Source organism: Rhinoderma darwinii, chromosome 3, assembly GCF_050947455.1.
Source record: "Rhinoderma darwinii isolate aRhiDar2 chromosome 3, aRhiDar2.hap1, whole genome shotgun sequence".
In the NCBI taxonomy this organism is placed as follows: Eukaryota; Metazoa; Chordata; class Amphibia; order Anura; family Rhinodermatidae; genus Rhinoderma; species Rhinoderma darwinii.
Genome location: NC_134689.1, coordinates 339,548,696 through 339,692,874, shown reverse-complemented (window position 1 = coordinate 339,692,874; position 144,179 = coordinate 339,548,696). Strand labels below are relative to the sequence as shown.

Below are 144,179 nucleotides of genomic sequence, written 5' to 3'. Positions count from 1 at the left end.
TAGATCGGACAAGTTCATTAAAGCATGCCAGTCAAGGGAGAAACTTTCCAGATTAAGATGTCAGATGCTGATGGAACATTTCCTCACATCTGCTAGCTGTCCCAAGGGAAACTTTTAAAAATACTTTAGCATTATATCATTAAGATTGATTTTCTCATGGGGCATGTCTGTGGCAGGAGCACTGCCAGTCTCTTGACATAGCTGGCATTATCAGCAAGAATGTTGCAAAAATAAAATTCGAGACATCCTGATGCAGTATCTTCTCACTGCTGGGACGTCACCTGTAGAAACTGGAGTCAAAGATAAGGAACGATATTCAAGTCTGTTATGGCCTCCATAATAATATTTCTGATGAGATTTATGCACACAACAAATAAAAATTAATACCTGACGAGGTGGACTTCAGAATTCCATGTCCCCAAATTTGTTTTAATAGTTATTATTATCATCAGCTATGCAGTACATTATACCTTGTGCCACCTTAGTTCTAGGTTGCTAAAAACTACAAGACTGACAGTATTATAACTGTAACAAAACTTTTCTCATCGCCTGTATGGGTAAATCTACGAAAAATATCTACATAAATAATAAGACACAGATACAGTGTTGTGAATACAGTGAGGGGTCGGCCACAGCATTATTACAAAATGAGCATATGGGGAACCTTGCCCGTATATAGTTCTTCCTGGGGTCACCAAGCATGTCGATGCCATCGCAGCTGCGGTGGACATGTCCTAGTTGTTCTGACTGGTGACCCTTACGAATCCCTCACGGTCTCGAAAGGGAAAAGTTCCTCCCATACGTCTGAGGAGCGCAGTGTAAACCTACACTGAGCTCCGACCCCGACCCAAAAGGAGGAACACGGCCCTGTTTACTGCGTCAAGAAGGCTAGAATGAAATATATCCAATCCAATCTCGTTCAAATTAGCAACATAAGGTTTCTACTGTCGCCTTTTAGTTGTCTATGGCGAATTGAAACCTTTAGATCTAACATGGCGTCATACACGCATATTTAGTGTCCGTCTGGCCCGTTCTATAGAGGCATGGTTACGAGCACCTTTCCTTACAACTCGGGGAACTATCTCGGTCCAAACTACAACGGCATCTCGGAAAAATTACGAAAAACTATCTATGTCCGAAAGAATGACAGAGATAAGCTCGGCTAAACTAACAGAACACAGGTCGTTACCACCTGCATGTACAAGTAGGACAGCCGGGGCATGGGTATCTTTGCTGACTATCTCAGGTAAAACTTGTAGCCATTTGAGGCTCCGAATACCCCTCCAAGAAAGATCCGCATTGGATAAACCAAGTTTCAGTCCCCCAGGATTATTAGAAGCCCTTCTGGCGGCCCAATATATGTACAAATTACCTATTGACCCAACTTTGGGCCGTCGCAAACTTGGACTACACAAGAAAAGAGAGAAGGAAATGAAAGGCATTAATTCAAGTGAAATGATTAACATGTCAACAAATCCGGGCGAATGTAATGCTTTCCATCTACCCAGATGCTTGACGCTCACCGTCCGACATACCAGATGCATTTGCGTCTGTAGCCACCCCATTGCGGAAGAAATGTGTCCCAAATTCCAACACCAGGGCACCCGCGTCAAGCAAACATTTCTTAAATAAGGATTCAAATTGGAATCAGTTAAAGGAGCCCCCGACGTGTGAACCAAGAAGATAGGGGCAGGAGGATGAGAAGACGCATATCTGAAACTAAAGATACTGGAGAGAACATGTCATCTATCTGTAATACCAATGGCCGTGGGCCGTCTGGTTTCCTCAACTCCTGACGGCCGCAGCCATGTATCAGTGAGTGCTGGTCCGCATATCCTCCTCAGGAGATGCCAGAGCTCACTTCCGGTTCACTCGGCTGAAGAACCAAATTAGCCCATGAGCAGCCGGACTATAAGAAGGGCCCTGCCCCTTCCTGCATTGCCTGAGTGTTGTCGTTACCTATGTTCGTCTTCCTAGTCCCAGTGATCCCGTTCCTTCTACCTGTATCTCGTGTTATCCTGGTCCAAGTGCCATATAGAGTTTGAGTCATGCTGTGCTGAGTACTGCGCCTGTCCTGTTAGGGTATGTTCACACGGCCAAATTTCAGACGTATACGAGGCGTATTTTGCCTCGTTTTACGTCTGAAAATAGGGCTACAATACGTCGGCAAACATCTGCCCATTCATTTGAATGGGTTTGCCGACGTACTGTGCAGACGACCTGCTATTTACGCGTCGTCGTTTGACAGCTGTCAAACGACGACGCGTAAAAATACAGCCTCGTCAAAAGAAGTGCAGGACACTTCTTTGGACGTTTTTGGAGCTGTTTTCTCATAGACTCCAATGAAAACAGCTCCAAAAACGGACGTAAAAAACGCAGCGAAAACGGCGTGAAAACGCCGCGAAAAATGCGAGTTGGTAAAAAAAACGTCTGAAAAGCAGGGTCTGTTTTCCCTTGAAAACAGCTCTGGATTTTCAGACGTTTTTGTTGACTACGTGTGAACATACCCTTAGACCACGCCTGGTGTCTGCTTGCTGCCAAAGTCCCATCCGAGCTTGTCTTGCTACGGTCTGAAGTTACCACAGGTACATCTATATGAACTGTAGACTTTGACCTGTGTCCTGTTGGCCAGCTGCCATGCCGTTAATGTGGTACGGCCCACTGAGTCCACGCACCCTACGTGACACTATCCTCAAAACCGTAAGCCAAGTTCCAAGGCCATAAACATCTGTTTTGAGCATTGAATTAGAAATTTTACAGAATCGGAAAGTATAACGACGTCATCTGAAAGCAAGCCTGACAATTTTACTTTTGAGGGAGAAACTAATTCGCCGACATACAGAAAAAGGCTAAAGAAAACGCGCATTTCAACAGTAATGTCCCATGTTCCGAAGAACAGATAAAAAATGCCGATATGAGATTACGGAGAAGAGGAAAGGAAATAGGACGTCTACGGTCTAATTTTACAGAGTACTTTTTCCAACCTCTCATGATTAACCCCTCCAGGACACATCCTGTTTTGGCCTTGTGGACGCAACAGATTTTTTCAAATCTGACATGTATCAGTTTATGTGGTAATAACTTGAGAATGCTTTTACCTATCCAAGTTATTCTGAGAACGTTTTCTTGTGACATATTGTACTTTATGTTAGTGGAAAAATTTGATTGATAAATTCAGTATTTATTTGTGAAAAACACCAAAATTTAGAGAAAATTTGCAAAAATTATCATTTTTCGAAATTTTAATATATCTGCTTGTTAAACAGATAGCAATACCCCACAAAATAGTTACTAGTTAACATTTCCCATATGTCTACTTTATGTTTGCATCATTTTTTTTGAACATCCTTTCATTTTTCCACGACATTACAAGGCTTAGAACTTTACCAGAAATTTCTCACATTTTCAAGAAAATTTCCAAAACCTATTGTTTTGTGGACCAGTTCAGTTCTGAAGTGGCTTTAAGGGCCTTATATATTAGAAACCCACATACATCGCCCCATTGTACAAACTGCACCCCTTAATGTTTTCAAAACAGCATTAGGAAAGTTGTTTTTTTAACCCTTTATGTGTTTCACAGGAATTACAGCAAAGTGGAGGTGAAATTTATAAAAATAAATATTTTTAGAAAATCCATTTTAATCAATTTTTTCTTGTAACACTGAAGGTTTTACCAGAGAAACGCAACTCAATATTTATTTCACAGATTCAGAAGTTTTTAGAAATATCCCACATGTGGCCCTAGTGTCCTAATGGACTGAAAGAAGCAAAGTAGCACCTAGAGAATTTTGAGCCCTCCTTTTTATCAGAATATATTTTAGGCACCATGTCTGGTTTGAAGAGGTCTTGTGGTGCCAAAAGAGTGGAAACACCCCCAAAAAGTCACCATTAGGCAAACTACACCCCTCAATGAATTTATCTAGGGGTATAGTGAGCATTTTTACTCCACAGGTTTTTTGCTGAGTGGAATCAGAAAGTGAAAATGAAGATCTACATTTTTTCCAATAAACTTAGAAATTATCAATTTTTACCGGGCATAAAAGAGAAAAAGCACCCCAAAATTTGTAAAGCAATTTCTCCTGATTACGGCAATACCCCATATGGGGCAAAAAAAAACCCGGCTTTTTGGACACATGGCAGGGCTCAGAAGGGAAGGAGCGTCATTTGGCTTTCGGAGCTCAAGTTTGCTGGAATGGTTTTCGGGTGCCATGTCGCATTTGCAAAGCCCCTGAGATACCAAAACAGTGGAAACGCACACAAAAGTGACCCAATTTGTGAAACTCCAGCCCTAAAATAATTTATCTAGGGGTATAGTGAGCATTTTGACCTCACAGTTTTTTTGCTCAATTTAGTGGAATTAGGCCATGAAAACTTCTATTGTTTTTTATTCTTTTTTTTTTATGGTGTTCACGATGTGCTATAAATGACATATTTAATTTATTCTGCGGGTCGATGCGATTAAGGCGATAGCATATGTATATAGTTTTTTATGTTTTACGGTGTTTGCACGATAAAATCACGTTTTTTAAAAAAAATATTTCGTTTATGTGTTGCCATATTCTAAGAGCCATAACTTTTTTATTTTTCCATCAAGAAAGCAGTTTTTATTAGTACCTTTTTTGTCATTATTTCTTAAAGTTTGGGGGGGCTGAAGTGACTACAAATAGCGATTCTGGTATTGTTTTTTTATAAAAAAAATTATAGCGTTCACTGTGCGGGATAAATAACCTTATATTTTTATAGTTTAGGCCGTTACAGACGCGGCGATACCAATTATGCATAGTTTATTTTGTTTATTTATTTTTTTAATAATAAAGGGCGATTTTTAATTTTATTACTTGGAACTTTTACTTTTTTATTTTTATTCAATTTTTTAGACTTTTTGTTTTTAGTCCCACTAGGGACTTGAAGATCCAACTGTTGGATAGTTGTTATAATACCCTGCAATACTTATGTATTGCAGGATATTATACCTGTCAGCTTGTCACTGACAGGCAGCGTATTAGGTCCTGCCTCTGGCAGGACTTAATCACCTTTCGTAGATGGCAGACCCTGAAGCCTTAGTTAGGCCTCTGGTTGCCATAGCCACTCGAAACAATTCCAAAAGAGTCAAGTTCTTATCAAAACCTCTATCAATCCACAGCTGCAGTCATCTTTCTGTGGACCAACGATTTAAAAAAATTGCCCAATAACCAATAGCACCCGCAGCATCTGTGAACAACTGAAGATCATAGTTATTAATCTCTGGTTCTGGGAAACAAGAAATGCCATCATAATAAAAAAAAACAACTAAACATTTTGAAATAATGGCAAGAGATGGAGCACCCCATCGGTAAACAGATGTCCACAAAATATTGGCTCACAAGCTGGCGACCTAACAAATGAAAACAGTCGGGATGCACTGGGGGAGAGCGGAAGGCAGATTCCACATCTGATATTGCCAACCAGGCCCAAGGGCCTGCGGCAACCACCAGCTTGATCGCCCTGTCAAAGGACATGTAAGAAACAACTACATCTGTCACAATCTGTGGGTATGTGGACCCACTAGGCCGCACCCCCGTACGGAGTAGCAGCTGGCCAAACAACAGTGTACCAAGTCTATACAATGTCCAAGCACAAGGGTACCTGCAATAGTCCAGAAAGTAGATACAGCTTAGGCACAGATGGTACTTTGACGACAGGTAATGCAAAACGTGGCAGGAGGTACCAGGCGTGGCAGATGACACCAAACATGGTGTAAGACAGCAGGCATAGCAGACGGCACAACATGACTCTAACACTAGAGAGGGCACAGGAACAAATACAGCACGGGACAGAGGTAGCAGGGCACAAGAACACTGGGAACAGGATACAACTAAGGAACAATATGCAAGACTAACATAGGAATACAAACCATGCTCAGGCAAGGATTGAAAGGGCAGGGCCCTTTTTATAGTCCAGGGTGATCTGGGGATAATGAGTAATTCTGTACATGTGCGCGTGCTGGCCCTTTAAGGCCGGAAATTAACTCGCGGGCACGCACCATAGTGTTCACTGAAGGGCAGGATAGCCGCATGTGCTGGCATCTACGGGGAGGAAGACGCCGGCAGGATGAGATGGGTCTAGGGCCGTCAGCAGGTACATCATCCTCTTGAGGAATCGTTAACTGACTCACGTGCAGGATAAGACAAATGGTGGATGAGGCGAAACTTTAGGAACAAAACCTAGAGGAGAAACCCTGAGATTAGGGAGGGGCGGTTCAATGAACGGCCCCACCATTCTACCCATCTCAACTTCCTTAACCCCTTAGGGACGCAGCCTAGTTTGGGCCTTAAGGCTCAGAGCCCATTTTTCAAATCTGACATATTTCAGTTTATGTGGTAATAACGTCGGAATGCTTATACCTATCCAAGCGACTCTGATACTGTTTTCTCGTGACACATTGGGATTTATGTTCGTGGTAACATTTGGATGATATATTCAGTGTTTATTGGTGAAAAATTGCAAAATTTAGAGAAAATTTATAAAAAATAGCAATTTTCAGAATTTAAATGCATCTGCTTGTAAAATAGATGGTTATACCACCCAAAATAGTTACTAGTTCACATTTCCCATATGTTTACTTTAGATTGGCATCGTTTTTTGAACAGTCTTTTATTTTTCTTGGACGTTACAAGGCTTAGAACATAAATAGCAATTTCTCATATTTTTAAGAAAATTTCAAAAGTTTTTTCTTTAAGGTACCTGTTCGGTTCCGAAGTGGCTTTAAGGGGCTTATGTATTAGAAAACCCCATAAAACACTGCATTTTGAAAACTAGACCCCTCAAAGTATTCAAAACAGCATTTAGAAAGTTTTTTAACCCTTTAGGCATTTCACAGGAATTAAAGCAAAGTAGAGGTGAAATTTGCAAATTTCATTTTTCTTGCTGAATTTCAATTGTATTAAATTTTTTTCTGCAACACAGAAGATTTTACCAGAGAAACACTACTAAATATGTATTGTCCAGATTCTGCAGTTTTTATAAATGTCCCACATGTGTCTTTACTGCACTCGTGGACTAAAACACAAGCCCCAGAAGCAAAGAAGCACCTAGTGCATTTTGAGGCCTCTTTTTTTTTTTTTATTAGAATATATTTTAGGCAGCATGCCAGGTTTGAAGAGGTGTTGAGGTACCAAAACAGTAGGAATCCCCCAAAAGTGACCCCATTTAGGAAATTTCAACCCTCAAGGAATTAATTTATGGTTGTTGTTACCATTTTGACCCCACAGTTTTTACACGGCACGTATTTGAATTGGGCTGTGAAATTAAAAAAATGATTTTTTTTTTCCAATAAGATGTCATTTTTCATCAACATTTCTTATTTTCACAGGGAACAAAATACCCCATCTTGTTGCCCAATTTTTCCTGAGTGCAGCAATACCCCATTTGTGGCGATAAACTGCCGTTTGGACCCATGGGAGGCCTCAGAAGGGAAGGAGCGCTGTGTGTTCTTTGGAGTCCAGATTTTGCTGGATTGGTTTTTGGGTGCCATGTCGCATTTGCAGAGCCCCAGAGGTATCAAAGCAATGGAAACCCACCAGAAGTGACCCCATTTTGGAAACTACACCCCTCAAAGAATTCATTTATGGGTGTTGTGACCATTTTGACCCCATAGTTTTTTCACAGAACTTATTTGAATTGGGCTGGGAATTAAAACAAAATAATTTTTTTCCAATACAATGTAGTTTTGGCAGAAAATTTCTTATTTTCACAAGAAATAAAATACCCCATTTTGTTGCCCAATTTGTCCTGCGTGCGGCAATACCCCATTTATGGTGATAAATTTCTGTTTGGGCCCATGGGAGGGCTCAGAAGGAAAGGACCACCATCTGGCCTGCTGGGGATTTTCTGGTGTGAAGTCATGTATGCAGAAGCCCCTGAGGGACCAGTACAGTTGAAACCCCCAAGAAGTGACCCTGTTTTAAAAACTACACCCTTAAGGCATTCATCTAGAGTTGTAGTGAGCATTTTGACCGGAGACATACACTCCATAAACTGTAATGTGGGTTCTCATGGGTATGGCAATACCATCAATGTGGCTGTTCTCAGCTGCCTGGGCACACAGCAAGGCTCAGAAGGGAAAGACGAGGGGGGATAAGCTGTGCGGAGTGCATCAGGGTAAGTCAAACTGGGGTAGATTAAAAATTAAGAGATGTATGATACATTTTAAAACACTCTTTCATACAAAGCACTGGTTTTTCAGGACATGTGTCGCATTGGTATATTGTGCCCTTCCTTATCCCCCTCTTTGAGCAGACTCTGCACCTCTTTTGATTCTTTCCCTTCTTTCCAGTTTGGGGAACTTCTCCTGGAAAGTGTTGCCCTGGTACGATGCGTGTGGCCTCCCTTCCAGAAGTACTGGGTGCCCCCCCTTCTTGGTCCCTAAAAATTAGTTTATTGATAACCACCTCTTGAAATTCCAGGAAAGTTCCCGTCTGGCCTGCACATCGATGTAGCACGTATGCATTGTACAATGCCATCGGTATGATGTGCACGGCCAGCTTCTTATACCACACCGCATGGCGCTGTAGGGCTTCAGGACTTGATCTGACAAGTCCACCCCTTCCATGTACCTATTGTAGTCCAGGATGCAGTCTGGTTTGGGGGTCTCTGTACTGGTACCTCTTACTGGTACATGGGTACTGGTGTGGCCATGTATTGTTGTCAATACAAGGACATCTCTCTTGTCCTTGTACTTGACACACAATATGTTGCTGGTAGAATGTGCCCATCTCTCACCCCTTCTTGTTTGCCCAAGCAGAGTCTTAGGGAGGCCTCTCAGATTTCTTCTAGCAGTTCCGCATGCCACCGTACTTCTGGAAGCGAGGCAGTTGTAGAGTGGGATGCTGATATAAAAATTATCCAAGTACAAGTGGTAACCCTGGTCCAGCAGTGGGTGCACCAAATCCCACACAATTTTTGCATTAACTCCCAGTTACATAGTTACATAGTTACATAGTTAGTACGGCTGAAAAAAGACACATGTCCATCATGTTCAACCAAGGGAAGGGAAAAGGGAAGGAAAAATTTCTACACATAGGAGCTGATATTTTTTTGTTCTAGGAAATTATCTAACCCTTTTTTAAAGCCATCTACTGTCCCTGCTGTGACCAGCTCCTGCGGTAGGCTATTCCATAGATTCACAGTTCTCACTGTAAAGAAGCCTTGTCGCCTCTGCAGCTTGAACCTTTTTTTCTCCAGACGGAGGGAGTGCCCCCTTGTTTTTTGAGGGGGTTTTACAAGGAACAGGATTTCACCATATTTTTTGTATGTGCCATTAATATATTTATATAAGTTAATCATGTCCCCCCTTAGTCGTCTTTTTTCAAGGCTAAATAGGTTTAATTCTTTCAATCTTTCCTCATAACTTAAATTCTCCATGCCCCTAATTAGCTTCGTTGCTCTTCTTTGTATTTTTTCCAACTCCAGGGCATCCTTTCTATGAACTGGAGCCCAGAACTGAACTGCATATTCTAGATGAGGCCTCACTAATGCTTTGTAAAGTGGTAATATTACATCCCTGTCCCGCGAGTCCATGCCTCTTTTAATACACGACAGTATCCTGCTGGCCTTTGAAGCAGCTGATTGACACTGCATGCTGTTATTGAGTTTATGATTTACAAGAACACCCAGATCCTTCTCAACAAGTGAATCCGCCAGTGTAGCTCCCCCTAGGACATATGATGCATGCAGGTTGTTGGTACCCAGATGCATAACTTTACATTTATCTACATTAAACTTCATCTGCCAAGTGGACGCCCAAACACTTAGTTTGTTTAAATCTGCTTGCAATTCGTGAACATCTTCCATAGTCTGAACTATATTACATAGCTTGGTGTCATCTGCAAAAATAGAAATAGTGCTATTAATCCCATCCTCTATATCATTAATAAATAAGTTGAATAATAGTGGTCCCAGCACTGAACCCTGGGGTACACCACTTATAACCGATGACCATTCAGAGAAGGAATCATTGACCACAACTCTCTGGATACGGTCCTTGAGCCAATTCTCAATCCAATTACAAACTATATTTTCTAAACCTATAGTCCTTAATTTACCCATTAGGCGTCTATGGGGGACAGTGTCAAATGCCTTTGCAAAGTCCAAAAACACTAAATCCACAGCGGCCCCTCTGTCTAGACTTCTGCTCACCTCTTCATAAAAACAGATTAGGTTAGTTTGACAACTTCTGTCCTTAGTAAAACCGTGCTGGCTGTCACTTATAATTCTATTTATTGTCACATAATCCTGTGACAATAAGGGGGGGAATTCTGGGGGCTGAATACTAGTGTCCTTTCCTTCATATATCCTAAATTTGTAGGTATACCCTGATGCACTCTCGCACAGCTTATACATCTTCACGCCATACCTTGCCCTCTTACCCGGCAGGTACTGGCGGAATTGAAGCCTCCCTTTAAAATGTACAAAGGACTCATCAATAGAAATACAATTCTCGGGGGTGTATGCTTGGGAAAACCGGGCACTGAAATGGTCTAATAGGGGTCTCCGTTTATACAAACGGTCAAAACTGGGGTCATCTCGGGGTGGGCACGGCTCATTATCAGTATAATGTAAGAAGCGAAGTATTGCCTAATTTATTTTTTTTTTTTCGTTTCCAGTTCAGTTCTGAAGTTGCTTTGAGGGGCCTATATATTAGAAACTCCTATGAAACACCCCATTTTAGAAACTAGACCCCTGAAAGTATTCCCAACAGGATTTAGAAAGTTTATGAACCCTTTAGGTGTTTCATGAGAATTTAGAGCAAAGTAGAGGTCAAATTTACAGATTACTTTTTTTTGTCAGAAAATCCTTTTTATACCCTATTTTTTTTTATAACACAAAAGGTTTTACCAGAGAAGCACCAGCCTCTGAAGCAAAGGAGCTCCTAGTGGATTTTGAGGCCTCCTTTTTATTAGGTACCATGTCCGGTTTGAAGAGGTCTTGTAGTGCCAAAACAGTGGAAACCCCCGAATAGTGACCCCATTTTGGAAACTAGACACCTTGAAGAATTCATTTCAGTTTTCATGGGGTGCATGCGGCTTTTTGATCTGTTTTTATTCTATTTTTAAGTGGCGTGGTGACTAAAAATCAGCAATTCTACTATTGTTTTTTTATTCTATTTTTTTACAGCGTTCACCGTGCGCTATAAATGACATACTCATTTTATTCTGCGGGGTGATACGATTATGGCGATGCCATATGTTTATAGTTTTTTTATGTCTTATGGCGTTTGCACAATAAAATACTTTTTGTAAAAAAACATTTACTTTTTGTGGTACCATATTCTAAGAGCCAGAACTTTTTTTATTTTTCCATCAAGAAAGCCGTGTGAGGACTTATTTTTTGCATAACGAACTGTAGTTTCAATCAGCACCATTTTTAGGTACATGCGACTTTTTGATCTCTTTTTATTCCATTTTTTGGGAGGTGAAGTGACCAAACAATTGTGATTCTGGTACGGTTTATTATAATTTTCTTTTACAGCGTTCACCGCGCAGGATAAATAATGAAATAATTTTGTAGTTCAGGCCGTTACGGACGCGGCGATATGAATTATCTATAGTTTATTTGTTTGTTTATATATTTTTATTAATAATAAACAACTGATAAGGGAAAAAGGGGGATTTTTACTTTTATTACTTTTAAAACTTTTATTTTCTTATTTTAAAAACATCTTTTTTTTACTTTATTACTTTGACCCACTAGGGGACTTGAGGGCAGGAGGCCCTGATCGCTATTCTAATACACTGCACTACCTGCGTAGTAAAGTGTGTTAGAGCTGTCAGCTACTCCCTGACAGCAAGCATAGTGGGTCCTGACTTTGTCAGGACCCACTAGGCTACCGTCGATGGCATAGCCGGGCGCCATTGTTAGGTGACCGGTTGCGATAGTCACCATCGCCGGCCGCTATTGAGTAGCAGGCCGGCGATGGTAGCTTAACCCCTAAAAAGCCGCGATCGCTATTCAACGCGGCTTTTAAGGGGTTAATCAGCGGGGACACAGCAATCGGTCCCCGCTATAGGAGCTGCGGCACCGCTGTACAAGACAGCAGCTGTCACAGCTCCTGTATGTGTCGGAAAGACAGGCAAAATGGCCGTTACTCCCGCGACGTACTATTCCGTCACTGAGCGCGAACGGGGCGGTCAGCATGACAGAATAGTACGTTGCTGAGTGTTAAGGGGTTAAACAACTTATCTGTAACCAACACAGATTGATCCTAAATTTTCAGAAAAAAGAACGGCAGATTGAGGCACATGTGGTATGTAAAAACCCAAGGAAAAACCTTTAACTAACATGTCTGCCTCCTGTTTCCTGGGGTACCTCTCTAGCCATGGGAGCATTCTTTCCACGTTCACCGGCGTTCTCGAGTTTACTTGAAGCCGCTAGTTTGTTTGGCAGCTTACGTCTTCTATAACATCGTAAGGCCGAGTGTGACCCTCGGTATACAGAACATTCGTTTTTAAACTTGCAAGAGGTGAAAAATTTACAGTGCCTCTCGTTAAACAGCCAACATGCCCCGGGACGTCTACTTGCCGACGCGGAGGCACTTGAAGAAAAAGGAGGTTGTTGCTTTTGGGATAACATTAATTGTATCCAAAGGTCGGTGGCCTTAGTAGCCCATCCGGCCTTATGTTTAATAGCTAGTCTACGTCTAAACTCCTCATCATATATCCACCAAGCCGAACCAACATGGAGTTTATGGGCAGAATATATTGTATCAATATATATAAATAATTCATGTGATATGTCATGCTTGTGCTGACATAAAATACTCGATATTACAGAAAAGATCTGTAGCCAGTTTTCAAATGTCTTTGCCAATTTTGGCTTTTTATCTTCACCTTTCTCAAAACGCGTCTCTTTGTCTACTGTCAATTGATTGACAGACACCAAAGACCATATATCCACATACTCCATTTTTATGAGCATATCTCGAATCTCAGATGTGATATGAGTTCCCAGCAGAGGTACCCCGCAAAAATAAGAATCCCGGAGGAATTTAAAACCGACTCAGGTTGCGGAATTGCCGCACATGGGGAAGGACATATTACAGGAGTATCTATTTTAGCTAACACAGCTTTTAAAACATCCAAAATTTCATTATTATTATTAACACCAGTTGAATGTCCCCAAGCCTGGGAACATGGCAACTCACCGGTTGGGATGACGAGAGGCTGAGAGACAGCGGTCAATAGGGAAGGCTGTGAAGGCGCTATTGGTACGCCAGCAGAGGGACCACCCAAGTATCCTTATCTGCACATCTGTTGGATCCAGATCTCCGCCTTCGTCTCCGACTGTCGTGGTGCCTCCTGCTATGGAGACTATAACCACTGCTCCCTGAGGATGAGGAGTGGCAAGAGACTGAACGCCCCCTGCGGGAGCTTCTGGATCACCTGCTTTCCCGTGAGCTATGAGATTCCCAGCGAGAATGTCGGCCTTCCATAGACTCAGAACACCGACCTATTTCAAGGCAACTAAAACTATCGTCCTACAGTGCATGTAATCCAGTCCATCGACTATGCATCTGAAAACTTGTGACAATATCATGATCCCTTGCAAAATGGCGCAAAGTGGATAAGCAAATCTCACCATGAACAGAAGGTTCACGCCGAGGAGTTCCAGGAATGTAATCCATTTTGAAAAACTCCTCAGTGCTATCATAATTTTCAAACAATTGTGATCTTGGAGGGGAAGGGGGGTTGAGATATGATGTCAGACACTACAGAAGTAGTAGCAAGCACTGTGCCTGTGTCTTTTACACTATTACCTCTCCAAAACCATCTTGCAAATCTACCTGGTGGCTTGGGAGGAGGCATAAGCACTGTGCTGGGTTGCCCAGACACAGCCTGTGGCTGAGCTGCAGCCACAGCGGACAAAGCTGCCATCAAGATAGGTAAGAGGGGGGCGGGCTAATCTCCACTGCACATGAGGTCTGCTCAAGCCTAGTGGGCGTGCGGCGGACACGTGGAGTGGTCGGCTTGTGTAGCAGCGACGACCGCGAGTGGGCAGGAATCTGCTCTTTCAATGCAGGGTGGTACAGCGCCTAGCCTAGCGCCGGGAGGGGAAAGACTCAGGCGGGCAGGGGTGCGACCACCCCGCACAGGGCGGGGGGCTGAAGGGCTTGTCCACTTACCTCCTTACCTCTGAGCTCCCTATGGAGCCAGACAATAACGGTGCAAGCCAAGCTGTACCATCCCTCTGAAGTTTATCCTTCAGCAGGGCTAAGAGAGCAGTGTCAGCCATAATATAGAAATAAAGCAAATAGGTCAGAACCTCTGCACTGTGCCATGGAGGTGTCCCAAGAGACAGAGCATCGCCCTCAGCAGGAATATATCATCTCACATGTGGACGCCCCCTACCAACTTGTGACCAATCAAAAGCCATCTCAGGAATGAAGGGAAAATGAGTTAACCCCTTTGCTACCACTTCCAGTTAACAGCTCCCTGGCTTATGCCGCCAGGGAGCCGAGCACTCTAAGAGCAAGTTCCCACGTACTGTATTTCCACAACAAATCTGGAGAAGGCCACAGGGAAATCCGCAGCGGCAAATCTGCAATAACATGTGCAGATTTTGGCATCTGAAGATCGGCTACAACAAAAAACACTAACATTCCAAATCTTCAGCCGTTCCCCTGGTAACACTAGCCTGGTCTCCCGGCGGTCTCTGTATCCTGCCTTCCAGGCTGTGATTGGCTATAGTGGTCACGTGTCTACACGACACGTCATCGCTGAAAGCCAAGATACAGAGACCGGTGGAGAACCAGGCTAAATTTACCAGGGATGCAGCAGAAAATTGGAAAAGTGAATATAGTGTTTTTATTATTTTTAGGCCAGGATCACACATGCAGTTTTTGGTGCAGTTTTTATGTCGTTTTTCCGAGCCAAAGGGAGAAGTGGATTCAAATGGAAGGAAGGGTTTAAAGAAAAGAGTAATATATCTCATTGGGACACTGCTCTGCTCCTGATATCACTGTTCATATATGGATAGTGATGTCAATGGCTTCCCCAGAGACAGAGTCCCGGAGCAGAGCCCTTACTAGTGCTCTGCCCGAGATTTCAGTTCTGCTCTGGACATCACTATCCAGGGGCTTCTCCTGAAGCGGAATCGCCAAGGAGAGCGTCGTCAATGCTCTGGCTGGGAATTCCACTAGAGCGAACCCCAAAGGCGCTACCTACAGGGAGGGGGGCTGTGTGGCACTACCAGGTAGGGGAGATGGCATGACCAGGGAGTGGGGCTGTGTGGCACTACCAGAGTGGAGGGCTGTGTGGCACTACCTGGAAGGGGGGCTGTGTGGCACTACCTGGGAGGAGGGGGCTGTTTGGCACTACCTGGGAGGATGGGGTTGTGTGGCATTATCCGGAAGGGGGGCTGTGTGCCACTACTCGGAAGGAGGGCTGTGTGGCACTAACCGGAAGGAGGGCTGTGTGGCACTACCTGGGAGGAGGGGGATGTGTGCCATTACTTGGGAGGAGGGCTGTGTGGCACTACCTGGGAGGTGGGCTGTGTGGCACTGCCTGGGAGGGGGGCTGTGTGGCACTAAAGTTATGGAGGTACAAACTGGGTGCCTAACTTCCATATGGGGGCATAAAAAGGGCCTAATGTCTATATGGGGGCACAAAGTGACATTTTCTGCCATTTTACTGCTGCCTTGAGCTCAAAAGACACAGTGACAGAAAAGTGACATCGGCTGCGATCACTGTGATTGGTCAGTCAGTAGTGACTGACCAATCACAGTATTGCAGCATGGTTACCGGGCTAAAAGAGCCGGGCAGCCATGCTAGGCAATTGGCTGTTGGCAACAGGAGGCCTAACAACGGCCTTCTGTCTGCCATGTACGGCGGCCTGTTAGGCCCCGCCAAGAGGCGGGGCTTAAAAGGCTTCTGGCCGCAGATGAAAGATGGCGGCGGACTCAGAAGCTGAGCTTGCGCCATAAGCTGACGGGTGTCAGCTGTATGTTACAGCTGACATCCTGCTGTAGCAGCAGGGAACGGAGCTAGCTCCGTTCCCTGCCATTAACCCCTTAGATGCTGTGATCAAAAGCGATCGCGGCATCTTAGTAGTTTCCAGGAGATCGGCATCACTGCAATGTGGTCGCACGGATGCCGATCGTTGCTATGGCAACCAGAGGCCAACAGTGGCCTCCTGGTCTGTCACGTACGGAAGCCTATAAGGCCACACCCAGAGGCGGAGCCTAATAGGCTTGCTGTCAGTGAATAGCTGACAGCTCTAATGCATTGCATGACGTGGGTAGTGCAATGTATTAGAATAAAGATGAGAGGTGCAGGGGTTAAAGCCCCCTAGTGGGACAAAAAAAGTTATAAACAAGTTCAGCAAAAGTGTAAAAATTAAAAACTGCCTTTTTTCCTATACTAAGTCTTTTATTATGGAGAAAAAAATTAAAACTTTTAAAAAGTACACATGTTTGGTATCACCGCGTCCGCAATAACCCAAGCTATAAAACTATAATGTTATTTGTCCCGCATAGTGAACAGTGTAAAAAAATAAAAATAAAAAACAATGACGCAATCACTAAAACGAGTCCTTACACAGCCTTGTCAACGCAAAAAGAAAAAAGTTATGGCTCTCAGAATACGGTGACACAAAAAAATTATTATTATTAAAAAAAAAAGGGATTTTTTTTTTTTGTGCAAACGCTGCAAAACGTAAAAGCACTGTACACATATGGTATCGCCGTAATTATATCGACCCGCAGAATAAAGTAAAATTTATTTTTTTACCCCAGGGTGAACACTGTAAAAAAAACAACAACAAAAACTTTGTCAGAATTACTGGTTTTTGGTCACCTTGCTTGCCAAAAAAATGTAATAAAAAGTGATCAAAAATTGCGTGTACCCCAAAATGGTACCAATGAAAACTACAGACTGTCCCGCAACAAATAAGATCTGGTGGAGAAAAAATAAAAAAGTTTCTGCAAATGAAACATGGCACCTGAAAAACAGTCAAGCAAAATTTGACATCCAAAGGCCAAATGGCGCTCCTTCCATTCTGAGCCCTGTCGTGGGTCCAAACAGCAGTTTATTACCACATATGGGGTATTGCCATACTCAGTAGAGTTTGCTTTACAAATGTTGGGGTCCTTTTTTTCCTTTATCTATTGTGAAAATGGAAAAATCTGAGATAAAACAATATTTTATTAGAAAAAGCGTAGATTTTCATTTTCACAGCCTAATTACACTAAATTCAGCAAAATACCTGTGGGGTCAAAAAGCTCAATATACCCCTTGATAAATTCCTTGAGGGGGTAGTTTGCCAAATGGTGTCTTTTTTGGGGTGTTTCCTTTGTTTTGGCCCCACAAGACCTCTTCAAACCCGACATGGTGCCTAAAATAAGTTTCTAATGAAAATAAGGTCCCAAAATCCACTAGGTGCTCCTTTGCTTCTGAGGCCTGTGTTTCAGTCCAGTAGCACACTAGGGTCACCCGTGGTATATTTCTAAAAACTGAAGAATCTGGGCAATAAATATTGATTTGCGTTTCTCTGGTAAAACCTTCTGTGTTCCAGAAAAAAATTGATTAAAACTGATTTTCTGCAAAAAAAAATTATTATTGTAAATTTCACCTTTAATTTGCTTTAATTCTTGTGAAACGCCTAAAGAGTTAAGAAACTTTCTAAATGCTGTTTTGAATACTTTGAGGGGTCTTGTTTTTGAAATGGGGTGATTTATAGTATATTAGGCCCTCAAAACCAGTTCAGAATGGAACCGGTCCCTAAAATAAGGCTTTTGACATTTTCTTGAAAATTTGAGAAATTGCTGCTAAAGTTCTACGCCTTGTAACGTCCTAGAAAATAAAAGGATGTTCAAAAAACAATGCAAACATAAAGTAGACCTATGGTAAATGTGAAATAGTAGCTATTTTGTGTGGTATTACTATCTGTCTTAGGGTATGTTCACACGCTGAGCCAAAAACGTCTGAAAATACGGAGCTGTTTTCAAGGGAAAACAGCACCTGATTTTCAGACGTTTTTTGAGCAACTCACGTTTTTCGCAGCGTTTTTCGCGGCCGTTTTTGGAGCTCTTTTCAATAGAGTCTATGAGAAAACGGCTCCAAAAACGTCCCAAGAAGTGTCCTGCACTTCTTTTGACGAGGCTGTAATTTTACGCGTCGTCTTTTAACAGCTGTCAAACGACGACGCGTAAATTACAGGTTATCGGCACAGTACGTCGGCAAACCCATTCAAATGAATGGACAGATGTTTGCCGACGTTTTGGAGCCATATTTTCAGGCGTAAATCGAGGCATAATACGCCTCGTTTACGCCTGAAAATAGGTCGTGTGAACCCAGCCTTACAAGCAGATACATTTAAATTTTAAAAAATGCTAATTTTTGCAAATTTTCTCTACATTTTGGTGTTTTTGATAAATAAACACTGAATGTGTCGGCCAAATTTTACCACTAACTTAAAGTCCAATGTGTCACGAGGACACAATCTCAGAATCGCTTGAAAAAAATAAATGCATTCCAAAGTTATTACCACTTCAATTGATACATGTCAGATTTGAAAAAAATGGTCTGGTCCTTAAGGCCAAAACAGGCTTAGTCACTAAGGGCTTAAACATATCTCCAAAATTTTTGTATTATCCCTTTGCAATTGTCTGGTAAACATAACAAAATCATTTCATTTTGTCATTGACCTTTGGGGGTCATCCAGACATGGTGGACAGTTTCCGCCACAAATTTGCAGCAAATCTGCAACGAATCTCCGGCAAACTTTACATTTGTTAGGGTGCGCTCAGAGGTGGCGGATTTATTGCAGATTTACCACAGGTTTCACCCTCTGGATTACAAAGGGGTAAAATCTGCTGCTTCTCCACAAGAAGGAGCATGTCCTGCTTTCAGTGAGGATTATTTCTGCTACATGTAGATAGAGTTTTGAAAACCTAATCCACTTGTATTGTACCGTAAATTGCTGCAGACCACAAATCTTCAGTAAATCCACCACGTCTGGACGCACCCTTATAAACAGGACAGTGACCCTAGATGGTCAGGGCCAGTAGTGTGCATAGAAGAGAAGATGCCCAATAGAAAAATCAAAATGGGTGCTTTTCGAGGGCAGAACAGCCTAATATTTATATCCCCTCTACTCCCTTTCCATGGCCCTTGGACCAATTTACCACTTCTTTTTCAAAGTTCCGCTGGAGAGACAAGTTCTGAACCGGTTGAGACCAATTTATTCCATGTTGGGCCAACTCTCTCCAAGGGCCGCAAAGTAACCACATGGTCTACCACTATGGTAAGTATCCCCTTGGTCAGGGTTATAAATCCTTGATCTGTCCCACATTGGTGGAGATTTATCAAAACTGTAGCAACCAATCAGGGTTTATTCTCTTTTTTGTTTTTTTGTTTTTTTTAAAATCTCCCCAATAACAAGAAACTAACATCATTCAAAGTAAGAAAATGACCCTAAATTACAGAAATACATAAATATATCTAATTTAAATGTAAAAACTATTTTTAGTCTATGGTAAATGACCACCATTTCACTGGTGGGTAATTGGAAATATGGGATAGTACATTTTAGCCACATCCTCTACCAATATTTTTTCCATATATGCCAGTTGTCTTAGATTGGTTATTATCAGCTAAAGCACTGTGTGCCAGTCAATTACAGAAGAATATATCCCTACAATTGTACATTATGCAAATCAGCAATTATGACTCTGGGATATACAGTATTAATAGACGTAGTCTAAACACATCTAGCATCGTGGAAAGATTTGATAGTATAATGAACCAAAAGAAAATGATTTCCTCTAAATAATAAATGTAGTGGCTGCATATTCTACAAAATGTGATATGTAACAACTGAACAAAGAAACAAGATATTTACAAATGCTTTTTGGTTTTATGTATTAACCCCATCAATATACTGTATGCAGAGGCGTAACTAGGAATGACTGGGCCCCATAGCAAACTCTTGACTGGGGGCCCCCCAGGTGCCACAAGCAGCCCCCCCCCTTATATATAGTGCCTCCTGTAGAATGTGCCATACAGCCCCCTGTAGACAGTGCTATACAGCGCCGCCTATAGACAGTGTCACACCCCACTTGTAGATAGCGCCCCCCCACCTCCCCCTTGTAGATAGTGTCATACAGCCCCCTGTAGATATCGCCATAAAGCCCCCCCTGTATATAGCGCTATACAGCTCCCACTGTATATAGTGCCACACAGTCCCCCTCCCTTACATAAAGTGCCACACAGCCCCCCCCTTAGCAGATAGAGCCGCACAGCTCCTTCCCCTTAGTAGATAGTGCCACACACAGCCCACTGTAGATAGAGCCACAGCCCTCCCCCTTGTAAATAGGGCCATACAGCCCCTGTTAAAGGGCTGGTATAATGGTGGGATTCACTTACTCGTGTCACCCACTATTACTACCTCCTTTATAATCAGGGTCACTAGGGTTATGCCTAGTTCCCCTACCTTTTCCTTATATTAACGTTAATCTACTTGCTTTTCTGCTACTCATGGGAATAAGACTCAGTAAATAAAATTGTATAGTGAATAAAAGGTAATATTTATTACTAACAATAATCACACTTACACATATAAAATACACCAAACACAGAACACAATAACCGATCACAGTATAGTATTAGTATACCCCAATACATATAATAAGTTAATATATACTGAGTATACTCACACTATACGTAATACAGTATAAACACGGTATCACAATCCTACGTTATACCACCACCCACTTACCTAAACATACATATACAATACAATACACGCTCACTATTTCTGTCCCACTCCCTCATAATATAACTTTCCCTATACACTAAGGGTTAATACCATATAAGGAGGAACAAGAGGAATGGGTTACTGTGTTTCTGGGGATGTGCAGGTCAAGGGTCACTGCAGGGTACACAGGGCAGCAAGGGTTAACAGAGAACATGGACTGCAAGGGTTAACAGGGACTGCAAGGTTTAACAGGGACTGCCGATGGGAAGGGTTGCTAGGGATGTATGATCGGAATGTGTAGGTAGGGGTGTAGGTAATGTGGGGGTTACAGGAAAGGGTTACTGGGGAGGTATAGGTGTTAGCTCGTTGTATAGGGGAGATACTTAGCGCTCGTTGTCCAGGGGATCGTTGGTGGAGTGGAGGACGTCGGTGGAACGGTAAACCAGGGAGAGAGAGGAGACCACGAGGGAAGGGAAGACCAGGAGAGAGGAGACCACGAAGGAAGAGGGGATGTCCATTGGTGGAGCCGGTAAGCAGGAAATAGAGAGCGAACATACCGGCGCAGCGCTATTTAAACCCCGCCGGCACGCTTGCTCCTGAGCCAGGCGCAGGCACGATAGTGCCACTCGCGCCTGGCTCACATGTGTCGTTACCGGCCGGCTCACGAGCGTGCGGGGAGGAGGCAAGCCCAATCAGTGGGGGATGTCCACAGGATGAATCCCCAATTACCTCTCCAGCCCCCCCCCCTCCGCCGAGCGTGGAGACAGGAGATCAAAGGTAATATCTCCCATCTCACTCCCTGATCATTAAGTCAGGACAGTGACTAATTGTCACTGTCCTGTTATGAGTATAGTCCCATGGTCAGGCCTGTGTCTCTACAGACTTGACCCATGGGACATTAAGACATACACACATTCTATATCCCCCCCCCTCCGTCTCCGTTAAAGGGGGGACACACTTCCATTTACAGCCCCCCTAGTAGATAATGCCACACAGCCCCTTGTATATAGTGACACGCAGCTCCCCCATGTGTATAGCGCCCCACAGCTCCCCCTTGTGTATAGTGCCACACAGCTCCCCCTTGTGTATAGTGCCATACAGCTCCCCCTTGTATATAGTGCCACACAGCTCCCCCTTGTGTATAGTGCCACACAGCCCCCCATATTGTATAGTGCCACAAGGCAATGGTGCATCTGATAAAGTTGTATCAGCCAGGGGGATGTCAATAAAACATGGAAAGTTGGGTTTAGAGGAGGACTATGTAACTCTTCAGGATAGCGGCACCGCCCTATGACCCTTTAATGAGTAATTAGCATATAGTGTATGCCGTTTTAAAGTGGATTTTAAACACTTTGCTGCATCTGAAAAAAACATACATTTGGAAATATTGTCAGGTCATGTACTACCGCATGGTGGCTGTTCAAGGGGTTAAAACTACCAGACAGGTTCCCTTGAAATATCCAATGAATTGAGAACAATTCCATCTGCCTGGCAATTTTGTTATTATAAATATATTCTATATAATTACATCTCCATATACGGCTCCAGAACCAAGTTCAGTACATATATACAGCACCAGAACCGAGCTCAGTACATAAATAAAGCACCAGAACCGAGCTCAGTACATATATACATTACCACAACTGAGCTCAGTGAATATATACAGTACCACAACCAAGCTTAGTACATAAATACAGCACTAGAAACAAAGCTCTGACATATATACAGCACCAGAACCAAGCTCAGTACATAAATAGAGCCAAAACAAAGCTCAGTACATATATACATCCCCAGGACCAAGCTCAGTACATATATACAGAGCCAGAACAAAGCTCTGTACATATATACAGCACCAGAACCAAGCTCATACATATATGCAGCACCAGAACAAAGCTCAGTGCTTAAATACAGCATCAGAACCAAGCTCAGTACATATATACAACACCAGAACAAATACAGCTCAATTTAGTGCAACCCCTGCCGTAAAGGTTTGTACGGTGTAAAACGACAACTCCCAGCATGGCCAGAACAATAGTAAAGATATGCTGGGAGATGCTGTTTCCCCAAAAAAAAATTATACCACCCATCATCTCTCTGCAGATCATACAGTGACTACAGTACTGATTAGAGGCAGAATAAACATTTACATTAAGTGACTCACCAGTGACATCTCAGATTCTAGTTCTTTCCTTCTCCCTCCGGTACAAACCTCTATGATGGATTTCTTCCTGCCACGACCCATTTCTGCAGTTTTCCGCTCAGATGTCTTCAGCTTCTCACTTTTAAAACATTTCTGCACCTGTAAACGAAGTTAAAATTCTCAACACCTCGAAATATAATAAAGTACCATACGCTGCACCTCTAGTTATAATAGCACCATAGACTGTGTCCCTGATTATAATAGTACTATACACTGTGTCCCACACACACACACACACACACACACACACACACCGTGCCCCCAGTACATACTGCCCCCATAGGCCCCTGTAGATAGTGACCCCCAAAGAGTGTCTGTAGATAGTGCCCTACATAAAAGCCCCTGTAGATAGGGCCCCACATACAGCCCTCTGTAGATAGTGCCCACATATGGACTCCAGAGCTGCAAGGCAATAGTGCTAACCACTGATCCACTGTGCTGCCCTACATATAGCTTACCCTATAGCTAGTGCTCCACATATAGCCCACCTCTGTAGATAGTACCTCACATATAGATTCCTCTGTATATAATGTCCCACATATAGCCCACCCCCGTAGACAGTGCCTTACATATAGCCCCCTGTAGCTAGTGCCCCACAGGTAACCCACCCCTGTATATAGTGTCCCACATATAGCCCACCTCTATAGATAGTGCCCTACAAATAGCTCCCTTATAGATAGTGCTCTACATAGTGCCCAGCCCTGTATATAGTGTCCCACATATAGCTCCCCCTGTATATAGTTCCCCACATCCCCACATATAGACCCCCCTGTAGATAGTGCTCCACATCCCCACATATAGACCCCCTCTAGATAGTGCCCCACATATAGACCCCCCTGTATATAGTGGCCCAAATATAGACCCCCTGTATATAGTGCCCCACATACCCACATATAGACCCCACCCTGTATATAGTGCCCTACATTCCAACATATAGACCCCCCTGTAGATAGTGCCCCACATCCCCACATATAGACCCCCCTGTATAAAGTGCCCCACATATAGACCCCCCTGTAGATAGTGCCCCACATCCCCACATATAGACCCCCCTGTAGATAGTGCCCCACATCCCCACATTTTGATCCCCCTGTATACAGTGGCCCACATCCCCACATATAGACCCCTCTGTAGATAATGCCACTCACAGTTTTATTAGAAAAAACAAAAACGTTACATACTCACATGATCCCGTTCAAAGGCGCTGATTGGCAGGGCAGAATGGCATGAGGAGGCCCATGTCACCCGGCCCATAAATGTTAGAGGCTTGGTGGCGCGGGTCCCGTAGTAGCGTCGCTAAAGCTGTATAACGGCTGCTAGCGGCACCACGGGACATATGGGGGGGCATGTCGGCTAGCGGCATGGGCTCCCTCAAGCTGCGTGCCCAGTAACAGTCGCTACGGCTGCTACCAAGGTTGTTACGCCACTGTCTGTATGCCTTGCTACTCATAAGTGCACTATAGAACCTACTTCTATCGAATTAAGATGAGCTTAAATGGTTTATCCAGGGACCAAAAATTACTTGGGATTTATATTTTTATGTGAAAAGAAGTCACTTACTAATGTACTTTCATTTTTAATTGTATACTGAATCGTGCAGTTCAAACGCGGTGAAGTGGTGGCAGAAATCCTGTAGTTTTCCTAATATTGATGACGAGCCGACATAGCCCCACGTTACTGAGGGCTTGCTTCCTGTGCTGATCGTGTTGGCATGTTATCAAGCGCATGACCGCAAGGGGCTGTCACATTCCCTATCGCTGGAGTACCCGAGCAGAGCATCAGCTGATTCTCTGCTCAGAGACTCCAGCAATAGGAAACTCCTGACGTCACTGTCCATATACGGACAGGGATGTCGGGACAGTGCTGGAGCCTCCGGACAGAGCATTAGCTGATGCTCTGCATGGGGACTCCAGCAATAGGGAACTCTTGGCGTCATTGACCATATATGGAAAGTGACGTCGAGAGCATTGCTGGAGTCCCCAGTCAGAACATCAGCTGATGCTCTGCTCGGGGACTCCAGCGATAGGGAATACTTGGCATCACTGTCCATGTATAGACAATGACCTCGGGAGCAGTGATGGAGCCTCCGGGCAGAGCATCAGCAGCTGCTCTGCTCAGGGACTCCAGCGATATGCAATGTGCTAGCTCCTTGCGGTCATGCGCTTGACACAGACGGCACAGGAAGCAAGCTCTCAGTCACGTGGAACTATGTCGGTGCGTCACAATTATTAGAAAAACTACAGGACTTTCGGTAACACTTCACTGTGTTTAAACTGCACGATTCAGTACAGAAATAAAAATGAAAGTACATTGGTAAGTGATTTCTTTTCACAAATAAATATATAAATTTCAAGCAATTTTTGGTCCCGGGATAATCCCTTTAAGGTGAAGGTGAACCTTTAGGGTATGTTCACACGGGTTGGATTTGCTGCGGAAAACTGCAGCAGATCCGACCCAGAATCCACAGGAATTCCGTTTGAAAGTCTGCACCAAATTGTGTTTGATTTGGTGCAGATTTTCATCCTGATTTCCCACTGCAAAAAAGAAGAGGATAGCAGAGGGGATTAAAAAAAGAAAACAAACTATACCCCCCCCCCCCACCCTGAAGCTATTGTAGCAAACACTCCCTGATCCCCTGTTTAACCAGCAACCTGGGATGACATCTCATCCCACGTGACGCTACAGCGGTCACGTGGAACAAAACGTCATCCCAGAAGGCCGGATTCAGAGCCGGCGTCAAGCGGCTCTGCTCCTGGACTCCGTCTCTCAGGAAGCCCCTGACATCACTGTCCATGTATGGACAGTGTTGTCAGGAGCAGAGCAGTGTCCCAGACAGAGTGCTAGTAGCGCTCTGCCTGGGACTTTGGCTCTGGGGTTGCCCCTGACATCACTAGCTGTATATGGACATTGATATCAGGGGCTTCCCCAGAGATGGAGTATCGGAACAGAGCCTTTACTAGCGCTCTGCCTGGGACTTCAGCTCTGCTCCGGACATCACTATCCATATATGGACAGTCATGTCAGGAGCAGAGCAGGAGTCCCAGGCAAAGTGCTAGTAGTGCTCTGCCCGGGACTATGACTCTGGGGTTGCCCTGACAATACAGACCATATATGGACAGTGACGTCAGTGGTTTCTCCTGAAGCGGAATCCCTAGACAGAGCATCGGCAATGCTCTGGCTGGGGATTCCACTCCTAGAGGGAACCCCAAAGGTGCTACCTACAGGGAAGAAGGCTGTGTGGTACTACCAAGGAGGGTAGCTGTGTGTTACTACCAGGGAGGGGGTCTGTGTGGCACTACCTGGGAGGGGGGCTGTGTGGCACTACCTGGGAAGAGGGGGCTGTTTGGCACTACCTGGGAGGAGGGGGCTGTGTGGCACTACCTGAGAGGTGGAGGCTGTGTGGCACTACCTCTGAGGTGGGGGCTGTGTGGCACTACCTGGGAGGGGGAACTGTGTGGCACTACCTGGGAGGGGGGCAGTGTGGCACTACCTGAGGGGCTGTATGGCACTACCTGGGAGGGGGCTGTGTGGCACTATCTACAGAGGGCACTACATTTATGCGGGTGCAAACTGGGGGCCTAACTTCTCTGTGGGGTCATAAGCATGGCCTAACGTCTATATAGAGGCACAAAGGGACGTTTTCTGCAATTTTACTGCCGCTGTGAGTTCCCCCGCAAAGGGGCGTACTAAGTCTGTGTCAGCCAAGGGCCCACATAAACCTGGCTGGATTATCGCAGACCAATTTGAGAAGTAGAGATATGTCGCTATGGGTGCACCAGGAGAAGGGATTATGGTCTTTCTTCTAAAGTTGAAACATATTTTGTTTTTTTTCTTCTAGTTGTGATATTTGCTGCAGAAATGCAGGTATTATACAGCAAAAAAAAAAACACATTTGTCATTTGTTGCAGATTTTCTCTCCCCCATTAAACACAATAAGGAAACTCTGCAACAAATGCACAACCATTACGCACCATAAATTGACATCCTCCGGATTAATTTTCCGCAGCGTGTGGATGAGATTTGTTAAATCTCATCCACTTAGTTGCTACTGTAATACGCTGCAGATTTTCCGACCGAACGGAAAATCTGCAGCAATTGCACTATGTGTGAACATAGCCTTATAAATTTTCTGCATATGGTGCTCAGATAGTGCCATACAGTGCCCAGAATAGAACTTCTGAATAGAACCAACGTACAAGGCAGACCGTCTAGTAACAAATGTATCGATACAATGGCTGGACCAGTAAGTAACTTCCCTGCTTCTAAGAGAATCGGGTCACTATGTGGTATTACTAGTGGATGGAAACAGTTCATATATGTTTGCATAAATAAGTAACATGGCTGTTCATGGTTATCTCTCAAGATTAGGAATAACATTTTAAATCAGACCTACAATAAGTCAGCATTGCTGGGTTATCAGTGCTTTAGGTTATAGGTCCATAGCTCTTATAACTGTGTCCGCATGATGACACTTCCTGTTCTGTGTACTTCAGGGAGACATTTTTCATATTTAACATTAACCTCCACCGTTCCAACATAACAATGCAAGCCACAGTGTCTCCATAATTGTGTCAGTCACAGTGACAAATTACGTTATAGTGTATCTAACAGTTCAGATAAAATTACAAGCAGGCATATCTTCAACTGTAAACCTGCCACATACATGAGACGTTTTTACCCTGCAGTTCCAATAGAGTTGGCAAACCCTCCAGCATCATGGCAGCAGGACTCCTGAAGACAGGCAACACATAAGAGCCAGGAGCTGCCATAAATCAAGGAATCCTCACAGTAAATACTGAATCCTAATGGAGAAAGATGACAGGCTTTGAAGATATTCATTCAAAGCAACCCTAGCACTGTGTGAAGTGCCAACAACTGTAGCTTCTCTTTTGCGGATCTCTGCCATGACGTTGGAGGATCTGCCAGTTTTGGCTAAGTAACCTATAGGCAAACTAAGGGCAGGGGGCCCTAGTACCTGGAAACATTACTTTTGGGAGTTCAGGAAAAAAGTTAAATAAAAAATAAATCCTTCTATCCCCCCTGTGCAGCTGCAGGCAGATAGAATTTTATCATGTAACTGGATGGTTGTGTGAAGGTAGGGGGGATTTAAAGTTCTGTCAAATAAAAACAGAGATCAGACCCCTATAAGAATTCTGGATCATTTTAGATTAAATGAAAATGAAATTATAGGTATACCGTCTTTTCACAGAACACCACTATTTGTTAACCCCTTCATCCTAGACCATATAATACTAAACAATATAATTACTATATGTCATAGTAAGAGTTAATTACTAGACCACCGTAGACCTCCAGGTATATTTGATATTAACCCATAACATCCTAGACCACCACTGATACTAGATATCAATATTAACCCCTTCTTCACCAAAGATCAACAGATACAATCAGTATTAACCGCTAAGCCATCCTAGACCACCAGGGATATTACAGGAATACTATCACAAAAATGTGTGACGTAGTACTGTACATGTAGAAAGTTGGCAAAGTGATAATGGAAGTGGAGGAGCGTCTGTTCTGGGCACCAAAATGCTTGGAAACTCTTTTTTAAAAATCCTGTGTTTGCTCCTGTATCCAGGCACAACACATTAAAGAAGAACTCTGGCAAATTTATTTCTTCTGCCCAATATCTCTTAGTACAAGTCCATGAGAGCCTCAATGTGAGTCTCATAGAATTGCATTGAAAGACTGACCTCCGGTGCCTACAGCAAATGCTGTAGGATTTGGGTGGTCCGAAAGAAGATCACGTGGCCCAATGGCAGCCAGAAACGGAGTGGCTACCCTTACAATAAAGCATCTGGTAAGCCAATAATTAAGTATATGACAGATATAAAGCTGCAATGTCTATCTGGTACCTGATCAATTTTATATGAAACAATAGGGACACTTAACAGGCTTTCCTTCTTCCTTCCAAGAGGATCTACTTCCATTAGTTTGACAAAACAAATACACAGAGGCAAAATGGTTTGCAAATACAATAAGTTCATATGGAGCAATTTTAGACATAAGAAATCCTCCTTTACACGAGACAACACTAGAAAAAGAATCAGTTCTAGAATACAGAGAAGAAGAAAAACAGTTCTATACTATCATACAGAACAAGAACTTACAGAGTATAGTAATAACAACTCTAGAAACCAATACAGAAGAAAATCATATCCACCTTCCAGGACAGAACAGATACAGTAAATTATGTTTCAGAATTTGCTGCTCAGAAGGCATTTGGCATGAGATGATCTTGACTACAGGTGATACTAGTGGCATTGTAAAATAACCTGACTATGGAAAACATGCAGTGCAGAAGAAAACATTGTATTACCAGAGCACTGCTATGATATCAGGGTTATGTCTGTTGACAGTCTGTTGACTGGTTTCAGCAAACATTGGCAGAATTCTAAATGCAGCTCTGGACTATAATATTTGCTCAAAATAATACAAGGTAAGTCAAGTAATGACATGTATTTGCTAAGTTATTCATCTTTTCACTCAGATAGAGCCTGTATATTTAGGAGAAACAAACCTCTGATTTCATTATGGCAGAAAAAGCTTTAATCAAAACTCAGAAATAAATTCTGCACCACACAATCAAACATCAGTCCTGCCGGACTTCCTTTTATATGAGTAATTGGCAATTTGGAAAAGACAGGTAGTCAAAAGATACGAGCACAAAACTGCACTTAACCTGTAATCAAAGAGAAAGAATGAAGGCCGGTTTATGATCAGGAAAAAATTATTAAACTTGCTTACAAATGGTCTGACACAATCTTTAAGGCGTCAGGACATTATTGTAAAAGACTCTCAACATTGCTTGACTTGCATTAAAAAAATTAACATTTTCCCTGTCGATGGTCTTTTTCAAATCTGTATCTCAGAAATACATTTTTAGTTGCTTTTTTCTATTGTCACTGTATTATTTTTATATTGTTTATTTAATATGAGGAGAGGAGGGCCTTCACACTTGTAGGGTTGTTTCATGAAGACAGCCCCTTGTCCATATACCCTATTAGGGCATATGAGCATAAAAAAAGGGGACTCCTCTCTATGAGCTAGAACATCTCCTGCTCTGGCTGACACAACACGTCCATGCTGGCTGGCTTCATTTAAGAAAGGTGAAACAACCCCTCACCTTTTCTTGTTCAGACAACCCCTTTAAAGGGATCATGAAAAAAAGTGCCTCCACACTTAAACCTCTTTTCAAATGAAAGCTGGCCTGGGAGTCAGTATCGTCGGGCAAAGCTCCGGCTGGCCATATATATGCCAAACATTCAAATTAATGGCCGTACAAATAATACATGGATGGACCAGATCAGCAAGAACAAGAGTTGCTCTTTTAGCAACTCTCCACCCTTGTTCATAGAGGAGAGTGCTAAGTGTAAGACTCCCCTCTTTTACATTCATATGCTAAAATAGGTCATTTCAGTTATATAAAAAAATGTATGTAAATAAAAAAAAACAACAGCAAAAACTGCATGTGTGTGAATCCAGGCTAAATGTTTATTATAGAGGGTTAGATTTGTAAAAACAAAACAAACCACTGGAACAGAAAGAGACAAAGTCATATCTAGCACTTAACCTTGCTTAACATTCCTTCATTTATTTATGGAATTAACAATTTGTTCAGTTAAAAAAAATAAATTGGCATCAAGCCTTGGTATATCAAGGTCTAATACATTGAGGGAGCAGAATTCTACTAAAAAGATGTAATTAATAAAATTGTCTCATGCACACTGGCACAGAACCTGTACGGTTGCTTTGGTACTGAGCCATGCAGCGAATGTGTGCTGCTGTCCAGGCATTGTCGGACTCCGTGTATATATATTCTTCCCTAAAAGCGATGCTTCTGTGGCGAGATTACCTCCATACATGCGGAATGTGATAAAACATCACCCAATTTTTTTCTGTCAGATTCGTACAGAAGGTACAGTACAGAGCTCATGCGCCTCTACATCAAACCTGTTTACAGCTCTGTACAAAACAGAGCATAATAAAGCCGTGTGCATAAGCCCTATAGATTGTTTTTTAAAATCATGTTATCACCAATTCTCAAATATAACACTATTTTAATGTTATTAGTTGTTCAATTGGTAGGTCAGATTCCCAGGTCACAGTCCCCAGAATAGTCACCGATTTGTGACGGATGTGCTATAGCGTAGAACTTGTAGCAAAGTCAGGATCGTAGCCAGGAGTCGTCAACGGATAATAGGTCAGGATGCAACAAACCGGAGAATGAGACAGAATCATAGCCAGGAGTCAATACCAGGAGTCAATAGCAGGAGATTCACAAGAGCCACGTGAATGTTAGCCAGAAACAAGGTCAGGATCACGAGTCAGGAACAGACTCAAAGTAGCAATAGGAAACTACAGGATGAACCTTGATCATCATCAGTAGTCGCCATGGCGAATCAACACGGTCGGCGTATAGGAAGAGGAAGCCGTATCGTCACTGGAACAAGCATAGCATGAGAAAAGTCACCTAGCAACCAGACACGTCCGTCAGCTGGAGCTGTGGTCATTTGCCGGGACACGCTGCTGAAGTCGGGAGAGGTGAGTAACAATATATATTTATTTTTTAATATATATATTGTAACTGCTACTCTTAAAACATGATGTAAGCAATAAGAAAAACATTATGGTCAGTCTTAAAAGGTGTTGCCACTGATTATAGTGTCACGTGTTAAAGGAAACCAGATAGTTATGACTAAGAACACAGCGTGCGCTTGAAATGTGAGGGTATGTTCACAAGGGCTATTTTAAGACGTTTTTTGGGCCGTAAACGCCCTGAAAAATGGCTACAAATGTGGGGGCTGAACGCCTCCAAACATCTGCCCTCTGATTTAAATTGGAAAAACTGCGTTCCGTTCCCACGGGGTATTCTTTACGTCGCCGGTTTTAAAAACGGGCGCGTAAAAAAATGCCTCGTAAAAAGAAGTGCATATCACTTCTTGAGACATTTTTGGAGCCATTTTTCATTGACTCAATAGAAAAACAGCTCAAAAAACAGCCGCAAAAACGGCAAGCTGCTTAAAAAACGGCGTAAAATCCGATATTTTCAGACGTTTTTTGTTAAGCGTGTGAACATAGCTTAAGAGTTTTAAAAGCGGATCCATGCATGTGGAAATACTTAGGGATACGGTAGCTGGCCATTTTCTTTCTTTTCTGGGTTTTGCTAAGTCTAGATCACAAGGAAAACAAGCTCACCCACAATAAATATCACAAATATAAGCTGCCATACATTGTCCCTCTCTGCTCTGACTAATGGAGGGGGGCCCCAAGCGGTGGACCCCTTCCCCATCTATGATGTACATATGCTGTAATAGGGAGACAACCTCTTTAACCTCAGAAGAATTAGAGCTTGTTTAAACTGCTTGCCTTAAAAAAAAAACACCATTTTTTTATCATTCCTTTGCCAGTTTTTAATGCTTTATGTCTGAGGTGTACTTAAAAATATTTGTTAGCCCTAAGGCACATGTCATTTGTAACTTTTCAACCATGCAGGAGCATCTTGACAGCAACCAAAATAACCTTAGGCATCTTCTGTCCTGATCACAGAAGTATCAATCTAGAATGGATCACTAAGGTAAGCCGTTGAAAAGCCCGCCATGTAGTTAGTATAACAAAATTATCCTTGAAGAACCTGTTTCCAGTGGCAATGCTCAACCACCTCAAGCCAATTCCCATTATATTGTACTTGGCTTGTGCTTTCACTTTTTTGAAGTGAAAATAAAGTACACACAAATTAAATATACTTCTGCAAAGTAAAATGTACCATACTATTGCACGGGAGGTCTGAGATTCGAAAAATGGGTCGTCTTTTTCTAGAAACAGCACCACACCTGTTAATAGATTGTATTTGGTATTGCAGCTTAGTTCCACTCACTTGAGTGGGCAGGAATAGCACTGTTTGGGTATGTTCACACGGCATATTTTGAGCCATTTTTCGAGGCGTTCTGTTCCGACGGGTTTTGAAAAACGGCCGCGTAAAAAAAACGACCGCGAAAAAGAAGTGCAGGTCACTTCTTGGGATGTTTTTGGAGCTGTTTTTCATAGACTATTGAAAACAGTTCCAAAAACGGCCGTAAAAAACACAGCGAAAAACGCAGCGAAAAACGCGAGTGGCTTAAAAAATGTCTGAAAATCAGGAGCTGTTTTCCCTTGAAAACAGCTCCGTATTTTCAGACGTTTTTGGTTAAGCGTGTGAACACACCCTTTCTGCAAAAAAAACATCAGTTTTTCTAATATCAAACAACCCTTTGAACATTTTTTGTCGCTGAATTTATCAAAGTGAAAAAAAATGAGAGCGCAAATTGCAGAATGCTCCTAGTTTAGAAGTATTTTTTTATCGTCTTGCATGCACAGCGTGTTTAAAGTCTGGGGTGTCAAAGAGTCGTATCTGTAAAAGCCATTGTACATCCTTATGACCTCCTTCACACAATTTTTCTGACAATTTTAACTGCATCAAAAATCGCTTCTAAGAAAAGTAGCATTATTAAAATGTAACATGCGTTTTTTTAAGGTGATTTAAGTGGCATTTTTGGTGGCGCTTTTAATTTGGTGTCATTTTGTACATGTTTTTTTTCTGGCATCTTTGAAGTCCTATAGAGAAGCCTATAGAGACTCAAAAACTTCAAGAACCAAAATGCAGTTGTGTGTAGTGCATTTGATATTTTACTATAGACTTTAATGTAACATATGGCAGCATTACAAAAAAAAACGCAGCAAAACACAGCCTGTGAATCAGTGTGAATCCAGCCTAAAGGGTTTGTCCACTATTTACAGTTTATACAAAGATATAATCTACATAAAATGTGGAACCACTATGTTGCATTACTACCAATGCGGAGTTACAGCCTATATTATAGGGCACATCTGCAGAAATGCACTAGACAATATATCAGCCACACATGCCCCATAAAAAAATTCAGTACCACTTTTACCAGCTTTTTAGTGTTTCTGCATCTGACATACATTGGCATGTGAGACAGAACCGAACACTAGTAACCAACATCCAGAATGCTAAATGTTTTCAGGAGGCTTCCAGTGTTTCGCTCTCTTTTTCAATTCTGCCAGTCTTAGGGCGGATTTACACGAACGTGATATACGTCCGTGCAACGTGCGTGATTTTCACGTGCGTCGCATGAACCTATGTTTGTCTATGGGGCCGTGCAGACAGTCCGTGATTTTAGCGCAGCGTGAGTCCGTTGCGTAAAACTCACGACATGTCCTATATTTGTGCGTTTTTCGCGCATCACGCACCCATTGAAGTCAATGGGTGCGTGAAAATCACGCATGCCACGCGGAGGCAAATGACTTAGAAAACTTGTCGAAACAAGCACAAACCAGGAAGTGCTTTAGAACTTGTTTGGCCCATACATAGCTACACACAGAGAAGTGCAGGCATGCCTAGAGGTATGGATGTTGAGAAATTGATCTGCCTTGTGCAGGAGAGGCCCGAGATGTGGGACACCCGTGCGGAGTCCTACCATGATCGGTGTGCCAAAGAAGTGGCATGGGACCATATAGCCCAGTCGCTATTCAGCCACGAATGGGCTAAAAGCAGCACGCGTGACCGTCAGAGAATTGGTGAGTACATGTATTTATAGATGTAATGTCATCCATATTCAGTAGTGTGTCCCTGTGCTAACATTTCCCAAATGCCCAACGTTTCATTTGTGTTGCTGCATCATCACCTTGTGGAATGTATTTTTCTGTGTAAGGACCGGAAAATTGATTGAAGTGTAGCTGTGTGTGCTAACACAATGAGTGATCATCTTTTTGGGGTTCATTCTACAGTACATGATGTGAAGACCCGGTGGAGGAGCACCAGGGATCAATTCCATAGGGAGTACGGCGACAGAGGCAGAAGTGGAGATGGTGCCTCAAAAAAAAGGAGGTACCTCTACACAGAGCAGCTCATGTTTCTGAAAGATATCATGGAGATGCGAGCATAAGTAATCCTACTGTCGCATGAAAAAATGTTTGTTTTCACAGGAGCAACTAAGCTAATAAGGGGCATGGAGAATCTAAGTTATGAGGAAAGATTAAAAGAATTAAACCTATTTAGCCTTGAAAAAAAGACGACTAAGGGGGGACATGATTAATTTATATAAATATATTAATGGCACATACAAAAAATATGGTGAAATCCTGTTCCATGTAAAACCCCCTCAAAAAACAAGGGGCACTCCCTCCGTCTGGAGAAAAAAAGGTTCAACCTGCAGAGGCGACAAGCCTTCTTTACTGTAAGAACTGTGAATCTATGGAATAGCCTACCGCAGGAGCTGGTCACAGCAGGGACAGTAGATGGCTTTAAAAAAGGGTTAGATAATTTCCTAGAACAAAAAAGTATTAGCTCCTATATGTAGAAATTTTTCCCTTACCTTTTCCCGTCCCTTGGTTGAACTTGATGGACATGTGTCTTTTTTCAGCCGTACTAACTATGTAACTATGTAACTATGTCATGTCCTCAAAAGAGCTTGTTTGTTCATTGTCTAAATGTTTTTTGTCATTATGCATTTCTACTCTAGAACCAGCGACAATCTGAACAAATCAGAAGAGGAGCCTGCCCATGGGGAGTCCAAAGCGCAAGTTAACACCACTCGCCTGCTGCCCCTAACCCCAGAGCCGACACCTCAGGACCCTGCGCCACTAGCGTCCGCGCCAGCACATGTCACAACGGATGAAATGCCACAACATCCTGCAGCAGCCAGACGTAGACACACTCACATGGCTTCCGCGGGTGCGCAAGTGGACGGCAGGGTCCTGGAATACCTGCGTCGTGCCGCAGATGAGGACGGCTACGACTTTTTTGCCCGCAGCATGGTGCCACTACTTCGCAAGGTACCAGACAATAGGCTGCCGTGCCTCCAGTCCGCGATTATCTTGTTGATTGACAGTGCCACACCACCCAACAATCCTCGCCACTGCTTCTACGCAATAGAGCATTGGCGTGGATTACAGGAGCCTTCAGTCAGGTCCAATTTACCAGGGCCATCCCAACCGGCCACCCCCAGCGCACGGCAACACCAGTACAGGCCATTGCCTGCCCGCTTTTTGCCTGGTCCTGTGGCTGGCCGTGAGCGCCATTTTCCGCCCTACAGCAGAGCAGCGGAAACATATCCACCTCCTTTCCAAAGCCACGGCTACCAGGCGCAGCATCAGCACCACTATGCTGTTGAGGAACATCCTCTGCAGGCCCGTGGACAGCATAGTGGTGCTGAAATGGGCACATACACATCCTCGCCTCATGAATACCAGGACTTGTAGGAGTGCGTGTGGGATGAAGTAGTGTTTTTTTTATTTCTGACTTCAGGGTTTTGTTATTATTGTTGTCGCATCATGTTGGTGCCAATTTAACTATTGTGTTTACATATGTTCGCACTTGGGGTTCTGTGTGGCGAGAACATAAACTCTGGTGTTTATATTTGCAATTGAGTGTGGCCATTCTTTTGTACTCCTCATTTTCAAAATGTTTGGCAATCGTGATGTTATTGTACATTCACACACTGTTTACCAGGGCCCAACATTGTAGCATGCCATCATTGAGGTATTAGTTCATCTGTTGGGGTTTGGCTTTAGTCAAAAGAGAATTAAATGTTGCCGTGAAGTGCTTTCAGATTTGACGCACAAAGGACAGTTGTGATTGTATGAGAAATCAGTGGTAGAGCCTATGTTATTCTGATCCAATTACTTGTTTGCCTGATAAATGCCAAGTCCAAACCCAAACAGATATAAGCTCGCAACCCACGTCAAGGGTCCTCATGTCCGCGAGTCCCTAACACAACAAGCCCCAAACATAAAAGAGAATACACGGGTCACTAAGGACATTTGTACACAATACTAATAACTATGGCATCGTGCTGCCATAGTACAGCTCCAGCAGGGCTATCAAAATATTCGGCAAAACTTTTTGCGCACTCGGAGTCCAGATGTTAGAGCCCTCCCAAGTGGAATTGCCGGCACAGTGTTGGTGGTGGTTGCATTTTTTAGGATATATTCTGCATCAAAACTAGCATCATGTATGCGGCTAAAGTTATGCAGAACTACACACGCTTGGATGATACGTGTCACATTCTGCGGTGACATTTGTATTGTTGTCATAAACACCCTCCACCTGTTAGACATAATGCCAAAGGTGCATTCGACACATCTTCGCGCTCTGCATAGGCGGTAATTGAAGATGCGCCTATGCTCATTCAAGCACCTTCTTGCAAATGGACGCATTACTTGCCTTGTCAGGGCAAAACCCTCATCTGCAATGATGACATATGGGATTGGTGGGCCGATGGAGCCAGGGAGGATGGTAGGTTCAGGCACAGCAAGTTGATTACTCATAAGACGTTGACCCATTCTGGATGAGCGAAATATGCGTGCATCAGCAGAGCTTTCATACGACCCAATGTCTACTATGGTAAAATAAAAATTACTGTCCGCCAAGGCCAACAAGACGATAGAAAGGCCAACAAGACGATAGAAAAATACTGCTTGTAGTTATAGTATCTGGAGCCAGAGTGTGGGGGCTTCTTCACACGAATGTGCTTCCCGTCTAGGGCATCAATCAGGGGCGGATTACAATGAGGGCAATATGGGCAAGTGCCCGGGGCCCGAGGCTGGAAGGGGGCCCAGTTCACCCTGGTTCTCCCTTACCGGCTGTTAAAATTGCAGCCGGTTCAGAGAACCGGAGTGAAGTGGGACCGCTTACCCAACCAGTGGCTATACACTACACTACGCACTACACAATAAAAAAAAGTCACTATAGTAACGGGAGCCGCGCCCCGTTACTATAGTAGCGGGAGCCGCGGCCCGTTACTATAGTAACTACAGTACTTACCTTCCTGTTTCCGGTGCGCAGCGCATGACGTCACCACCATCCTAAGTAAGGACATCCGCCGCGGCTGAAGAGCAGGGTAAGTTTGATACCCCTTCTGCTTGAAGCTGATGGCTTGGGGTCTGACTCCCAGGACCACCGCCAATCACCTGGTTTGAAGGGGACACAGCGCTCATATGAGAGCTGGTGCTTTCCCTTCATTCCGGTCACTTGCTCACACTGAATCCGTGTGGGCGATTCACAGTGTGAGCGAGTAAGTGAAATGAAGGGGAAGCAGCTCTCGTACGAGTGCTGCGGCCCCTTCTAAACAGGTGATTGGGGGTCCCGGGAGACGGACCCCAAGCCATCAGCAATTGATGGCCTATCCTGAGGATAGGCCATCAATGTTTAGGGACTGGACAATCCCTTTAAGCCTACGATGTTGCAGGCTTAGAGGGCCCATGAGACAGGAACACAGATTGTGTGATGCTGTCTGCTGGGCCCTGTATCTAATCCAATCACATGGTAGGCTTAGATACAAGGCCCATGTGTGATCCTGTCTGCTGGGCCCTGTATCTAAGCATCTTACATAAGCACATGGTAGGCTTAGATACATGGCCCATTTGTGATCCTGTCTGATGGGCCCTGTATATAAGCCTACCACATGTGTTACTAATCGTTTTTGTTGTGTTTGTGTTTTTTTATAGGTTCGGTGGTTGGACTACGTCGCATTCCAGGACTACTTCGATGACTGCATTTTTATTATCAATAAATGGTTAATAAGGGTTGTCTGGGTGGTTTTTATTTCAATAAAATATTTTTTCTATGTCTTTGTTTGTTTTTTAAACTTTATTACTACCGCCTTAGTAATGGACGCCGGCTGATTGACAGCGTCCATTACTAAGGCGAGGCTTAGTGTTAACCGGTACAGAGGGCAATGGGGCGGCCGCAAGCTGGTATTATTAGGCTGGGAAAGGCCAAAAACTGTGGCCCTTCCCCCCTGGTAATGTTAACCTGCTGTTGCTGGCTGGTTATGAAAAATTGGGGGGACCCCGCCAGATACAACAGCAGTAGCCTAGCGTTACCAGGGGGGGAAGGGTCACTGTTTTTGGCCTTTCCCAGGCTGATATTACCAGCCTGTGGCTGACCCGGTACCCGACCATCACTACAGATGGTCGGGTACTGGTTCATACCCGGCTCTTCCCAGTACCACTGGTGGCGGTGGGTACCGGGGTATTGGGGGTTAGTGTTAGCCTCTCTGCCTTCTAATATTAAGCCTCGCCTTAGTAATGGATGTTGTCAATCAGCCAGCAGCTATTAATAAGGCGGTAAAAGTAAAGTTTAAAAAAATACAAGGACATAGAAAAAATATTTTATTGAACTAAAAAAAACAAACACAACCCTCAGTAACCATTTTATTGAGAATAAAAAAAACGCTGTCATTGAAGTAGTCCTCGAATCCGACGTAGTCCAACAACCGAACCTGTAAAATAACACAAACACACAAAAATAATTAGTAACACATAAAAAAGCAAAACAATTCTTAGGCCTCGTTTACACGAGCGTGATATACGTGCGTGCGAAACGCGTGCTTTTCACGCGTGTCGTACGCACCTATATTAGTCTATGGGCGCATGCAGACAGTCCGTGAGTTTTGCTCAGCGTGAGTCCGCTGAAAAAAACTCACGACATGTCCTATCTTTGTGCGCTGTTTGCACATGACGCACCCATTGAAGTCAATGGGTGTGTGAAAACCACGCATGCCGCACGGAAGCACTTCCGTGCGAACTGCGTAATTCGCGCAACAGCTGTCAAACTCTGAAAGTAAACAGAAAAGCACCACGCAGCCGCCCATCATACGCTGATGACACACGGAGCTGTTATGTGCCTTTTCCTCACGCAAAACGCCTAATTTTTTGTGTGCGCAAAACGCACACGCTCGTGTAAATCAGGCCTTATACTTACCTTTTCTGGGAACAGCACTGGAACCGCAATGTCAGCAAGCTGGTCCCTATATCTAATCCTATCATGTGTGATACTGTCTGTTGAGCTACTGTATCTAATCCTACCATGTGTAATACTGTGCTGAGCCACTGTATCTAATCCTATCCACAGTTTGTAGGGTCGTCGTGCTATAGATATGCTGTCTCCTATATACACACACACGCACGCGCACACGCGCGCACTCACACACACGCTTGCACAGTGTATAGTGCTATTATATTCAGGAGTACAGTGTATAGTACTATTATATTCAGTAGTACAGTGTATAGTAATATTATATTCAGGAGCACAGTGTATAGTACTATTATATTCAGGAGTACAGTTTATAGTACTATAATATTCATTGTATGATACTATTATAGTTAGAAGCATAGAGTGTGGCATCATGAGAATTTTATCTTCGTTTACAGGTGCGGAAATGTTGGAAAAGTGAGGAGCCGAAGACATCTGAGCTGCAAATTGCAGAAATGGGCCGTGCCCGGGAGAAGTCAACATAGAGGTGTGGACCGGATGGAGAAGAAAAGAGAAAAAGAACGAAAAATAATCTGAGGCGTCACCGGTGAGTCACTCAATATAAATGTTTATTCTACCTGTGACTGATCAGTACTGTAGTCACTGTATGATCTGCAGCAAGATGACGGATGGTAGCATTCTTTTTGTTAAACAGCAACTCCCAGCATATCCTAACCATTGTTCATACTGGGAGCTGTGGTTTTATTATGTACAAATTTATATGGCAGGGGTTTAACTGAATTTGCAAATGATCTCTGTGCTGAACTGTATTTGTTCTGGTGCTGTATATATGTACTGAGCTTTGTTCTGGTGCTGTATATATATATATATATACTGAGCTTGGTTCTGGCGTTATATATATGTATTGAGCTTGGTTCTGGCATTGTATATATGTACTGAGCTTGGTTCTAGTGCTGTATATATATGTACTGAGCTTTGTTCTGGTGCTGTATATATGTACTGAGCTTGGTTCTGGGGCTGTATATATGTACTGAGCTTGGTTCTGAGGCTGTATATATGTGCTGAGCTTGGTTCTGGGTCTGTATATATTTACCTTCTCTTAAGGTAAAAGTATATGTTAAATCTACTTTTACCTTAAGAGAAGGTAAATATATACAGTAAAATCTAAATCCAAAAAACCATGGAGGAATCTCAGTTTTTTCCAATTCACCCATTATATGGTACTTTACATGGTGCCAATAAAAACTGTAACTGCTCCCGCAAAAAAATAATCCTTCACACACCACTCCATTGACGTAAAAATAAAAAAGTTATAAACTTGGTACCCTTAATCCGCCCCTGGCACCAATACAATGAGGAAATTGGGTGCCAGTAAAAAACTCTTCAGAAATACTAAGCCAGTGTTGTCACGTGGACTGAGGCATGACCGTGGTCTTTAATCTCTGCCACAGCACGAAACAGGTGGATGTCACAATGCAGGAAATGGTGGTCACTCCCAGAAGACATTCAAAATGTAAAGAATGGTAACTATTGACTGTGGCCAGAAATCTACATGACGGGAAAAACACAAACAACAAAGAACACATGTTATGTGTGACATGAAACCCACAAACCATCCTGTAAGCACAATTTTAAGAAACACACATACCTCAAGGTCACAAGGAGTCGCTCCTCTGGGGAAATGCAGTGCCTCATGTTTGTATCCTGATAGATGATTCCTGTACGAATCTGCGCAAGCAGCATATCAAACGTGGCCACAGACATGCGGCAAAAGGCTCGAAATTTCTCTGGGTGACGCCGGAGGTCCTCATAGAGGGTATGAAAGTGCCCTTTGGAGGTACGTTGGGCCACAAGAGGATGAACCCAAATCCTCCCTCTTCTACGCGGGTGGTCCTGTAGCATGGGACGCCGTTCGCCAAATCTCCGAGAAATCATCCACACTAGCAGCACACGGGCCAGTGACGGACAAGGCATAAATGTGGAATAGAAGACAAATAGCCTGCCAACTGTGTGAACAAACACTATTTTTGCTCAAGATGAAAAAAGGGTCATAACATGTGCACCCAGCAAGCAGGTGTGCGGCAAGGGTGCCTTTTTGGAGGCTGGCCTCTCAATTACGTCTCCCTACGTTTTTTTTACGCGTGGAAAAATCGCAGGCCGCACACGCGTAAAAAACGCAGAAACGCAGCAAATACGCATGACAAGCGTATGTGCAATGCGCACAAAACACCGCGTTTTTTGCGCGCGCAAAACGCACACGCTCGTGTGAATCCGCCCTACGGGTAAGACCACACGGAGCGGCCCTGACACGGTCGCAGCGTGGCTAACAACCGCAGCGGCACCATGTTCGGTGCGGCTGTCAAACGGCCTGTTAGTGGCCACACGTTAATGCTGGTAAACCGCCCATTTAACTGCAAAATCATGTGGCCATGAATTAAAACACCCTTTATGGCCGCACGATTTTGCTGGTTACAACAAATTACCCCCTATTCATTTTCTATGGCAGCGCCAAAAAAAGCTGAACACTGCACTAGTCTATCTCTGGCGCTCCCATAGAGAATGAATGGAGCGGCAGTGTGCATGAGCATATAACCAGAATACCCCTAAACCCTTTCAGGACCAAGGGTCATCGATACCTCAATGACCACCCCCATTTTTTCAAATCTGACATGTGTCAGTTTATGTGGTAATAACTCTGGAATGCTTTTGCCTATCCAAGCGATTCAGAGATTGTTTTCTCGTGACATATTGTACTTTATGTTAGTGGGAAAATTTGGTCAATAAATTCATAGCTTATTTGTGAAAAACACCAAAATTTAAATAAAATTTGTAAAAATTATAATTTTTCTAATTTTAAATGTAATCTACTTATAAAACAGATAGTAATACCACACAAAATTGTTGCTAATTAACATCCCCCATATGTCTACTTTATATTTGCATTGTTTTTTTAACATTATTTTATTTTTCTAGGACGTTACAAGGCTTGGAACTTTAGCAGCAATTTCTCAAATTTTCAAGAAAATTTCAAAAGGCTATTTTGTCAAGGACCAGTTCAGTTTTGAAGTGGCTTTGAGGGCCTTATGTACTAGATAGACCACATAAATCACCCCATTTTAAAAACTGCACCCCTCAAAGTATTCGAAACAGCATTCAGAAAGTTTATTAACCCTTTAGGTGCTTCACAGGAATTAAAGTAGAGGTGAAATGTACAAATTGAATTTTTTTTTGCCAAAATTAATTTGTAATACATTTTTTTCTGTAACACAAAAGGTTTCACCCAAGAAATGTAACTCAATATTTATTGCCCAGATTCTGCAGTTTTTATAAATATCCCACATGTGGCTCTAGTGTACTAATGGACTGAAACGCAGGCCTCACAAGCAAAGGAGCACCTAGAGGATTTTGGGGTCTCCTTTTTTTTTAGAATATATTTTAGGCACCATGTCAGGTTTGAAGAGGTCTTGTGGTGCCAAAACAGTGGAATCTCCCCAAAAGTGGTTTTGGTAACGACACACCTCAAGGAATTTATCTAGGGGTATAGTTAGCATCTTGACCCGACAGGTCTTTTACTTTATTTATTGGAATATGTCTGTGAAAATGAAAATCTAAATTTTTTCTGAATTAATGTCATTTTTACAAGGAATAAATAATAAAAAGCACCCCAAAACTTGAAAAGCTATTTCTCACAATTACGAAAATACCCAATATGTGGTAATAAACTGCTGTTTGGAACCACGGCAGGGCTCAGAATGGAAGGAGCGCCATTTGGCTTTTGGAGCGCATATTTTGCTTGGTAGTTGTTCTGTTTGGGGTTTTGCTGGTATTTCAGTTTATAATGTGGGGGCATATGTAATCTGTGCAGAGTACATCAGGGCATAATAAGAGGGTATAATAATGTGGTAAATAAATAATAATTCATAGATATGTGGCCGGTGTCAGACTGATAAATGGTGCCCAATCTTATCCGCTTTTGGACACTCTGCACAATTTCTGTCGCTATATTCTGAGCGGCAGTACTTTTTTAATTTTTTTCTCCACCGGAGCAGTGCAAGGGCTTATTTGTTACGTTACAATCTGTAGTTTTCATTGGTACTATTTTAGGGTCCATGTGATTTTTTTGATCACTTTCTATCCGATTTTGAGGCAAGCAAAGTGACAAAAAAAACATACATTTCGACAATCTTTTTTCTCCTTTTTTTTACAGCAATCACTGTGCGCTATAAATGACATTTTACTTTATTCTGCAGGTCGGTACGATTACGGCAATACCATATGTATATATATTTTTTTATGTTTTGTGGCGTTTGCGCAATAAAATCCCTTTTCTATAAAATTATTTATTTTTTGTGTCACCATATTCTGCGAGCCATAATTTTTTTTTTTTCAGTCAAAACAGCTGTGTAAGGGCTTGTTTTTTGCGGGACGGGTTGTAGTTTTTAGTGTTATTATTTTGGGGTACATGCAAATTTTTGATCACTTTTTATTCTATATTTTGTAAGGGGTGATGACCAAAAAAAATAGTGATGCTAGTATTGTTTTTTAATTATTTTTTGCGGTGTTCACCGTGCGGGAAAAATAATATTATAGTTTTATAGTTGGGGTCGTTACGAACGCGGTGATACCAAATATGTGTACTTTTTTAACGTTTTATTTTTTTTCCTATAATAAAAGTCTTATTATAGGAAAAAAAGCATTTTAATATTTTTGTATCTTATAACTTATTTTTACACTTTTATAAAACATTTTTATTCCCTTTTTTTATACTTGTTTTACTTGAAGACCTGCAGCACTGATGGCTGCTATAACACATTACACTACCTAGGTAGTGTAACGTATTATAAACTGTCAGTGTGACGCATAGAATCACACTGACAGGAAGCCTATGAGGACCAGCTGGTCCTCATAGGCTTCCATGAATGGCAGACTGGAGGCCGTTGTATGGCCTCTGGTTTTGCCATGCAAGCGACGGCAGCACCCGCAATATGTCCTCAGGAAAGTTTGTTGTAGCATCAAACTTTCCAGTTTGTTGCTACAACAAACTTTCCCTGCGATCACATGATCGGGACCTGAACCAATCAGGTCCCGGTCATGTCTCCGGGATCAGAGGCAGGGGTTGACAACGCGAACCGGGTGTCAGCACTGTCAAAAATATTTTAATTATCTTTATATGTGTGAACATATATTGCTTTAAATGGACAGTTGAGTGGTCACTAAAGCTCAAAGATCTGCTAACAGCCGACAGAGGGGGATGAGTATTCTATTCTAAGACTTCGGCTACATGACCTAATGACCTTGTAATCAGCTGATACAAGGGCTGACATGACAAAACCGAATAACACTTGCAATCCATTTTAACTAAATATATATATTAAGATAAGCTTGGAACTCTATGTTTTACCATATGTGGTATGTATATGTGTTAAGGATCTGCCAGGCACAGCTTCTGTATCTACGCCCATAGGTAATCAGTCTGCACCTGCTTCTATGTCTGTGAGACTGACTCCATCTTCCACCACTCAGGATGGCAGGCTTAGGAGATGGAGAGCCTATCACAGCCTGGCCAGACGGAGCTAGCTCCCGCCCTCTGTCTATTTATACCTGCCTTTCCTGTTCCTCCTTGCTTGTGATTCTTCTCGTTTGGTTTCCTGGCCCTGCTGCAGCTTCTTGAACTATTTGACCCTGCTTCATATTGACCCTGGCTTACTGACTACTCTCCTGCTCTGCTTTTGGTACCTCGTACACTCCTGGTTTGACTCGGCTTGTTCACTACTCTCCTGCTCTGCGTTTGGTACCTCGTACATTCCTGGTTTGACTCGGCTCGTTCACCACTCTTGTTGCTCACGGTGTTGCCATGGGCAACTTCCCCTTTTCCCTTGCTTCTGTGTACCCTTGTCTGTTTGTCTGTCATGCACTTATTGAGCGTAGGGACCGTCGCCCAGTTGTACCCCGTCAGGGACTGAGTGGCGGGTAGATTAGGGCTCACTTGTCTGTTTCCTTACCCCCATCATTACATAATCACAAGCCCATATACCTAGTCTACCCTGGTCCCTCACACTACTATGGATCCCCTTGAGACCCTGGCTCAGCAAATGCAGGGTCTCTCCCTACAGGTCCAGGCCCTGGCTCAGAGGGTCAACCAGCCTGATGCTACCATGGTAGTGCCCCTCACCTCACCTCTTGAACCCCGCCTCAAGTTGCCTGACCGGTTTTCAGGGGACCGGAAGACTTTTCTCTCCTTTCGGGAGAGTTGTAGGCTCTATTTTCGCTTAAAGCCCCACTCCTCAGGTTCTGAGAGCCAGCGGGAGGGTATAATTATGTCCCGGCTCCAGGAAGGGCCCCAAGAATGGGCCTTCTCCTTGGCTCCTGACGCCCCTGAACTTTCCTCCGTTGATCTTTTCTTTTCTGCTCTTGGACTCATTTATGACAAGTCTGACAAGACTGCCTTTGCCGAGAGTCAGCTGGTGACCTTACGTCAGGGTAAGAGACCTGTTGAGGAGTATTGCTCTGACTTTAGGAAGTGGTGCGTAGCTTCTCGGTGGAATGACCCTGCCTTAAGGTGCCAGTTTAGGTTGGGTCTGTCGAACGCCCTGAAAGACCTGCTAGTTAGCTATGCCTCTTCTGACTCCCTAAACCAGGTTATGGCTTTAGCGGTACGACTTGCCCGACGTCTCAGGGAATGACAACTTGAACGTTTTTGTGTTTTCTCCTCTGACTCCCCCACGATGCCTCCCGAGGTTCCGTTGCTTCGTTCTTCCACGGAAGACTCGGAGGTACCTATGCAACTCGGGCCTCCGTGTCCCCCCAACAACGTAGAGAGTTCCGCAGGAAGAAAGGTCTCTGCTTCTATTGTGGGGATGATAAGCATCAAGTGAACACCTGTCCTAGGCGTAAGAATAAGCAGCCGGAAAACTTCCGCGCCTAAGTGATCATCGCGGAGGTCACTTGGGCGCACAGGTATTTCCCGTAAATATGAAACGTAATAAAATCTTGCTTCCCTTTCAGGTCTCTTTTGGTGGTAGGTCTGCTACCGGCAGTGCCTTCGTGGATTCAGGGTCTTCTGCTAATATCATGTCTGTGGAATTTGCTATGTCTCTAGCTATGCCTTTGATTGATTTGCCTAAACCTGTCCCGGTAGTGGGTATCGACTCCACTCCTTTTGCTAATGGTTATTTTACACAGCATACCACTGTTTTTGAACTCCTTGTTGGCTCCATGCATTTGGAGCAGTGCTCTGTACTGTTGATGCAGGGATTATCGTCCGATTTGGTTTTAGGCCTTCCCTGGTTGCAGTTGCATAATCCCACGTTTGACTGGAATACTGTGATCTTACCAAATGGGGTAATGAATGCTTGACGTCATGTTTTTCTGTTAATTCTATTTCTCCCCCTGAGGAGGTGAACACGCTACCTGAGTTTGTTCAGGACTTCGCTGATGTTTTCTCTAAGGAGGCCTCCGAAGTGTTACCTCCTCATAGAGAATACGATTGCGCTATCGATTTGGTACCAGGAGCTAAACTCCCTAAGGGTAGGATATTTAATCTCTCTTGTCCCGAACGTGAAGCCATGAGACAGTATATCCAGGAATGCCTGGCCAAGGGTTACATTCGCCCCTCTACTTCTCCGGTAGGTGCTGGCTTCTTCTTCGTAGGGAAGAAGGATGGTGGTCTTAGGCCATGCATTGACTACCGTAACTTGAATAAGGTCACTGTAAGGAACCAGTATCCCCTTCCTTTGATTCCTGATCTCTTTAATCAGGTTCAGGGGGCCCAATGGTTCTCTAAGTTTGATCTACGGGGGGCGTATAACCTTATCCGCATCAAAGAGGGGGATGAGTGGAAGACTGCGTTTAACACGCCCGAAGGTCATTTCGAATACCTCGTCATGCCCTTTGGGTTGTGTAATACTCCCGCAGTCTTCCAGAATTTCATAAATAAGATTTTAAGAGATTACCTGGGGGTATTTCTTGTAGTGTACCTTGATGACATACTTGTGTTTTCCAAGGACTGGTCCTCCCACATTGAGCATGTCAGGAAGGTGCTCCAGGTCCTTCGGGAAAACAAACTGTTTGCGAAGACTGAAAAATGTGTATTTGGGGTGCAGGAGATACAATTTTTGGGGTCAAATCCACACTCCTCATGAATTCCGCATGGACCCCGCCAAGGTCCAGGCTGTGGCGGAATGGGTCCAACCTGCCTCCCTGAAGGCGTTACAGTGCTTCTTGGGGTTCGCTAATTATTACAGGAGATTTATTGCTAACTTCTCGGTCATCGCTAAGCCTCTTACGGATCTCACTCGCAAGTGTACTGATCTCCTCCGCTGGCCTCCTGAGGCTGTCCAGGCTTTTGAGGTCCTTAAGAAGTGCTTTATCTCGGCCCCGGTGCTGGTTCAGCCCAACCAAATGGAGCCATTTATCGTGGAGGTTGACGCGTCCGAGGTGGGAGTGGGGGCTGTCTTGTCCCAGGGTACCAGGTCCCTCACCCATCTCCGTCCCTGTGCCTACTTCTCCAGGAAGTTTTCGCCCACTGAGTGTAACTATGATATTGGCAACCGCAAACTCTTAGCCATTAAATGGGCATTTGAAGAGTGGTGCCACTTCCTGGAGGGGGCTAGGCACCAGGTAACTGTCCTTACCGACCACAAGAATCTGGTTTTCCTAGAATCTGCCCGGAGGCTAAACCCGAGACAAGCTCGATGGGCGTTATTTTTTACCAGATTCAACTTTTTGGTTACCTATAGGGCTGGGTCTAAAAATATTAAGGCTGATGCACTGTCGCGTAGCTTCATGGCCAGCCTTCCTTCGGAGGAAGATCCTGCTTGTATTTTGCCTCCAGGTATAATCATTTCCTCTATTGATTCTGATTTAGTCTCTGAAATTGCTGCTGATCAAGGTTCAGCTCCCGGCAACCTTCCTGAGAACAAGCTGTTTGTTCCCCTGCAATTCCGGCTAAGGGTACTTAGGGAAAATTATGACTCCGCACTATCTGGTCATCCAGGCATCCTTGGTACCAAGCACCTCATTGCCAAAAACTATTGGTGGCCTGGGTTGCCTAAAGACGTTAAGGCCTACGTCGCCGCTTGTGAGGTTTATGCTAGGTCCAAGCCTCCCAGGTCCCGACTAGCGGGCTTACTACGTTCTTTGCCCATTCCCCAGAGACCTTGGACCCATATCTCCATGGATTTTATCACCGATTTGCCTCCATTTCAAGGCAAGTCGGTGGTGTGGGTTGTAGTAGACCGCTTCAGTAAGATGTGCCACTTTGTGCCCCTCAAGAAACTACCCAATGCTAAGACGTTAGCTACCTTGTTTGTCAAACAAATCCTGCATCTCCATGGGGTCCCTGTCAATATTGTTTCTGATAGAGGGGTACAATTTGTTTCTTTGTTTTGGAGAGCCTTCTGTAAAAAGTTGGAGATTGATCTGTCCTTCTCCTCTGCCTTCCATCCTGAAACTAATGGCCAAACTGAGAGGACTAATCAGTCTCTAGAACAATATTTAAGGTGTTTTATCTCTGACTGTCAATATGATTGGGTCTCATTCATTCCCCTCGCCGAATTTTCCCTTAATAACCGGGTCAGTAACTCGTCAGGGGTCTCCCCCCTTTTCTGTAATTTTGGGTTTAATCCACGGTTCTCCTCCGTTTCACCTGGTAGTACCAACAATCCCGAGGTAGAGGTCGTTCATCGGGAACTGTGCACAGTCTGGGCCCAGGTTCAGAAGAACCTAGAGGCGTCCCAGAGCATACAAAAAACTCAGGCAGATAGAAGACGTTCTGCTAACCCCTTGTTTATGGTCGGGGATCTGGTGTGGCTATCGTCTAAGAACTTGCGCCTTAAAGTCCCGTCCATGAAGTTTGCTCCCCGGTTTATAGGGCCGTACAAGGTAATTGAAGTCCTCAATCCTGTCTCCTTCCGACTGGAGTTGCCCCCATCTTTTCGAGTACACGACGTGTTTCATGCCTCCCTCCTTAAACGCTGCTCCCCGTCCTTGGCTCCCTCGAGGAAACCTCCTGTCCCCGTTCTCACCCCTGAGGGGGTAGAATTTGAGGTGGCCAAGATTGTGGACAGCAAGATGGTCCAAGGCTCCCTCCAGTACCTGGTCCATTGGAGAGGATACGGGCCTGAGAAGAGGACTTGGGTAGCCGCCCGGGATGTTCACGCTGGGGTATTGGTCAGGAGGTTCCACCTTCGTTTCCCCAATAAACCAGGTCCATCAAGAAAGGGTCCGGTGGCCCCTCATAAAAGGGGGGTACTGTTAAGGATCTGCCAGGCACAGCTTCTGTATCCACGCCCATAGGTAATCAGTCTGCACCTGCTTCTATGTCTGTGAGACTGACTCCATCTTCCACCACTCAGGATGGCAGGCTTAGGAGTGGGAGAGCCTATCACAGCCTGGCCAGACGGAGCTAGCTCCCGCCCTCTGTCTATTTATACCTGCCTTTTCTGTTCCTCCTTGCTTGTGATTCTTCTCGTTTGGTTTCCTGGCCCTGCTGCAGCTTCTTGAACTATTTGACCCTGCTTCATATTGACCCTGGCTTACTGACTACTCTCCTGCTCTGCGTTTGGTACCTCGTACACTCCTGGTTTGACTCGGCTTGTTCACTACTCTCCTGCTCTGCGTTTGGTACCTCGTACACTCCTGGTTTGACTCGGCTCGTTCACCACTCTTGTTGCTCACGGTGTTGCCGTGGGCAACTGCCCCTTTTCCCTTGCTTCTGTGTACCCTTGTCTGTTTGTCTGTCGTGCACTTATTGAGCGTAGGGACCATCGCCTAGTTGTACCCCGTCGCCTAGGGCGGGTCGTTGCAAGTAGGCAGGGACTGAGTGGCGGGTAGATTAGGGCTCACTTGTCTGTTTCCTTACCCCCATCATTACAATATGTGTAAGCATGAGGGTAACACCTTCTCTCTCTTCATTATAAATAAAGATGCATCTGCCCCCCATGTATAGGAATAGGCGTGTGAGTAGAAATGAATCTGTGAGTGTATCTGTGAGCGGCTGAGATAAGGGAGCGTTTGTTTTCTGATCCCAAAACAACCAAATACCAAGATAACACTAAATGGCCTGTCCGAAGTGTTCCCTTCGGCCCCTGGGTTTAGTGTGTATTAAGATCAGGTTGCAAATTGATCCTTGCAGATGTGACGGGTAACCATCCCCGCCCAAGTGATTGTTAGGACTTTCGCGTATCCAGACTGTGACCCATAGGAGGCGCACCTGGCCGGAAGTAAGAGTATGTATGTGGGCTAATCCTCGGACGCCCGATCTGAATGAGTTGCTGATTATTAAGTAACATCTCTAATTAGAAAGTTTATAGAATATCCACGGGCACCTGAGACAGTGAGATAGTTATAAATCACACCCATCCCTTTTAAATACAACATAAAGTAGGCTAAAGTATAGTATACTGAGGGACTTGTGCTTGTTACGATAGGTAATTGGCTACTGTTTAGGATTAAACAGATCAGATATACGCGGTTGCCCTACTGATCAGCAGAAGTGCATAGGGAACCCCCATGACAGACTAAAGGATTTAGCAGAGTGCGTTGGGTAAACTCAATGACAGACTAAATATAGGCCGAAGGATTAAGTAGGCCAGGAAAATAGACTGAAGAGTTAGTGCGGATGTGGCCAGGTTTGTCTTGACTCTGATAACTTGCTGCAGCGTGACATCACACAGCAAAAGCCATTGAGAAAAAGTCAAGATAAGGTTGGCTACATTAGTAAGTCTGGGATTTAGCAGAGGGCATGGGGAAATCTGGATCGAAGTATGCCCAAGGTGAAGTGCTGGCCAGCCAGGAATTGGGGCATAACACCCAAGGTACAGGGTGTGGTAAAACAGCAGCAGATATTGTTAAAAACCAATGTGGGGCAGGGGCAGTAAATGAACCTGGAGAAAAAAAAAAAAAAAAACGGGAATGCCCGAGCAGGTAGTTTTCAGTTATACCAGATGGGATGATTTCTTGAGAGATGATGGGCCCCGGATTAATAGACAGAGTTGCAGAGAACAGATAGAAGTGATTGAATGCACCAGAAATAAACAAAAGAAAAAAAAAACACAGTTGACAGTTGTCAGTAAGAATTAAGCAAGAATTAACCAGCGTCTAATTCTATAGATAGTGACATTCCAGTAGAAAAGAATGTGCCAACGTATAATTCTTCTATGAACAGCTTTATAAACCAAAGGTTTACAGAAACAAGAGGTTTCCAGGGGTGACATGCGATCAGTTATTAGCCATACATAGAGAGAAAGGCGTCATCTAAATTCATAAAGGAATCAATTAAGGCCTCATGCACACGACCGTAAAAACACCCGTTATTGCGGGTCGTAATTACGACCCGCAATAACGGGCCCATAGACTTCTGTTAGCCACGGGTACATTCCCGTTTTCTCACGGGAAGGTGCCCGTGCCGTTAAAAAAATAGAACATGTTCTATTTTTTTATTTTACGGGCCGTGCTGCTATACTTTATAATGGGAGCACGGCTCAGAAAAGCGGCCGGCTGCCCGTGGCCGGCCGTGCTCGTAATTACGAGTCGTAATTACGAGCACGGTCGTGTGCATGAGGCCTAACTCTTCACTTCCTAAAAAGGAAACATTGGCTGAAATGTTCAGGGATTATTGATAGAGAGATAGATAGACGTGGATTAGGAATTGGCTAGAAATAGAGTTAAAGCCAATAGGATAATTATAAGTGTAAGGCCAGATTCACACGAACGTTGCGTTTTTGCGCGCGCAAACAACGCAGCGTTTTGCGCGCGTGTCAGCAGCGTGTGCAATGCGTTTTTTAACGATGTATGCGTGTAATACGCGCGTAAGACATGCGTTTTTCCCGCGCGTGTAAAAAACGCACTCAGCTGTTCTGTTTACGCCAGGCTTCAAAAGGGCCATGAATGCAATACCCCTGCTTCATGTGTGCACCTGTGTTAATTCATTTGTGTGCTTTGGATGCAACCCACTGTTTCTACCAGTATTTTAGGGAAGTTTGTCTGCCAGACTGCATTGATGCCACCTAGCTCTCTGGCCCGTGTGCTATTAGCATGGATGCTATCCCGGAGGTTTGGGCAACGAGGTAGCCTTCTACGGCCACACCGGCGGAGATCAGGTAGGATGTGGGTTCACCCAATAGTGGCCCAACGCACCTCTAAAGGGCATTTTCATACCCTCTTTGCTGACCTCCGTCGTCACCCTGAGAAATTTCGGGCCTTTTGCCGCCTGTCTGTGCATGCCTTTGATATGCTGCTGGAGCTGGTTCGGCCTGGAATAACCTATCAGAACACAAACATGCGACGCTGTATTTCCCCCGAGGAGCGTCTCCTTCTGACGTTACGGTATGTGCAGTTTTGTGATCCAGGTTACACATTATTTTATGTCCTTAATGTCCTAACTAACATGTTTGCTTTGTGGTTTGCTTGTCTGATTTCCTGTAGATTTTTGGCGACCGGCAATAGCTACCATGCCCTTCATTTTGAATTCCTAATTGGAGTCTCCACTATTTCCGGCATTGTCCCAGCAACCTGTGTGGTCCTGTGGCAGAGATTGAAGAGCAGCGTGATCCCTCAGCCTACGGCCCAACACTGGCTTCGCATAGCGCAGCAGTTTGAACGCGACACCCAATTTCCTAACTGTATTGGTGCACTCGATGGGAAGCACATCCGTGTGCAGAAACCGCCCCACTCTGGCTCTCGCTACTTCAATTACAAGCAGTATTTTTCAATAGTCTTGCTTGCCTTGTCGGACTGTAATTTCTGCTTTACCATCGTGGACATCGGGTCCTATGGCAGCTCGGCGGATGCACGCATTTTTCGCTCATCTAGAATGGCCCAGCGTCTAATGTCCAACCAACTTGATGTCCCCGAGCCTAGCATCCTCCCTGGCACCAGCGGGCCACCCGTTCCTTATGTTATGGTTGCAGATGAAGGTTTTGCCCTCAGCAGACACGTAATGCGGCCATTTGCGCGGAGGGGCTTGGATAACCGTAGGCGCATTTTCAATCAGCGACTATGCAGAGCACGGAAAGTCGTGGAATGTGCCTTTGGCATCATGACCAGCAAGTGGAGGGTCCTGATGACATCAATGCAATTGTCGCCGTCAAATGTCACATGTGTGATCAAAGCCTGTGTTGTGCTGCACAACTTTACCCGCATCCATGATGCCGCTCATGATGGGGAATATATGGGAACATCTGCACCCACCACCAGCCTGGGCCAGGCTGCTCGGCCTGGCCGGGCACCGACATGTGGGCAGCGAGTGCGCCACCAATTTGCTGAGTATTTTGACAGGCAGGCTTGAGATGTAACCTGCCAGAACGCTGCCATTTGAGGTGTTGTGAAGTTTAATATTCTTTGAGAGAACATCTGTTTATCCCTCAAGGCGTTTTTTTTTGGGGGGTGTGGGGGAGGGTTAGGGACTCGCAAAACTTGAGGCCCCTTGACGTGGGTTGCGAGCTTAAAGCTCGGTAGGCGCTTGGAATACCCTTTTTAGACGGCAAGAATGCATGGCCATCACATCCTCTGGTGGAAACTATGTATTTCCTGCCCTATATGTATGTGAGCCTTTCGGGGTGAGTAAAGTTAGTTATGGCCAAACACTAACTATACTAATTACAGCTGAGTTCCTGGTATTCCAAACCCCTTCCGAACAACGAAGACCTCAAAGATGTGGTGGAGAAATATAATACCGTCACAACCTCTAAGGCAACAGCACCTCATAGCGGTAGAGGCAGTAGAAATAGTGCGCAAGGTAACAAAAGGATTGTCCACACAGAAGTTCAAAAAATCTAACTTTAGCAGTCATGTTTGTGACACATACACGCCATATCAGCAAAATACAGAGGCGGGAAAACATACCCGAACTAAAAAGTGCACCAACATGATGCATATACAACAAATACATGTAGGGATTCCTAGCATGTCATCGCTTTCTAACATGTGCCCGTAGAAAAAAATTGCCCCTAAAGATTATGATAGGCATGGGTCGGCGAGCTGTAACCAGACCGTTCCGCACCACTATGCTGTCCCTGGCCCTGAGGAGCCTGTTCCTGCACAGCATATTGGGGTTGATACTGCGGTGGGTAACACTGAGGCTGCATGTGAGCCTGTAAACTTGGCCCAGGTATGGAGTATGGAGGAAAGTGACGGACTGGGCCAGGCATTGGGGCAGGGGAGAGGTATCTTGGGGCAGGAGGGTATTGCGCCATCTGCGAGAAGACGGGGGCAGGTTGGGAGGGCCTTGGCACATGGGCACGCGCTGAGGGCATATAGACACTGCGCCAGTGCTCAATAGAAGTAAAGCACCGGCCTGGACTTAGCGGGGGTGTCGCACAGTCGATTAGCGACAGCATATTTATCTGCAGCCGCACCAACCTATCCTCTGGTACCCGCCGCATCAAAGGTGCCATGCTCCGACAAAAGAAATCATGCTGGTCCTCATCAGCTGCACGGCGCAGGTAGTCAAGAACACGGGCGTCCACCTGTGCAGCTGCGGGTGGGTTAACAGGACGTCTGCGGCGGGGTGCTGCTTGACTAGGTGCCACTTGGTCCGGTTGTCCTGCTTCAGGCACTGAGGCGACTGGACCAGGATCCTCTCTAGTGGCCTCCGGGGTTAGGGCGACCAGGGGAGCAGCGGATTCTGACGCCTGGCTACACTGGGGCCGTGCCTCCTCTTCTGAAGCATCCAGAGTGTCGCTAGTTCTATAATATAGGGGACACGTCAGTTGAGGAACCAAATGTCATGTGCAAACACAAAGGTGTTTTGGCGTATGTAACATGTTTGGAAGGTGACGTGGCCACAAAGGGACAACAACGAGTACTTACGGTCGCATGTCCATTATTTCCCGCAGGAACAACAGCTGGTCGTAGTAAATGTAGCGCCGTTTTTGGGGACCACCATCTCCGCTACGGGCGCCGGATCCATGTTCTCGACGGAACTGGTCCCTCGAGCTGCGCCACCGTCTCTTTACATCGTCCACTGTATGATGAATAAAGAACACATCATTGAATAAACTCAGCAGATGTGAGTGCGCACACAGACAGTGCATATAAACTGGTGTAAAACACACGTCTACACAAGAACAAACCTAAGTTGATGATACTATATCAAGATGGCAGTGAACCGAAACGTTGGCAATGACAGGCAATTATTCAGCAGGGACGCAATATCCAATATGGATGTCATTATACACATCAATGGCGACACACAGATATCCACTCACCAATTAGTTGCCGGTCACGGGTGCGGCTGTCGGCCCACTCCTGCTCAAATAGCGCCTCTGCTATCTGCTCCCATGCTGCCTCCTTCAATGTGCGGTCATGGTACGACTCCGCATGGGTGTTCCAGACCTCCGGCCGCTCCTGAACTAACCTAATGAGCTTCGCCACATCCATCTGGCGAGGCATGCCTGCAAGGTGCTTGTGGTGCTTTTGCAAACGGTGTGGCCTCTTTTGCAAAACCTGCTGTCTAGCCAACTTCCTGCTTTTCTGCTGGTTTCAACTAGTTAGTTCAAACTCATTTGCATTGAGACAACGTGTCCTGCGTGAAAAACGCGCGCTCGCAGCTGCTGCCAGCGTATGACATGCGTGATTTTCACGCACCCATTGACTTCAATGGGTGCGTGATGCGTGAAATACGCAGAGTTATTGAACCTGTCGCGTATAGTACGCAGCGAACAAACGCTGCGCAAGAATCACGCACTGTTTGAACTGCCTCATTGACTTCTATAGTGCTGTGCGTGACGCGCAGAAAATACGCGGCCTGCACGCGCGCAAATCGCGCTCGTCTGAATCCCCCCTAATGAACATGGATTGTAGAAGAAGTGAGATTGATAAAGTGAAGATTCTTATGTATTTCTATCCAGATCTGCTTGTTGGAATATACTGTATATCATCTGTCCTAAATTGTCACTAATGAAATTTCCTCTCGTTATAGGAGTTTTCCAAGACATTTTAAACAATACTGTAAATCTATTTCCTTTTTGGTTTATTTAACAGTCATTTTAATAATTGCATGGAATGTCTAACAAGATGTATTGTTAATCTATAGTAACTGTGTTAGACTAATAGAACTAATGATAAGAGAATAACGTGTGTTACTTACAAGAGCATGCCTCAGATATTCATAAATTTTGGGGAAAAAAACAAACAAACATGTGAAGAGGTTTTGTCATTGATTGACAGGAGCACATGGTGACATTTTGACCTTGTAGCTCATAAGTTTTAGCTAGTAAGGGGTTAATGCTACATTCTCTGTTATCTGTAGTATATCTGTGTCTGCAGAAAGTGCACATATAGTGCAAAATAAGAAGACAGGATTGAGTATTATATGTTTTATGTTTATATGTTATATGTGTTTTATGTGTCGACCACAATGAAAAATGTCATTCATATTTAAATTTAATATGATGCGCATTACTAGATGAAGATTATGGTTCATTGGATGAATAATCCAAGAATAGGAGTTTATACACAGTCATTCTAGTTATATACTTGTTTTGCATAAGGTCACACACAAAAGGTATATAATGTGTGAAATTGGATTCTCAGTACTGAGAGTGTCTGGGAACAGCTGGTGCTGTGATTGACTGGTGTGTGATTGACTGGTGTGTGCAGAACTATTTTTAACAGGTTGCCGACACAGGACGAGTATGCTCGTCCTGAGCGGCGAGCACTTCGCGCATTAGGACGTGCATACTCGTCCTGTGTGACATCCGTCCCTGCGCGCGTCTGTGCGCACGATCGAGAGCGGGGCAACGGCTGTAATATACAGCCATGGCCCCGCTCTGACAGCGGAGAGGAGAGAAGCAACTTCTCTCCGTTGTTAACCCTTTGAACGCCGCGATGAAAGCTGATCGCGGCGTTCCATTGAAGGACCCCAGGGCTGTCTGAACATATTTCCTGTTGTTAGGGCATACTGAGGTATGCCCTAACAACTGCCTGTGTACAATCAGTACACAGGCTAATGTACTGGCATATAGATCTATGCCAGTACATTACAGTTACAAAATAAAAATGATAAATCCCTTTATGGGATTAAAAAAAAAAGTTAAATGAATGTAAAAAAAAAAGAATGGTAAATAAATAAATAAAAAGTAAATAAAATACACAGAAACACCCATTTTTTATAATAAATCAACTTTTTAAAATATAAGTCCCAAAACATGAAATAATATAGACATATTTGGTATCGCCACGACCGTAACAACCTGTACAACAAGTATAACATTATTTATGATGATCGGTGTATGGTGTAAAAAAAATAATATTAAAACTGCTGCGCAACTGCTTTTTTCTGCATTTTAATCTAATTAAAAATTTATAGAAATTAAACGATAATGTATTTGTACCAAAAAATGGTACGTACATAAAGTACAACTCGTCCCGCAGAAAACAAAGTCTCATACAACTACGTCGTGCAAAAAATAAAAGCGTTATGAGCGTCGGGATGCAAAGAGGGAAATGTAAAAAAAATTGCTCTTTCCTCAAGGCTAAAATTGGCCGTGTCCTTAAGGGGTTAAAGGGAAATGGTTTCTTTGAAATCACCACATGATAAGTGATTTGACAAGAAAGATTTTTATATGTCATTGTTACATTTTAGTTTATTATTATTTGATATTAACAAGCTTCTATTGACATATGACGACGCATATAGTGCACAATATGTTTCATCATTTGTGTTAATAGATTGGTTTATTTAATAATTGACATATACTAATTAAGGAAACAAATATTTAGCAAGCCTCTTATTTAATTATAAGAGTATCCTTTCTGGTTAATGATGGTATATATATATATATATATATATATATATACACATACACACACACACACACATATTGGGAATATATTTTTGATGAAATGAAAAATGCAAATAAGATTACAGCATTCACAAGAGCTGTTGTCACGTTTATGGTGTCAGATTCCTGTCCAGTCAATCTTATAGTTTCTGACATCCTTGCAGCAATGTAGGTTGACGTTCGATATAAGTCTGATGGACAGATTGAAGTCACTGATGTGCTAAATTTTATGTGTGCTGCACTCTATGAGAGATTGCACTAGGAGGAGACCTCACATCTCAGGAATATTGAGGGAGGTCCTGTCCTCCTTCTGGGCACAGGGTAAATAGATGTAGGACGCATGTCTGTGGCCCCTGTGACTGTTATAATTGTTTGCAAATAGCCCCAAACCTCAGTTGAAGCAGTGCCCTCTAAGCCTCCCACAGTTGAAAAGTATTGATAACCAGATAAGACAAGTATTTGGAGGCAGGGATACTGAAGAAATGTGTATGTCCTTATAATAAGCCCCTCTCCCTAAGAATGCCAAACAACTTTGTACCTTCCGTCTTGTATCTGTGTATTAGCAGCAGCTGCTCTACTCAAAGACAAGACAACACAACAGACACAGTGCTAAGATTGGCCTTTGCAGACACTGAAGCGGCTAGGGAGAGTGTCAGGGACTGCGAGGGGTTTAAGAAGGATGGAATGTTTAAATAATGCCCAGGACCAGGATTGGTGAACAAGGGGTAAGAGGGGCGTGGTTAAGGAGACATAAGGCTGGGGTTTGGGGCAGAACGCCCTCTTACCTTCAAGCTGCAGCGGGAGAAACATCCTCTGGTGGAGCTGGGAGATTCAGAGCCTTTTTTCCTGTCGTTTCGGCGGACGGTCTTGCACTGATGGCGGAGGATCTTTTGCGGCAGGTGGCACAGCGGGTGGCGTTGGAGGGGCCTGCCTGGCTGGAATCCCTGTTGGCGGATGGGAGAAGGAGTGGATCGGATCGGAGCATGGAACAGCCGGGAGCGGCTACCCGAGGTAGGCCGCAGCGTGTTATCCGCCCCCCTGTTCGCTTAAGCCCCAGCCCCGTTCCCGTTCGGGGCGCGGTGAAGGCTACACCGTTGCGCGCTGGTCCCAGTATTTCCCCTAGGCCTATTTCACCCGGCGCTTCGTCGGGCGACATAGTGCCGCCCTCTCCCCCGTCCACGCGTCGCGCTGGCGTCCCTCCCCATAGCGGTAAGAGGGCTGCGGTTAAACCGGCACATGCACGGTACAACCTACCTCGAGCTGCAGCTGCGGGTACGGATGGGACAGGCGACTTCCTGGACAGTGGGGTGAGTATGGCGGGTCCAGAAAGCTGGTCCGCCATGGTTGTCTACCACGAGGCATGTTCGCGGAACTGGGACTTACTTCCGGTTCCTGCGAGCAGCCAGCGCCGACGTCATCGCTCCCCGTTTTGTTCTCTGTTCAGCCAGAAATGGTTGGAGAGAGAACAGAGGCGGGACTTCCGGGTCGGCGCAGGTCGGCCAGGAAGCAAGATGGCGGCGCCCATGTAAAGAAGATGGCGGCGGGCACAAAGAAGCGAGCGGTGAGTACTCAGCCCAGCCCTGGGGCGGGGGCTTCTGCTGCGCCTGCTGCTTCTCACCTCCGGTCCCCTGCCAACAGGGGTCGAGGCAGGGTAGGGATTGTTCTAGTGAGTGTAGGATCAGGGGAACGTCTGGTCCAGTTTGCCCTTCTCCTGCCTTGTCTCATTTTTCTCCTGTAGGTTCGGTGAGGGAGCGTTCCAGGAGAGGGAGGAAACGTCGTTCTGGAAGACATCGCCGCCACAGCCATCGAAGACGTCGCAGATCGGGTGGCGCGAAGAGGCATGGTCGGCGGTCTTCCTCGTCATCCAGCGAAGGATTCTCCTCCTCGTCATCGTCATCAGCATCTGCCTCATCGGAGTCGTGGAAGAGGTCTTCGCGGAGATCATCACGGCCGCAGGGACACAGTCGACGCCGGGAGGTGCGGCACTTGTCGGAGGATCGTGAACAGCTGTCCCAGGTTGTTCCTCCCGCCGGGGCGGTGGAGGAGGTTCAGGCCGTGGTTCCAGTGCCGCGGCAAGTGGCTGAAGTACCCTCTGGAGTCGGTGGGACCTCTGGGAGCGGTGAGTCGGCCTGCGGTGACGCATGGCTTAATAAATCTAATGCATCGGGTACGGATCTGATTTCTGTTTTAAAAGCCATGGTGGCTGGTTTGAATGTGAACGAGGGAACGTCAGTTCCCTCTGTGCCACCAGGGGGGGCTAGGCTCCCCTCTGAGAGAGAAAATACTTTAGCTAGTCTAACGTTTCGGGATTCTTTGTTTTGTGGGGTCGCTCCTCTCGGGACTCATTTGTCAGCGGAGATCAAGGACAAAATTTGGAGGAATGAATTTGTGGATATTTGGTCCTTGGTCTCTGTGGAGCAGGTGACTGTCGATAAGGAGCGGGTATTTGAGAGAGGTTCAGATAAAAAAGTTAAGGTCGCGAAAACTTTTGGCAACTGGGTACAGTGTTATGCTACACTGGCTCATGTTATTTGCCAGCGCTACCCCGAAAAAGGGGCCGAGTTGTTTGTTTATTTTGACACGATTTTCAGCGCCCACAGGCTGCACGGTGGTGCAGCCTGGTGGCGTTACGATGAAGAATGAGGGACATGACACAGAATATGTATATTGTGTGGGGATAAGAGCAACTGGCAGCTCCCAGTGCTCCGAGACAGCTAGAAAATGGTTAACGCAGGGCCTAGAAGATGCAAAAGTAGGTAATCTAACTAATAAAAGGGGTGGCATCGATGAAAGCCACCGGACGGGACATGATCTTGTTCTCCTGGATTGCAGGAGTGTTAAATCACTCCAGGGATAGGCTTCAACCCAACATGTACTTCATATATGTGGGTTTAAAGCATATGAGTAGTTGCCACCCAGGAGACCAGGAGTATGTACCCGAGCCAGGATACAACCAGCTACTTAGATAGAGATATATTATGTTTAAACTTGTAACATGTTTGATTGCAAAAGTATCAGCAGTTAAGAAAACATCACACAATATTAAAGTTTATGATGTCCAGACCACCCTAAGGACCGAGGTGGGAGGAAACATTTAGAGCCACCTGTTTATGTGACACTAAATGCTTCCATACCTGATAAAGTTATCTGTCAAGCCGTAGAAAACCACCAAGATAGATGGTATTGCCCGAATTGTGAAACCTGTAATTCCCTAAATCTTCAGGTGTGTACAGTATGTAACGCTGTGCACTCACCTATTGTTAGACACGTATCTTGAGTATTCATGTCATAGTGAATGGCATAGGATGCCCTGGATCAGGGGAGCTGACCAGAACGTAATCTCGGATGAATATTCTAATACATGGCTAAGCAATTTTATGTTCAAAAGAAGGGAATTGTCAAAAATATTTTAATTATCTTTATATGTGTGAACATATATTGCTTTAAATGGACAGTTGAGTGGTCACTAAAGCTCAAAGATCTGCTAACAGCCGACAGTGGGGGATGAGTATTCTATTCTAAGACTTCGGCTACATGACCTAATGACCTTGTAATCAGCTGATACAAGGGCTGACATGACAAAACCCAATAACACTTGCAATCCATTTTAACTAAATATATATATTAAGATAAGCTTGGAACTCTATCTTTTACCATATGTGGTATGTATATGTGTAAGCATGAGGGTAACACCTTCTCTCTCTTCATTATAAATAAAGATGCATCTGCCCCCCATGGCAGAGACTGTTTGAACACTGAAGCTGCGTGTCATGGTCTCTCCGGCCGGCCTCTCTCAGATCCACCATTGAGAGAGCATTCATTAATTTGGAACTCATAGACAAATGCAGATAATGTCCAACGTTAATGGACAATGTAAATTCTGCAGCGACAGCACTACTCTGAGACACCCGGATCGCGCATTTAGCACCCACTGTGAATTCATGTCGGCGCTGCACAGTGCCCAGCAAGCGCCGACATGAATTTACTGGGGGCGGTCAGGAAGCGGTTAATACCGGTGATCATATTCTCTGACAGCCGAACCAATCGGTTCGGCTGTCAGAGAACATGTTGCTGGGGAGACGCAGACACTGACCCAGCCAACGTCCGAGCGCTTTTCACAGCACTATGCAGGCTGGAACAGACATCTGTATATACACGTCCTGAACAGATAAAAACAAGGGGACATATAACACAAAAACACAGAAAAAAGGCCATACTTACAAATGGACACAGACAGGTCAGAAACGCTGATGAAGGAGAGTGAGCAGGTGCATTTAAATAATAATAGCCACTCCCACTAGTCTTGAGGGGAGTGGCATGTGGTGCATAATATGTGTAGTAAAAAATAATAAATGAATGGTGTATGTGCAAGCGATAATATAAGTGAAATATAGGGGGCAGTAGTGAGTAAAGTGCCTAAAAGAAAATAAATGAATAATGGGGTGCAAGTGTGTGAAACATGGAGGGATAGTGTGTAAGTCATGAGGCGCAATGTGTATAGCCAGGTAAAAGCCTATTTGTGACGCCTTGATAATGCATAGAGCGGGCTACCCTGCTTGCTAAGCCAAACGACAACACACCATATTCTCCCAGCATCAAAGATCCGGCTGTGTCCAAAAGAAGCAAATAAAGTAAGCATGAAAAATACCTGGGGTATTAGTAATCGTTTTGGCCAAAAGGACGCAAGCTCGCAATCCACGACAACGATCCCCAGGCTTGCGAGTCCCTAACTCCTTAACTGGAACTAAATATCCCTGATACAAACCGAACAGATAAAAACAAGGGGACATATAACACAAAAACACAGAAAAAAGGTCATACTTACAAATAGACACAGACAGGTCAGAAATGCTGATGAAGGAGAGTGAACAGGTGCATTTAAATAATAATAGCCACTATCCCTCCATTTTTCACACACTTGCACCCCATTATTAATTTATTTTCATTTAGGCACTTTACTCACTACTGCCCCCTATATTTCACTTATATTATCACTTGCACATACACCATTCATTTATTATTTTTTACTACACATATTATGCACCACACGCCACTCCCCTCAAGACTAGTAGGAGTGGCTATTATTATTTAAATGCACCTGTTCACACTCCTTCATCAGCATTTCTGACCTGTCTGTGTCCATTTGTAAGTATGGCCTTTTTTCGGTGTTTTTAAATACACGTCCTGGCAGCATGGGGTATGTGCGAAAAGGACGTTAATGTACAGATTGTCAGCATGAAAGAGTTAACAAGGTATTTGACTAAATAGTGCCCATGCGGTTGTTGATCACGTTGCGACCGTGTCAGTGTATGCACACACACTCAAAATCAAAAACGTCTGAAAATACTGAGCTGTTTAATAAGCCACTCGCGAGTGTTGCTGCATTTTTCGCTGCGTTTTTGGAGCTGTTTTTCTATAGAGTCTATGAAAAACGCCCACAAATACGACTGAAGAAGTGACATGCACTTCTTTTTCGCGCCCGTTTTGAAAAACGGCCCATCAGAACAGAACGCCGTTTTTGCCATTGAAATCAATGGACAGATGTTTGGAGGCGCTCTGCTTCCGATTTTTCAGTCGTTTTTCAAGACGTTTACGACCCGAAAAACGTCTGAAAACACAAAAAGTGAAAACTTTCACCTGTGAAAAAGGAGGGCGACACATTAGTGGTATGTGTTACCAGCACTTCTCTAGTACAAAAGGTTACTACGCTGGTCATTACAAAAGTAAGGGGATCCAACAAGGTCACTCCAGTTGGGTCCCATGCACATGACCGTAATTTTCATCCATATTTACAGAATATGTAATTACGCATGAAATTGCAGACCCATTCATTTCTATTGGTCACGGACACCTTCATGTACGGATGTAGCCATCTTTAACCCCTTCCCTCTGCAGCCATTTTTCGGATTTTCATTTTCCTCCCCATCTTCCAAAAGCCGTAACTTTTTTATTTTTCCATCAATATTGCCGTATGAGGGCTTGTTTTCTGTAGGACGAGTTGTACATTTTCACCGCATAATTTATTGTACCATATAATGTAGTGGGAAACGAGAAAAAATATATATGTGGTGTGGAATAGGAAAAAAACTGTGATTCCTCAATCTTTTGTGTGGTTTTGTTTTTACGGCGTTGACGGTGCAATAAAAGATGAATGTTAACTTTATTCTGCGGGTCAATACGATTACAGCAATACCAAATTTATATAGTTTTTTTTATGTTTTACTACTTTTACAAGGAAAAAACTGATTGTTAAAAATAAAATGTAAGCTTTGTCGCCACATTCTGAGAGCCTTATTTTTCTGTCGATTTAGCGGTACGAGGGCTTAATTTTTGCAGGGCGAGCTGTAGTTTATATTGGTACCATTTTGGGGAACATGAGAATTTTTGATCACTTTTTGTTTCATTTTTTTGTGGGAGATGAAGTGACCAAAAAACAGCAATTCTGATGTTTTGAAATTTTTTTGCCGTTCACCGTGCGGACTTAGGGTATGTTCACACGGCAACGCCAAATACGTCTGAAATTACGGAGCTGTTTTCAGGCGAAAACAGCTCCTGAATTACAGATGTTTTTACAAGTGCACCATTACGGGCGTAATTGGAGCTGGTTTTCAAAGGAGTCAATGAAAAACGGCTCCAATTACGTTCCAAGAAGTGTCCTGCACTTCTTTGACGCGGGCGTCTTTTTACGCGCCATCTTTTGACAGCGACGCCTAAAAATACACCTCGTCTGCACAGAACACCGTAAGACCCATTGAAATCAATGGGCAGATGTTTGCAGACGTATTGGAGCCGTTTTTTCAGGCGTAATTAGAATCGTAAAACGCCTGAATTACGTCCGTAAATAGGGCGTGTGAACATACCCTTAATAATGATATATTGTAATAGTTCAGACTTTTACGGACGCGTCGATACCACTTATGTTAGCTTTTTCATTTTTTTACATTATGCTTGAGGGAAAATGGGAAAAGTTTTTTTTTTCTTAAGTTACATTTTTTTTATTTATTAAACCTTTATTTTACTGTTTTTTACTTGTCCCCCTAAGGGGACTTTAACCAGTGATCGTTAGATCGCTTGCACGATATACTGCAATGCTAATGTATTGCAGTATATCGTGATTCTGACAGTCTCCTATGAAGCCCTGTCGGAGGCAGAGCTTCATAGGAGTACAAAGATGGCGAACCTGGGGGCCTTCATCAGACCCTCAGGCTGCCATGCCAAAAAACGGCACCCCCCGATCTCACCGTGGGGGTGCCGTTGGAACGTTACAGGGGGTCGCCCCCTGGTTTTTAGGCATTTAAATGCCGCTGTCGTGATTGACCGCGGCATTTAACGGGTTAAGCGAGCGGGTTCTCGCTCGTTACCCAGAAGTGTTGGCAGTAACACACAGCCGACACACTCGCTCTATGGAGCCCGCTCCATACTCCCCCACCCGGTGTGCACCGTATATACACGGCGGATGTCGGGAAGGGGTAAACTTGATTCTGATAACTTGCTGCAGCGTGATATCACACAACATAAGCAATTGAAAAGCCATTGAAAAAGTCAAGATGAGGGATCTAGCCATTGTTTATTTAATGTGTTAAAAGTCAAGGTAAAGACGGCTACATCTGTATATTTCTGTATATTTTGCTACGGAAGGCACGGTTCTTCTTTTTGTACCACGGAAGAAAGTGGTCAGTCATAAACTCTACGTACTTTGCAGAGGTCACACCGTCAGGGACCTACCAGCTCTCTCCCCATGATTCCAGCCCAAAACATGACTCCGCCACCTCCTTGCTGACGTCGCAGCCTTGTTTGGACATGGTGGCCATTCACCAAGCATCCACTACTCCATCCATCTGGACCATCCAGGGTTGCACGGCACTCATCAGTAAACACAGTTTGAAAATTAGTCTTCATGTATTTCTGAGCCCACTGCAACCGTTTCTGCTTGTGAGCATTGTTTAGGGGTGGCAGAATAATAGCTTTATGCACACTTGCAAACCTCTGGAGGATCCTACACCTTGAGGTTCGCGGGACTCCAGAGGCACCAGCGGCTTCAAATACCTGTTTGCTGCTTTGCAATGGCATTTTAGCAGCTGCTCTCCTAATCCTATTAATTTGTCTGGCAGAAACCTTCCTCATTATGCCTTTATCTGAACGAACCCATCTGTGCTCTGAATCAGCCACAAATCTTTTCACAGTACGATGATCACGCTTACGTTTTCTTGAAATATCCAATGTTTTCATACCTTGTCCAAGGTATTGCACTATTTCACGCTTTTCGGCAGCAGAGAGATCCTTTTTCTTTCCCATATTGCTTGAAACCTGTGGCCTGCTTAATAATGCGGAACGTCTTTCTTAAGTAGTTTTCCTTTGATTGGGCACACCTGACAAACTAATTATCATAGGTGTCTGAGATTGATTACAATGATCCTAAGACACAATACCGTCCATGAGTTTAATTGAAAAACTAATAATTAAATGTTTATGACACTTAAATCCAATGTGCATAATAATTTGGAACACGGTGTAAAGCAGTAAGTAAATTATATATTCTTTAGAAGGGTGTATATTGGCCTTTTGTGCATCGTGGTCGTCCCATATGGATCAGCTGTTCATAACAAGAAGCTGCAATTTTGACCCTTGTTTTCCTTGTCTTGACACTCCATCGATAACAAAACATGATAGGGTTAATAGTTGTTATTATTATACCCTCTAATGATTACATGGTCCATCCTGTGCAGCTCCCGACTTTACCTCATGCACTCGACTGTAGTGGTGTGCACGGCCCGTGATTTGTGGCTCGGACAGCTGCGGAGTGTCATCTGCGGGCCGCCTGCAAATCAAGGGCCATGTACTTGGCCGTGTAAATTTATTTCAATGAGCCCAGACCAAAAAATGCGTCCCATATAGGACATGTCCTATTTTTTTGCGGTGCAGGCTCCCGGGCAATGCACGGTCGTGTACATGGGCCCATAGAAATGAATGGGGCCGCAGTTCGCGGGTGAATTGTGGCCGCAAAAACACGTTAGTGTGCATGAGGCCTAACAGAAAGGAGTTTGAGCAAATAGGGTTATATGGGAACATGAGAGCAGACAACTGACGCCTCTAGCTCCAACAGTAATGCAGCGTCTTCCGATATTTTTTTTATATATTGTATGCTATATTGTGATGTATAGTGAGTATATTGTTGTGGCCAAAATTCATAATTATCTAATAAAGATAACAGCAAGTCTAGTGGTATTGGCAGGTCTGTCTGGCCAGGATCCACAATTACAATACATGCTAATTTTTTTTTCTTGCTTTGTCATTTTCATCGGTACTGATGTAGAAAATAGGAAAATAAACCCAATACAGCATATTTTATTAGAAAAAATGAAAAACCTCAGGATTGGATGGACTGGATGTACACGGTCCTGACCTTTCGGTGAACACATTGTTTAAAATGCTGGGTTAAAGCATAGTGCAGCAATGGGAAGTATCAGGCGCAATAAATCTCACAGGGTTTAAATGCCAAGAATTTTTCATACATGGCATTAAATGGTGGAGCATGATAAATCCCTGTTCATTATATGGGCCCAGAAAATGAGTGATAACTAAAGCTAGAAATTAAATATCTATAATTAATATCACAAATGTATTTCGCTATATACCCGTTACTGAATAATAGCACCATAAATGGAGGAAAGTATTTTAATCCCATGATGATGAGGCAGATCTCTCTGTTGTTAGAAATTCAATTAATCCATTTCTTAGTTATATCTGTTCCTGAAAAACATTTGTCAAAATGTTTACCATTACAGATACATAGGGGTTATAACCCAGCTTTCCCAGACTCCTGAAAGATAAATCTGCTTATCAAGTAGTACATCCCTCTCCCTCATACTAATGCATTACTAGGCAGATTTGTCATTCAGGACTCTCGAGGAGCGGTAATGGCCAACATATTGGTTCCGCTCCCCTTCCCCTCTGCAGTTGATTGACGGCTCTGCTTATATGACACTGCAGATAAGCAGAGCCATCAATCAACTGCCTGTTTGGGAGACAAAAAACTGATATAAGGCTCGCTTTAAGGCCTAATTTACATGAACGTGTTACACGTCCGTGTGACGGCCGTTGAAACAACGGCCGTCACACGGACCTATATAATTCAATGTGTCCGTTCAGACGGCCGTTGTTTCATTGGACCGTGTGAAGGGTCTGTGAGAAAATAGGACATGTGCTGTTTTTTCATGCTTCACGCATCCCTCCATAGACTCCATAGTCTATGGGGGATGCGTGATATCGCGTCCCGCAGCGCAGAGCATGGATGCACTTCAGACGTGAAAAACTGCCGTTTCTCACGTCCGAGATGCGCAACGCCCCTGTGAATCTAGCCTAAGGCCGGGTTCCCAAGTAGCGTAAACGCTGTGGAATTTCCGTAACGGATTTCTGTGCAGAAATTCTGCAGCATTTACAGTAGCAGCAAAGTGGATGAGATTTAGAAAAAGTCATGCCCCTGCTGTGGAAAAAAACACAGCGTAAACATTAATAAATTGACCTGCGGTGCGGGATTTAATTCCGCAGAATGTAAATTTATGCTGCGTTATTGACAATTTTCTGTTGTGGGTTTTCCCCATTGAATTCAATGGGGATGAAAAACCTGCAACAGAAAGCCAAGTGTTGCGACTTCTGCGGCATATTCACAGTGATTACGCCACAAAAATTGCAATTCCCAGAATGCCCTCCTTCTTCCTGCAGTCCGGCCTCCTGGGATGACGTTTCATCCCAAGTGACCGCTGCAGCCAATCACAGGATGCAGCGCCACATGGGCTGAAACATCATCATAGGAGGCAGGACTACGCACAGAGAAGACGGACGGGGTAAGTATGAGCGCTTTATTCCGCAGTGGAAATTCCGTTCGAAAAAGCGCACCACAAAATATGAAAAAAAATTCTGAGTTGCACAACAAATAAGCAGCGTTTACGCAAATACAATTGAAATGCTGCGGAATAAAATTGTGCACCGCAGGTTAATTTTGTAAGTGATTTTTTTTGCTCAGTATTTACGCAGCGAGTGGAAGAGATTTGTTTTATCTCATCTACTTTGCTGCTACTGTATTTGCTGCGGATTTTCCGCATCGAATTCCGTTGCTGAAAATCCGCAGTATTTATGCAACATGTGTACTGAGCCTTAGGCCTCCTTCACAGAAAATTCACGCAGAAAATTTCTGGCAAATTAAACTGCCAAAAAAAACACTTTCAAATACGCTAGCAGTATTAAAACGAAACATGCTTTTTTTTTGTCGTTTTTTAATTAGTGTCATTTTGTACATGCTTTTTTCATGGCGTTTTTGAAGTCCTAAAGAGAAGTCTATGGAAAAAACGCCTGAAAAAAATGCCATACCCAGAGTATGCTGCATTTGGAATAAGTGCCACTGACCAAAAAATTGCTTCAAAAACGCCACAAACAAAAATGAAGTTGCATGTAATGCATTTGATATTTTACTATAGACTTTAATGTAACAACTGGCCGCACTAAAAAAAATCATTAAAAAAAGCTGCAAAAAACACCACGAAAAACGTACAAAACCGCAGGAAAAAGCTGTGTGTGAATGCAGCCTAAGGCTTTTTTGCTGCAAATGTGCAATAAACCTACAACAGATACATGGCAAAATCTGTATGTTTGTCTGTTAGGGTATGTTCACACGTAGAGTCAAAAACGTCTCAAAATACGGAGCTGTTTTCAAGGGAACTTTGAGCAACTCGCGTTTTTCGCAGGCCGTTTTCGCGGCGTTTTTTACGGCCGTTTTTGGAGCGGTTTTCATTGGAGTCAATGAGAAAACTGCTCCAAAAACGTCCGAAGGAGTGTCCTGCACTTCTTTTGACGAGGCTGTAATTTTACGAGCCGTCTTTTGACAGCGACGCGAAAAAGGACAGGTCGTCGGCACAGTACATCGTAAAGCCCATTGAAAGCAATGGGCAGATGTTTGCCGACGTATTGGAGCCGTTTTTTCAGACGTAATTCGAGGCGTAAAACAACTCTATTACGTCTAAAAATAGTTTGTGTGAACCCAGCCTTAGGCTTTATTCAGACGAACGGGAAAAACGTCCGTGCAACGCGCGTGCAAATCACTGGCTGGATGCACGGACCTATATTTGTCTATGGGGCCGTGCTGACATGTCCGTGATTTTTCCTCAGCGTGAGTCCGCTGAAAAAAAGTCACGACATGTCCGTTCTTTCGGTGCTTTGCGCGCATCACGCACCCATTGAAGTCAATGGGTGCGTGAAAACCACGCATGCCGCACGGAAGCACTTCCGTGCGAACTAAGTGATTCGCGCAAGAGCTGTCAAAAGGATGAATGTAAACAGAAAAGCACCACGTGCTTTTCTGTTTACAAACATCCAAACGGAGAGTCTTTGAGATGATCGAACCCGGAAAACCGAACCGAACTTCACCGGGTTCGGCCGAACTTGTTTTGACCGAACCCGGCAAAAAAAATTCCGCTACGCGATGTCAGGAGATAGTCACTGTCCAGGGTGCTGAAAGAGTTAAACTGTTTCAGCACCCTGGACAGTGACTTTCGATCACAATATACATGAACGTGTAAAAAAAAAAAAGTTCTGACTTACGGATAACTCCCGGCTTCTTCCTCCAGTCTGACCTCCCGGGATGACAATTCAGTCCAAGTGACAGCTCCAGTTAATCACAGGCCAAGCACAAGCTGCAGCGGTCACATGGACTGCCGCGTCATCCAGAGAGGTGGGGCCGGATGTCAAGAGAGGCGCGTCACCAAGGACGCGTCACCAAGGCAACGGCCGGGAGGGAAGTTCTCGGTAAGTACGAACGTTTTTTTTTTAACAGGTTGCTCGATATTGTGATCGGAATTCACTGTCGAGGGTGCTTAAAGAGTTAACTGCCGATCAGTTAACTCTTTCAGCACCCTGGACAGTGACTATTTACTGACGTCGACTAGCCTCATCTCTATGATGGTGGCTGGGCGAAAATCACGCAGCCGCGCATCATACACGGATGACACACGGAGCTGTCAAGTGGTTTTTGCGCTCGCAAAATGCCGCGTTTTTGCGTCCGCAAAAACGCCCCGCTCGTGTGAATCCAGCCTTAGGGTATGGGTCAAGAGTTGTATTTGCACACCTTTATGGTATTCAACATAGATTTTATTTCTTTAGGTAAATGCCAGTGGCTACAAGTGCAAAGTTTCGGTCGTGAGACCTTCGTCGGGCACTGAACCGTGCTGGGGACTGATTCAGTGATTATTTTGCGATTGTGTTGGCGCAGCTACAATTGAATATGGCGGCTTACCGTCACTCGCGATTTTCGCTGCCTTTTTCACGGCCGTTTTTGGAGCTGTTTTTCAATGGAGTCAATGAAAAACGCCTCCAAAAATGTCCCAAGAAGTGACATGCACTCCATTTGATGAGCCGTCATTTTACGCGCCGTATTTTGACAGCGACGCGTAAAATGACACCTCGTGGGAACAGAACATCGTAAAACTTATTGCAAGCAATGGGCAGATGTTTGTAGGCGTAATGGAGCCGTTTTTTCAGGCGTAATTCGAGGCATAAAACACACAAATTACGTCTGAAAACAGTGAGTGTGAACATACACTTACATGTGGATTTTGCAGCAGATTTAACCCTTTGCATTAGAAAGGATATAAATCCACATAACGAATTTGAAAATCCGCAGCATACCCTTAAATCCGAATCGGGAAAACCCCCTCGATATGAATAGAGTTTTAAAAACCCCATTCACAAGTATTGTACTGTACTTTGTTGCAATTTTATTGCACCCCGAATATCCACAACAAATCCACCTGTCTGAACATGGCCTAACTGTTCATTCTCATTGAATATTTTGCTGCTGTGTTTTTTGTTTTTTTTAAGAGTCCTGGTGACAAGATATAGACTTCTAGAAAAAATTTGAGATGAAGAAGCACTATTACTACGGACTCAGGCTGGTGAGTGGTCGTTTCTCCCGGCAAAACCCTCTCCGCAACTCGATCCACTAGAACACTGGTGAACGAAAGCAACTCGGTATAATGAAAGTCACATTTAGCAGAGACATTTCGACCCACAAATATAGAGTCAGGCCTTTCTCAAACTTGACTACAGGCCTGACTACATATAGGGGTTGAAACGTTGCTGCAATATTATAGGTCACGATTGCTGCAATGTTATAGGTCACGATTGCTGCAATGTTATAGGTCACGGTTTAATAAATGTAACTTTTCATTATACCGGACGTGAGTGCTGTTCTTTACCAGTGTTCTAGAGGATGTAGACTTTATCTCTTGCATCAAATCAGTCCGTGTGAATCACATATGTGCCATAATAGGGGATTTGTTGACTCCAGCAGACAAAAAAAAATACTATTAATTCCACATTCAAGACATATGGTTTGCAATATGCTCCACAATGCTGCCAGCGTTTTTCAGCTGTCTCTCTGAATTTATGGGAATACTGTAAGTTTCTAATATAATCAAACAAGCAAGATACAATCTTCTATTCTGCTGGATGAATTGTTCCAGAACATTCTCCAAATCCAACACGATAACCTTCTCCTTGGCAGTAACCTGTGGTAGGGAAACAGATGATGGTCATGAAAAAGACAGATAAGCAGTGAAAAACTAAAGGCCACAAAGTAAACATCAGATGAGTAGACTGCAATCACAATTTTGCTGTAAGGGTATGTTCACACGAGGGCGTCCGTTACAGCTGAAATTACGGGGATGTTTCAGCCTGAAAACATCCCCGTAATTTCAGCCGTAACGGCATGTGCAGGCGCTTGAACGCCGCGTCCATTACGGGCGTAATGGGCGCTGCTATTCATTGGAGTCAATGAATAACGGCTCCAATTACGGCCAAAGAAGTGAAAGGTCACTTCTTTGACGCGGGCGTCTATTTACGCGCCGTCTTTTGACCGCGGCACGTAAATTACGCCTCGTGTGAACAGACAAACGTCTGCCCATTGCTTTCAATGGGCAGATGTTTGTCAGCGCTATTGAGGCGCTATTTTCAGACGTAATTCGGGGCAAAAACGCCCGAATTACGTCCGTAAATAGGCCGTGTGAACATACCCTAAAAGGCCGAAAAACGGCCGAAAAATCGGAAGCCGAACCCCTCCAAACATCTGCCCATTGATTTCAATGGGAAAACGGCTTTCTGTTTCGACTGAGCGTTTTTCGCTGCGTTTTTTTACGCGTAAAAAAACGGTTGCGAAAAAGAAGTGCAGGACACTTCTTGGGATGTTTTTGGAGCCGTTTTCCATAGACTCTATTGAAAAAAGCTCCAAAAACGGGCATAAAAAAATGCAGCGTAAACGTTGTACAAACCCCAACAAAACTCATCTGTTAAGGAATTTATGTTCCCCATTCAAATTTATGGTCCAAACACGCAGCATCTCGACACAGAACCTGCAGTATAAATTTACATGCTGTGGAATTTAAAGTCGCACCGCAGAGCCCTTTCCAAACAACTTCTCTATGGGTTTTTCCACAGCGTGTGGCTGAGATTTGTTGCTACTGTTAGGCTGGATTCACACGAGCGTGGCGTTTTTGCGGACGCAAAAACGCTGCGTTTTGTGCGCGCAAAAACGCTGCGTTTTGTGCGCGCAAAAACGCTGCGTTTTGTGCGCGCAAAAACCACTTGACAGCTCCGTGTGTCATCAGTGTATGATGCGCGGCTGCGTGATTTTCGCGCAGCCGCCATCATAGAGATGAGGCTAGTCGACGTCAGTAAATAGTCACTGTCCAGGGTGCTGAAAGAGTTAACTGATCGGCAGTAACTCTTTCAGCACCCTCGACAGTGACTACCGATCACAATATCGAGCAACCTGTTAAAAAAAAAAAAAAAGACGTTCGTACTTACCGAGAACTTCCCTCCCGGCCGTTGCCTTGGTGACGCGTCCCTCTCTTGACATCCGGCCCCACCTCCCTGGATGACGCAGCAGTCCATGTGACCGCTGCAGCCTGTGCTTGGCCTGTGATTGGCTTGAGCTGTCACTTGGACTCAATTGTCATCCCGGGACGAAGAAGCAGGGAGTTAACGGTAAGTCAGAACGTCTTTTCTTTTACACGTTCATGTATATTGTAATCGGAAGTCACTGTCCAGGGTGCTGAAACAGTTTAACTCTTTCAGTACCCTGGACAGTGACTATCTCCTGACGTCGCGTCAGGGTTCGGTCAAAACAAGTTCGGCCGAACCCGGTGAAGTTCGGTTCGGTGGTCCGGGTTCGCTCATCTCAAAGACACTCCGTTTGTATGTTTGTAAACAGAAAAGCACGTGGTGAAAGCTCTTGCACGAATCACGCAGTTCGCACGGAAGTGCTTCCGTGAGGCATGTGTGGTTTTCACGCACACATTGACTTCAATGGGTGCGTGATGCGTGAAAAACGCAGAAAGAACGGACATGTCGTGACTTTTTTTCAGCGGACTCATGCTGAGGAAAAATCACGGACATGTCAGCACGGCCCCATAGACAAATATAGGTCCGTGCAACGCGCGTGCAAATCACGCGCGTTGCACGGATGTTTTTCCCGTTCGTCTGAATAAAGCCTTAGGGTATGTTCACACGGCTTATTTACGGACGTAATTCGGGTGTTTTACGCCTCGAATTACGTCCGAAAATACGGCTTGAAAGCGTTGACAAACATCTGCCCATTGAAAGCAATGGGCTGACGTTTGTCTGTTCACACGAGGCGTATATTTACGCGTCGCTGTCAAAAGACAGCGCGTAAATAGACGCCCGCGCCAAAGAAGTGTCCTGTTACTTCTTCAGACGTAAATTGAGCCGTTTTTCATGGACTCCATGGAAAACCAGCTCCAGTTACGTCTGTAATGGACGCGGCGTTCAAGCGCCTGCACATGCCGTTACGGCTGAAATGACGGGGCTGTTTTCTCCTGAAAACAGCCCCGTAATTTCGGCCTTTACGGACGCTGCCGTGTGAACATACCCTTAATGCTGTGGAATTTCCTCCAAAGCTGGGAGTGGATCCAATAGGAAGGAAAAGTATAAGGGTATATTCACACGCACTGTTTTCAGACGTAATTCGGGCGTTTTACGCTTCGAATTACGCCTGAAAAAACGGCTCCATTACGCCTACAAACATCTGCCCATTGCTTTCAATGAGTTTTACGATGTTCTGTTCCCACGAGGTGTAATTTTACGCGTCGCTGTCAAAAGATGGTGCGTAAAAGGACGCCCGCGACAAAGAATTGCATGTCACTTCTTGGGACATTTTTGGAGCAATTTTTCATTGACTCCATTGAAAAACAGCTCCAACAACATCCGTAAAATATGCCGCGAAAAACGCGAGTTGTTACAAAAACGTCTGAAAATCAGGAGCTGTTTTCGCCTGAAAACAGCTCCGTAATTTCAGACGTATTTTGCTACTGTATTTTACACCCTTCCTTTTGAATTTACTCCTGGCTTTGGCTAAAAAAAACTGCATGTGTGATTCCAGTGACAAATTGAGAATAGCTGATAATACCTCTCATGACTATAGTGTCTCCATCCCTCAAGAATGTTCGAGTGTGACCATTTCCAAGATTAATTGGCTTAGACCCTCTCCAGGAAAGTTCCAACATTGAACCAAAGCTTTCAGGATCCTGTTAGATAAAAATAGAAAAACATTGGTATGATGTGATCATGAATTCAGGTGAACATCACTTGTCCATTGAGGAAAGTTTTTTTGGTTTTTTTAATTCAAGATGTTCCCAAATTCTAGATTAATGAGTGAAATATTTCCAAAGTGTCTACGTGATATGGTTAGGGTATGTTCACATGCAGTGTTTTTAGGCGTTTTTTGGGGCGTAAACACCTTAAAAAATGCCTGAACAAATGGAAGCTGAACGCCTACAAACATCTGCCCAGCGTTTTGTTCCTAACAGGGTGTTTTTTTACATAGCCGTTTGAAAAAACGGCCATGTGAAAAAACGCCCCATTTAAAGAAGGAGCTTTTTTTCATTGTGTCAATAGAAAAACAGCTCCAAAAATGGCTTTTTCATGCTTTAAAAATGGCTGAAATTCAGAGACTGTTTTCCCTTGAAAACTGCTCTGTATTTTACAGCCGTTTTTACTTTTGCGTGTGAACATACCCTAAATCAGGGGCGTAGCTAGGGGGGGCAGGTGTGGCATGTGCCCCGGGGTGCAACTTAGTGGGTGGCGCCAGGGTCGCATCTTCTATGACGGCGGCCTGCTGCCTCTCTGAGGGGTCGGCGGCGCCACTGAAACCAGCCGCCGCCACCCCCTCCTGCACTATAATTGTATAGGACACAGGGACAATTATAAGCAATGAATGGCCGGGTACGTTCTGTGCCCAGCCATTCAGCGCCTTTCTACGAGTGAAGCGGCACGATACTTTGCGCCACTTGCGTCTTTGAAAGGCGCTGATTGACAGGGAAAGTCATTCTGCCCTGCCAATCAGCGCCTTTCATTGACACAAGCGGCGCGATCACGTCATCGCGCTGCTTGAGTCGTTCAACCCTAGGAGACCTGCGCAGAAGACAGCAGGTCTCCATTGCCAACGGACCGCGTGGGAACGGGATTAAGCTGAGTTTGTAGAGTTTGTTTTCTTATCCTAATAAAAAAGTGTGTGGCATTATCTACGGGAGGTGGCTTTATCTATATCTACAGGGGGTGCTATCTGTGGAGCACTATAGGGGGAGCTATATGTGAGGCACTATATACAGGGGTGGGCTATATGTGGAGCACTATTTATAGGGGGAGATATATGTAGGGAACTATCTACAGGGGCTCTATGGCAGGCACTATCTACAGGGGGCACGGTGTGTGTGTGTGTGTGTGTGTGTGTGTGTGTGTGTGTGTGTATGTGTGTGTGTGGGACTCAGTGTATAGTGCTATTATAATTCGAGGTGCAGTGTATGGCGTTATTATATTTAGGGGCGTAGTGTGTGGTATAATGAGAACTTTATCTTTGTTTATAAGTGTAGAAATGTTGGAAAAGTGAGAAGCTGAAGACATCTGAGCGGCAAACTGCAGAAATGGGCTGTGACCGGGAAAAGTCATCATAGAGGTCTGGACCGGATGGAGAAAAAGAACTAGAATCTGAGACGTCACCGGTGAGTCACTTAATGTAAATGTTTATTCTGCCTCTTATCAGTACTGTAGTCACTGTATGATCTTCAGCGAGATGATGGGTGGTATGATTATGATATAATTTTTTTTTTGTGAAACAGCAACTCCCAGCATATCCTTACCATTGTTTGGGCCATGCTAGTAGCTGGAAACAATTTAGTGCAAACCTATACGGCAGGGGTTGCACTAAATTGAGCTGTATTTGTGCTGGTGTTGTATATATGTACTGATGTAAAAGATCTGCCAGACACAGCTTCTGTGTTGACGCCCGTGGTTAATCAGTCTGCACCTGGTCCTAAGTCTGATAGAGTGACTCGATCTGCTACCACTCAGGCTGGTAGGCTCAGGAGTGGGAGAACCTATCACAGCCTGGCCAGACGATTCTAGCTCCCGCCCTCGGTCTATTTATACCTTCATTTCCTGCTTGTCTCTGCCTGTGATTCTTTCCTGTTTCCTGGCTCTGCTGCTCCTGCTATTATTATTGACCTTGCTTCATTTTGACCCTGGCTTTACTGACTACGTTCCTGCTCTGCGTTTGGTACCTCGTACACTCCTGGTTTGACTCGGCTCGTTCACTACGCCTGTTGCTCATGGTGTTGCCGTGGGCAACTGCCCCATTTCCCTTAGCTTCTGTGTACCCTTGTCTGTTTGTCTGTCGTGCACATATTGAGCGTAAGGACCATCGCCCAGTTGTACGCCGTCGCCTAGGACGGGCCGTGCAAGTTGGCAGGGACTGAGTTGCGGCTAGATTAGGGCTCACCTGTCTGTCTCCCTACCCCGTCATTACAACTGAGCTTGGTTCTGGTACTATATATATGTACTGAGCTAAGTTCTGGTGCTGTATTTATGTACTGAGCTTTGTTCTGGTGCTGTATATATGTAATGAGCTTTGTTCTTGTGCTGTATTTATGTACAGAGCTGGGTTCTGGTACTGTATATATGTAATGAGCTTTGTTCTGGTGCTGTATATGTACAGAGCTTGGTACTGTAGCTGTATTTATGTACTGAGCTTGGTTCTGATGCTGTATTTATGTACTGAACTTTGTTCTGGTGCTGCATATATGTAATGAGCTTTGTTCTGGTGCTGTATTTATGTACAGAGCTGGGTTCTGGTACTGTATATATGTAATGAGCTTTGTTCTGGTGCTGTATATTTACAGAGCTTGGTACTGTAGCTGTATTTATGTACTGAGCTTTGTTCTGATGCTGTATTTATGTACTGAACTTTGTTCTGGTGCTGCATATATGTAAAGAGCTTTGTTCTGGTGCTGTATATACGTAATGAGCTTTGTTCTGGTGTTGTGTATAGAACTATGTTGCTTGTAAAATGTACAAATGTTTTTATGCTCGAGTTACATAAAAAAATGTGGAAAAGAAATGACACGTCATTGATTGGTAGAGAAAACAAACATGGCGAGGGGGAAGGAGATTTCGGGAAAGAGGTTGGGGGGCCCCAAACTGAAGCTTTGCCCCGGGTGCTGGAGAATTTAGCTACACCTCTGCCCTAAATCTCCATATTTGAATAACTTTTGCTCTTGCTTCATAACAGGTTAATAATGTAGGGCTTCAGATAAAAGGGTTCAGACTTACCGGTCCACTTATAGTGCCAGATCCTAAAAGATCTCCAGGGCGAACATTGCAGCCTGTCACAGTGTGATGAGCCAGCTGCTGCTTCATAGTCCAATACATGTTCTGCAAAACAGAGTGTCCATCATGAGAAGATACAGAAGAATACAACAGCCTGTAGTCTGCTAGTTGGATCACGAGGAAGCAATGGGGAATCAGTATTATCCTGGCTATCCTGCTTTGCACTCCTTTGGCTAATGGCAGCTATACAGATAATACCATTAGAATATGGAATTGTTACTTACTTAATAATTTAAAATCCCAATACAGAAAACTCGCTAACCCAAGTTTGAGGTAAGCCTTCCATATAAAACAGGATCACAACATATTTGTCCCACAAGGTGCTTCTATTCTCTGGCTGAATTACATAGTATGTACAAACACAGAGAGAAATAATACTTAAAGTGGTTGTACAGAATTAGAAAAACAGGACTGCTTACTTAAAAAAAAAAAAAAACAACAGCAACACACCTGTTTGTCTGTTATTGCAGCTTAGCCACATTTGCTTCAATGGAGCTAAACTGCAATACCAGACAAAACACAGGACAGGTGTTGTTTTTGGAAGGAAGCAGTCACGTTTTTCTAATCATATACAACCTCTGTAACTGGGATAAATCAATTCTATTGGATATAAATCTATGAAAGAGGTGGTCTCATAAAGACAACCCCTGTAACATCTATAAAGGCAATGATTTTGAGTCATTGCATACATATTGTAAAGGATCTGCCAGGCACAGCTTCGGGGTTAACGCCCATAGGTAATCAGTCGGCACCTGAGTCTATGTCTCTGAGACTGACTCCAGCTTCCCCCACTCAGGCTGGCAGGCTTAGGAGTGGGAGAGCCTATCGCAGCCTAGCCAGACTCAGCTAGCTCCCGCCCTCGGTCTATTTATACCTGCCTTTCCTGTTCCTCCTTTGCTTGTGATTCTTCTCGTGTGGTTTCCTGGCCCAGCTACAGCTTCTGACTATTTGATCCTGCTCCATACTGACCCTGGCTTACGGACTACTCTCCTGCTCTGCGTTTGGTACCTCGTACACTACTGGTTTGACTCGGCTCGTTCACCTCTCTTGTTGCTCACGGTGTTGCCGTGGGCAACTGCCCCATTTCCCTTAGCTTTGTGTACCCTTGTCTGTTTGTCTCGTGCACTTACTGAGCGTAGGGACCGCCGCCCAGTTGTACCCCGTCGCCTAGGGCGGGTCGTTGCAAGTAGGCAGGGACAGAGTGGTGGGTAGATTAGGGCTCACTTGTCCGTTTCCCTACCCCTATCATTACATAATCACAAGCCTATTACCTAGTCTACCCTGGTCCCTGTCTCTACTATGGACCCCCTTGAGACCCTGGCCCAGCAAATGCAGGGTCTCTCCCTACAGGTCCAGGCCCTGGCTCAGAGGGTCAACCAGCCTGACGCTACCATGGTATTGCCCCTCACCTCACCTCTTGAACCCCACCTCAAGTTGCCTGACCGGTTCTCAGGGGACCGGAGGACTTTCTCTCCTTTCGGGAGAGTTGTAGGCTCTACTTTCGCTTAAAGCCTCACTCCTCAGGTTCTGAGAGCCAGCGGGTGGGTATAATTATGTCCCGGCTCCAGGAAGGGCCCCAAGAGTGGGCCTTCTCCTTGGCTCCTGACTCCCCTGAACTTTCCTCCGTTGATCGTTTCTTTTCTGCTCTCTGACTCATTTATGACGAGACTGACAGGACTACCTTTGCCGAGAGTCAGCTGGTGACCTTACGTCAGGGTAAGAGACCTGTTGAGGAGTATTGTTCTGACTTTAGGAAGTGGTGCGTAGCTTCTCGGTGGAATGACACTGCCTTAAGATGCCAGTTTAGGTTGGGTCTGTCGAACGCCCTGAAAGACCTGCTAGTTAGCTATCCCTCTTCTGACTCCCTAGACCAGGTTATGGCTTTAGCGGTACGACTTGACCGACGTCTCAGGGAACGACAACTTGAACGTTTTTGTGTTTTTCCCTCTGACTCCCCCATGATGCCTCCCGAGGTCCCGTTGCTTCGCTCTTCCACGGAAGACTCAGAGATACCTATGCAACTAGGGGCCTCCGTGTCCCCCCGACAACGTACAGAGTTCCGCAGTAAGAATGGTCTCTGCTTCTATTGTGGGGATGACAAGCATCAAGTGAACACCTGTCCTAGGCGTAAGAATAAACAGCCGGAAAACTTCCGTGCCTAAGTGATCATCGGGGAGGTCACTTGGGCGCACAGGTATTTCCCGTAAATATGAAACGTAATAAAATCTTGCTTCCCTTTCAGGTCTCTTTTGGTGGTAGGTCTGCTACCGGCAGTGCCTTCGTGGATTCAGGGTCTTCTGCTAATATCATGTCTGTGGAATTTGCTATGTCTCTAGCTATGCCTTTGATTGATTTGCCTAGACCTGTCCCGGTAGAGGATATCGACTCCACTCCTCTTGCTAATGGTTATTTTACACAGCATACCACTGTTTTTGAACTCCTTGTTGGCTCCATGCATTTGGAGCAGTGCTCTGTACTGTTGATGCAGGGACTATCATCCGATTTGGTTTTAGGCCTTCCCTGGTTGCAGTTGCATAATCCCACGTTTGACTGGAATACTGGGGAGCTTACCAAATGGGGTAATAAATGCTTGACGTCATGTTTTTCTGTTAATTCTATTTCTCCTCCTGAGGAGGTGAACACGCTACCTGAGTTTGTTCAGGACTTCGCTGATGTTTTCTCTAAGGAGGCCTCCGAAGTGTTACCTCCTCATAGAGAATACGATTGCGCTATCGAATTGGTACCAGGAGCTAAGCTCCCTAAGGGTAGGATATTTAATCTTTCTTATCCCGAACGTGAAGCCATGAGAGAGTATATCCAGGAATGCCTGGCCAAGGGTTACATTCGCCCCTCTACTTCTCCGGTAGGTGCTGGCTTCTTCTTCGTAGGGAAGAAGGATGGTGGTCTTAGGCCATGCATTGACTACCGTAACTTGAATAAGGTCACTGTAAGGAACCAGTATCCCCTTCCTTTGATTCCTGATCTCTTTAATCAGGTTCAGGGGGCCCAATGGTTCTCTAAGTTTGATCTACGGGGGGAGTATAACCTTATCCGCATCAAAGAGGGCAATGAGTGGAAGACTGCGTTTAACACGCCCGAAGGTCATTTCGAATACCTCGTCATGCCCTTTGGGTTGTGTAATGCTCCTGCAGTCTTCCAGAATTTCATAAATGAGATTTTAAGAGATTACCTGGGGGTATTTCTTGTAGTGTACCTTGATGACATACTGGTGTTTTCCAAGGACTTGTCCTCCCACATTGAGCATGTCAGGAAGGTGCTCCAGGTCCTTCGGGAAAACAAACTGTTTGCGAAAACCGAAAAATGTGTGTTTGGGGTACCGGAGATATCATTTTTGGGTCAAATCCTCACTCCTCATGAATTCCGCATGGACCCCGCCAAGGTCCAGGCTGTGGCGGATTGGGTCCAACCTGCCTCCCTGAAGGCGTTACAGTGTTTCTTGGGGTTCGCTAATTATTACAGGAGATTTATTGCTAACTTCTCGGTCATCGCTAAACCTCTTACGGACCTCACTCGCAAAGGTGCTGATCTCCTCCACTGGCCTCTTGAGGCTGTCCAGGCTTTTGAGGTCCTTAAGAAGTGCTTTATCTCGGCCCCGGTGCTGGTTCAGCCCAACCAAATGGAGCCATTTATCGTGTAAGTTGACGCATGCGAGGTGGGAGTGGGGGCCGTCTTGTCCCAGGGTACCAGGTCCCTCACCCATCTCCGTCCCTGTGCCTACTTCTCCAGGAAGTTTTCGCCCACTGAGAGTAACTATGATATTGGCAACCGCGAACTCTTAGCCATTAAATGGGCATTTGAAGAGTGGCGCCACTTCCTGGAGGGGGTTAGGCACCAGGTAACTGTCCTTACCGACCACAAGAATCTGGTTTTCCTAGAATCTGCCCGGAGGCTAAACCCGAGACATGCTCGATGGGCGCTATTTTTTACCAGATTCAACTTTTTGGTTACCTATAGGGCTGGGTCTAAAAATATTAAGGCCGATGCACTCTCGCGTAGCTTCATGGCCAGCCCTCCTTCGGAGGAAGATCCTGCTTGTATTTTGCCTCCTGGTATAATCATTTCTTCTATTGATTCTGATTTAGTCTCTGAAATTGCGGCTGATCAAGGTTCAGCTCCCGGGAACCTTCCTGAGGACAAGCTGTTTGTTCCCCTGCAATTCCGGCTAAGGGTACTTAGGGAAAATCATGACTCCGCACTATCTGGTCATCCAGGCGTCTCATTGCCAGAAACTATTGGTGGCCTGGGTTGCCTAAAGACGTTAAGGCCTACGTCGCCGCTTGTGAAATTTGTGCTAGGTCCAAGACTCCCAGGTCCCGACCAGCGGGCTTACTACGTTCTTTGCCCATTCCCCAGAGACCTTGGACCCATATCTCCATGGATTTTATCACCGATTTGCCTCCATCTCAAGGCAAGTCGGTGGTGTGGGTTGTAGTAGACCGCTTCAGTAAGATGTGCCACTTTGTGCCCCTCAAGAAACTACCCAATGCCAAGACGTTAGCTACCTTGTTTGTCAAACACATCCTGCGTCTCCATGGGGTCCCTGTCAATATTGTTTCGGACAGAGGGGTACAATTTGTTTCATTGTTTTGGAGAGCCTTCTGTAAAAAGTTGGAGATTGATCTGTCCTTTTCCTCTGCCTTCCATCCTAAAACTAATGGCCAAACCGAGAGGACTAATCAATCTCTAGAACAATATTTAAGGTGTTTTATCTCTGACTGTCAATATGATTGGGTCTCATTCATTCCCCTCGCCGAATTTTCCCTTAATAACCGGGTCAGTAACTCGTCAGGGGTCTCCCCCTTTTACTGTAAGTTTGGGTTTAATCCACGGTTCTCCTCCGTTTCCCCTGGTAGTTCCAACAATCCCGAGGTAGAGGTCATTCATCGGGAACTGTGCACAGTCTTGGCCCAGGTTCAGAAGAACCTAGAGGCGTCCCAGAGCGTACAAAAAACTCAGGCTGATAGAAGACGTTCTGCTAACCCCTTGTTTATGGTCGGGGATCTGGTGTGGTTATCGTCTAGGAACTTGCGCCTTAAGGTCCCGTCCAAGAACTTTGCACCCCGGTTTATTGGGCCGTATAAGGTCATTGAAGTCCTCAATCCTGTCTCCTTCCGACTGGAGTTGCCCCCATCTTTTAGAATACACGACGTGTTTCATGCCTCCCTCCTTAAACGCTGCTCCCTGTCTTTGGCTCCCTCGAGGAAACCTCCTGTTCCCGTTCTCACCCCTGAGGGGGTGGAATTCGAGGTGGCTAAGATTGTGGACAGCAAGATGGTCCAAGGCTCCCTCCAGTACCTGGTCCATTGGAGAGGATACGGGCCTGAGGAGAGGACTTGGGTACCCGCCCGGGATGTTCACGCTGGGGTATTGGTCAGGAAGTTCCACCTTCGTTTCCCCAATAAGCCAGGTCCACTTAGAAAGGGTCCGGTGGCCCCTCATAAAAGGGGGGTACTGTAAAGGATCTGCCAGGCACAGCTTCTGGGTTAACGCCCATAGGTAATCAGTCGGCACCTGAGTCTATGTCTCTGAGACTGACTCCAGCTTCCACCACTCAGGCTGGCAGGCTTAGGAGTGGGAGAGCCTATCGCAGCCTGGCCAGACTCAACTAGCTCCCGCCCTCGGTCTATTTATACCTGCCTGTTCCTCCTTTGCTTGTGATTCTTCTCGTGTGGTTTCCTGGCCCAGCTACAGCTTCTGACTATTTGATCCTGCTCCATACTGACCCTGGCTTACTGACTACTCTCCTGCTCTGCGTTTGGTACCTCGTACACTCCTGGTTTGACTCGGCTCGTTCACCTCTCTTGTTGCTCACGGTGTTGCCGTGGGCAACTGCCCCATTTCCCTTAGCTTTGTGTACCCTTGTCTGTTAGTCTCGTGCACTTACTGAGCGTAGGGACCGCCGCCCAGTTGTACCCCGTTGCCTAGGGCGGGTCGTTGCAAGTAGGAAGGGACAGAGTGGCGGGTAGATTAGGGCTCACTTGTCCATTTCCCTACCCCTATCATTACACATATATACAGATTACATAAAGATCTGTTAATTCTTTATATATATATATATATATATATACACACATATATATATATATATATATATATATATATATATATATATATATATATATATGTAAATGTATATATATACAAAATTTATATTTATTTAAAGGATTAGTATAATAAACAGACACCATAGAGAAATGAGGAAACACGGTCCATTCATTACATCTCCATTCTTTTCTATACATGTGAAATTATAAATACATTTTTAGATATGTATCCTTGTACCTGGAGACGTTCAAGTTACACTATATTGTTCCTGTCAAGCTTCTTTTTTTATTTAAGATCTGCTCCCTCTGACATGCCTGCTTGTAAACCTGCAAGTTCAGAGCTCCGTGGGCCTTCTCTGTAGCCTGTGTGCTTTTGTCTCCTTGCTATCTTTCTCACATTGTCATGGCTGTGCAAGTTCTGATTTCTGGAGAGAATACAACTCTCTTAATACAAGTCTCATGTATATATAACATGGTATGTGTCAATTACATTAATCTGCTCTGACCTAGTGTTCAGGAGTAGAATAAGGAAGAGAGGCTGAAAGTAATGCATGACTGCAGGATCAGACTACAAATAGGGATTATTTTTAGTCTGTTACCATGGATCAGAGACTGAATTAACTCTGTATACACTAAACAGATATTTTTAACCAAGATTATTTGCAAAGTGGCTACATTTATTTCTTTATTTTATGCTTGGGCCCTGTTCACGTTTTTTTGCAAGTGGAAAAAATCTACCTCAGAATTCCTTCAGGAATTTTGAGGCAGGTTTTGAACTGAGTGTGTTTTTTTCCCAGTCTTTTTCACCCGCGGCCATTGATGCTAATACAAGGACCGCGGGCAAAAAACACCACGAAGAATGCTTGAAAAAGTGCGCTGAATATTTTTTCTGTCTCCAATTGATTTCAATGGGAGGTCAGAAGTGGAAACCACGGCAAGAAAGGACTTCCTGCTTTTTTTTCCCGCGAGCGGCTAAAAGCTGCCCAGGGAAAATAAAAACGCCTCTGCCTCCCATTGAAATCAATGGGCGGCGATTTCAGACGTATTTAGGTTCTGATTCCGATGCGGTTTCCGAGTCAAAATCAGGGCCTTGAAGCAAAAAAAAAAAAAAAGAATTGGTTCTAAACGAGTGCACATCTTTTGATACCCTGCTTCTCCAGGTTTGTTGCAAGACTTGAATGTTCAGCAGCAGAATTTCTAGTGCGGCACTATGTTCATATTGTATGTTATTGTCTCAGCTTTATAAAAGGGAACTCCACTTAGGAACAACATAAAATGCAAAGTAACTGCAAATACTTCTGTGTTGCATTAGGTTTTGTTCTCCGTTTATATCACAGCTATTAGGTCACATGTGCGATCGTGGAGATAATTCTCTGTCTGTTTCCAAGGTCATATGAATGGTGAAAAATACATGAAATAACGTAAAATCGGTACAAAGACAATAAAGCAAAGCATTTGCAAAATGACTCAGTTTTTATGTAGATTCAAACTGAAATGTTGTTAAAGGGATCACAGACAGCCCATTTAATCTGTGCAGACAATGCCAGGGGATGATGCAGGCGGCTGCTGCAAGGGAAATGTAGATTTACATGTAATACAAGGACGAATAAGTCTGCCAGAGCTTGTCAGCAGCTCTCCGCTCTGGTTTATAGAGGAGGTTCCCGAGCGAGGATATCTCCCGTATGACCTCCATATGCCCTGACAGGGCATATGGACAGGGCTAGTCCTGTTGGGACAACCTCTTTAAATTTAGATATCACTTATATAGTGGAGATATTTAACTTTTATTTACCAAATTATAGTCCGGTATATGTGGGATGATGTTAGACCGATGGGGGCAGCAGTAGAGGTGACAATGCAGACAAGAAGGTCTTAAAATGTTAACACAAGCCATATGAATTGCTTACTTTGAAGTTAGATCTGCATAAAGTGGCCGGCTCCTTCATTCCATCTCCTGAACAAAATTATTACATTGCAGATTATTTATTCATAAAATAATTGTAAAACGAAAACAGCATAAAGGAAGAGAAAATCTATGGCAACTATCATTGACCTATACATGAGGCAGCAAAAGATTGTCAAAGATTACAAATAAAAGTCTGGTTTTTTTCGGAATTTTTCCATGATAAAAACAATTTACAATGTTGTGGGAAAGATCCACTTATGCCCCATGCACACGACCGTAGAATTCGTTCGTAATTACGGTCTGTAATTACGGATCGTAATTACGGACCCATTCACTTCTATTGCCCACGGACACCTTCCCGTATAACTTACAGGAAGGTGTCTGTGCCGTAGAAAGCCTCTGCAAAAGATAGGACATGTTCTATTTTTTGCTTTCACAGATCGTGCTCCTATACTTCAGAATGGGAGCACGGCCTGGTAATGCAGGAGTCTGTCTGCGGCCGGCCGTGCCCGTAATCACGGACCGTGATTATGGGCACGGTCGTATGCAGGGGGCCTTAGTATGCCTCTTTCCTAACTAAATTGAAAAAAAAAGTCTACTTCCCCAGTGTTGTCTTGTGAGTCTCTAAGCAGAATACAGGCTGCCTAGAAGAGTAGAAGATTTGTATGTCTACTGACAACTGACAGAAAGGAAGACCTGCTCTATTATGAGATTAGTACCACTTATACAGGGTGTTATTCCAATGCACTTGGGCATTGCTGTATATGCCAACTGTAGGTTCACATTTGGTTGGCTCTAAATGTGCAGATTCATAACACTTGTCTCTTCATATACCCAGAAGATAGGAAGGAAGATAATGTATAAATACAGATGTAGACACCTCAGAATAAACCTAAATCGGTCTCTCAACACCCACATGGATCAATAACGCAGAACCATTAGTAAAATGCAATTTACCTTGAAGGCAGACGGACAAGTTAATATTGAATGTGTAATTACTCTCATCCTGGAGATATGGCAGTGGTGCTGGATCCTGAAAACAGACGACAAAAATCAATGGATGGTGAGCAACGGGGAGCGTATGAGATCCTGAATTATGGATGGCTTGTAGCACATAGTATAAATTGTGTTGTTGCAATAAAATGGGATATATATATATATATATATATATATATATATATATATATATAGTAACAGGTTGAGGGGGTTAGTCTGCCAAGGGAGATATATTCCTAGATGTCTATTAAGGGGTTAACATAGGATCTTCCCTCCACACAGGTGGAGAGTAATTAACTAAGAGGAAAGCACTGCTGGGAGTGTGTGGCAGTGAGAGAGGGGGCAGCAGGAAGGTGAAGAATGGTTTTGCTGCTGAACAGATCTGACATTTACAGAGGGGTGAGAGCTAACCCCTGCAAAGGGCTGGACTGTGTGAGTTATACCTGGGCTCTTGTTACGTGAAACGTTTTTTTCTGTTCTAACCTTTGTGTATGCTGATGAGACGAGCTACCGTCTGTTTATTGGATTTCCCTGATTGAAAGAGAAATAAAGCTTCTAAAGTCCTGGTTAAACAAGAATACTGTGCTGAGAGTGTCTCTTTGCCTATCTACAGTCCCCAAACTGCTACTATATATATATATATATATATATATATATATATATATATATATATATATATATATATATATATATATATATATATATTAATAAAAGTGCAGATCATAAAACCGGGCTCGAAATATTATTCATTAATATACTCACTTGCACTGGATTTGGTAGCACAAAAGGCATTAGAGCTTCCATAGGCACCACCCACGGTGATATAGTGGTTGCAAAGTTTTTACTCAAGAAAGGACCAAGAGGAACATATTCCCATTTCTGGATGTCTCTGGCTAATGGTACGAGGGGAGGCAAAAAGAAAATGTTAATCAGAGTAATAACTTTACAATTTAGCACAGACTAAATACATATTATATTGTATTACAATTCCTTTTAATAATAAGATGAGGTTAACGTCACCATGGAAAAAGCATAGTTTAAGATTTCCTTACAGAGAATCCCCCCTTTTAGCACCATGTCATTTTAGGTCCAACATTCCTGGCCGGTTAATTTCCGAACATATTTTTATAGTGGTATGCTGGTACGGAGCTCCAAATCCCCTGCATAGATAAATAACACAATTCTGCCACTGCCAGCAGGAGCTTAGGCGTTTATTGCATACTGTTATATTATTGAGTTTAATGTATAATAGTATGCAGTAAGCACCTAATCTCCCCCTAGGTGGAGGGAACTTAGCGGAGTGCCTCTGCATCTTCATGTCAGCCTTGGTGGGGGTTTCATAACCAGACTCCCCTTCTGATATGCCTCTAGGACATATCAAAAGTTTTTTGAAAGTACAGTTACTCCTGAAGTCTATGTTTATGCAGGGCCGTATTTACAGCTCACTTTGCTTTAGACACTAAGTATGCATAGGCCCCAATTAAATGCAGATTTAAACCCACCAAATATCATTAATTTGCTTGTTTCTGAGAAATAATGATAATTAGTCAGTGTTAAGGGAGAAGCATAGTTTATTTTTCATCATCAATTGTGATGCCGTAAAAATAATCATTACCGTTGGCACGATTAAAATATAAATGCCGATAATAATGACATTTACACAAGGCACTGCTGCCTATCGTACAGTCAGTTCCTGGTGTTCATGTGCTCTATTAAGAAATACAGGGCACATTACGCTGTACCAGAATCTGAAATCTGTATACATATATTAGCCCTACCCCCTACTGATAAATACAGTGACTAAATGTTACCACTTTACAATGACTTCATACCGCCATACTGATACTAAACAACACCACCATACTGCGACTAAATAATACCATCATACAGTGACTGGATAATACCACCATACAGTGACTAAATAACACTGCCAAATTGTTACTAAATAACACCAGCATGCAGTAACTAAATAATACCACTATACACTTACTGGATAATACCACCATACCCTAACTGGATAATACCACCATACTGTGTCTCGATAATACCACAAAATTGTGACTGGATAATACCACCATAAAGTGACTAAATAATACCACCATACAATGACTGAGCAATACCACCAAATAGTTACTTTACATTACCATCATACAGTAACTAAATAATCCCACTTTACCGTGACTGGATAACACAACCATACAGTAACTGGATAATACCACCATATTGAAACCGAATAATACCACCATATTGTGACTAAATAATACCACTTAATAATATCTCCAAAATATTGCTGGATGAAAAAACACGAAATAAATACCAAAATGACCACCATACTGTAAGTGAATATCACCACCATACTGAGACTGATTACAGTGATCATATAGTAATCAGATACCACTCAGGCTGTTTGCGGAGTATCACCACACTGCAGACTGGACAAATTAAAAAATACCGAACAGACACAGTCAAAGATAGAATAAACAATTAAATCCAGTGACTCACAGATGTCAGAAGTCTTCTATGATTAGTCGTTCACTTTTTCATCTTCTCTATCTGGCCCAGACCGTCATGACAACTTCTTACAGCTATGACTCGCCTCTACTGAGTTTTTCGCAAAGACATCTTTGGCTCCATATTTTCCCAGCACATTCCTACCCTCTTCACCAACCTCTCATCCAGCTGCCGACTTTAGTAGTACAATCCTGGTGTTACCTTTAATACTGTGTCTGCTGTGCTGCTCAAGTCTGCAAAATACTGTACTGACAGTGCCTCATAGTAAATAGTGTCATACACATAGTGCCCCATAAAGTTGTGCCATGTGAAGTGCCCCATATAAAGTTGTGCCACAAATAAGTGCCCCATGTAGATCTGTGCCATATAGAGAGTGCCCCAATAAATAGTTTAAACCAGTTTAAAATATTTACCTAACCTCGTTCGCACAAGGAGTCCAGAACTGCCTCTGCTTGAACCCTACCGGCAGTCCGCAGCCTCACACTGACAGGCATGGTTACATAAATGCATCATGCCAGCAAGCATGCTGCAACACAGAGTACCAAATAGGTGACCTCCACAGACCAGACCCCTAAATTAATTCAGACCCTAGCCCAGTTCCCTAAATACATAAAGACCTCAGACCAGACCCTTAAATTAAGTCAGACCCCAGATTGGTCCAATAAATTATTTCAGACCCCAGACCATTCCCCTAAATGAATTCAAACATCAGATCAGTCACCTAAATTAATTCAGATCCCAGACCAGTCCCTTAAATTAGACCAGACCCCAAATAAATTCGGAACCCAGACCAGACTCCATTTTATTTGACACCAGAACAATCCGACAAATTAATTCAGACGCCAGACCAGTTCCTTAAATCAAATCAGACCACAGATCAGACACCTATATTATATCAGACCCCTCAATAAATCCGACCCAAGACAAAACCCTTAAACTAAATCAGACCCCAGACCTGACCCAGTAAATTAAATCAGGCCCCAGACCAGAATCCTAAATTAAATCAGGCCGCGCTGCCCCCGCCTAATTCCCACCCTAAGCACTAGATCTGTGGTGCCTTGTATTATATATGCATCACTTGTGTGTGCCTTGTATGACCTGTGTGTGCCGAAATGATGTTCATGGGTAGACATTTCTTTTAAGGTATATCTCCAATTTTGACAAACCATTGGGACGGTACTATATAAGCAATGTTCACTATGTTATTTACAGAATAGCAATCTGACGAAAGAGCACGATAGTCGTATGTGTCCTTAGATCCTGTTAGATGAGGGTCAATCAACAATATAGTTTGCATGTAGGACATAGGCTATATACCCCTGGCTGGCAACTCGTCGATTGAGAGGTCTATTCCTGATTGGTCCTGAGCAGTGTTTCACAGTCCGCCCGTTCTCTAAAGTTTAAAGAGGCTCTGTCACCAGATTATCAAATCCCTATCTCCTATTGAATGTGATCGGCGCTGCAATGTAGATAACAGCAAAGTTTGTTTTTTTTTAAAAACGATCATTTTTGCCCAAGTTATGAACAATTTTATATTTATGCAAATGAGCTTTTCAATGGACAACTGGGCGTGTTTTCTCGTTGTACCAACTGGGCGTGTATTGTGTTTTTACCAACTGGGCGTGTATTGTGTTTTTACCAACTGGGCGTTGTGAATAGAAGTGTATGACGCTGACAAATAAGCATCATACACTTCTCATCGTTCCCACCCAGCTTCTTTCACTGCAGAAATACATCGTGACGTCACCCACAGGTCCTTCAACATTGTCGTCGGACAAAGAAGATACATCGGCTCCAGGCGTCCAAAAGGTTAATATGCTCGTCTCTAGGGAGTTTGCTATGCTTACCTGCACATACCCTGCACTGTAGCCTCTGACGCCTGGAGCTGATGTGTCTTCTCTCTTCCGACGCCAAGGTTGAAGGACCTGTGGGTGATGTCATCATTCCCAGCCAGCTTCTTTCACTGCTGACACACAGAGTGACGTCACCCACAGGTCCTTCAACATTGGCGTCGGAAGAGAGAAGACACATCAGCTCCAGGCGTCACAACTGGAAAAAAAAAAATCCCCATCATGTAACTCTGCTACCTGTCAATTGAAAAGTCATCCACCACAGGGTCTCCCTCTTGACTTTCATTGTTCTCAGCCTTTCGGTTTGTCCTGCAGGTGCTGCTGCCGTGATAAGCAAATGTTATACCCAAGATAGGAAAAGTAACATAAAGACGATATAACTGGATCCATAATATCTGTAATATCCAGACAGTCTAGAGATCCACAGTGAGAATGTGCGCGCGTTATTTTCAGAAGGATCTGGCCGCGATTTGATGTGTTTATGCCAGATATTGGGCGTGGTTAGGGGCGTGGCTTAAAATGTCCCTCTTTTCCGAATTCAAAAGTTGGGAGGTATGTATACAAGGGGAGGGGAATTGCTGTGTGGCAGTATATACAAGGGGAGGGGAATTGCTGTGTGGCAGTATATACAAGGGGAGGGGAATTGCTGTGGGGCTGTATATACAAGGGGGCTGTATGGCATTATCTACAGGGGGGCTGTGTGGCGCTATCTACAGGGGGCTTCATGGCGCTATCTACAAGGGGGGCTGTATGGCACTATCTTCAGGGGGTGTGTGTGGCGCTATCTACAGGGGGGCTGTGTGTGGCGCTATCTACAGGGGGGCTGTGTGGCGCTATCTACAGGGGGGTTTGTGTGTGGCGCTATCTACAGGGGGGCTGTGTGTGGCGCTATCTATAGGGACAGTGGTGTAATGAGGGTTTCTTTCATTGATATCTATAATTGGTGTTTATAACGGTCTTTTACTGGTGTGCTTGCAATGGGTCTTACGATGTTCTGTTCAGACGAGGTGTAAATTTATGAGTCGCTGTCAAAAGACGGCGCGTAAAAATACGCCCGCGTCAAAGAAGTGCTGGACACTTCTTGCGACATTTTTGGAGCCGTTTCTCATTGACTCCAATGAAAAACAGCTCCAATTACGTCCGTAAAAGACGCCGCGAAAAACGTGAGTACTTGCCAAAACGTCTGAAATTCAGGAGCTGTGTTCGCCTGAAAACAGCTCCGTAATTTCAGACGTATTTTGCGTTTGCGTGTGAACATACCCTTAGAGGGAACATTGGTCCTGAGTAGATCGGTGGGGAATATGATTAGTACTGTAGAATAAAGTTTATTCTGCAGTGCTGACTGAACCATAGTGTCCGTCTTTCCAGTTCACAGGGATCCTGTAGATGCGAACGTATGCATCGACGCACTGACTCTAGCACAAAGGAACTTAGGAAGGTGGCAGGCTCCCCAGCTCCAGCATCACTGCGTCAGTGCACATCACCCAGCTCTATAGAATCTATGAAGAGGGGGATGGGGAGCATCTCCCAATATCAGTTTAAGAGATTGCTCTGGCGTCTAAACGCTGTCGGCAGTCAGAGCAGTTTGTAGGAAGGAGGTTTCAGACTGACTTTGGGATATTTTATTGAAAATAAATAAAAAAATTAATTTATAGGCTGGAATAGCAGCGACATGAAGAAGAGAGGCACTTCTACTACTACCGTTTTTTAAGTGCTGTACTTTCTTTCCAAGCATTTCTAATTTTTTATAAAAAGTTTATATAAAAAAAAAAAACATAGTCAAATTAGTGGGCACATTTCGATAAATCCTTTTTTTTGCCCGGAGTAGCAGGCTTTTATATTCTAAAAAGTTTTTCAGCAACCTTAAAAAAAAAAAAAAAAAAAAAGCTACAAAAGGTGTCGCAAAAAGCGAGTACATTTATGAAAAACAGATTTTTGTCTTAGCAGGCTTTTTTTGTTTTATATAAAAAGATATTTTTTTTTTAAAGTGCTCAAATAGACTTTTGCTGTTGCCTGTACCATCATACAGAAACCTGCGGAAACTTTCACACCCTTCCCCCATGGTCCTCGGTACCAAGTAGCTCTAGAGACCCTCACAAGTTACAACACCAATGCCCTAGGGCCCCGTGCACACGTAGCGTAATTTCTGCAGATTTACTGTCCGGATTTGCAGACGGAAAAACCGCAGCATATTATAGTAGCAGCATTTTTAAAATCTCATGTACGCGCTTCTGAAATTTCTGTGAAGAAATTTTTACAGCGCAGCATGCTCATCTATGCTGCGCATTGATTACATATTTGTGACGGACTTTCCACATTGAGTTCAATAGTGAAGTGAAATTCCACAACAAATGGCAAGTCTCTCGATTTTTTCTGTGAATTAGAAGCAAAAATCGCAGATAAGATACACTTAAACCCCCTAAAAAAAAACGATACTCACTGCTCCTAGCGTTCCGATAGTGACGCCTCACCCCTTCCCCGTCTGGATTTAGTGCTGCCGGCCTCCTGGGATGACTTTTCATCCCATTTGACGCTGCAGCCAATCACAGGCTACAACAGTCATATGGGAGAAGACGTCATCCTTAGGCTGGGTTCACACGAGCACATTAACGTCCGTAATGGACGGACGTATTTCGGCCGGAAGTCCCGGACCGAACACAGTGCAGGGAGCCGGGCTCCTAGCATCATAGTTATGTACGATGCTAGGAGTCCCTGCCTCGCTGCAGGACAACTGTCCCGTACTATAATCATGTTTTCAGTACGGGACAGTAGTTCCACGGAGAGGCAGGGACTCCTAGCGTCGTACATAACTATGATGCTAGGAGCCCGGCTCCCTGCACTGAGTTCGGTCCGGGACTTCCGGCCGAAATACGTCCGTCCATTATGGACGTTAATGTGCTCGTGTGAACCCAGCCTTAGGGCTTATTTACACGAACGTGATATACGTCCGTGCAACGCGCGTGATCTTCACGCGTGTCGCACGGACCTATGCAAGTCTATGGGGCAGTGCAGACTGTCAGTGATTTTTGCGCAGCGTGAGTCCGCTGCGTAAAACTCACGACATGTCCTATATTTCTGCGTTGTTCGCGCATCACGCACCCATTGAAGTCAATGGGTGCGTGAAAATCACGCGCAACACACGGAAGCACTTCCGTGGGACGCGCGTGATTCGCGCAACAGATGTCAAACTATGAATGTAAACCGAAAAGCACCACGTGCTTTTCTGTTTACAAACATCCAAACGGAGTGTCATAATGATCATACGGAGCTGCCACACGAAGCTGTTAAGTGCCTTTTGCGCACGCAAAATGCCACGTTTTTTGCGTGCGCAAAACGCGCACGCTCCTGTAAATCCCCCCTTATGGTATCCGGGTTGGATTTGCTGTGGAGCTTTCCCCAGCAAATCCGACCCGTGTGCAGGGGCCTAAAGGTGCTTTTACACGGCCAGATTTCCTGTCCGGGAACGAGCGCCAATCGACGATAGAGCACGTTGATCGCCACTCTTTTAGCTACATTAACATGGAGCAAGTGTCCGAATGTACGGGGACGAACGATAGTTAATGATTGTTCGTTCTCATACATTTTGTGTCTTGTTGGCAGCAGATTCCCTGTTTACACAGAAAGATGTGCGGCTATTAATTTTGCCGCATAAAAGATGCAATAAGCTGACAGGGTAATAATCGTGATTGAACATTCATACAAGCGCTTGTTCGACCGATCATTGGCCTACCCCATCAATACACGATCATAAACTGAATTCTGTTTACTAGCTTTTGAGCTCTGTGTGGATCACTCACACATGCAGCAGGTGACAATCTTCTAACAGTATTAAACTAGAAAACTGTATAATAAATAATAATGTAATAAAAAAAGATGTATAGATCAATAATTACAATGTTAGTGAAGTTGAGCAGCACACTTTCCATCTGTACTTGTATAGCTGTCTATATACCGTATATAAAAGAGGTCACATAGCACCACCTACTGGTTGTAATAAGTTAAAACCACTAATCAGCGAATACTAATTCCATCGTATATAGAGAACGTATCACCTAAATCATGGAAGTGGCATCCGAATTAATACTTTAAAACCTAACTTAAAAAGTCTGCCACAACATTGTTAGGTGGAGATTCGCTTCATCCATAACAGATTTTATCTATCGAATTTAAAGTGCATTAGTATATTTGTTAAGGGGGTTTTACACGTGACGATTATCGGGCAGACGAGCATTCATATAACGCTCGTTGCCGATATTTGCCCATAACAGGGCAGCGATCAGCAGATAAACGAGCAAACACTCAATCATCTGCTGGTCGTATCGTTTTAAAAAAGTAAAAGATTATCGTTGTCGGCAGCGCATCTCCATGTGTAAACACAGACGTACTGCTGACATGATAATGTATAGGGACGAGCTATCTAAGTAATGACCGCTCATCCCCATCCATAGGTACCGTGGGAAAGGAGCAAGCGAGCGCCGATCAACGATGTCTCGTTGATCGGTGCTCGCTGCACCGGCTGAGTGTCGGCTGGTGTAAAAGGGCCTTTAATCTCTATTCACATATGCATTGTAACTCTTTCTGCCAGGGTTTCCGGTATTTTTGGTGCCTAGAATAGCACCGTCTGTAATCTGGAACCCAATGGAAACCTCACGGACCCCATAATAAGTCAACCGTAAGACGTGAGACTGAACAGAGCAGCACTGCTTAAAAGAATGGTGCTAAAATTCCTAATATATTAACAGCAGCAAACAATTTTACCCGCAGAGGAAAATAAACCTCCTAAAGAAAAACACCCCAAAATAAAAATACTATCATAAAGCATGATACTGTGACTTTTTAATCATTAGGCAGAGTTCACACGGGGCGGATACGCTGCGAAAAAGCACTCAGCGTAACCCGCACGGAATTCCAGGCGAAAAATCGCACAAAACTGTGGTGCAGTTTTTTGCCCGGAATGTCCGCTGCAGAAAACTGCAGCACTTAACCATTTACATGGGATGAATCATCATTCCAGGAGGCTGCGCTGGAGGAAAGAACACAGACTTCTGGGTAAGTATCAGGCTTTTCAGAGTTGCGTTTTTGTAGTGGGATCGCTGCGAACTCGCCTCAAAAAACGCAACAACTGCTATTTGTTATGGGATTTAGCTCCCCATTGATTTCATTGGGAAATTCCCGCAACAAATAAGCAGCGTTTACGCAAATACAATTGACATGCTGCGGAATAATTTTCCACACCGCTGGTGAATTTCTGAGCGATATTTCCGCTCAGTATTTACGCAGCATGTGGATGTAATTTGTTCAATCTCATCCACTTTGCTGCTACTGTATTCTGCTGCGTTTTTCCATTTGCTATTCTGGACGGAAAAAGAGTCTCATTGTCATCTCTGCTCAGTCTTCTGATCTTGTGAGATTCCAGATTATTTTACAGCTGTCCACCAGAAACAGGATTTCTGGACTATTGGATGCCAGATTAAAGAAACTTTACTGTACTTTATTTCTGTATTAGGCTTCCTAAACTTTGTGTAGCTTACCAAATACGCTTTTCTATTTAAAAATATTATTGAGATTATATTTGCCCACAAAACACTTACTAATTACTGGGCGCAGCAACAGCCATAAAGGGTAAGGTTAGGGCCTGTTCACATCACCATTCGCTTTCCGTTCCGGGGTTCCGTCGGAGGTCGACTACGCTATTGATTCCATCGGAAAACCGGGAACCTGCCGTAATGGTGACGAACAGAAACCATTAGCGATGTTTCCGTCACCATTGATTTCAATGGTGACTGAAACGTAAGCTGTGGTTTCACTTTCACTTTCCGTTGCGGGGTTCACCCGACGGAAACCTCTGACGGAACCCCGGAACGGAAAGCGAACGGTGATGTGAAAAGGCCCTTATATTCACACAACAGTGAAAAAAAATGGCTATTAAAAACTGATCAACTGTCAGTTTTTTTATGGCTGTTTTTCATCAGTTGGTCTCCAAATTTTAATCCATTTCCAGTCCGTCTGCCCGTTTTTAATGGCCGTTTGACATCCGTTTTTCATGGCCGTTAAAAAAACTGATATATTTCATTTGTCAGGCTTTTTTTGTCCCAACTTCCTGAAAACACCCATAGGAAGGTCATTGTCATGATTGTTTCACAGCCCCCCTGTATATGATGCCGCACAGCCTCCCTGTAGACTATGCCGCACAGCCTCCCTGTAGACTATGCCGCACAGCCTCCCTGTAGACTATGCCGCACAGCCTCCCTGTAGACTATGCCGCACAGCCTCCCTGTAGACTATGCCGCACAGCCTCCCTGTAGACTATGCCGCACAGCCTCCCTGTAGACTATGCCGCACAGCCTCCCTGTAGACTATGCCGCACAGCCTCCCTGTAGACTATGCCGCACAGCCTCCCTGTAGACTATGCCGCACAGCCTCCCTGTAGACTATGCCGCACAGCCTCCCTGTAGACTATGCCGCACAGACTCCCTGTAGACTATGCCGCACAGCCTCCCTGTAGACTATGCCGCACAGCCTCCCTGTAGACTATGCCGCACAGCCTCCCTGTAGACTATGCCGCACAGCCTCCCTGTAGACTATGCCGCACAGCCTCCCTGTAGACTATGCCGCACAGCCTCCCTGTAGACTATGCCGCACAGCCTCCCTGTAGACTATGCCGCACAGCCTCCCTGTAGACTATGCCGCACAGCCTCCCTGTAGACTATGCCGCACAGCCTCCCTGTAGACTATGCCGCACAGCCTTCCTGTAGACTATGCCGCACAGCCTCCCTGTAGACTATGCCGCACAGCCTCGATGTAGACTATGCCGCACAGCCCCGATATAGAGGATGCCCCACAGACGCCCTGTAGAGGATGCCGCACAGACTCCCTGTAGAGGATGCCACACAGACGCCCTGTAGAGGATGCCACACAGACGCCCTGTAGAGGATGCCACACAGACGCCCTGTAGAGGATGCCACACAGACGCCCTGTAGAGGATGCCACACAGACGCCCTGTAGAAGATGCCACACAGACGCCCCGTAGAAGATGCCACACAGACGCCCCGTAGAAGATGCCACACAGACGCCCTGTAGAGGATGCCACACAGACGCCCTGTAGAGGATGCCACACAGACGCCCTGTAGAGGATGCCACACACACCACTCCACAATCCCTGTAGGAATTTTCTGTAAATTCTGGTCAGTCTCGGAAAATTCACTACAGTTGACCACTACGTACAATGCCCCCTGTACTAGCGCCACACTACCCTTGTAGTGAGCGCAAAAATACATTACATTTAATTTTCGGCTGCCCTTCATACTCACGGATGCAGCGCCGTCTCTCATCTTCTTCAGGTGTGGTCTCTCGTCTGCACGGGATCTGCGAAGGCGGCACGATGGCATCATCGCGTCGCATTCACAGAACCCGTGAAGACAAGAGACCACACCTGAAGACGTGGCTGCATCGGTGAGTATGCCGCCGATAGCCAGCAAGGGAACTAGTATTTCCCTTGCCAATCTGTAATGGTGGGGGGGGTAGGGAAACGGACAAGTGAGCCCTAATCTACCCGCCACTCTGTCCCTGCCTACTTGCAACGACCCGCCCTAGGCGACGGGGTACAACTGGGCGGCGGTCCCTGCGCTCAGTAAGTGCATGACAAACACGACAAACAAACAAGGGAATACAAGCAAGGGAAATGGGCAGTTGCTCGCGGAAACACCGTGAGCAACAGAGTAGTGAACGAGCCGAGTCAAGCCAGGAGAGTGCGAGGTACAAAGCGAAAAGCAGAAGAGTAGTCGGTAAGCCGGGGTCTGTATGGAGCAGGATCAAAAAGTAGCAGGAGCTGTAGCTGGGCCAGGAAACCTCAAGGAAAGAATTCACAAGCACAGATGGACAGGAAGAGCAGGCTTAAATAGACCGAGGGCGGGAGCTAGCTGAGTCTGGCCAGGTTGCGATAGGCTCTCCCACTCCTAAGCCTGCCAGCCTGAGTGGAGGAAGCTGGTGTCTGTCTCAGGGATGTACACTCAGGTGTTGACTGATTAATTCTGGGAATTAACCCCGAAGCAGTGCCTGGCAGATCCTTTACAGTACCCCCCCTTTTATGAGGGGCCACCGGACCCTTTCTAAGTGGACCTGGCTTACTGGGGAAACGCAGGTGGAACCTCCTGACCAATACCCCAGCGTGAACATCCCGGGCGGGTACCCAAGTCCTCTCCTCGGGCCCGTATCCTCTCCAATGGACCAGGTACTGGAGGGAGCCTTGGACCATCTTGCTGTCCACGATCCTGGCCACCTCAAATTCCACCCCCTCAGGGGTGAGGACGGGAACAGGAGGTTTCCTCGAGGGGGCCAAGGACGGGGAGCAGCGTTTCAGGAGGGAGGCATGAAACACGTTGTGTATACGAAAAGACGGGGGTAACTCCAGCCGGAAAGAGACAGGACTGAGGACCTCAATGACCTTATACGGCCCAATAAACCGGGGAGCAAACTTTTTGGACGGAACCTTGAGACGCAAGTTCCTGGATGACAACCACACCAGATCCCCGACCACAAACAGGGGGTTAGCAGAACGTCTTCTATCGGCCTGAGCCTTCTGTATGCTCTGGGACGCCTCTAGGTTCTTCTGAACCTGGGCCCAGACTGTGCACAGATCCCGATGAACGACCTCCACCTCGGGATTGTTGGAACAACCAGGTGAAACGGAGGAGAACCGTGGATTAAACCCAAAATTACAGAAAAAGGGAGAGACCCCTGACGAGTTACTGACCCGGTTATTAAGGGAAAATTCGGCGAGGGGAATGAAAGAAACCCAATCAAATTGACAGTCAGAGACAAAACATCTTAAGTATTGTTCTAGAGACTGATTAGTCCTCTCCGTTTGGCCATTGGTTTCAGGATGGAAAGCAGAGGAGAAGGACAGATCAATCCCCAACTTATTACAGAAGGCTCTCCAAAACAATGAAACAAATTGTACCCCTCTGTCAGAAACAATATTGACGGGGACCCCATGGAGACGCAGGATGTGTTTGATAAACAAGGTAGCCAACGTCTTGGCGTTGGGTAGTTTCTTGAGGGGCACAAAGTGGCACATTTTACTGAAGCGGTCTACCACCACCCACACCACCGACTTGCCTTGGGATGGAGGCAAATCGGTGATAAAATCCATGGAGATATGTGTCCAAGGTCTCTGGGGAATGGGCAACGAACGCAGTAAGCCCGCTGGTCGGGACCTGGGAGTCTTGGACCTGGCACAAACCTCACAGGCGGCGACGTAGGCCTTAACGTCTTTAGGCAAACCAGGCCACCAATAATTTCTGGTAATGAGGTGTTTGGTACCCAGGATGCCTGGATGGCCAGATAGTGCGGAGTCGTGATTTTCCCTAAGTACCCTTAGCCGGAATTGCAGGGGAACAAACAGCTTGTTCTCAGGAAGGTTCCCAGGAGCTGAACCTTGATCAGCAGCAATTTCAGAGACTAAATCGGACTCGATAGAGGAAATGACTATACCTGGAGGCAAAATACAAACAGGATCTTCCTCCGAAGGAGGGCTGGCCATGAAGCTACGCGACAGTGCATCCGCCTTAATATTTTTAGACCCGGCCCTATAGGTAACCAAAAAATTGAATCTGGTAAAAAACAACGCCCATCGAGCTTGTCTCGGGTTTAGCCTCCGGGCAGATTCTAGGAAAACCAGATTCTTGTGGTCGGTAAGGACCGTTACCTGGTGCCTAGCCCCCTCCAGGAAGTGGCGCCACTCTTCAAATGCCCATTTAATGGCTAAAAGTTCGCGGTTGCCAATATCATAGTTACACTCCGTGGGCGAAAACTTCCTAGAAAAGTAAGCACAGGGGCGGAGATGGGTGAGGGAGCTGGTACCCTGGGACAAGACGGCCCCCACTCCCACCTCGGACGCGTCAACCTCCACAATAAATGGCTCCCTTTGGTTGGGCTGAACCAGCACGGGGGCCGAGATAAAGCACTTCTTGAGGGTCTCAAAAGCCTGGACGGCCTCAGGGGGCCAATGGAGGACATCAGCACCCTTGCGAGTGAGGTCCGTAAGAGGCTTAGCGACGACCGAGAGGTTAGCAATAAATCTCCTGTAATAGTTAGCGAACCCCAAAAAACACTGTAGCGCTTTCAGGGAGGCAGGTTGGACCCATTCAGCCACAGCCTGAACCTTGGCAGGGTCCATGCGGAATTCATGAGGAGTGAGGATTTGACCTAAAAATGGTATCTCCTGTACCCCAAATACACATTTTTCGATTTTGGCAAACAGTTTGTTTTCTCGAAGGACCTGGAGCACTTTCCTGACATGCTCTATGTGGGAGGACCAGTCCCTGGAAAACACCAATATGTCATCAAGGTACACTACAAGAAATATCCCCAGGTAATTTCTCAAAATCTCATTTATGAAGTTCTGGAAGACCGCAGGGGCATTGCACAACCCAAAGGGCATGACGAGGTATTCGAAATGGCCTTCGGGCGTGTTAAACGCAGTCTTCCACTCATCCCCCTCTTTGATGCGAATAAGGTTATACGCCCCCCGTAGATCCAATTTAGAGAACCATTGGGCCCCCTGAACCTGATTAAAGAGATCAGGAATCAAAGGAAGGGGATACTGGTTCCTTACCGTGACCTTATTCAGGCCACGGTAGTCAATGCATGGCCTAAGACCCCCATCCTTCTTCCCTACGAAGAAGAAGCCAGCACCTACCGGAGAAGAAGAGGGACGAATGTAACCCTTGGCCAGGGATTCCTGGATATACTCCCTCATGGCTTCACGTTCGGGACAAGAAAGGTTAAATATCCTACCCTTAGGAAGCTTAGCTCCTGGTACCAATTCGATAGCGCAATCGTATTCTCTATGAGGCGGTAATACTTCGGAGGCCTCTTTAGAGAAAACATCAGCGAAGTCCTGAACAAACTCGGGTAGCGTATTCACCTCCTTAGGGGGAGAAATAGAATTAACAGAAAAACATGACGTACAACATTCATTACCCCATTTGGTTAGCTCCCCAGTATTCCAGTCAAACGTAGGATTATGCAACTGCAACCAGGGAAGACCTAGAACCAAATCGTACGATAATCCCTGCATCAATAGTACAGAGCATTGCTCCAAATGCATGGAGCCAACAAGGAGTTCAAAAACAGGGGTATGCTGTGTAAAATAACCATTAGCAAGAGGAGTGGAGTCGATACCCACTACCGGAACAGGTTTAGGCAAATCAATCAGAGGCATAGCGAGAGACATAGCAAATTCCACAGACATGATATTAGTAGAGGACCCTGAATCCACGAAGGCACTGCCGGTAGCAGACCTACCACCAAAAGAGACCTGAAAGGGAAGCAATATCTTAGTACGTTTCATATTTACGGGAAATACCTGTGCGCCCAAGTGACCTCCCCGATGATCACTTAGACGCGGGAGCTCTCTGACAGCATTCTTACGCTTGGGACAGTTGTTTACTTGATGCTTGACATCCCCACAGTAGAAGCAGAGACCATTCTTCCTGCGGAATTCTCTACGTTGTTGAGGGGACACGGAGGCCCCGAGTTGCATAGGTATTTCTGAGTCTTTAGGGGAGAAACGAAGCAACGGGACTTCGGGAGGCATCATGGGGGAGTCGGAGGAAAAAACACATAAACGTTCACGTTGTCGTTCCCTGAGACGTCGGTCAAGTCGTACCACTAAAGCCATAACCTGGTCTAAGGAGTCAGAAGAGGGATAACTAACTAGCAGGTCTTTCAGGGCATTCGACAGACCCAACCTAAACTGGCACCTTAAGGCAGGGTCATTCCACCGAGAAGCTACGCACCACTTCCTAAAGTCAGAGCAATACTCCTCAACAGGTCTCTTACCCTGACGTAAGGTCACCAGCTGACTCTCGGCAAAGGCAGTTCTGTCAGTCTCGTCATAAATAAGTCCGAGGGCAGAAAAGAAACAATCAACGGAGGAAAGTTCAGGGGCGCCAGGAGCCAAGGAGAAGGCCCACTCTTGGGGCCCTTCCTGGAGCCGGGACATAATTATACCCACCCGCTGGCTCTCAGAACCTGAGGAGTGAGGCTTTAAGCGAAAGTAAAGCCTACAACTCTCCCGAAAGGAGAGAAAAGCCCTCCGGTCACCTGAGAACCGGTCGGGCAACTTGAGGTGGGGTTCAAGGGGTGCAGTGAGGGGAACTACCAAGGTAGCATCAGGCTGGTTGACCCTCTGAGCCAGGGCCTGGACCTGTAGGGAGAGACCCTGCATTTGCTGAGCCAGGGTTTCACGGGGTTCCATAATGGTGTCAGGGACCAGGGTAGACTAGGTATAGGGCTTGTGAATTTGTAATGGTGGGGGGGGTAGGGAAACGGACAAGTGAGCCCTAATCTACCCGCCACTCTGTCCCTGCCTACTTGCAACGACCCGCCCTAGGCGACGGGGTACAACTGGGCGGCGGTCCCTGCGCTCAGTAAGTGCATGACAAACACGACAAACAAACAAGGGAATACAAGCAAGGGAAATGGGCAGTTGCTCGCGGAAACACCGTGAGCAACAGAGTAGTGAACGAGCCGAGTCAAGCCAGGAGAGTGCGAGGTACAAAGCGAAAAGCAGAAGAGTAGTCGGTAAGCCGGGGTCTGTATGGAGCAGGATCAAAAAGTAGCAGGAGCTGTAGCTGGGCCAGGAAACCTCAAGGAAAGAATTCACAAGCACAGATGGACAGGAAGAGCAGGCTTAAATAGACCGAGGGCGGGAGCTAGCTGAGTCTGGCCAGGTTGCGATAGGCTCTCCCACTCCTAAGCCTGCCAGCCTGAGTGGAGGAAGCTGGTGTCTGTCTCAGGGATGTACACTCAGGTGTTGACTGATTAATTCTGGGAATTAACCCCGAAGCAGTGCCTGGCAGATCCTTTACACAATCCCCATGTCATAGATCCATTTTTAATGGTTGTTACATGTATTGACAGCCGTTAAAAACAGATCCTTTGACTTCTATGGGGGCCGTATGGCTGTGAAAACGGCCAAAAATAGGACATGTCCTATTTTTTGACGGCCATTATGCACAGTACAAAACAAGCATAGCCCTAACATAAGGTATTGCTGCAGCAGCGTGGGCAGTACGCCCAATAAAGGGGCCACCTAATACTGGTAATCTTGAATAAGGTGCAGTACAATGCTTTTGCCAATAGGGGGCAATTGTGCAGCACAAGCCCTAAGCCGGCCATTTACATGAAATAACTGTTGGCCGAATGCTTCCAACTCCACCATAAGCATGCATGCTCGGCTCAGCCACGTGTGCATGTTTATTTTTATGGGGAGAAGGGCATAAACCTAGGAGCAGCGGTTGCCAAAGGAGAGTTTCGTTCTCAAGCCAGCACTAAACATTTGGGAGCATTTCCATCATCTTCTCTCTGATAAAGCATCTCCTGAGATTCTTACCACTCCAATCATTCATCAGTACCATTCCAAAGATGTGCTCATCAGTTTTCTGAATGGGAATTGGTTTTCCTAAATCATTTCCTGGGCCCACAAAGAAAGCCTGTAAATGAGAAATGATAATTGCTCTTGATTTTTAGCTGCTTTAAAAAAACAATAAAATCACAGATTGTACTTGTTTTCTGGAGAATTGTGTGATTTCCAGGCTGAGATTTCTATGTGACATATAAAAGGGTTGAGATTTTTTGTCCCCTTTATAAAATGCTCTATTAGGACATTCTGAATTAATATTTGGGACCCCACAACAAAGTGATTCTTGCATTGGAGAAACTGGCCCATGAATGCATTAAATGGACAGCCATTGATTTCAATTAGCTCAGTGAATGGACTTATTTCCATGCAGCATTGCTCCAGGGGAAATAGGGACTGGAGGAAGTGGGATTCCCTGCAATCAGCTAGTCATCAGGGGTCCCTACTAACAAAAAAGGTCCAAGAATCCAAACCAGACAACCCCTTTAAAAATTGAGACTGACAATGTGGCAGCCATCTTTCTCTTTCAGCCACCAGGGGCTAGAAGGGCTAATGGACCACCATTAGGGCAGTATAGTTGGTATTGCCGTCAGGGGCTCAGACAAATGAGTCCAATATGAGGCCCATACTCATATGTCAGCGCTCACTTGTCACCTAATACTCATCCAATCGGACAGGCACAATGGTCCTTTAACTTTCAAAAATGGGGTGCTATGTGGTATGGAACCCACAGATCCATTGCCACTGTGTGTTGGAAAGGGAATAACGTAATTTTATGCTGGAAAAGGGCTATGTTCTTCCCCACGTGTCCATCAAGAGTAAACAGTGGTATTCAAGAAAGAGGATCGAAGGAAAAGAGCACAATGGACCCTGACCACTTGTCTTTATGGGGCCCAGATTTTACAGATTGAAGTGCTGGGCACATCAATACACGGCATCAACCATTACCAATATAATATATGACACATCCATATCTCCACAGGAACATGGAGATCCGGATATGTTACCTGCGGTTTTTACTGCCAAGCATTGTCTGGATGCTGCTTAGCAAATAGTAGAGACAAAACAAATCCATTAGGAAATGTGAAGGACTCCCTAATAAGTAATTAGAATAACTTTTATTTTCATGTTTCCGTTTAAAGTGTTAGCCTGTCCCCATATACATGAGATCCTGATGAAATTGGTTAGATCCATCAACAAATATCATCTTTCAATATGCAGATCAAATTGTTTTTAAGGAAAACTATATAGAAGAGAGGGAACTATGAAAGCCTTTGAAGCTGAATTAAAACAAATCAGCTGCCGCCTTCAGCTCAAACGCACTGGACATATCAACTTTGCAATAAATCTTGAGTTCATATAGTTTTGTTTCTATATTCCTTTGAAGACCTGTACGTCTCCATGGTAACAGACAACAAACAATTTGTAGTCTGATCCTGCAATCATGGTCCCTTCCATCTGTCCCCTACTGTTTCCTACATACATTTCATTAGTTAGCAAGAAGTAGGGCACAGATAAAAGGTGTATAACTACAGGATCAGACTACACAGGGTGTGTTATCTGTTACCATGGAGACACATAGATCTACATAGGATCTGTAGAAACAAAACCATAGGAAATGAAGACCTATTGCAGTATTGATTCATTTTAGATAAGTTGGAACAAAAAATTGTTCGTGAATGTGACAATAGTCTTTGACCCAACTTTTCCAGACCTGGAATAGATCATTTGAACCCTGCGCATATCATAGTATTTCTAGACTTCTTTTCTATTTAGGACTGTAGGAAGAGTCACAACACTGTAAGAGATGTAGTGGTTGCATTAAGATGTCAGTACAATCAGATTGTACTTAACTAAACAGATACTTTTCAGTAATTCTAGTGTATTAAGGGGTTGCTGTATATACAACTCCCTATACCAGTGGCGCTTAACCTACAGATGTAGTACAGTTTATCTTGAATCTGATAACTTGCGGCAGCGTGACATCACACAGCAAAAAGCCATTGGAAAGCCGCTGATAAAGTCAAGTTAAAGTTTCTTGCCGCTGTGTATTTAATGTGTCAAGATAAAGACAGCTACATCTGTACCACATTATGGAGGCCTAAGATGTGTCCCTTATTCCATCACAGTGTCTCGCACATTACATTCAATGTCCCAATACTATGTGCCCTTTTGCAGCAGAGAGGTAGAGAAACCAAGTGGCCGCAATAACCTGTTTCCATATCTCTTGTTCACTTGTTCTCTATCTCTTGTTCCTGTAGGCTGCCAGTTGTCCACCACTGATCTATACACTGCTAAAAAGTGTAAGGACTCATGCACGTGGCCCTATTGCGGCCCTGTACAACCACTAAGTTGTATGGATCTGTTCCATGGAGAGCAACTGTACTGCCATATGCCTCTGATTTCCTATGTAGGCACCCTCTATCAGACACTGAATATCTCCAAAATACAGCGCTTCTCCATACCGTGGCACATGGACTGCTGCATGAAGGCATAATGTACACATCGGATATAAACTGAAGAACTCCTCACCATTTCTAGCTCAATGTCCAAGAGTTTGCTGGCATCAAAAATTGGTGGTTTGTCTAGAATAAGAAAGTCAAAATGATCAGCTGGAAAAATACTCAAATACCAGATGCAAAGTTAGTCTATGTTCACACACTTAGCAAAAAACGTCTGAAAATACGGAGCTGTTTTCAGGGGAAAACAGCTCCTGATTTTCAGATGTTTTTTAAGCAACTCACGTTTTTCGCTGTGTTTTTTACAGCCGTTTTTGGAGCTGTAAAAAAACGCCTCGTCGGAACAGAACGCCATTTTTCCCATTGAAATCAATAAGCACATGTTTGGAGGCGTTCTAAAAACGGCCGAAAATAAGCCGTGTGAACATACCCTTACGGGTCCCCTATCGATAGCCGGTCAGGACCACAAAAAGGGACAAAACTAGCGGTTTAACCGTACAAGTATATTTAAAAATTACCTTCTACATTATTTTAAATGCATTTAAAGGGGTTATCCACTTTTGACAATTCAATTTACTTCGGAAATCCCCTGAGAATAAGCTAATCATAGGGAGTCTTATTCCTGCGACCCTCAGCGATGAGTTGTACACTGCAGAAAGTTTTCAGTTCACATGCAGCGCCACCACAGGAGAAATTATGGATTACATATACATGGACAAAATGGGTTTTCCATGGCGAGATATACTCTTTGTAGCCATTCAGGCTAACAGGTGATGATCCTAAATGACGCAGAATTAACCCAAGGGTATTCGTAAATCGGTTTTCTAAACCCCCTTTAAAAACCATCTGTCACCGGACAGAGCTTTTTATTTTATTGCAAATAGATAGTAACTGCCACGACACCCACTAAACAGCCCCCATTTTCTAAACAGGACGTCAAAAGATTTCATGAGTCATATGCAAATTAGATCGTGTGAGCCTTCGCAACTATCCTTGCTGTCTACAAGGTGTCACGTGATGCTCCTTACACTTCCACAGACTCGTTCTTTTGTTTTTTTTTGTCCCTACTGTCTCCGTTTCTTATAGATGTCCTAAAATAAAGGGCTCTGTCATGTGATAGGTACTTTTTAATGCATTTTTATAAAGGGAATAGGAAAAGGGACTCCATTGGTTTCTGTACCAATCACTTAGGGTATATTCAGACGGCTTATTTTCGGCCGTTTTTCGGACCGTAAACGGACAAAAAAATCGGAAGCAGAACGCCTCCAAACATCTGCCCATTGATTTCAATGGGAAAAACGGCGTTCTGTTCCGACGGGCCGTTTTTTTATGGCCGAGAAAAAGAAGTGCAGGTCACTTCTTGGGACGTTTTTGGAGCGGTTTTTCATAGATTCTATTCAAAACCGCTCCAAACACAGCCGTAAAAAAAGCAGCGAAAAACGCGAGTGGCTTAAACGTCTGAAAATCAGGAGCTGTTTTCCCTTGACGTTTTTTGAGCCACTCGCGATTTTCGCGGCAGTTTTACGGACGTTTTTGGAGATGTTTTTCCATAGTCTATGAAAACCGGCTGAAAAAGTGGAATGAACTTCTTTTTCGCTGACTTTTTTTTACGCGGCCGCGCAAAAAAACGGCCCATTGGAACAAAGCGACGTTTTTCCCATTGAAATCAATGGGCAGATGTTTGGAGGCGTTCTGCTTCCGAATTTTATGGACGTTTTTACGGCCCGAAAAACGGCCGAAAATAAGCCGTGTGAACATACCCTTAGGCTCGGTTCACACACCCTATTTACGGAGACGTAATTCAGGCGTTTTAACCTCGACTTACGTCCGAAAATACGGCTCCAATGCGCCGGCAAACATCTGCCCATTCATTTGAATGGGCTTTACGATGTTCTGTGCCGACGGTCATTTTTTTTACGCGCCGCTGTCAAAAGACGGCGCGTAAAAAAGACGCCCGCGTCAAAGATGTGCCTGTCACTTCTTGGGACGTAATTGGAGCAGTTTTACATTGACTCCATAGAAAAACAGCTCCAATTACGTCCGTAATGGACGCTGCGAAAAACGTCTGCACTTGCCTTTACGTCTGAAATTCCGGAGCTGTTTTCTCCTGAAAACTGCTCCGTAATTTCAGGCGTATCGGACGTGTACTTGTGAACATACCCTTAGGCTGGGTTCACACAACCTATTTTCAGGCGTATTGGAGGCGTGTTACGCCTCGAATTACGCCTGAAAACACAGCTCCAATACGTCGGCAAACATCTGCCCATTCATTTCAAAGGGTTGCCGATGTACTGTGCCGACGAGCTGTAATTTTACGCGTCGCTGTCAAAAGACGGCGCGTAAAATAACAGCCTCGTCAAAGAAGTGCAGGACTCTTCTTGGGACGTAATTGGAGCCGTTTTTCATTGAAGCCAATGAAGAACAGCTCCAAATTACGTCCAATAGGGACGCCCCGGAAAACGCGAGTACGAGCAATTACGTCTGAAATTCAGGAGCTATTTTCTCCTGAAAACAGCTCCGTAATTTCAGATGTAAATGCAGTTATCGTGTGCACATACCCTTAGGCCTCATTTACACGAGCGTGTGCGTTTTGCGCGCGCAAAAAACGCAGCGTTTTGCGCGCGTTTGTATGGCGTATGCACTGCGTATACGCAGCCTTGTTGCGTTTTAAACGCGCAAAAGGCATTTGACAGCTCCGTGTCGGCTGCGTGATTTTCACGCAGCCGCCATCATAGAGATGAGGTAGTCGAGGCCCGTCACTGTCCAAGGTGCTGAAAGAGCTAACTGATCGGCAGTAACTCTTTCAGCACCCTCGACAGTGAATGCCGATCACAATATACACCAACCTGTGAATACAAAAAGACGTTCAAACTTACCATGAACTGCCTGCTTCCTCCAGTCCGGTCTCCCGGCCGTTGCCTTGGTGACGCGTCCCTCTCTTGTCATCCGGCCCCACCTCCCAGGATGACGCGGCAGGCCATGAGACCGCTGCAGCCTGTGATTGGCTGCAGCCTGTGCTTGGCCTGTGATTGGCTGCAGCCTGTGCTTGGCCTGAATTGTCATCCCGGGAGGTCGGACTGGAGGAAGGAGCCGGGATTTATCGGTAAGTCCGAACTTCTGTTTTTTTTTACACGTATATGTAGATTGTGATCGAAAGTCACTGTCCATGGTGCTGAAACAGTTTAAGTCTTTGAGCACCGTGGGCAGTGACTGTCTCCTGACGTCGCGTACCCGAACATTTTTTGCCGGGTTCGGTCAAAACGAGTTCGGCCGAACCCGGTGAAGTTCGGTGCGCTCATCTCTAATTTGACACTCCGTTTGGATGTTTGTAACCAGAAAAGCACGTGGTGCTTTTCTGTTTACATTCAGCCTTTTGACAGCTCTTGCGTGATTTTCGCGCATGCAACGCAGGACCGTCCGTGTGGCATGCGTTGTTTTCACGCACCCATTGAAGTCAATGGGTGCGTGTTGCGTGAAAAACGCAAGATTATAGAACATGTCGTGAGTTTTACGCAACGCACTCACGCAGCGCAAAATTCACGCATCGTCTAAACAGCCCCATAGACTATTATAGGTGCGTACGACACGCGTGAAAAGCACGCGCGTCGCACGCGCGTATAATACGCTCGTGTAAACGAGGCCTTACTCTGTGCACAACAAAAGCTACACTATTGGATTGCAAAAAAGTCACATAATTATGCCCAGTTTACATTACCATAAAATAAAGGATGCCATTTTAGCAGAAGAGAATTGAATAACTGATGCATTTTCTTTATCAATTATATATTCTGCCCTGCAAAAAGTGGTTGTCCCATGAATAAATATTAAATTTCTCTATTAGATCGCGCAAAACATAAAAAAAATTCAATTGCAATCATTGAAAAAAAACGTTCCTGTGTCTAGATTTTGCTTTTACATACTTGTTATGGTGCCCCCTGGTGTTCTTTTGATTTCCGTGTTAGCCGTCCACCTAATTTATTGAGCGCTAGTGAGAAGAAGCCACTTCTAGTGGTCCGATTCATATTGGCTGGCCTTCAAAATAACAGGAATCACCCGTGTACAAGAGGACAGAGCTACTGGGCATATGTGTTCACCAGCACTAGACGCATAGGGTGGACGTTCTGAGAGGTAATACAAAGAACACTAGGGGGCGCAATAACTAGCATGTAACAGTAATTTCTAGACACAATAAAAAAAACTAATAATAATTCTAATATAAAAAAAAAAAATTTTGGAGTGAACTGACAGAGAAATGTAATATTTTTGTAGTGGGAAAACTAAGGTAATAAACCGGAACTGTAACACACAAAAAATGTTTTTATCATTTTATAACTATAACTTAGAAATGTCATCAGTTATAACATTTAATTCTGCTAAAAGGGTGAATGCTATTGACTGGTGCTGTGTGAATAGAGTAGGACAAAAAGTTACTGTTATGTACATTAGATTGTATTTATGGACTCTAAAAAATACTCATAACCTGATTGGTGTGGATTAGGGCCAATATTGTTCTGAACCTGAACAAAACTGATTGATTGTAAAACTAATGACCGTTTGCATAAAAAAAAAAATTCCCAGCCATTGACCACAATGTTAAAAAAAAACACAGTACTGTAAAAAGGCTGATGCCAACTCATGCACTCATCTCATAGAAATGGATAGGATCTGTCATGATTTGTTTTTTTGTAAAGGTCGTGCCTTTTACACCAGTTGTTTTCGCTAGACTTTTTGAATAATTTTTGCTTGCAGGAATGCATCAGCGACGCACCACTATAACTACAGGTGCCTATACACATTAGTTAAAAGTTGTCTGGACCTTTCGATTACAGTGGAACAGGCTGACTATATAATGTATATGAGTGGTCCCTACTCTCCTCTGAAGGCAGATGTCAGGGACAAGATGGCTCAGGCATTTTGGATTTCAACGTACCCAATCCTTTGTTCCCACAGAAAATAAGCCACTCCCAGTGGTTTATTTCCCTATCCCCATTGACATAAACATGCACGCTCATATGAGCCGAGCGTGCACGATAATGGTGCAGTCGGTAGGACAGTTATCTAAAATGTATGGACATCTTTACACTGCCCTGCTCATAACTTGTCTTATACTGAACACTCACAGTGCAATGAATTCTCAGTAAAGAGGGGCATTATAGAAAGCCTATCTACCGTGCTTCCTTTAGTGGGTTACATGACTGGAGGGAATGATCTCACACTTCCCCTTCAATTATATTTAAGCAGAAAGATTCCTTTCTAACAGGCCAGTGAGAAATGGAGAACAAAAAAAAATCACAAAAAGGGGTATCGGAACGCGTGCCCTCCGTCATGGGCTCCATAGCATTAGGATGACCTACCTGGTACAATCGCCACTGTATAAGACCATGAATAACTTACCATCACTTGGCTTTATCTGTCCCTTTGGTCTTTTGATCGTAGTACCAGAAACCACAACAGAAGATGCCCGTCCATGATAACCAACAGGGAGATGTAACCTATGGAAACAGAATTAAGGGTTACTTAGTGATATTGGTAAAAGACTATGTATTTCGATGTGGCAAACCACCAATCTAATAATGAGAACAATGGCCCACATTTATTATTCAGTTTACACCTGATTTTGGTAGAAATTGCACCGGTTAAATAGTTGCATCTGAAATTGTGGCAAAATTGCGCAAACATTTGCAACAAATGTCTCCTCACACCAAAAAAAGAAAAGAGAACCTACAATTAAACCGGGTATGGTCAAGCTGTAAATGTACTATTAGGTAACGTTCGCAAGTAGCAGAATTGATGCAGAAACTCTGTCCAGATTTGAACAAATCTCATCCATGCTGCGAAAACTTTTCATCAACTTCTGCTGCAGAATAGTCACATACTTGTTGAAGATTTTCCCCATTAAGTTCAGTGGGGAAGTCAAAATCTGCAACAAATGCCAAATATTGCACATTTTTACTGCGTATCCACAGCAAAAAAACGCAAGTCAAGCACACTATTTCTACCTTAAATTAAAAAAAAGTCTGTACTAACCCCACCTGGCACTCCCAGGTGACGCTTCCATGTACCCCCGGCTAGTTTCTGTGCAGCCTGTCTGTGATGACGTCACATGTGACTGTTGCAGCCAATCACAGGCTGCATTAGTCTCCTCTGATTAAATATCATTACAGGATGCCGGTTGTAATCTATGCTTGCCGTCATTCAATAATCTTAATTTTTTTTACTCCCAGGGGATAAAAATCTTTCCTGGTCATGTGGTAGAGACCCTGGTGCACGGCTCGTTACAGTTACAGTACAGTTATCAGCTGTAAATAATGAAGGTTTCTATTGAGTTTTTGAAAATGATGACGTGTTGACCCATGTGACATGCAGCGGTTACCTGTCAGCACATCATCACTGGAGGCCGAGTGTAGGGGACCAGGGAAATGTTGCCCGCCAGGGGAGGTGAGTATAGTGTTTTCCTGATTTTAATATTAACCTATTTTAGGCTATCTGGAATTGTGCATTTTGCTGCAGGTCTGCAGGTTTTCCACAATAGGATTTGCTCGCAGATTTCTTCTTCCCTTTTGAATACGCAACTAATCTCTGCACTTTCCGCAGCAAAAGTTGACATGCTGCGTACTTAAAAATCTGTACCGCAGGTAAATTTCTGCGTGCAAAATCTCCACAGAATGTGGATGAGGGTTGTTTAAATCTCATCCAGTTTGCTGCAAATCTGGACAGAAAATCAGAAGCAAATCTGCAACATGTGTACCCGGCCATACTGGTGCTGGCTTGGTTTTACCAGCAAAATGCATAAAATACAGAGAAATGAAATGCATGCGGCTACTTCTACACTCAGATAATGGAATGAGCAGGCACCTACATTGACCTATATGGGAGGGTTGTATCATGTGATTGGCTGTTCAGAATTCATTGGCGGGTTCAAGTTCCACCAAAATTTGCACACACTGACAATCTATTTCCTAACCTCTAGTTGAAACCATGCTTTTTAAATTAAAGGGGTTGTCCCAAGTTGACTCAATTTTTTTTTTTTATACATTCTAAGCAGGAAATGAATTTTAAAACATTTCGTGTTAAAAAAAATTTAAAATTCATTTCCTAAGTGCCTTTTTTTTACACTTGATAACTCAGCAAGTGCTGGTTATCTTTTCTAAAAAGGGGCGTGAGCGGCTCGATGTCAATCAAGCCGCTCCGCTCTGCAGTGTGCGCGCTCCCGATGTTGCTAGATACTGTAGTTCTAGCAACATCGGGAGAATGTTCGTCTCAAGCGGGCATGGTAAGCCTGATTGAGACGAACTTACCGTGAATGTCATCAACCCTACACTACACTACACTACACTACACTACATTCACCCCGTTTCGGCAAGCCACTTTTCCCTCCCCCACCCTGTCACTACATTTTTGTACCCGCCGCATCGGTGCTGCATCAGCACCCGGCGAACAACTAAAAATATATAAAATAAAATAATAATCACCTAAGACGTTCTAACGGCGCTCTGAACGGTCCCGTCACTTGCCATCTTCCTTCTTCTTGGCGCTGCTCGCATTCATAGTAACAATGCGTTGTGGCGCAGATGACGTAATCATATCAGGCCCACGTGATTACTTCATCTGCGCCCACCGATCTGTTATTGTGAATGGGAGAAGAAAAGTGACGGGACCGTTCAGCTTTTTGTGGGAACGTCTTAGGTGAGTTTATTTTTGTATGTATGTTGTTATGTATGTTGGTATGTATTATGTATGTATGTATGTATGTATGTATATGTTTTCTTGTATGTATGTTGTCATGTTTGTATGTGTATATGTGCATGTATGTGTATATGTGCATGTATGTTTGCATGTATGTATGTTTTCATGTATGTATGTTTGCAAGTATGTATGTTTGCATGTATGTATGTTTGCATATATGTATGTTTGCTTGTATGTATGTTTGCTTGTATGTATGTTTGCTTGTATGTATGTTTGCATATTTGTATGTGTATATGTGCATGTATGTGTATATGTGCATGTATTTTTGCTTGTATGTATGTTTGCTTGTATGTATGTATGCTTGCTTGTATGTATGTATGTATGTTTGCATGTATGTATGTTTGCTTGTATGTTTGCTTGTATGTATGTTTGCTTGTATGTATGTTTGCTTGTATGTATGTTTGCTTGTATGTATGTTTGCTTGTAGGTATGTATGTTTGCTTGTATGTATGTATGTATATGTTTTCATGCATGTATGTTTGCATGTATGTATGTTTGCATATATGTATGTTTGCTTGTATGTATGTTTGCTTGTATGTTTGCTTGTATGTATGTTTGCTTGTATGTATGTTTGCATGTATGTATGTTTGCATATACGTATGTTTGCTTGTATGTATGTTTGCTTGTATGTATGTATGTATGTTTGCATGTTTGTATGTGTATATGTGCATGTATGTGTATATGTGCATGTATGTTTGCTTGTATGTATGTATGTATGCTTGCTTGTATGTATGTTTGCATGTATGTATGTTTGCTTGTATGTTTGCTTGTATGTATGTTTGCTTGTATGTATGTTTGCTTGTATGTATGTTTGTTTGCTTGTATGTATGTATGTATGTATGTATGTGCATGTATGTGTATATGTGCATGTATGTTTGCATGTATGTATGTTTGCATGTATGTATGTTTTCATGTATGTATGTTTGCATGTATGTATGTTTGCATGTATGTATGTTTGCATGTATGTATGTTTTCTTGTATGTATGTTTTCTTGTATGTATGTTTTCTTGTATGTATGTTGTCATGTTTGTATGTTTTCATGTATGTGTTTTCATGTATGTATGTTGTCATGTTTGTATGTGTATATGTGCATGTATGTTTGCATGTATGTATGTTTGCATGCATGTATGTAGGTTGTCATGTTTGTATGTGTGTATGTTTTCATGTATGTGTTTTCATGTAGGTATGTTTGCATGTATGTATGTTTGTATGTATGTTTTCATGTATGTATGTTGTCATGTTTGTATGTGTATACGTGCATGTATGTTTGCATGTATGTATGTATGTATGTTTGTTTGTATATATGTCTGTATGGCCATGTATGATACTGTCTGCTGGCGCCCTGTATCTAAGCCAACTTTGCCGCAGGCTTCTATACATGGTATAACAGTCAGTATCACACATGAAAGTGAAAGTAAGCCTACGACATGTTTTATTTCATTTTTTTTTTTATATTTTTGATTTTTTACAGGTTTGGTGTTTGGACTACGTCGGTTTCGAGGACTACTTAGATGACGCTTTTTTTTTCATCAATAAAATGGTTAATGAGGGTTGTGTTGGGGGTGCTTTATTTCAATAAAATATTTTATCTATATCTTTGTCTTTTCTTTTCAAGTTTTATTACTATCACTTTAGTAATGGCCGCTGTCTGAGTGACAACATCCATTACTAAGGGGAGGCTTAGTGTTAGCCGGTGCAGAGGCTAACACTAAACACCATTATTACCCCGGTACCCACCACCACCAGGGGTGCCGGGAAGAGCTGGGTACGATCCAGTCCCCGACCATCTGTTGTGATGGTAGGGCTCTGGGGCGGCCGCAGGCTGGTATTATGAGACTGGGAAGGGCCAAAACCAGTGGACCTTCCCACCCTTGTAATGCTAGGCTGCTGCTGCTGTGTTGTATCTGGCTGGTTATAAAAATGGGGGGGACCCCACGTCATTTTTTTTTATTATTTATTTATTATTTTTATTAAAAAGACATGGGGTTCCACCCAATTTATCATAACCAGCCACAAACAACACAGTGTTATTAGCCTGGGAATGGACAAAACCAGTGGCCCCTCCCACCCGTGTAATGCCAGACTGCTGCGGCCTTGTATATGGCTGGTTATTGTTAAATTTTACAAAAAAACGACGTGGGGGTCCCCCCCATTTTTATAACCAGCCCGATACAACACAGCAGCAGCAGCCTAGCATTACAAGGGTGGGAAGGTCCACTGTTTTTGGCCCTTCCCAGCCTCATAATACCAGCCTACGGCCGCCCCAGTACCCGACCATCACAACAGATGGTCGGGTACTGGATCGTACCAAGCTCTTCCCGGCACCCCTGGTGGTGGTGGGTACCGGGGTAATAATGGGTGGTTAGTGCTAGCCTCTGCTAACACTAAGTACCGCCTTAATAATGGATGCTGTCAATCAGCCAACTGCCATTATCTAGGCACTAATAAAGTTTGAAAAAAAAACACAAAGACAATTTTTTTTTATTGAAATAAGAAATCCCCAACAAAACCCTCGTTAACCATTTTATTAAAATTTTCAAAAAACGTAGATCTACGCAGTAGTCCAACGAATCGAAAGACGTAGTCCAATCGGTACATCAAAATCTGCAACAACATTAAAAAAAAGTTAGCAATGTGAACAATACCGATACTTATACTCACCTACACACATATATACACGCACACACACAAACAACCACACACAAACATATACACAAACACATATAAACACACACCCATATATTACACAAACACACATACACACACACATATACACACACACATATACACACACACATATACACAAACACACCCATATATACACAAACATATACACAAACATATATACACACACACACACACATATATACACAAACACACACACATATACACAAACACACACGTATACAAAAACACACACAAACATATACACACAAACCTATACACATATGCACAAACACACCCATATATACACAAACACACACACACATACACACACACATATGCATACATATACACATATGCACAAACACACCCATATATACACAAACACACACATATACACACACACATATATACATATACAAAAACACACAAACATATACACACAAACATATGCACAAACACACCCACATACACAAACACACACACACATAAACACACAAACACACACACAAACATATACACTAACACACATATATACACAAACATATACACAAACACATGTACACAAACAAACCGACATATACACAAACATATACATATATACACAAACACACCCATATATACACACATATACACAAACACACCCATATATACACAAACACACACACATAAACACACCAAAAAAGCACACACACATATACACACAAACATATACACATATACACACAAACATATGTACACAAACACACCCATATATACACAAACACATACACAAACCCACACATATACAAAAACACACACACACACATATACACAAACACACCCATATATACACACACACAAATATACACAAACACAAAAATATACACAAACATATACACACAAATACACCCATATATACACTCACACATAAACACACACACATATACACAGACACACACACACACACACACACACTTACCTTTAGCGGAGCGCAGACTTCTCGCGACGGGTGCCTTCCACTTCATCTCCTTGCATCTCCTGCGCATGCGCCGAGATGCGCCGAGATGCGCGTTCATGAGTAAATGACATCCTCTGCTCCGGACGCAGAGGATGTCATTACGCATGCGCGGCCACCGCTAAAGGTAAATAGCGGTGGCCGGGAACCTAGGCAACGAGCAGGATACAAAGAGGGACCGACCGCAACTGCAATCAACGATATCAAGAAAACGACATCGCTGGACGACGGACAGGTAATTAGAATTCTTCTTATTTTTACATGGGGGAGCTTTATAGCTCCATTTATCAACTTGGGACAACCCCTTTAAGTCTTTTTAGTATTCTAGTTGCAATATTCCCACTGTTAGGCCGGGTTCACACGTAACGTAAATACTGCAGATTTTTCACAAAGGATTTTGTTGCAGAAAATCAGCAGCTACTACAATAGCAGCAAAGTGGATGAGATTTCAACAAGGGTCATCCACGCTGCGTAAATGATAAGCGGAAAAAAAAACGCTCAAATTTACCTCCTGTGCGGTTTTTAAATCCGCAGCATGTCAATTTTATTTCCACATTGAATTCAATAGGGCGGTTAAACCCGCAACAAGTAGCAGATGTTTTTTTTCGGCGTAAAAGCTGCGATTCTGTGGCAAAAATCGCAACTTAGAAAATAAATAAATCTTAGACTTATCCAGAATTTTGTGCGTCTTCTTCTGGGCCGGCATCCTGGCATGATGCTTCATCCCAGGTGACCGCTGCAGCCTGTGATTGGGATGTCACATGGATGAAACGTCATCTCAGGAGGCTGGACTAAAAGACAGCAGAGGGAAGCGTCGCCATGGCTACGGGTAACTATGAAACGTTTGGTTTTTTTAGGTGCAGTTTTCCGCAGCGGACAGTCCGGACGAAAAACTGCACCACAATTTGGTGCGGTTTTTCAAACTAAATTCCCTGTGGCGACCAGGGAGGATACGCGGTGTGCTTTTACGCAGCGTAGCCGCCCTGCGTGAACATACACTAAAAGCTCACGGACATTTGTTCCTGTAATGAAGCCATTCATGATGTATTGCTTCTGATTCACATATTGTCACTTCCAGCCCAGTATATATCTGTACGTTGCAGGTCAGCATCATTAAAGGTGACTGAACAAAGGTTGGTGTCCAGCAAATAATGAAATGGACACACAGGGTTAACTTTAACTCACCAGTTTGGCATCAGCGCATTCTCCTTCCCTCTAAACATAATCCCCACATTTGTAGCATGATCCCTAGAGGAATAGAAGTCGGTGTAATCCCCTGCAAGGCAAACATCAAATCTGTGTTAACGCTGCACATTTAAATGAAATTGCTTAGGAAATGAGTCGGCCATTTCTGTCTCTTTGAGATAGGGCAGTAAAGAAATAATAACCCACAGACTAAACGTCATCCTGAAAGCTGTTAGGTGATTTATTTAACCAAGCAAATGCTTCCTGATAAACATGGCCATTAGACAACATTTAAAAATGCAGCGGGCAGGACTATTTTCCCATTTTATTTTGCTGATGCTGCTTTGTATCCTGCAAACTAGTGACATTACAAGAGCAAAATGCTGATGAATGATAATGATGATCATAACAATGATGTTGAGCGATCTCACTACACAAATAAATACCATTTATCAGCCGGGTTTATACTAAACCGTTTGTTTTTTGGCAAAACCAACACTAGATGCAGAAAAAAGAAGGCTCTGTTCGCACTTGCAGAATGCAGCACTATTCTTGCCACCAAACATACCGGAGCCCAGACAGAAATCTTCAGTTTCAAAATGAATTCAGCATAAGGCTGGATTCACACGTGCACATTACGTCCGTAAAGGACTGAACGTATTTCGGCCGCAAGTCCCGGACCGAACACACTGCAGGGAGCCGGGCTCCTAGCATCATACTTATGTACGACGCTAGGAGTCCCTGCCTCTCCGTGGAACTACTGTCCCGTACTGAAAACATGATTACAGTACGAGACAGTTGTCCGGCAGCGAGGCAGGGACTCCTAGCATCGTAAATAACTATGATGCTAGGAGCCCGGCCCCCTGCAGTGTGTTCGGTCCGGGACTTGCGGCTGAAATACGTTCCGTCCTTTACGGACTGAACATGCTCGTGTGAATCCAGCCTAACTGTTACGGTGGATTCACAGATAACGTTTTTAGGGCGGATTTATACGTCCGTGCAACCCGCGAGGTTTTCACGCGGGTCGCACGTACTATGCAAGTCTATGGGGCAGTGCAGACTGTCCGTGATTTTTGCGCAGCGTAAAACTCGCGACATGTTCTATATTTCGGCGTTTTTCGCGCATCACACACCCATTGAAGTCAATGGGTGAGTGAAAATCACGTCCACCACACGGAAGCACTTCCGTGGAACGTGTGTTATTCGCGCAACAGCAGTAAAAGAATGAATGTGAACAGAAAAGCACCACGTGCTTTTCTGTTTACAAACATCCAAACGGAGTGTCATAATGATGGCGGCTGCGCGAAAAGCACGCAGCCGCGCATCCATATGAACATGACACACGAAGCTGTCACGCACCTGCCACGCGCGCAAAATGCAGCGTTTTTTGCTCGTGGAAAACTCCAAACGTTCGTGTAAATCCGCCCTTAGGGTATGTGCACACGATAGCAGGCATTTACGTGTGAAAAGACAGACTGTTTTCAAGAGAAAACAGCTGCCTCGTTTCACACGTAAATGCTCCTCCTCGCATTTTGCGAGGCTTCTCTGACAGACGTAAATCTTGAGCTGCTCTTCATTGAGTTCAATGAAGAACGGCTCAAATTACGTCTGAAAGAAGTGTCCTGCACTTCTTTTGACGAGGCTGTATTTTTACGCGTCGTCGTTTGACAGCTGTCAAACAACGACGCGTAAATAACAGGTCGTCTGCACAGTACGTCGGCAAACACATTCAAATGAATGGGCAGATGTTTGCCGACGTATTGTAGCCCTATTTTCAGACGTAAAACGAGGCATAATACGCCTCGTTTACGCCTGAAAATAGGTCGTGTGAACCCAGCCTTAGGGAAAGCGCCACGTTTTTATAGGCAGAAAACACTGCAGCCAGATGCCAGCTTAAAGTCAGTAGGGAAATAGAAAACCTCCTACAAATATTTTTTATTTTTTTTTATTTTACTTTCGCTTTTTGGGTTAGGGCAGATTCAGACGAACGTTGCGTTTTTGCACGCGCAAAAAACGCGGCGTTTTGCGTGCACAAAAACCACTTGACAGCTGCGTGTGTCATCCATGTATGATGCGCGGCTGCGTGATTTTCGCGCAGCCGCCATCATAGAGATGAGTCTAGTCGACGTCAGTCACTGTCCAGGGTGCTGAAAGAGTTAACTGATCGGCGGTTAACTCTTTCAGCACCCTCGACAGTGAATGCCGATCACAATATCGAGAAACCTGTTTAAAAAAAAGAAAAAGTTCGTACTTACCGAGAACTTCCCTCCCGGCTGTTGCCTTGGTGACGCGTCCTTGGTGACGCGCCTCTCTTGACATCTGGCCCCACCTCCCTGGATGACGCCGCAGTCCACGTGACCGCTGCAGCCTGTGCTTGGCCTGTGATTGGCTGGAGCTGTCACTTGGACTGAATTGTCATCCCGGGAGGTCAGACTGGAGGAAGAAGCCGGGAGTTATCGGTAAGTCAGAACTTCTTTTTTTTTTTTTACACGTTCATGTATATTGGGATCGGAAGTCACTGTCCAGGGTGCTGAAACAGTTTAACTCTTTCAGCACCCTGGACAGTGACTATCTCCTGACGTCGCGTACCGGAAATTTTTTTGCCGGGTTCGGCCAAAACGAGTTCGGCCGAACCCGGTGAAGTTCGGTTTGGTTGTCCGGGTTCGCTCATCTCAAAGACACTCCGTTTGGATGTTTGGAAACAGAAAAGCACGTGGTGCTTTTCTGTTTACATTCATCCTTTTGACAGCTGGTGCGCTGTTTCAGTCGGTTCGCACGGAAGTGCTTCCGTGCGACCTGCGTGGTTTTCACGCACCCATTGACTTCAATGGGTGCGTGATGCGCGAAATACGCGGAGATATTGAGCATGTCGCGCTTTTTGCGCAGCTGACAAATTCTTGTATTGGTCTGTGCGTGGCGCGTGAAAACCACGCGGCCCGCACGGACCCAATACACGTTCGTGTGAATCCCCCCTTAGTGGCATTTTAAAAAAAAAAATCACAGCAAGCCTGGTATCTGTGTTTTTTGTATCATTTATTGTTTGTTTTTTTGTCCCATAGACTTCAGTTTTTCTTTATTTTTAAAAAAAAATGCAATTCTCAATGAGTGTTGCGCTTTTATATGATGTTAGTGTGGGTTTAAAAATTATTTTAAAAAAAAAAGTATGTGTTGCATCACATGATCTTTGAATTACCAGACTTGCAATGTGAAAAAAGTCACCTAAAAAAGGCAGGTAGTAAGGCCGGGATCACACACGTAGTTTTGATATAGTTTTTGGTGCCGTTTTTGTTTGTTTTTTTAGCCAAACACAGGAGTGGACACAAAAGAATGGAGATTCATCAGTCTTTTCTTTATGTTCCAACTTTTGTATCCAACTCTGGCCTTGGCTGAAAATCTGATCCAAAAACTGATCCAAAAACTGCATCAAACCAGTGTGTTTTTAGGCCAGGATCACACATACAGTTTTGATACAGTTTTTGGATCAGTTTTTTTGAGCCAAAGCCAGAAGTGGATCCAAAAGGAAGGAAAAGCATAAAGAAAAATGCTGATGCACCTCCTTTTGTTTGTGCCCACTCCTGTGTTTGGCTTAAAATACTAATCCAAAGGGACCTCTGTCCCTACATTGTCAGGATTGACAGAGGCCCTAGAGGTCGGACCCCCACCAGTCAGAATGTTATCGCGTATAGTAGCGATATGCTATATCATGATGTGATCGGAATACCACTTTAGGGAAATATATTTTTTCTAGTACTAATCATGCAATCCTAGGACATACCACAATGATTTCCAATCAGAAGTACATACCGATATTTGCCGGGAGATGAAGCTTCGCCTTTGACTGTGGAACAAATGCTCTAATAAATAAAGTAAATAAATAAAAGTAACTAAATAGTGAAATAAAGTAACCAAAAATTGGTATAATGAATCTTATTAGAAAAATATATACTTGAGTAGAGCAATAAAGTTAGGCTTTGCTCACATCTGCGTTGGGGTCCCGGTCTGACGTTCCATCGGAGCTTCCCGTCAGAACGGGACCCTGAACACACACAAACCGACACAGATGGAAACTAGAGGTTTCCATCACCATTGATTTGAACACACACAACACCGACACATGGAAACAATGGGCACCGGATCCGTCACCATTGAAATCAATGGTGATGGAAACGTGTCTGTTCAGGGTCCCGTTGTGACGGAAAGCTCAGATGGAACGTCAGAACGGGACCCCAACGCAAATGTGAACAAAGCCTAAAATAACATAGTAATTCTACCTTTAACATCATTTTTACGGTTTACAAAATTTTCTTGAAATTTTGTAAGTACTTTCATTTTACTTATTGTTTTAATTTAGTTATTTCTTCTTTTATGAATGAAGCTACTTTCAGAATTTTGCTAGTTATTCTGGGAAGTAACTGTGACTGAGCAGCATGGCCCATCTTCGTAAGGCTATGTTCACACATGTCGTATTTGTTGCGGAATTTCAGTTGAGAACTCTGCACCTAAATTCCGCAATAAAGTACAGTACAATGTTAGTGATTGGGGATTTAACAAACCCCATTCACTCACAGTGTAAAATAATCCCCTGAGGATTGTAGGCCTGCTGCAAATTTTCAAATCTGCAGCATGTCCTATCTCTTGTGGAAATATTGCAGATTTTCAGTGGTTCATTCACTGCGGATATTTAGGCTGGTTCCACAGCGTAAATTTTAAGGCCTTATTCAGACGAACGTGTCCGTTTTGCTTTGCAAAGAAAACAAAAACGTATATCTGTTCCGTGTGGTGTCAATGTGCTTCTCATGTGGCATCAGTGTTCCTGGTTGTTTTTTTTTTCTTATCATTTCTTTACACATGTCATCCGTGTGCTGTCTGTGTTTTTCATCTAATTATTGACTTCAATGGGCGATGTGGTCCGCAAAAACTGACCAAAATAGGACATGCAGTGAGTTTCATGCAACGGACCCATCACTTACTAAATCACAGGGGGTTGCACTCCTATATTTCCACACTGTAGAACTGTTGTGCAAGGTTTGAAGAGATGACATATATAAAAAATGATGAATTCTTTTCACACACTTGATTGTTGAATCAGCAACCTGTAAATTCATGCGTCTCACGATGACATTATCCTCCCTGACCCTCAAATACGCATAACTGCACAATATTGATCACAGAAGGAGCAATCAAAATTTTTATATATTACATTTTTATGGATTTCACTTTATTATACCCAATCGTTTGGGGCCATCGATGCAAAAATTAATAATAATGCTGTTCTTTTACAGTCATATAGTGTGCAGAATCATATAGTTTATGCCTAGCTTAACACATCAATGCAATCTATTGCATGGCCATGTTCACACGACAGATTTTCACGCAGATTTCACGCAAAATCTCTGTGAAATCCGTGTCTCATAGTTTTTAATGGGAAATCCATGCTATAGTTCATACATTTTCTTTGCGGATTTCATGTGGAAACAACGTTGGGTAGCGGCACGCGGATTAGTCCCATTAATCAGGGCTAATCTACGCATGGATCCATGACAGATGAAGCAACAAATCCGTGTCAGAAATCCAAGAGCCAAAATTTTCTAGCAAATCCGTTCTGGAGAAATCCGTCATGTGTATAAAGCCTAAAAATGAGATATTCCTAAAATAATAATAAACCTGTGCATAACATGTGAAGTATACAACAACATATAGGATGACTCTTACTGTAATTGAGACATAACTGTACTTTTGTATATGGATTCTGGCAGAGTTGAGTTTATCAAATGTAGTATAGGTGAGTAGTCAAACGTAGTAGAGCTGAGTTTGTCGTTGTGCTTCCGGTTTAACATTGGACATCCAGTAAATAAACTGCATATAAACTCTTAGGCCTCATGCATATGGCAGAACCGTGCGCACAGAGCTATATAGTGCCTCTGTAATACTGCATCTGATGGAGCATGCTATGATTCGTTTTTGCAGGTTTTATATAGAATTCTTCAGGGGATAAAATTGTGTGTATACCTCTGTATGAAATTGGAGGCAAGCTGAAGAAAAGTAGTACCCCATAGACTTCTGTGGGTGCTATTTTATTGCTCTGTACAATTTGTAAGGAGCCGGAATACAGTAATGTGCACAAAGTCAGTGTTACATGGCAACAATGCAGCCCCAAACAGTATTATTAAAAAATCAGCTCGGCTACATCTGTAAAGCAATTTACATTGGCAGATAGAAACCATGGCTGTGTGGCTGTGAGACGTGAGGTAGAGCGGTCACCTATATGATTGAGGTGAGTAACCCTTAACATTGGGTAAACAGAGCTCCAGTGTGATTGATAGCAAAGTCATAAATGGATGCAGAGTACAACCGTACATAATAAACAGGACATGGCGGTACGCACCTGGCACGCAGCTCCTTGTTGTCTCTAAGTGTGGGCTCTGTTGCGGAAAACAGCTCTTGAAGGGTTTTCCGGGCCTCTCTCCATGCATTGCGCCCAAGGGCCATAAAACTATTGAGGGTTGGCTACAATAAAACACATACGTTTAAAACCGCATAACAATACTCACATCTTGCTATGGCCCAGTCATTAGTATGGCGACATAAGGGGAGCAGGATTAGATCGAGGGGTTACGTGATAATTTCTATAGGTGTTCCTCACATCACAGTATGATGCCACCGGAGACGAGACTCTGTTTATAGGTGCAGCCACACGTGTCGTACTTTCTTACTATTCAGTATTGTGAGCCATATAGCTCATTGTATTCTACTCTAGATTAAACCGGGTTTCTAGCGAGATATACAGTCCACTACACGGCATCCAATGTAGCATGCTGCGATTTTTTTTCTTTTTTGAGGACTTCATTTAAAAAAAAAAAAAAAGCCACCATGACTCTGTAGGAATGTATAACCACCATATTCTGCATATAGTACAATCAATGACACGCGGTAGACTTGCTTTAATGACCTATAATATCGTAGGCGTGGAAAATTTCTCTCTGCTCTAGTAGCACGAAATCAGAGGTTTCCAATAGCCATAACTCAAACGGGTTTACCAGTGAGAAGAAATTGATGGCCTATCATCAGGCTGAGCCATCAATCATATCTGATTAGTAAGGATCGGACTCTAGGCACCCCGCCGATCAGCTGTTGTGAAGGGGCCGCAGCTTCCCCTTTATTCCTGTCACTGCTCACTCATCGTCACAATTGTAGCTTGAATAGGAGAAGACTGTAAGGCCCCATGCACACGACCGTATTTTAATCTATCCGTAAATACGGATCTGTAGTCGTCCGTAACTTATCCATATATATGGTATCCGCAAATACGGTCCGTAATGCATCCGTATTTGATCCATATATCCGGACCCGTAAAAAAAAAAAAGGGAGGATGCAAACGATGTTACCAACATGTTGCATAGCAACGCTTCGGTAAATACGGACGGTTTACGGATGCACATCTGTAGCCGTCCGTATTTACAGAAGCACCCAAAGGCTTCTATGGGAGACTCCGTGCCGTAATTACGGAAAAGAATAGGACATGTTCTATCATTTTTGCAGCACGGACACCCATCAGTAAAAATACGGAAAGGTGTCCGTGGGCAATAGAAATGAATGGGTCCGTAATTATGGATGAAAAATGCGGTCATGTGCATGGGGCCTAAGGCATCCGTGCTCAGCGCTGCGTGACGCGATGTCACGCACCCTCCATAGTTGAGTCTATGGAGGGATGCGTGAAGCGCGAAAAGAACAGACATGTCCTATTTTCGCACGGACCCTTCACACGGTCCGTTGAAACAACGGCTGTGTGAACAGCCACATTGAATTACATAGGTCCGTGGGACGGCCGCTGTTTCAACGGCTGTCCCATGGACGTTTAACACGTTTGTGTAAATAAGGCATAATACTGTGATCCGCCGTTACAAGTTTATTAGGGCTTCATTATATGGAGCAGGTAGGGATTAAAGTGGAAGCAGCACTCGCACAAGCACCGAGGCCTTTTTTTTTAAAAAAACTGATCGGTAGGGTGCCGAGAGTTGGGCCCCCATCGATCAGATATTGGTGGCTTATCCCTAGGATAGGCCATCAATTATTTCTCACTGGAAAACCCTTTTGATAGCCTTCGGTGTTACTATACTATTTTCCTCTCTTAAGCTTTTAGAGACAATACAGTACACACACATTTAGATTGTGATTAACCCTCAAGAAGGGGGTCACACAAAAAAATAAGCCATAGTGATGTTTGCTTTATATCGCTATACTATACCATACTGAGGCATCAAATAAATAATGGGCTGCATGATACAGTAGACAGACAGATAGAAACAATACCTCATGAAATACATCTTGTTTTCCTGACAAGAAAGGGCCCTTGAATAAGTGCCTGATGACACTCAGATCCAGGATTTGGTCCCCAATAGCCACTCCAATCCTATGTCTTGGCTGTTAAAATAAAAAAGAACAGAAAAAAAACATGTTTTTATTTTCTATTTCTTTTTAATGTTTGTCTGTCAAGTCTAAAATTTGCTGACAGGCTCAGGGACAGATCTAAGCAGGTGGCAGTAACTCCTCAGGTGGCAGTAATGTCGGCCATATTCTTGGTCACCCAGCATTCCCAGAAACCGATATAACAATAAAAGACTAATATATATATATATATATATATATATATATATATATATATATATATAGTAGAGGAAAACACAGCACTCAATGCAAACTGAACATCAGGCCATGTGCACGTTACCAGTGGAAGGACGAATCAATTCCTTAGGTTAGAATACCAAAAGACAAAAGAGCAAGTAACAGCACCAGGACTTCAGTGTTGGGGAGATGTTGGTTTATTCACCACCAGGTGGAAGAGTGAGCAACGTTTCGGTTCACACCTGAACCTTTCTCAAGCTTGAGAAAGGTTCAGGTGTGAACCGAAACGTTGCTCACTCTTCCACCTGGTGGTGAATAAACCAACATCTCCCCAACGCTGAAGTCCTGGTGCTGTTACTTGCTCTTTTGTCTTTTGGTATATATATATATATATATATATATATATATATATATATATACACAGTGAAGAAAATAAGTATTTGATCCCTTGCTGATTTTGTAAGTTTGCCCACTGTCAAAGACATGAACAGTCTAGAATTTTTAGGCTAGGTTAATTTTACCAGTGAAAGATAGATTATATCTAAAAAAAAAAATCACATAGTCAAAATTATATATATTTATTTGCATTGTGCACAGAGAAATAAGTATTTGACCCCCTACCAACCATTAAGAGTTCAGCCTCCTCCAGATCAGTTACACTCTCCAAATCAACTTGGTGCCTGCATTAAAGACAGCTGTCTTAAATGGTCACCTGTATAAAAGACTCCTGTCCACAGACTCAATTAATCAGTCTGACTCTAACCTCTACAACATGGGCAAGACCAAAGAGCTTTCTAAGGATGTCAGGGACAAGATCATAGACCTGCACAAGGCTGGAATGGGCTACAAAACCATAAGTAAGACGCTGGGTGAGAAGGAGACAACTGTTGGTGCAATAGTAAGAAAATGGAAGACATACAAAATGACTGTCAATCGACATCGATCTGGGGCTCCATGTAAAATCTCACCTCGTGGGGTATCCTTGATCCTGAGGAAGGTGAGAGCTCAGCCGAAAACTACACGGGGGGAACTTGTTAATGATCTCAAGGCAGCTGGGACCACAGTCACCAAGAAAACCATTGGCAACACATTACGCCGTAATGGATGAAAATCCTGCAGTGCCCGCAAGGTCCCCCTGGTCAAGAAGGCACATGTACAGGCCGGTCTGAAGTTTGCAAATGAACATCTGGATGATTCTGAGAGTGATTGGGAGAAGGTGCTGTGGTCAGATGAGACTAAAATTGAGCTCTTTGGCATTAACTCAACTCGCCGTGTTTGGAGGAAGAGAAATGCTGCCTATGACCCAAAGAACACCGTCCCCACTGTCAAGCATGGAGGTGGAAACATTATGTTTTGGGGGTGTTTCTCTGCTAAGGGCACAGGACTACTTCACCGCATCAATGGGAGAATGGATGGAGCCATGTACCGTCAAATCCTGAGTGACTACCTCCTTCCCTCCACCAGGACATTAAAAATGGCTCGTGGCTGAGTCTTCCAGCACGACAATGACCCGAAACATACAGCCAAGGCAACAAAGGAGTGGCTCAAAAAGAAGCACATTAAGGTCATGGAGTGGCCTAGCCAGTCTCCAGACCTTAATCCCATCGAAAACTTATGGAGGGAGCTGAAGATCCGAGTTGCCAAGCGACAGCCTCGAAATGTTAATGATTTACAGATGATCTGCAAAGAGGAGTGGGCCAAAATTCCATCTAACATGTGTGCAAACCTCATCATCAACTACAAAAAACGTCTGACTGCTGTGCTTGCCAACAAGGGTTTTGCCACCAAGTATTAAGTCTTGTTTGCCAAAGGGATCAAATACTTATTTCTCTGTGCACAATGCAAATAAATATATAATTTTGACAATGTGATTTTCTTTTTTTTTTTTTTTATATCAACTATCTCTCACTGGTAAAATTAACCTAGCCTAAAAATTCTAGACTGTTCATGTCTTTGACAGTGGGCAAACTTACAAAATCAGCAAGGGATGAAATACTTATTTCCTTCACTGTGTATATATGTATATATGTATATATGGTCAACTCATAGACTTTACAATAATACACTCCAGGTTTATTTCTTCTAGGGTCACGTGTGTTTCATAGTGAAGACATCTGAGGCCACAAGACGATTTCATATCAGCAGTTTATTTAATTGAATCTATGACTGTAATTTTTTTTTATTTCACCTCCACAGTCATTCTACCGCAGCAGTAATACAACTGTGCTGTAAAAAAACAAAACAAAACTATTTTCCCCATTCATATATGACCTATTATTATAAGGGGTGTTAGGAAGATTGAACCTATCAGAGCTTAAGTGGGTGCAAATAACTTTATAATGTATGAATTTATAGTATGTATGTATATAGTCTAGATTCCTGGGTCGAACGTAGACAGCGTAGGGCCCCTATGCAGAAAAAATATGTACTGTCCCCCTTTTTTTGTAAACCCGCACCCTAATTCACCAGTAATAATTACGCATGGCGGAACAGCCCCATTTGCCTATGGGGCACCTTTGCAGCTGCACATATGACATGTGTATACATCATGTGTGTGTATATGTGTATGTATGTGTATATATACACTACCGTTCAAAATTTTGGGGTCACCCAGACAATTTTGTGTTTTCCATGAAAACTCACACTTATATTTATCAAATGAGTTGCAAAATGACTAGAAAATATAGTCAAGACATTGACAAGGTTAGAAATAATGATTTTTATTTCAAATAATAATTTTCTCCTTCAAACTTTGCATTCGTTAAAGAATGCTCCATTTGCAGCAATTACAGCATTGCAGACCTTTGGCATTCTAGCTGTTAATTTGCTGAGGTAATCGGGAGAAATTTCTCCCCATGCTTCCAGAAGCCCCTCCCACAAGTTGGATTGGCTTGATGGGCACTTCTTGCTTACCATACGGTCAAGCTGCTCCCACAACAGCTCTATGGGGTTGAGATCTGGTGACTGCGCTGGCCACTCCATTACAGATAGAATACCAGCTGCCTGCTTCTTCCCTAAATAGTTCTTGCATAATTTGGAGGTGTGCTTTGGGTCATTGTCCTGTTGTAGGATGAAATTGGCTCCAATCAAGCGCTGTCCACAGGGTATGGCATGGCGTTGCAAAATGGAGTGATAGCCTTCCTTATTCAAAATTCCTTTTACCTTCTACAAATCTCCCACTTTACCAGCACCAAAGCAACTCCAGACCATCACATTACCTCCACCATGCTTGACAGATGGCGTCAGGCACTCTTCCAGCATCTTTTCAGTTGTTCTGCGTCTCACAAATGTTCTTCTGTGTGATCCAAACACCTCAAACTTCGATTCGTCTGTCCATAACACTTTTTTCCAATCTTCCTCTGTCCAATGTCTGTGTGCTTTTGCCCATATTAATCTTTTCCTTTTATTAGCCAGTCTCAGATATGGCTTTTTCTTTGCCACTCTGCCCTGAAGGCTAGCATCCCGGAGTCGCCTCTTCACTGTAGACGGTGACACTCGCGTTTTGTGGGTACTGTTTAATGAAGCTGCCAGTTGAGGACCTGTGAGGCGTCTATTTCTCAAACTAGAGAGTGTAATGTACTTGTCTTGTTGCTCAGTTGTGCAGCGCGGCCTCCCACTTCTCTTTCTACACTGGTTAGAGCCTGTTTGTGCTGTCCTCTGAAGGGAGTAGTACACACTGTTGTAGGAAATCTTCAGTTTCTTGGCAATTTCTCGCATGGAATAGCCTTCATTTCTAAGAACAAGAATAGACTGTCGAGTTTCACATGAAAGTTCTCTTTTTCTAGCCATTTTGAGAGTTTAATCGAACCCACAATTGTAATGCTCCAGATTCTCAACTAGCTCAAAGGAAGGTCAGTTTTATAGCTCCTCTAAACAGCAAAACGGTTTACAGCGGTGCTAACATAATTGCACAAGGGTTTTCAAGTGTTTTCTAATCAGCCATTAGCCTTCTAACACAGTTAGCAAACACAATGTACTATTAGAACACTGGAGTGATGGTTGCTGGAAATGGGCCTCTATACACCTATGTAGATATTTCATTAAAAACCAGACGTTTGCAGCTAGAATAGTCATTTAGCACATTAACAATGTATAGAGTGTATTTCTGATTAATTTAATGTTATCTTCATTGAAAAAAACTGTGCTTTTCTTTCAAAAATAAGGAAATTTCTAAGTGACCCTAAACTTTTGAACGGTAGTGTGTGTGTGTGTGTGTGTGTGTGTATATATATATATATATATATATATATATATATATATATATATATATATATATATAACCTTCAGCCATAACATTATAAACGACTTGCCTGTTATTGTGTAGGTCCCTCTGAAGCTACTGAGGCTGTGTTCACATCAGCGGTTCTTTCTGTTAAGGGGTTGCGTCGGAAATCCTCAACAGAAACACTACGTTGATGTGAACAGGCCCTAAAACGGCTTTGACCCCACTAGACCTCTGAAAGTGTCCTGTGGTGTCTGGCGCCAAGACATTAGCAACAGATCCTGTAAGTTGCGAGGTGAGGCCTCCATTGTTTGGATTTGTTTATCCAGCACATCCACAGATGCTCGATCGGATTGAAATCTGGGGAATTTGGAGGACAAGTCAACACCTTGTCATGTTCCTCAAACCATGAAGGGGTGTACTTGGTCTGCAACAATGTTTAGGTAGGTGAAATAGATCACAGTAACATCCAGATGAACGCCAGGGCCAAGGTTTCTCAGCAGAACTTGCCCATAGCATCCCACTGCCTCCGACGGGTTGCTTTCTTCCTTTATAGTGGATCCTGGTGCCATTTCTTATGTAAGTAAGCGACGCAAATGGACCCAACCAAAGGGTGTAAATAGAAAATGTGAGTCACCAGACCAGGACACTTTCATCAAAAATGCTTTATAATCAAGTTATAATGCTCACGTGTCTATTGTAGGTTCTTTTCTGTGGCGGAACTATTGACCAGTCTTCGGCTACTATTCAGCTCCAAACAAATTAAGCTGTGATACTCTGCATGTTCTGACACCTTTCTAACACAGCCAGCAGTAAGTTTTTCAGCAATTTGGGCTACAGGAGCTCTTCTGTGGGATCGGACTAGGCAGGCTAGTCTTTGTGCCTTTACAAGCCCTGGGCGCCCATGACTCTGTCAACGGTTCAACTGTTGTCCTTCATTGCACCACTTGTTGTAGATGCTAACCAATGCATACTGGGAACACCCCTCTAGACCTGCCGTTTTGGAGATGCTCTGACTCGTCTAGCCATTACATTTTGGCCCTTGTCAGAGTTGCTCAGATCCGTACACTCGGGGTCGGCATTTGGGGTGAGCAACCTGTGCCATCGCACAGGGCGCATCACTCCAGCAGGTGGAAGGGGGCGCTGTGCTGGCTCCCTTCCCCTGCTTGTGTTTCTGAAGTGCCCGGGCTCCTGCTGCTGCCTTTCCGCCCGGGCACTCCTTCTGACGTAACTACCACTGTAACAGCCATAGCGGCTGCTACGGGGCCCCGCCGGCACGGACCCTCATGTCCGGTGGTAGCGCTAGCAGCTGCTATGGCTGCTACAGCGGTAGCGACTCTACATTCAATACCATCTGCGTCCTTAGGACACAGATTCTATTGAAAACTATGGCAGAGCAGTAAGGTACCTCCCTGCTCTGCCATTTACTAGGCTACAGGCCACGTTTGGCCTGCAGACTATCAGGCGCAGGGACAGGATCTCTGCGCAGGCAGGCATGATGACGTCACTGGATCACGCCGGCCTACACAAGGATCCCATCAGCGTGGTGAAGCAGCTCCATCCGTTGTGGGAACAGGGCCTAGGTGAGTAAAAATTTGTTGTCTTATTTGTTTAGGGGTCACTATGTACAAGGGGGAGGTGGGGAGCTTTATGGCACTGTCTACAAGGGGAAGGTGGGGGGCTGTATGTTGCTACCTACAGGGGGGAAGTGGGTGGCTGTATGGCACGGTCTACAAGGGGAAGGTGTGGGCTGTATGGCATTATCTACAAGGGGGGGTGGGGTGGCTGTATGGCGCTATCTACAGGGGGGCTGTATGGCAATCTACAGGGGGCTGTATGGCAGAATCTACAGGGAGGCACTATCTACAAGGGGGGCTGTGTGTGGAGGGGTGACATTGTACTGTGTGGGGGCAACTAAGGGGACATTATACTTTGAAGGGGCACTACAGAGGGCAATATACTGTGTGTGGCACTTAGGGGGCATTATACTGTGTAGGCACACTTAGAGGACAAAATACTGTGTCCTGAAAGGGGTTATAATATATAATATTATTATTATTATTATACTGTGGGGCACTAAAGGGGCATTATACCGTGTGGGGGGCACTAAAGGGTGCATTATACTGTGTGGGGCCCTATAAAGTGCATTATACTGTGTGGGGGCACTAAAAAGAGCATTATACTGTGGGGTGGCATCATACTTTTTTATGGGGCATTTTTCTATGATGGGGTGGTGCGCCGAAAGATCGTTTCGTACAGGGCGCCATCTATCCTAAGGCCGGCCCTGCTTATACTTGCCCATTTTTTCAGCTTTCAACACATTAACTTCAAGAGGCAGCATGGTGGCTCTATCGCTTTGCAGCGCTGGGGTCCTGGGCTTGAATCCAACCAAGGACAACATTTGCAATGGAATTTGTATATTCTCCCTGTGTTTGTGTGGGTTTCCTCTGGCAACTCTGGTTTCCTCCCACACCCCAAAAAAGCATACAATAGGGAATTTAGATTGTAAGCCCCAATAGGGAGAGTAAGTAAATACAACCTCTGTACAACGCTGTGGAATATGTGGTGCTATATAAGTAACAGAAATAAATAAAATAATAAGAATTGACTGTTCATTTTCTTCCAAATGTATCCCACCCCTTGACAGATGCAATTGTAACAAGATAATTGTAAATGTAGCATATCTGTGTATGTAATTCGCAAGGACATTGTATACATACGTTTTATATATGTAATTGCTGCCTGTTCTGCTGTTTTTCCTGACATTATAGGTATTGGAGTGCCCTCTAGTGGTCTTAAATAAAAATAAGACACTTTGTGACAATTTAAGTCATTTTCTACCTTGCTCACTCCAGTAAAACACAAAAGAAAAAACATGGACAGGTTTTCACTGTTAGGTTGATTTATGAAGATTTCTTGTATCAAATGTAAAGTCCAAATAGAGAAAACAAATTTCCCTTTTACAACGAAGTGATCAAATCTATTTTAGGGTGTATTTACAAGGGCTGGTAGTGTTCCACGTGGTTTTTAATGCACAACATACTACCGACCTGTGTGAATACACTATAAATGTGCACGTGGTTGGGGTGGGCTAAAGACACAAATCAGCGCATATTGTTAGTGTGTCAACAATATTTTGTTTAGGAAATTATATGTTCCTTTATTTAAAATGAATTGTTGGTAAAGGTCTTTTTCCTCTGAGCTTTATCATTTTCAAGTGTAGTGGTTCTTTGTAGTTCCAGGACTTCCTTGGGACTTCTAAGATTTTGCTGATGGAGTCCAGGTCCTGCAGCCATAATATGGACTGAGATGCGGCCTAGGTCCAAAGGCCTCATATAAATTTCTGTCCGCAATACGGTATTTATTGCAGTCCATACTGATAACATACCTCCCAACCGTCCTGAATTCAGTGGGACAGTTCCAGATTTCAGGCGGTGTCCCGGGTGCCGGTGGTATGTCCCGGACTCCCGGTGTCAACTGTATCTGCGTCCTCCGGACGCAGATACAGTTGAAGCCAATGCTGAAAAAGGGAACCTTCAGCTCCCTGCTTCAGCGTTAGTACAGAGGACTCCCTGGGCACGTCGCTACTTTAAGCTCTAGGAGCGGAATCCCAAGCCATAGCGTCGGCAACACTTTGGCCGGGGATTCTGCTACAGGAGGAGCCACTAATGTCACTGTCCATATATGGCCGGTAATTCTGCTTCAAGAGGTAATCCCTGACGTCACTGTCCATATATGGACAGTGACGTTAGTGGCTCCTCTTGTAGCAGAATCCCCAACCAGAATGTTGCTAATGCTATGGCTTGGGATTAGCTATAGCTATGGGGGCATTCTGCTGTATGGGGGAATCTATGGGACATTATATTGTATGTGGCAGCTGTGGGGGCATTATACTGTATGGGGGCAGCTATGGCAACATTATACTGCATGGGTCAGCTATGGGGGGCATTATACTGTATGGGACAGCTATGAGGCATTTACTGTAGGGAGGCAGCTATGGGGGCATTATAATGAATGGGGAGCATCTGTGTGGGCATTATACTGTATGGGTGCATCTATGTGGGCATTATATTGTATAAGGGCATTATACTGTGTGGAGGTAGCTGTTTGGCATTATACTGTGTGGAGGTAGCTGTTTGGCATTATACTGTGTGGGAGGTAGTATGGGAGCATGATACTTTGTGGGCTGAAGTGGGTGTGTATGGGTGGGATTAGGAGTGTGGCTTAAAAGGTTGTCCCTCATTGCGATACTTTTAAGTTGGGAGGTATGCTGACAAGGTGCGTGTGGGATAATGTCTGTCAACAATGCCTCCACAGAACAGCATTACTCCATATTCTACACATATTCCATACAGACAGCATACGGAAACAAAATACAAAGGTGTGAATGAGGTCTTACTATCAGAATCTTTTAGCAGGAGTAATTTGAAGCTACAGCGAAGAAGATCTGAGCACATCATATTCCCTGTATCTTCCCTGGTGCACTTCAGCAGTCTGTAGCCTGAAGGCCATAAGCAGACTACAAACTTTCAGAAACCTCAGCGTACAGTTTGCTGACAGTCTCCAGGTGCAGCTACAGGTCATACATTTCTTCATGGCTTATCTTGAGTTAATGAACGTACATTGGGCAATTGCATATCAGGCAATTCCCTAACATTTGTTATTTCATGTTCGTATGATACTAGCGAAATTCTGAATATTATCACTGCAAAAACAGTTATTAAAATAATAATAATCATCAATACCAACCTCCTCTTCTGTAGAGAAAATCCCATACGGCAAATTCTGGATGGGAAAATCAGAGTCTGGGTCTACAGGGATGAAAGACATTGTAAGCACAGACAGGAAAGTGGCCCCAGGTTTTGTATGATCTTCATATGACTCCAGATGTGTCAGGAGGAGGGAGGCTCAGGCCTTGTGTACTTCCTCCTCCTTACTAACCAATCCTGCATAGAGGAGCTACTACACCCACCGGAATGTCACTAATCAAAACCAGGGTCAGGATGACTCAGCCTGTTCCTCAGAGCAAAGTTCAAAGACTATTCCCAAATTTGACAGCAGCCTGTTCTCCGGTCTGTGCAGATGCAAGACACAAAGACATCAAATCTGAGCTCATCTCGGGTATTTGCACATATATTAAGCTCAGAGCTGTGCATTTACGTGTTTTCAATTATATATTAAAAAAAAAAAAACAGTATGCGGGCTCACACAATTTGATCAAAATATGCACTAAGAACCTCAAATTTCTAAGTAAAGTGAACCTAGCAGTAATGCAAAATTATCGAAATAAAGTGAATCTGGTGGTCTTCGCGCTCGCAGAGTGCTGCTGCAATGTTTTTTATATGTATTGTTTGCAGTCACAGCGTACGTGACATTTATCTTATTTTGTTAGGAGGTGCTGACCAACTGTTTTGTGTTTCTATGTTATATCGCGTACTACAATGCCACACAGATGCACATTATGGCGACACACGGAGTCCCTTTTAGCTGCAAATGCCAAAAGTAGGTTTGTACAGAGGCGTAGCTAGCGGTGGGGGGGGCAGTGGGTGATGACTCCGGGCCCACTGAGATAGTGTGGCCCATGGCCGGTCTTCCAGCGGTGGCATGTCCCTGTTTCAACCTTATCTGTGTCCTCAGGACACAGATACAGTTGAATCCAATGCTAGAGAAGGGAGCTGACGGCTCCTTGCTCCAGCATTCGCTATGTAATGCCAGCCGTGAGCAGCTAGGCGCAGACAGGCTTAATATAGTGACATCATCGCGCCTGTCTGCTCCCAGCCACACACTGCACAGACCGGATCAGCAGACTGATCTCCTCCACTCATCGTGGGAACAGTGATAGGTATTTATTTTATTTTTTATTAGGCACTATGGGGGCATTATACTGGATATGGGGGTAATACACTGTATGGGGCAGCTATGGGGGTATTATACTGTGTGGGGGCAGCTATGGGACATTTTACTGTATGGGGCAGCTATGGGGGCATTATACTGTATGAGGGCAGCTATGAGGGCATTATAATGTATAGGGGCAGCTATGGGGGATTATACTGTATGGGGCAGCTAAGGGGGCATTATACTCTGTGGGGGCAGCTATGGGCCATTATACTGTATGTGGGAAGCTATGGGCCATTATATTGTGTGGAGGAAGCTATGGGGCATAATACTGTATGGGAGGCACAATGGGGGCATTATACTGTTTGGGGGCATTATACAGTGTGGGAGGCACTATGGGGGGCATTTTACTGTGTGGTAGGCACTATACTTTCTGAGGACAGCTATAGAGGCATTATACTGTGGGGGGCAACATACTGTATGGGGGGCACTAAGGTGTCATTATACTGTGTGGGGGCAGCTTTAGGGGCATTATACTGTGTGGGGCAGATTTAGGGGCATTATACTGTGTGGGGCAGCTTTAGGGGCATTATACTGTGTGGGGCAGCTTTAGGGGCATTATACTGTGTGGGGGCAGCTATAGGGGCATTATACTGTGTGGGGGCAGCTATAGGGGCATTATACTGTGCGGGAGGCACTATAGGGGCATTAGGCTGTGTGGTAGGCACTAGGAGGGCATCATACTTTCTGAGGACAGCTATAGAGGCATTATACTGTGTGGGGGCACTAAGGTGTCATTATACTGTTTTAGGGAAGCTTTAGGGGCATTATACTGTGTTGGGCAGCTTTAAGGGCATTATACTGTGTGGGGGCAGCTATAGGGGCATTATCCTGTGGGGCAGCTATAGGGGCACTATCCTGTGTGGGGCAGCTATAAGGGCATTACACGGTGTGGGGGACACTAAGGGGTAATTATACTGTGTGGGGGCAGCTATGTGGGCATTATTCTATTTGGAGGAAGCATTAGGGGGTCATTATACTGCCCAATGTCCCACCTCCCGTTCTAAACCCCTATCTTTCTATAAAATAGTGTGATTTTGATGTGTCCATCTATTTCATTTGTGACAAAGCTATTATTATGCAGTGCCAAATACAAAATGTGTGCAATTTCACTGCTATGTACATGCAGCTTTCCATTTTTTTTTATCTTTCCCCCTGACCCCCACCCCCCAACTTTGGTTCAGGACAAGTCTGACATGTACATCCCTGTGTTCCAGCGGACTGGAGGGTCCTGAAGTACCTTCAAATTCCACACATTTCAAACAGACTAAGGCCCCATGCACACGGCCGTAATTTTGATCCGAAATTACAGACGGTAATTGCAGATCAAAGAACGGACCTATTCATTTATATTGCCCACTGACACCTTCCCGTTTATTGGGAATATATAATGGGAGCACTGCCTGCAAATGTGGGTGTCTGTCCGCTGCCGGCCGTAGTCGCAATGATGACCCGGTATTACGGCTATGGCCGGCCGCAGACAGTCACTCGCTGTGTCATAAAGTATGGCATCACGGTCAGTAAAATAAAAAAATAGGACGTGTCCTATTTTTTGCGGGTCATTTCTATGAAATATACGTACAGTTAGGCCTCATGCACACGACCATAGCCATGTGCACGGCTGTGATTTTCGGGTCTGCCGGGGGCGGAGTCACCCGTGAGCCACCCACAAATCGCGGGCCGTGCACATGGCCGCTGCCATTATTTGCTATGAGCCTGGACCGCAGAACACTGCCATAATAAGACATGTCCGTTCTTTCTGCGGTCCGGGCTCCTGGGCCATGCATGGACCGTGGAAACCATGGTCGTGTGCATGGTCCCATAGGAATGAATGGGGCCGCAATTCTCCCGTGGATTTTCGGGGGAATTGCGGCCGCAAAAGCACTTTTGTGTGCATGGGACCTAAGGTCCAGAATTATTTGGACAGTGACACAATCTTCATGATTTGGGCTCTTCATGCCACCACATTGACTTTCAAATGAAACAACTGAGATTAATTAAACCTGAAGGTCTACACATCAATTGCAAGGGGTTGAACAAAAATATCCTATGAAACGTTTAGGAATTGCAACCATTTTTCTACCCAGCCTCCTCATTTCAGGGGCTCAAAAGTAATTGGACAAATTAACATTACCATAAATAAAATGTATTTTTTTTAATACTTTGTAGGGAATCCTTTGCAGGCAATGACTGCCTGAAGTCTGGAACCCATGGACATCACCAAACGCTGGGTTTCCTCCTTTGTGATGCTTTGCCCGGCCTTTACTGCAGCTGTCTTCAGTTGTTGCTTGTTTGTGGGTCTTTATGCCTTAAGTTTTGTCTTAACCCCTTAGGGTATGTTCACACGATGAGAGGCATTTACGTGTGAAAAGACAGACTGTTTACAGCTGCCTCGTTGCACACGTAAATGCTCCTCCTTGTAATTTACGAGGCGTCTGTGACGCTCGTAAATCTTGAGCTGTTCTTCATTGAGTTCAATGAAGAACGGCTCAAATTACGTTGCAAAGAGTCGAGGCAGTCAATTTACGCGTTGTCGTTTGACAGCTGTCAAACGACGACGCGTAAATTACAGGTCGTCTGCACAATACGTCGGCAAACCCATTCAAATGAATGGGCAGATGTTTGCCGACGTATTGTAGCCCTATTTTCAGGCGTAAAACGAGGCATAATACGCCTCGTTTACGCCTGAAAATAGGTCGTGTGAACCCAGCCTTAAGGACGAGGCCTAGTTTGAGCATTAAGGCTCAGAGCCCATTTTTCATTTCTGACATATTTCACTTTATGTGGTAATAACGTCGGAATGCTTAAACCTATCCAAGCGATTCTGAGATTATTTTCTCGTGTCACATTGGGCTTTATGTTAGTGGTAAAATTTGGACGATATATTCAGTGTTTATTGGTGAAAAATTGCAAAACTTAGAGAAAATTTATAAAAAATAGCATTTTTCAGAATTTAAATAATTACTAGTTCACATTTCCCATATGTCTACTTTAGATTGGCATAGTTTTTTGAACATTCTTTTATTTTTCTTGGACGTTACAAGGCTTAGAACATAAACAGCAATTTCTCATATTTTTAAGAAAATGTTTTTAAGGTACCTGTTCGGTTCCGAAGTGGCTTTGAGGGGCCTATGTATTAGAAACCCCCATAAAACACCCCATTTTGAAAACTAGACCCCGCAAAGTATTCAAAACAGCATTTAGAAAGTTTATTTAACCCTTCAGGCATTTCACAGAAATTAAAGAAAAGTAGAGGTGAAATTTGCAAATTTAATTTTTTTTGCTGAATTTCAATTGTATTCAATTTTTTTCTGTAACACAGAAGGTTTTACCAGAGAAACACTACTATATATGTATTGTCCAGATTCTGCAGTTTTTAGAAATGTCCCACATGTGTCTCTAGTGTGCTCGTGGACTGAAACACAAGCCTCGGCAGCAAAGAAGCACCTAGTGCATTTTGAGGCCTCTTTTTTATTACCGTGTAAGGGCATGACCACACGTGGCGGATTTCCTCCGCAACTGTCCGCATCAATGCCGCACAGAATCTGCGTTGCAGATTCTGCTGCGGATCTGCACAAAATGTGCAGTAAATTGATGCGGACTAGCTGCTGCGGACTGCGGGAAAAGTGCTTCCCTTCTCCCTATCAGTGCAGGATAGAGAGAAGGGACAGCACTTTCCCTAGTGAAAGTAAAAGAATTTCATACTTACCGGCCGTTGTCTTGGTGACGCGTCCCTCTTTCGGCATCCAGCCCGACCTCCCTGGATGACGCGCCAGTCCATGTGACCGCTGCAGCCTGTGCTTGGCCTGTGATTGGCTGCAGCCGTCACTTAGACTGAAACGTCATCCTGGGAGGCCGGACTGGAGACAGAAGCAGGGAGTTCTCGGTAAGTATGAACTTATATTTTTTTACAGGTTGCTGTATATTGTGATCGGTAGTCACTGTCCAGGGTGCAGAAACAGTTACTGCCGATCGCTTAACTCTTTCAGCACCCTGGACAGTGACTATTTACAGACGTCTCCTAGCAACGCTCCCGTCATTACGGGAGCCCCATTGACTTCCTCAGTCTGGCTGTAGACCTAGAAATACATAGGTCCAGCCAGAATGAAGAAATGTCATGGCAAAAAAGCAAGACGCATCCGCAGCACACATGACATGTGCATGACAGCTGCGGACTTCATTGCGGAACTTAGAATCTCCATTGAAGTCAATGGAGAAATTCCGCCATGAGTCCGCCACTGCTCCGCAACAGACAGAGCATGCTGCGGACACCAAATTCCGCTCCGCAGCCTATGCTCCGCAGCGGAATGTTACGCATCGTCTAAACGAACACTTCTAAATAGAAGTGGAAGTCAATGCAGAAACGGCTCCGCTGCGGATTAACGCTGCGGAGTG

The 144,179-nt window shown here is 44.2% G+C and overlaps 1 protein-coding gene across 1 annotated transcript; it reads right to left on the bottom strand.

The window, feature by feature from the left end:
* Positions 1 to 67,839: 67,839 nt before the first annotated feature.
* FAH (fumarylacetoacetate hydrolase) lies at positions 67,840 to 138,789 on the bottom strand. The gene is made up of 14 exons (XM_075858446.1): positions 138,639 to 138,789; positions 129,356 to 129,466; positions 127,431 to 127,552; positions 124,850 to 124,899; positions 121,046 to 121,136; positions 113,848 to 113,945; positions 108,527 to 108,579; positions 105,968 to 106,067; positions 88,970 to 89,100; positions 88,169 to 88,244; positions 87,213 to 87,259; positions 79,184 to 79,285; positions 75,987 to 76,104; positions 67,840 to 73,071 (listed from the first exon to the last, which is right to left on the bottom strand). Exons 1-14 carry the CDS (start codon positions 138,717 to 138,719, stop codon positions 73,001 to 73,003), a joined length of 1,251 nt encoding a protein of 416 aa, XP_075714561.1. The 5' UTR covers positions 138,720 to 138,789; the 3' UTR covers positions 67,840 to 73,000.
* Between the last annotated feature and the right edge of the window lie 5,390 nt (positions 138,790 to 144,179).

Bases quoted from the DNA above. Each gene is read 5' to 3' on its own strand.
- FAH (XM_075858446.1), bottom strand. From the start codon at position 138,719: ATGTCTTTCATCCCTGTAGACCCAGACTCTGATTTTCCCATCCAGAAT. The intron at 87,260-88,168 runs GTAAATTGCATT...AATTTTGTTCAG, and splicing joins CTTGTCCGTCTGCCTTCAAG to GAGATGGAATGAAGGAGCCG. The intron at 73,072-75,986 runs GTATTATCAGCT...TCCCTACCACAG, and splicing joins AGACACTATAGTCATGAGAG to GTTACTGCCAAGGAGAAGGT.